The sequence below is a fragment of the Neomonachus schauinslandi genome, chromosome 11, assembly GCF_002201575.2.
Source record: "Neomonachus schauinslandi chromosome 11, ASM220157v2, whole genome shotgun sequence".
Taxonomy (NCBI): domain Eukaryota; kingdom Metazoa; phylum Chordata; class Mammalia; order Carnivora; family Phocidae; genus Neomonachus; species Neomonachus schauinslandi.
Genome location: NC_058413.1, coordinates 74,769,299 through 74,913,477, shown reverse-complemented (window position 1 = coordinate 74,913,477; position 144,179 = coordinate 74,769,299). Strand labels below are relative to the sequence as shown.

General features: G+C 40.2%; 3 protein-coding genes and 2 pseudogenes across 5 annotated transcripts in view; 2 read left to right on the top strand and 3 right to left on the bottom strand.

Annotated features, from left to right (window-relative positions):
• Positions 1-54,774: 54,774 nt before the first annotated feature.
• LOC110571008 lies at positions 54,775-56,028 on the bottom strand (annotated as a pseudogene).
• A 10,218-nt stretch (positions 56,029-66,246) lies between these two features.
• On the bottom strand, positions 66,247-69,548 carry JRKL (JRK like). Its single transcript, XM_021679065.1, has one exon. The coding sequence runs from the start codon at positions 68,918-68,920 to the stop codon at positions 67,346-67,348; it is 1,575 nt and encodes a 524-aa protein (XP_021534740.1). The 5' UTR covers positions 68,921-69,548; the 3' UTR covers positions 66,247-67,345.
• Positions 69,549-69,671: 123 nt separating this feature from the next.
• CCDC82 (coiled-coil domain containing 82) lies at positions 69,672-102,548 on the top strand. Of its 3 annotated transcripts, XM_044919150.1 has the most exons (9): positions 69,672-69,726; positions 70,022-70,208; positions 74,565-75,298; positions 75,782-75,989; positions 86,924-87,016; positions 88,914-89,038; positions 91,823-91,993; positions 96,230-96,415; positions 101,602-102,548. In XM_044919150.1, exons 3-9 carry the CDS (start codon positions 74,579-74,581, stop codon positions 101,665-101,667), a joined length of 1,569 nt encoding a protein of 522 aa, XP_044775085.1. In that variant the 5' UTR covers positions 69,672-69,726; positions 70,022-70,208; positions 74,565-74,578; the 3' UTR covers positions 101,668-102,548. The 3 variants fall into 3 exon arrangements, with proteins under 3 accessions (XP_044775085.1, XP_021534741.1, XP_044775086.1); XM_021679066.2 differs by lacking the exon at positions 70,022-70,208; XM_044919151.1 differs by lacking the exons at positions 69,672-69,726; positions 70,022-70,208 and adding an exon at positions 73,349-73,463.
• A 4,886-nt stretch (positions 102,549-107,434) lies between these two features.
• Positions 107,435-144,179, top strand: part of MAML2 (mastermind like transcriptional coactivator 2) — a 336,388-nt gene continuing 299,643 nt past the window's right edge. The window contains exon 1 of the mRNA XM_021679067.1: positions 107,435-108,085. Within this exon, the coding sequence (XP_021534742.1) occupies positions 107,573-108,085 (513 nt within the window). The 5' untranslated portion in view covers positions 107,435-107,572. The remainder of the gene's footprint in view (positions 108,086-144,179) is intronic.
• LOC110571001 overlaps positions 140,539-144,179 on the bottom strand; it is an 8,174-nt pseudogene continuing 4,533 nt past the window's right edge.

Here is a 144,179-nt window from a genome sequence, read left to right as displayed (position 1 = left end):
CTGCACCCTGCTGTGATGAGCAGGTGGTATGAGGAAGAAACTAACCTTTCTTGTTTGAAGTCACTGAGATTTTGGCTTTGTCTGCCATTGCAGCATAACCTTCCCTGTTCTAACTGGTACAGAAATTGGTACCTAGAAGTCCAAGAGTTGCCATAAAAATAATCTAAAATATATGACATTGGCTTTGGGCTAGGCAGCATTGTTGTGAGAAAGACTTGAATGATGATGCTTTATGTAAAGCATGGCAAAACATTGGGTAGAACTATCACCTACAATCTGTGGGGTGCTGGAGCTGGCTTGTGCCCAAGAGTCTCTTCCCAACTCTGGGTTTTATGATGCTATGTTGGTAACTTGAATCCGCCATGGTGGCAGAATTATACCAATGAAACTGGGAAACACCACAAATCACAGCTTTTTGCTTTTCTGGAGAGCTGGCTATTAAACATTTACCACCACATCGAATGCAGTAATTTATAAGACAGATCATTCACTTAATAAACCTGTATTTCTCTGGAGAGATTGGAATACTAGCAATGTGTCCCAATTGATGTTTGTTTCACTTTGCAAAGTAAAAAGGTAAAAGGAAAGAACTGGTCTAGTTGTAAGCAAGAATAACAGAGAGTAGAGAGAGTCTATACATTCAGGGACTTCAGAGTTGGAAGAGGCAAGTATTTCTCAATTCCAAATAGGAAAAAATTAAAACTTAGTCCAATAGCAAGTGTTGATTCAAGGATATGTTTTTAAACTTACTGTTAAAATCTCTGGGTAGGTTGAGATGAAACCTGGAAAATCCATTCAATTTATCAAAATTGTTCAAGGAGAAAAAAGCCTCAAGTGTGGCTATGTAGATGATAGAGATATAGATACAGATATAGATGATATAGATATAGATAGATAGATATGGAGAGACAGAGAGAGAATGTCAAGTAGAATGAGTGGAATCAAATAAATAAGAAGGCTAAGTTTTTAAAAACACCTGTAATGTAAAATAAGTCAGGAGTCTGCGAGGGAGGAGGAGGACAGAGAATGGGGAAGAAATTATTGAACTTTCAAGACTTAAAATGACTCTCAGACCCCTAAACTTCTTCGTGAAGAAAGCAGACTGATAAGCAGCTCAACTAAATGGAAAGCACATTCTTTAATCCTCACTTTTAGATGGAGTCAAAGAGGATAATGAGAAAGGAAGAAGCTCGGACAGAGTAGAACTAAGGGCCTAGAGACCAATGGACCAGGGAGCCCCTCCTGGGAACCAGAATCAAGACTAATGCCAAGAATAGTCCACATTCCCAGGATAATAAGCCCTTGCAAATTCTGCCCAGTAGAATTTCAGAATTGCCATAAATCAATGACTTGTGTGACTCTTCCTTTCTTTCCACTTCCAAACAAGAATGTTTAGCTGTTCTGCTCAACCATAGTATATTCGGTTGGGAGAAAAGATAACTAATCTTCTCAGGCCTCTGGATCTATGAATCAAGAGGAGCCACAACTAGACCTAATGAAGAAATCACTGTGGCTCTCCCTCTACAGAAACCACAACGAATCATCCAAAGAACTTGGAAAATAACTTGATATTATAACTGGATAGAACATTTTAATTTTCTCCCATGCTGCTTATAGGAAAGAATGAGCCAAAGTTCTGTGACCAAACAGGTAGAATGTGATTGTCTTGAGTGATGTCCACTACATACATCTAGTCTCTCACCTTACAGTCACAAGTAGGGTTATACTCCTAGCCTCCTCCTGGTTGGCTAGGGTTATTAAACTTCATCTGGCAAACGATTTGTGAATGGAAGTAACAAATCACTTATGAGCCAGAACATTTCACTTCCAAGGCATGACCTTCCAAAGGTCATTTTTTTTCTTTTCCATGATGACTGGCAATGTCCCAAATGATGACTGCGCTGACAGCCTACATCCTGGAATGAAGTCAAGCAGAGATAGCTCTCCTTGCCCATCCAAGATGGACATGTGGCAGGAGTGAGACATTTTATAACTTCAAACCCCTAAAAGATAGGGATTATTTATGACTTCAGAGATAAGTTAACATTCCCTTACTGATGCATTTTGATTTAAATTCTCCTCTCATGGTATCCCAAGTTTGTGAAACTTTAGCTATTTTAACAAGCATTGCTTTATTGGATTATCATCAAGCAAGTGAAGAAATTTCATCTAAACTTTATGGCAACAGATAGGTACAAGAAATACATTTCCTAGTGTTAGGAAATGTAAGGAGGCGGAAAAGGCTCAGCTGAGTAAAACCCAAGAGACCAAGAATCTTGCCCATAGAGATGACATTAAGATGCTTTTTTGCAGCAACCCTCAGTTTGTTTCCTGAGATTAAGAATTCCTCATATCGGGGCGCCTGGGTGGCTCAGTCGTTAAGCGCCTGCCTTTGGCTCAGGTCATGATCCCGGGGTCCTGGGATCGAGCCCCGCATCGGGCTCCTTGCTCGGCGGGAAGCCTGCTTCTCCCTTTCCCACTCCCCCTGCTTGTGTTCCCTCTCTCACTGTGTCTCTCTCTGCCAAATAAATAAATAAAATCTTTAAAAAAAAAAAAAAGAATTCCTCATATCAGTGAGGTCATATGATACATGTCTTTCTCTGATTGACTTATTTCGCTGATGGGGTGGCTCGGTGATAGACATTGGGGAAGGTATGTGCTATGGCGAGCGCTGTGAAGTGTGCAAAACTGTTGAATCACAGACCTGTACCTCTGAAGCAAATAATACATTATATGTTTAAAAAAAAAGAAGAAGAAGAAGATAGTAGGAGGGGAAGAATTAAGGGGGGGAATCAGAGGGGGAGACGAACCATGAGAGACTATGGACTCTGAAAAACAAACTGAGGGTTCTAGAGGGGAGGGGGGTGGGGGAATGGGTTAGCCTGGTGATGGGTATTAAAGAGGGCACGTTCTGCATGGAGCACTGGGTGTTATAGGCAAACAATGAATCATGGAACACTACATCAAAAACTAATGATGTAATGTATGGTGATTAACAGAACATAATAAAAAAAAAGATGCTTTCTTGCAATACTTCCTTAGATCACCCATCTCTATTTTTATCTCATTTTATTATCTTAACCATTCTCTTCTTATGACTACTCTGTGTCAAGTACTACACACTGGAGAACAAACTTTTTTTTTATTCTTTTATTACCTATAGTAGATCATTTAAAATGTATGCTCTTTCTAAATTTCAGTGTGATGTTCCTTTATATTTACATATAAGCCCCACATTTTATTTCTTTCATTACTCAGGTAAAAGGAAATCATTGACTAGAGAAAAGATCTGTAGATATCACTGCATTGACTCACTGTCAATCTGTGTGTTCTTTGGTCAAATTGCCTTCTCAGATTTTAATATAAACATATTAATATGCCTAAAATGTAGTCAATTTCCAAGATGTAGCATGTGTTCACCCACAGTGCTCTTTTAATAAACAGAAGATAGAATTTCAGATAATTATCCAGCTTGATGCTCTAATACTCTGAAGCAGTACAGTTCATGAAAAGCTTTAATGTCCAGAATGCACAATTTCCAACCAATTCTTATTCCCAAACATAGTCTTTTACTTGTAGACACTACACTTCCAAGAATATAAGATACCATAATTAGTTTCTCCTACATTTTGCCTGTTGTCTTCTTGAAGTTGTAGTCTTTTTAAAAATATAGAACATGGTGCATTTGAATTCAGAAATGTGAATAAATCAGAACACTGAGAGTCTCAAATAGCCAACCTTGAGAATAGAGGGGACCTGCTTATTTTTCTGGTGGGGACTGGTCCAGGATCTCTGCCCAGACATCAAGGTGAGGAAGAAGTATCTTCTAACGTTCTTCCCGATAGATAGGGCTACCATGTTTTATTGAGGCAAAGCATGCAACAGACAAAATTCTTTTCTCAGTCCAGTTTTATGAGAGGTACTGTTGGTTGTTTATACAACAGCCATTTTTCCATTCTTCGCTGCCAGAAGAACCATGATTGTGCATGCACACATGTATACATGTGTGTGAAAGTGTGCTTATCCCTAGGCTAGTTATTGGTTACAATGATTCTATTTGCCTTTGAAAATAAATGAGCCAGGAAGTGCTCATGTGACCCAGTTCCAGGTAATGATGTAAAGGGAAGCCTACGGAAGGCTGGTTCCGTGGGGGTAGGGGTGATGTTTCCTCCCTAATAAAAGAGAAGCATGTAAGGAAAGGGTTTATGTTTGTCCTCCCCTCTTCCTTCCTGCTTGAGATACTGTTGTGTTGGAATGCATTATCTGGAGCTGTGGCAACTACCTGGGACAATGAGATGAAAACCTGAGGACAAAAGGCCAACACATTGAGAATAGCAGTGACGATAAATGAAAGAGCCTGGTTTCGGGCGCCTGGGTGGCTCAGTCATTAAGCGTCTGCCTTCAGCTCAGGTCATGATCCCAGGGTCCTGGGATCGAGTCCCCACATCGGGCTCCTTGCTCAGCAGGAAGCCTGCTTCTCCCTCTCCCACTCCCCCTGCTTGTGTTTCTGCTCTCACTATCTCTCTCTCTGTCAAATAAATAAATAAAATCTTTAAAAAAAAAAAAAGAAAGAAAGAGCCTGGTTTCTTGGTGTTCATTTTAGGCAATTGAAGTATACAGGGAACACCTAACTTCAGGCTATTTGTTAAGTAGATAATAAGTGTCCTTACGTTTTAGTCATTGTTATTCTCTTATTTGTAACTAAATCTAGCTAACTGAGAAAAGCACAATTATCCTCTTCAAGTAACTTTCCCTTGGATTTTGGCATTTTTTTCCTGAGTCTTCACCTTCAACGTTGCTGTCAGATTTCATTTTTTTCCCTTTACCTTCTGAAAGATTTTCAGTGGAAATTTAGAAAAGTCTGCATTAGGGGTGACTAGCAAATTTCCATTTTAAATTAAAATTCTACTATTCACCTTTTGATGACTATTTCACTTTCAAAAAGATTTGAAAGTCTCTGGAATGTGTCCCCTCACTACCCCCCCCCCACACACACACACTTTCTTCCTTCTCTGTGCTTCATGACTCAAATAATCATATTGTCTTTTACGTGGCTAGTGCCTTACAAACAGATTTAACATGCATTAATGCATTTGATCCTCAACTCACGTCAATTCAACAAATATTTATTGTATACTTAATGAGTTCAAGGCCCTGGGCTAAGAACTGTGGTGAATACAAAGATGAGGAACAGTTTCTGCTCCCATATAGCCCACAAGCTAATTGAATTGATGATATATGTACACCTATCTCTAATACAGTTATGATGTGATATGTGTAATTTGAAATATAAGCAATGTGCTTTCAAAACAAAAAGAAAGAATTAGTGAATTCTCCACAGGCGAAAATCATTGAGTTCATAGCACAAAATGACCTGACATCCAGACATTAGCTTGTCCTCTTTAAGCTAGCACTAAAAAAGCATATTTATATTCAAGCCGTAGTGAACAAGGTAAGAGAAATAGATGTTTTACACAGCACACACCTGAATCCAGCTTCTATTAATTATTGGCAATATGATTTGGCACAAGTTCTGTGACCTCCATGAATGTCTGTTTGTTCATCTGTCACAAGTTGCTAACAAAAGCTACATTTTAGGGTTTGTTGCAGGGTTCAAAATAAGAAACATAGAGCACTCAGTACAGAGTTTGTTTTCTGTTGGCTTTTTAAAAATTATTTTTTGTGTTGCTATTATTATCCTTCATAATATCAAAAGGGGAATGAAGATTCTGGACAGCCAAGGACAGCACACGATGGGTTCAAATGGGTCTGAAATGTGAAGTTATAGGCAACAGATGAGGGATGAAAGTGAAAAAAAAATAAAAAGATTTTAAAAAGCAGGGAGAAGAACATTTTCCTTTTTGTCAATTCAGTCAAAGTTTGGCTCTGTGTACATTCTCTATATCATTTGGCCGGAGGCCATTAATTCAGCCAAGAAGAAGTGGCATCCCATAATACCACCACCATCGGTGGCTCTAGAACCTCCGTTCAATTCTAGGTTGCTCCCACACCTATTATGATTAGGAAATTAGAAGCCCAAACTTCTTAGAAGTATGTTTTGTGGTAGGTTTTATTATTATTTAAGTATGGTAAGGCTAACAGATCAGGGACAATTGCCACTCAAGAGACAGTTTATTGCTCTCCGTTTCCAAGAGGAAAGGGCATGCCGCACCACGCAGGGACACATGGAGAAGCACCAGGGTTAATCAAGAGACAGAGGGAAAAGGGAGCCACTGTGGGCAAGCAACTTTATTGTGCTTTCCACGGGAAAGAACAGGCAAGGCAGGGTAAACAGGCTTCAGCCTGGCTGATTTGAATAATTCCAGGACTATGTGGGGCCCAGGGGCTGTCCCTACCAACATAGTGGCTGATATCTGGCCCTCTAGGGTGACTAGGGCAGGCAGATGGTGGCTCAGAGTGTGAGAGCTAGATAAAGAGGTGGTTAGGGAATGGGTTCTAGATTGCTTGCTTGGCATTTGAAAAGCATGCTCACAGGCAAGTGGTTTACTACCTCTAAAAATTAGCTAACCTTAGAAGGAGCCATAATAGGCCCCAGATGTCAAAACATCAAAATATAGAAAACAAAATATACAGCTAATACAGGATGTGAGAAGTAAAAAAGAAATACAGCATGGGTGTGAGTCATCACAGATCTTCGCAATTTCAAGAATAAAATGCATGCGATCTGACCCATAGTACTCTGCTCAGGACTATCTGAGGCTTATTTCCTAGTTCTTTGCTGTGTTTCACATGGTAGAAGCTGCTGGTTAAGTGAGATATTTTAATTGATGTAATATGTCACCAAAAACAGCTTTATAATATCCCCATTTGAAATATCTCCCCTTGAAATGTTCAGTCCTCAGTTGGTATGAATAAACTGCCTAATTCTAAATACTTAGGTTATCCCCTAAAGAAGATGTGGTATATATATACAATGGAATATTATGCAGCCATCAAAAGGAATGAAATCTTGCCATTTGCAATGACATGGATGGAAGTGGAGGGTATCATGCTGAGTGAAATAAGTCAATCAGAGAAAGACATGTATCATATGACCTCACTGATATGAGGAATTCTTAATCTCAGGAAACAAACTGAGGGTTCTGGAGTGGTGGAGGGTGGGAGGGATGGGGTGGCTGGGTGATAGACGTTGGGGAGGGTATGTGCTATGGTGAGCGCTGTGAATTGTGTAAGACTGTTGAATCTCAGACCTGTACCTCTGAAACAAATAATACATTATATGTTTAAAAAAAAAGAAGAAGAAGAAGAAGAAGATAGCAGGAGGGGAAGAATGAAGGGGGGGAATCGGAGCGGGAAATGAACCATGAGAGACGATGGACTCTGAAAAACAAACTGAGGGTTCTAGAGGGGAGGGGGTTGGGGGAATGGGTTAGCCTGGTGATGGGTATTAAAGAGGGCACGCTCTGCATGGAGCACTGGGTGTTATGCACAAACAATGAGTCATGGAACACTACATCAAAAACTAATGATGTCATGTATGGTGATTAACATAACATAATAAAAATAAGTAAATAAATACTTAGGTTATCCCCAGAAGTCAAAATAAGAAAGAATATTTTTGTTTGTTTTAATTGATTTTGAGCTCATAAGACTATTTTCCTTTTGTTTTAATTGATTTAAACAAAAGATTGCTTGTATTGCTAAAATCGGTTTAACCAAAATTCTTACAGAAGACCATCCTGGGTGTAAAGTCATTTAACACCCTCTTCCATTACTCATCTCAGGAAGAAAGAGGTCCTTATTTTCTTTTTTCTTTAAGAGGTCCTCATTATATCTACAGATGACATGAGCACCAAGGGTGGAAGAGGAGGGTGAGTCACTCACCCTGAGAAGATAAAATTAGATTTCCAAATGACCCTGGCAACGGAAGTCAGAAATAAAAATAATGACTTTCAACTAACACAAAGGTGCATTTTGAAATGAGATACAAAGTGCAAAAATTTAAGAAACAGGTGCATGATGGGGCGCCTGGGTGGCTCAGTCGGTTAAGCATCTGCCTTCGGCTCAGGTCATGATCCCAGGGTCCTGGGGTTGAGCCCCACATCGGGCTCCCTGCTCGGTGGGGAGTCTGCTTCTCCCTCTCCCACTGCCTGCTGCTCCCCCTGCTTGTGCTCTCTCGCTCGCTCGCTCTCCCTCAAATAAATAAATAAAATCTTTAAAAAAAAAAAAAAGAAGCTGACATGATGGAGCTACAAAGGGAAAGTCACAGACATAGACAACTTGAAGCTAAACAGGTGTCAGGAATGGTACTGTTACTAGTTGGGGCGGGTGTATTCTTGGGAAGCATAAACAAGAGAAGCAGTTAACATGAGGAATTCGTGCCACTTTTCTGGGCTATGCATTACTTCAGGGAAGACATGTAAAATTTGGAGGTGATTCAAAAAGGGGCAACTATAATTTTGAAAAAGTTTTAAGAAAAGCTGAATAGTATAACCTTGGGACCAGAAAGTTAATTGGGATTCTCAGGTGTCAGCTTCATGTATACCCGGAAGAGGCAATTGCCCACATGGTGTGAAGGTGCTCTTGCCTAAAACTGTCTTCTGCCAACGCGCCACAATTCTGAAATTCTACCACTAGGAAATTATTCATAGAATCACAAGAGGTCATTTAAATCAAACCAATACCATCTGAATGTATAGACACTAACCTAAAAGTAACCAGTCTGTGATTAAAATACGTCTAGTGATAGAGTATATACTATCTAATGATGATGATAGTGATGATGGCCCCTTTCAGCCCCTGACCACCTTCTGTGGGCTACGAATTATGCACGAGTTTTTATTTTTATTTTTAAAGATTTTATTTATTTATTTATTTGAGAGAAAGAGTGCTTGAGCAGAGAAGGGGAAGGGGGGTGGTGGAGGGGAAAAGAATCTCAAGCAGACTCCCCACTGAGCGAAGGGCCCAATGCGGGTCTCCATCTCACAACCCTGAGACCATGACCTGAGCCGATACCAAGAGTCGGTCGCTTAATGGACTAGGCCACCCAGGCGCCCCTATGCTAAGAGTTTTAAAAACATAATAACATTCAATTCTATTTTTCTTTTTTTTATTATGTTCTGTTAATCACCATACATTACATCATTAGTTTTTGATATACTGTTCCATGATTCATTGTTTGCACAGAACACCCAGTGCTCCATGCAGAACATGCCCTCTTTAATACCCATCACCAGGCTAACCCATCCCCCCATCCCCTTCCCCTCTAGAACCCTCGGTTTGTTTCTCAGAGTCCATGGAGAAAGTAGAGCCTGGCATGGTTAAGGCACTTGCCTAATATTTCACAAGTAGCAGGACAGGTCATTGAAAGTGTACAGTCTGATTTAGAGTCTCTGCTCTAGTTGACGACTAGACTAAGTAGCTTCCCATCCAGTAAATAAGGAAACCCGGGCTCAGAGAAGTCAAGCAACCTTCCAAGATCACATATTGGTTAAGCCCAGAGCTCGGCTCTGAACACGGCTCTGTGTGACTCCAAAGCCTCCGTATTGTCACCACCATGCCACAGTGCTTTCTCCCTCAGTCTTACTCACCACGCTATCCTTCAAGCTTCTACTGTACAGAATTGTTATAAATTGAAGAGCATGGTGGGCTCCTAATAAATATTCATTGAACATAATTGAATTTATGCAATAGCAAGTTGCATTATAAAAGAATTACAATGTGACAGCTATAGAAATCAAGTTCCACGATGAGAAACAAATCCATCTAAAGAAATAAATGCTCCCTTTGCCACAATTTGGTTCCTAGAAAAGGTAATAGAATCCTATGGCTTTATAGCTATCTGAGTAACCTTGCAAGGATTTCCTCTAAACCTGGCCACTGCATCATGGCCAACCCATTTATTATTTGGTCCTTGTTATGACAAGGAGATAGCAAAGACTCAAAGCCTTGTCCACTCAGAAACGGATGGAGAGAGCCAAGTCTTTGCACTTTCACCAGAAAATTGCTCTCAACAGTAAATTTCTCACTGTTAAACTGGAATCTGACCGGGGTCTGAATAATGCAGACCTTCAAAACTTATCAACCATTTGATTCACCTTTGAGCCTGACTTTAAATATTCTGAACCAAGATAGCCATGTTTAAACATTTGGTGAAATACTCCCTTCAAGAAGAAATGTGAGTCAGAGAGCACTTGAGGAATCCTAAAGGAAGATGAAGTAGGCTGTGAAATTCTCAAATATAATTATAAACTTAATAGTGTGTGTATTCGGTTCTGATTGGTGTATAATCATTTAACTAATAGAAAGAAACTAATTTGCTATTACAGCTGTTTTGAAATTACATTTAAAGGCAGAATCACAGTGCACGGGGAATTGCCGCCAAGACAGCCACTGACTAAATTTTAGCTTAAAAAAATTTTTTTCTCTCTCATTTCTCCATTAATGATTGCTACAAACAGTAACTAAACATAGAATTATCATTGAAGTCCGGCAGCAGCAATGACTGAATGAATGAATGTGTCGGCACGTTATCTTGAGCCTGCTTCAGAGATCAGAGGTGAGGAGACCGTTTCCTAAGCTTTGATGACAACTAGTTTGTGGAATTACTTTTTACTAGAACCTAAATACTGACAACCTTCGTCAGAAATGTTCCAAAGAATTGGAAATGCTGACAAAATTCCTTCATATTCATTTTTCTTTTGACAAGAACAGATCTGTTCAGGAGTCCATGTATTCTTTTGAGAACAAAACATCAATTCATAACCTTGACAAATTAAGGGATTGTGACAAGCAGGATTAACATAGTACGAGACACTCATTATGCAATGTAGATTAGTAGGTTTAGATTTATATTAACAGTAATGATTTCTATCTATATGGATAACATAATATCTTTATGTGAATCTTTATTATAAAGCACAATTACTCAACCTTAGCACTATCAACCTTTTGGACAAATTCTTTTTTGTGAGGGGCTGTCCAGTGCACCACAGGATTTATAGCAATATCTCTGATCTCTGTAGTACACACTCCCCTGCCACCACTTCTGAAAACCAAAAATGTCTCCAGATATTTCCAAATGTCCCTTGGGAGGCAAATGAATCCCTAGTTGAGAACCAAGGACATAAAGTAACTGTAGCAGAATATATGAATTAAACAGACAGTGCTATCACCTTATAGCATATGAGGACAAATTTCAGGAACAATAACTTAAGTAATTTGAATAGCAGCCATAAAATGGTTTAATTTCTCAAGAGAAAAAAAAAGACCAGTTATTATTATTAGAACTTGAGATTCTCAGGAATCTATTTATAGACCAAAGCTAACAATTAAAAAAAAAATACAAGGTTAAAATAATCTGAGAGTATACTAGTCCAGCAGTTAAGGGACAGCCCAGAACATAGGGGGCAGAGAATGGTGCTTACCTAGTGATATTTGGTTGAAAATAAGCTGAGCTGGCCTGCCCAATCCATGTCGCCTTACCTCCGGACCCAACAACTAATTGATGACTGAAGTCAACACTTTCTATTTTTAACTTTAAGCAAGGAAAATGTTAATCACATCATTTCTTCATTTTAAAAAAGACACAACCTAGTCCCTTAGACCAGGCAAAGTGTGTGCTGCTGAATGCAGAGGATAAAGCTGTTTTTTCTACCCTGATTTACAATAGGCTATTATGACTGTGAAGTACTTTGCCTTTTCTAAATTCTTTCCCTGTCCTTTAAAAATAGAGTAATACTACCAGCATGTACCTTTCTCCTTAATAATGATTCCATATGTTGATTTTAAGACCATCTTGGTAACATCTTCAAGGTATTTTGAGGTATTTACTGATAAAAGCAAAAATAAACTGTAATATAAAAATGATCAAATTATTCCGCTATGTAGACGGTTTGGAGAAATTCATAATGAATCACTAAGATGTGGCCAATTTTGCTGGAGTTAATGGTGTTAATCCAGTGCCTTCTAATCAACCAAGCTAAGATGTATGGCAGAGAAAATACATTTGCCCTGGAAATAAACAAACCTGGTTATAGCCCTCATTCTACCACTGGCTGCCCGGGTGAGCAGTGATCAGCTCTTGGCTCGCACTTCCTCAGGAGTATAATTAAATGGGCAAAACCAGTGATTTCTAAAGTGGTTTCCGACTCTAAAAGTCTATGATACTTTGTATTTATTTTCTTCTTACATGTGTTCAATACTATTTTGATTGGGGGTGGGGAGACGAATAAAACAGCACTGCCTCTCAAATATCTTGGAATCTTTTATTTTTTTAAAGACTGATTGATTGATTTCAGAGAGAGAGAGAGACTGAGCAGGAGGGGCAGAGGCAGAGGGAGAGAGAGAATCGCAAGCAGACTCTGTGCTGAGCGCAGAGCCCAACTCAAGGCTCGATCTCACAACGCTGAGATCAGGACATGAGCCAAAACCAAGAGTCGGTCACTTAACCGGCTGCACCACCCAGGTGCCCCTATCTTGGAATCTTTTAAAAGACAAATTCAGCAACACAGAAAATAATATGAGAGAACATAGCTATTCTTTTAAATGGAAACTATTGAGTGTGGCAAGAATTCAGAGAAAGGAGATAACAATGGTTGGAGTCATTTTCACGGCCTTCAGAAACCATGTTCCAGGGGGCAATAAGGAGATTGGAAGGAACTGTGCGAGTTTGAGGTCCTAGAATTGCAAGGGTTCTCAGAGTGCACTGGTCAAACTACGCGAGAGGAAATGGAGTCTCAGAGCCATAGGCTGATTCACTCAAAGCTCATAGCTTCTAGCAACAGAGCTAAAATCAAGATCTCTGTTCTTCTGCTTCTCTTTTTTTTTTCTGAAATTTATTCCAAATTAAAAAGCTATATCATTTATGAAATCCTTGATCCAATTTTCCAGGAACATCTATGTTCTCATAATTAGTACCTAGGAAGAAGCACAGGAAGAGGTGAAATATCTCTTTGAAAGAAAATATATTTAAAAAATTAATGCTGCGTGCTATTCCAATAAAAAGCCCGAAGACTTAGTCATTCCTAATTCAATACCCTAGTCACTGATTTTCTCTATGGAACTGAGCAGAAAATAATCTTCATGTTCTGCTTTCTGCATATTTCCCAGGGATGCCAAGATGAAGAAATAGAAAATCAAATCAAGCAAGAAAGTATTCATATATCATGAGAAGTAAATTAAATCCATGGTTCCCCACCTGGCTACCTCTCAGAATCACTTGTTGAACCGAGCCACCAACACCTAAGACCTACAAAACGAGGATCCCACTGTCCTGGGCCTGGGAATCTGTCACTTTACAGCTTGAAAAACGATTTTGATGCATGCTCCAGATTAAGAATCATTGGATTGGACTTTTTAAAAAATTCCTTCAAGTCCAAGATTCCTTGATTCTTTGTGCCTAAAAGTAGACTTGAGTGAGATTTCACTGTGGTGTCAAGTCCGAGCAGAAGCAAGTAGTGGTTGAGAACCTCACCTGGGACAGGATCCCAGCTGGCTACTGGGTACCATTATGAAGAATTCGGGGTGCTGGAGATTTAGAGCGAAAAGACCCTGTGAACAGAACACTGTCCATAAAGTACTTGTGCCTACTGAGTGACTTCCCAAAAAACATCCCTCCTTCAGAACCTTTGTTGGGGGCGGGGGAGATCATTTGAATGGGTGAAGGTGTTATGTCATCTGAAAGGGTTAGTACATATCTTAAGTACCATAGGCTCTGAGATTACAGCCTCTGATTTATCCATTACTGTCCAGCCTGTGGAAGAAGGAAGCAGGGCAGGGAGTGAGGGTGTTCCCTGGGAGATGGAGAGAAACAGAAAAAAGAGGCATAACATAGAGGAAAGATACGGGTCTCGGAATCAGATAGCCTGAGCTGGAATCTCAAATCTACGTTCTGCTTTTTCCTAGATAGGTAACTAAGCAAATCACGTTAACCTTATGACTCTCAGCTTTCTCACCTACAGAGTGTTGAAAATAGTCCTGGTCCCTTATTGTGATACTTCCGCAATAATTAGACATAAGGCATCTGCAGTATTTGCCCAAGTAGGTATTCAGTAAGCAGCAGCAATCATGAAGAGTGCAGCACTATCCAGTGAGGTAACATTGTGGAAAGCCAACGAGCAGCATGCACAATAGGTATGTGTAGTACCAGCTAGAAGCAGAAAATTCCCGATAAGCAGGGAAGCTCTTCGTCATTCGACTTCACAGTTTAATGCAAGCCTAAATAAAATACTATTCTTAACACTGTTCAGCAGAGAATACCTGCCTCCTTCTGCCTCCCCTTCTCCCCCTTCTCCCTCTGTCTGACTTCTCTTTCTCCCTCTGCACATACACACAAACACTCTCCAATAAAGAAGCAAAAAATGGCACCTTTATAGCCCGATGACAAAACTAGTGTAGCTGGCAAAAAAGCAAGGCCTTCTGCCACCAGCATCAGCACACAGGATGTGCTCTGAGGAGGCATGACAGCAGGGTCCCCAAACAAGCCAAAGTGGGGGTGACCACAAGCAGATCAAAGCAAAGGAACGGTAGCATAAAAAAGAGAGCACAGATTTGAGCAGAAAGAGGTCTGGGAAATGTCCATAATGCTTCTGCAGCCAATCTGGCATGCAAAAGTCAGGAAGAGGGGGTTTTTTTAATCCAAAGTAATCAACATCCTTTGTGGGTAAAAAGGCAGGACTCCAAGCAGCCACAAGCCCTCTACACAACTGTGTGTGTGTAAGTCAGACACAAGGTGGACAGCATGGAAGGGACAGCTGCCCACCTAGCCTCTTCCATATTAGCCTCTAATATGAGGGAGACTGCTTTGCAGGACTAAAGTCCATCTAGCACTCTTGTCGGGGACCAAAATCTGTAAGTAAAATGATCCCCAGCGGCACTTGGACCAGCTGTCACCCTAGGGAAAACTCCACAGTGGATGAAGTTTGTTTTGAAAGCTATCCACTGCCATTTTGCATCTACATAACTTTTCCGATTTCCTCTCTCTTCTTCTCTCCACCCCGAGGGTAAGCTTTTATTTGAACGTTCGTTATGTGTAAGATGCTCAGGTAAGGGGATTAGGGCTACAAAGATAAATAAACCTTGAACATTGTGTTCAATATATCCGTAGTACCCAAATACATAATGACAGGACAGGGTAAGAAGTACCAGGAGAGTGAGAACCAAGTGGGAAAGAGGGAGCTTCATCTGTCAAGGGAATCAATCAGGTGTCATGGAGGCAGAGACGTCTGAGACAGACATTAAAGGATCAGTAAGTATTTATGGCTGACGGTACAAAAAACCAATCCAGGCAGAAGTCCCATCATGGGGGATGTGCTTAGGGCACTGACCATGTTCTATGTGAGATTTAGTACAGGAGAATGACAGGCTGTGAGGCAAGAAAATCAGATTGGCAGAAGATTTCCAAAGCCCTAACTGTCCTTAAGCACCATTGGCATTGTGTGTCCTCTCAGTCATTCCTGTGTGCTGAGTGCCCAGCGTAGGTCAGATATGGCACATGACCTGTGACCGTGGTTGTGCACTGCTCTTTTGGTTGCCTCACCCAAGTCTCCTGTACAACTTAACACTTCCAGCTCCAGCTCCAGGAAGATTCCCCTTACTAGACTCTGAATTCTCAGGGAATTATTCCCTACCGCATTAGAAAAGTTAAATGTCTACTCTCTTCCTGGTGGGTTTTTGCATTTTACGGGGCAGCTTGTATTAACAGAAATAGAAAACCTGGGGTAGGAGAAACGTTTGAGCAGAAGGATCTTTCTGCCATTTTTCCCGTACTCTGTAGTATCACCTCTCATTTCATCCACTTGTCCTATTTCCAAACTAGAAGAGCACTTGTCCTATTTCCAAATTAGAATGGGCCCCACTGCTTATTGGCATTGCACCTCTGATCGTTGATTTGTCTCCATTTGAAGCCACATCAGGTCTTACAGGAGTTTTAAGAGATTTCAACGTTGCCCCTGCTACACATTCGCACAGCAGATGAGGTTCCTCTGTGGATCACATTCCCAAGAGCTGCTTATACTGTGGCCTGAAACACAAACAAATCAACCCGAGATTTTGTGCAGTAACTAGGATGCTAATGATCTAACTCCATCCATGACTCTCTCAAATAGGAGAGTATATTTTGATGAAAGCAAGCCTATGGTTATTACAGGGATAATCTTGAATGCACTCTGATTCATAAAAGAAAATTGTTAGCAAATGTTACTTCACAACTAGTAAATCACATGGGATGTACTCCTAAGTGATTCTACATTCTAGTGTGACACACTACCAAGTTGGAGAATCACTGGCTAAGTGTTGAACTGAGAAATATAAACAGACATTTCTCAGTAGTACACTTTATGTCAATAATTCATATGCAGCTTTCCAAAGTGTCCGGTTCACATTTAGGGAATACATTACAAATGGTTTGATCTAACTCATTATTTCACTACAGATGTATCATAGAGTCCTCCTAAAGTAACTCAGTGACCTTTTATTCTTTTATGAAATGCTTTTCAACTGAAAATATACTGTGTTGGAGGTTGCAACATCAGCAGGTGTTTGCTTCATTATAGTAAGAAAAAACACATTTCATTGTATTTGGCATATAAGCTGAGATTTTTTGGAGTGCTGCAGTTAAAATAATTGTTTTTTTAAAAAAATAATATATGTATGTGTACTATCTGCAAAGGGAATCTCAGACAAGATCTCATGTCCTACATCAGTCAGCTTGCTGTGAAGCCAATGATCCAAAATCCCAGTGGCTTGCAACAGCAAACATTTATTCTCACTCACATGTCTGCATTTTTGGAGTAGACAGGGCTGCTTAACTCTGTTCTACATGTCCTTTCATTCAAGGGCCTCAGGTAAAGGCTAAGCCCCTCCGTGGGGGGTGCTCATTTTCATGGCAGGGACTAAGAATAAGAGGCAATCATATTTGAAGCTCCTGTTCAAATAGAGCATGTGTCTCATTGGCTCATATCCCATTGGTCAAAAACAGTCACACAGACCACCCCAACACCGGGGCGGCAGGGGTAGGAATATACACCCTGCCCCTAACAGGAGAGGGAAATCAATATTGGAAAACAATAATACAATCTATCACAGACCACCTCCTGTGGGTATTCACTTTCCTTCCTTTCTCATTCAGAATCACTCACCCACTTCCAAGAAATGCACCCAAATGTCTCATCCCATCATGGTGTCAGGTGCCCGGCACCTGACATCATGTGTGCAACATAACATACGCATTCTCAGGACAGAAAGGAAGGACAAGAGGTATTAAATCACAGTTAAGGTCTTTGCTTGAAAGAAGCACAGTTGCTTCTCACATTCCATTGACCAAGTTTAGCATAATGGAGTGGGGAAGTATTTTCTTCCCATTCTGAGGATCTAAAGTAGAATCACTTAGGAGTACATCCCATGTGATTTACTAGTTGTGAAGTAACATTGAAGATCTCATGACAGTCTCTAAATTAGGTATAAAATAATTCAAACACACGATGTAAACTAGTGGAATAGGGATAGAATAACTACAATAAATGCCCCCATTCATAAGGAGGAAGGAAGAGAAGCACTTAGCAATCACTGGTACACAGCAATTTTGAAATTCTGCTGGACAAACATTAAGGGGCCTCCTATCCTAGGGTAGGGAAAGTTCCTGAGTAGGCCCCAGTTCTGCTGTCTGCACATAGCTCCCCAGTCCCTCATTCTCGGTGGCTCTCGACTCCACCCACCAGGATATCTTTTGCTTTTTTTCATCATTCTTGCTGGTTGCATCTTGGGAGGGCAATGGAGTTCGTGCCCTCCTAGGGGAATGAGCAGCTTTGTTAGCTGCTTGCCCAACTTGTCTCAAAACGTCATATCTCTTTTAATTGAGGATGACAGTGCTTTGAACAGTATAAACTCTTCCAAAGATTTTGTTAGGTCTTTATTTATTTCAGCCCATTCTTGTGTGTCAGCAGCCTGCATCACAATTCTTTGGTGGACGTATGTTTTTCTCTAGACTTTAGGACACTGTGGGGTTGTCAGATAATTCTGCTAGTGCAGAATTATGCCTTTAGGAATTGTGGCCACAATAATTTCTTTTCAGCCTACATCTTAATCAGTGGTTTGGGCTCGATGTATTTCTCAATTTTATCTTTTGTCAGGTGAAGATTAAAAACAGTACCATTTTTCAACCCTGAAATCCAAGAATTTAAGGCTCTCTGTTTTCTCTTTCATCTCATCCTGCAAACAGGCCAGTTATTTTCTGGATTCATTTCATTTTTAAAATACCGAATGCAGCTAATAAAAATAACGCATGCAAGTAATATTCCATTTAAGTACCTTTCCAGCCAAAGCCATTAGTTCATTGGGAAGACTATCTGCCTCCTAAGTTACCGCCACCTTTCCAAACCCCTAAAGCTTTATCCCAAAGGAATTGCCACCAATTTTTATTTTCATACAACAGCCCCCACTCCTCATATCAGATTTTGTATCAGTCCACTGGCTGCACCAAAAGCAACCTCAACACTCCGGTAACTAACAACAACACCTGTTCCTTGCCCATGATACATGTTAACAAGTGCCACTGGGCTATGAATACCTGGGCTCTGTTTCACAGATCTTCACCTTTCTTCACCGTCAGGGACCCTGGCTGAAGAGGCAACCATTGTGTGCAACATAACATATGCATTCTCAGGACAGAAAGGAAGGACAAGAGGTATTAAATCACAGTTAAGGTCTTTGCTTGAAAGAAGCACAAGTTGCTTCTCACATTCCATTGACCAAGTTTAGCATAATAGAGTGGGGAAGTATTTTCTTCCCATTCTGAGGAAAGTGGAGTAAATATTTTCAAATAATACAATCTATAGCGTACTCTACTGAGAAACCGAATTTATAAAACCTCAGAGTCGGGGATATGCTAGACCAGCTCCATAAAGTCAGTGCAATGCTGAGGATTTTTATAGGGTCCATTATTTATTTATCATTCTGAAAAATAAAAAGAAACTAACGAACTTTTTGGCTTTGTGCTATGAAATCTCACACAAAACTATGGTATCAGAGTGATCAATATGCAAAATTGCTTCTATAAAAGTAAAAACATGAGAGAAGCATAAAGTTATTCGGTTGTGTGCTTTGCCTATTTTATGAGAATAGAAACGTTGATAGTGAAATACATTTTATGGACAGTTGCACAGGCAATCTGGATTTGCTGAACCCTTCCAGCTTACATTTGATTCAGTCAAGGACTTTACATCACAATCAACAGAAGCGTTGTGGGGGGAAATCCGCCCAGCATTGTGGGGTGCTCTGATTATTCTTAAACAATTCACAAACGTTAGGAAGCGCGATGGTGCCCCTTTGAATGGCAGCCCTTGCGGGGCAAGGCTTTGAAAGATAACAAAGCAAAGAGCGCCTTCTAGTGGTAAATTGTCGGTTGTAACTTGTAAACAGAACAGTCTGAGAATTTCATTTTTCTCATTTTGCTTCTTGATCTGGACTCTGAAATTTAAAAAGCAGACTTTTAGAAATATCAACAACATTCTAAAATTCCTTTCCCCTGTGTCTGAAATCTGTTTATTTGATACTGAGAAGTATCAAGCAATTCAATACTCTTCATAAAATAAAAAATGTCACTTAGTCTGTTACTTTCTTAACCTTAAACCGTCACAAACATAGTCAACTTTATTTTTAAGACGAAATAAAATTCTTCACCCCGGAGATGGAGCTCGAATAATCTGCAATTTAGATTTTGTTTTTATTGATTACAGGCCAGTTTAATCACGAGGAAGAAATATCTAACAACTTTCTAACTCTCGATATTTCTAGAATGATTACACATTTTATTAACCAAGGTCACAGTCACCTCATTTTACGGTGTCAATGAAAACCTGATGCGATGTGTTAATTAAGAATCACCATGGCAATGAAAATGGGTATCTTAAACGTTGCTGGCGCGGCTGCTATTGATGTGTGAGCTCCAAGCGCCCCCTGTTGGACATAATGCAGCCGCTGAGAAAGTTGTGTGTGTTCGGTTCTAGGTCAGCGCTCTCCCCTGGAGTTCCTATTCAAGCTAAGTTCCATGAAAAAGACATTGGCGCTCAACCCATGCAGAGATAGAGGATCAGGCTTTATCTTAAAATCCTGGAAGAAGAAAATTCATGGAAGCTTTATTGTATCTGAATGAATAGTTTTCAAATACCATGCCTTTTTTTTATGACTCAAATCTCATTTTAAATATGATTGCCTCTTTGAGAAATTAGAAACTATTAGAATACAAGTTATGGACAATATTTTACACCCTGGATTTTCTTTTCAGCACTTAGAGATATATTTCTTTTTTTTTACCTAACAGACCTAGAATCCCCTTTGCAGAAATTTTTCACCCCCTTAGGTGATGAGGCCGATCTGCTCAGGTGCTCTCTAAGTTATCAAAAAGGCAATGTGTCCACTGTGTACTTGAAAACCGCTATCTTTGCAGTAACCAAATCAGAGACTAGGATTGAGCAGAATGGTATAGTCTTGGGGGGGGGGGGTGCGATTATTTGGCATCCAGGAGCTAGAAAGTGCCCTGGTATTGGCAGAAGTTATCATTAATTCTCTTGGTCAGACTTCCAGCTGTAAGACAGGGATCTTGCCCTTATGAAGCCTAGTCTACATTGCTTTTTTAAAACATTTTTTCCTGGGGTGCCTGAGTGGCTCAGTCAGTTAAGCATCCGACTCAGTTTCAGCTCAGGTCATGATCTCAGGGTCGTGAGATTTAGTCCCATATTGGCCTCGCAGTCAGCTCAGAGTCTGCTTAAGATTCTCTCCCTCTTCCTCTGCCCCATGTACCTCCCTCTCTCAAATACATAAATAAAATCTTAAAAAAAAAAAAAGATTTTCTACTTCTCCTGTGGTCTCTCTAAACCACTAAAGCCCTAAATTTAGACCTGGAGTTCTGGAAAAGCACTCTTTCAAAAAAAAAGTGAAGGAGAAATATAATCTGCATTCCTGAATTCAGGAGCAGAACTTCTTCTTTTTGTAAATGCCTTTCTCTCAAGATTGTGAGTTTTATCAAACCAAGAGGCGATAGCCTACCTCTTAGTAAGCCAAAAGAAATATATTTTCAGAAATAGAAACTAGAATGAGCTTCTTCCATCCATGTTTAGCCGTTTCATTTAGCTGCTAAACTATTAATAAAATAACCCCAAATATGATGACAATTGTGGATGTTGCGTATCTGCAATAAAAATGTTATGGACTGAAGCGCTTTTTCCTAAAAATGTATATGCTGAAGTCATAATACCCCAGTACCTTAGAATGTGACTGTATTTGGAGGCAAGTTCTTTAACTAAGTTGAGATGAGGCCATTAAGGTGGGCCCCAATCCAACATGACTGGTATATTAACAAGAAGAGGAGCTTAGTACATATACACACACAAAGAAGATGACCGTCTACAAGCCAAGGGGAGAGACCTCAGAAGAAATGGACCCTGCCAACACCTCGATCTCGGCCTTCTAGCCTCCAGGATTGTGAGCAAATAAACTTATTTTATTTAAGACATCCAGTCCGTGCTACTTTGTATGGCAGCCGTAACAAACTAATACAAAAAGTGAGGTTGGCATTATTTCCATGACTCCATAATATCAGAAAAGAGATGCCAGTGTTTCTCTTAGCTTTCCCCTCACTTTTTGCCTCATGGCTGGCAGCCAGCTAATTCAGCTCCAGATATCCTATCTATACCCAAGACAGGAAAAGAGGGGAGAGAATACTCTTCTTTTTATTAAAAATTAAAAGATGTGACTTCATTTTTTTATATAGACTCATGTTGCAAAATCAGAAAACTCGAAGAGGCTGAAACAAAATTTAGAAGCTCAAGAATTAGAAAAAAGAAAGAAAATCCGAGGGTAGCGCCAACTTTAGGTATGGCTGGACTCACAGACTGAATGATATTATCTGGAGTGAGATTCTATCTCTTGATTTCTCTTTCACCATATCTTCTATTCCTCAGGGCTATCCCTAGAAATTCTAGGATTTTTCCTGATGGCAGCAAGTCGGCTGCCTCACGTTCTTTCAAGATCTAGTCTAGCAAAAAAGAGTTCCTGTCTCCCAGAATCCCTGGGTAAGAACACATACATGCTTCTTCTTTGGCTCACCCTCCTGGTATAATTAGGTAAAGTACTTCTTCCCACCCCTGTCTTAGCCCGAGCACTAGGACGTATGTGTTCGCTTAGCAACGTTGATGACGGTCAACATTGTAAAGAGTAAAGGGCTATTCTTCATCAGACACTGTGTGCCAGGCATGACTCATTATCTCCTTAAATCATCACACAACTTAATGCAACAAGAATGACAATCCTACCTCAAGAAATGTTATTGAATATTGACATATTTTTATATAACCAATCTTAAATAAGTAAAGTAACCTGGCACACATAACTGAGATTAAAAAAAAAAAAAAAATAGAGCCAGAAATTTAATACACTTCTGTCTGGCTCTAGAATCTTCCTCCTCTTAGCCAGTTTGCTCCACTTGGTTCATATTGTTTCTCACAAAGCGTGAACAACTCTAGCTCATCTCCATTTCAAGAACCTCCCCTGCCATCACTCCTGCCCACATAGTTCTAGTAAGTCCTGGTTACTAGAACTATTCGTCTCAACTACTCCATTCATGAAAGGCTAATTCTTAACAAACAAATGCTTCCCTCTTCCCAACCATTTTAATTTTAGGAAAGAAAGACTTCCCCTATCCTGGTAAAAGGAATCATTTGAATTCATCTAGTCACTCAACCCCTACCCCTTTACAACTTTATCCATCTTTTTAAAATTTCTCTGATTTTTTTAAAGTATGAAGTTTTACTTTCCTTGAAGCATATTTATGAGTCAGTCCTTAAAATAGGCTGGTCATGCAAAACGCTTGAAAATAGACAGCAGTTATACCAACAGATAAGGATCAAATAAGGGCCCCATTTCACATTACCTTCTTTTGACCAAAGATCTATTTTCAGGGCAGAGGTCAGATGAAGTCAATAGTAGCTCTCTGCTTAAATCAGAAGCATGCTAGCGTTATCAGCAGCAAGCAGGGTGTGGAACGGAGTGCAATGACAAAGGAAGTTGAAAGATATGGACCCTGTCTCTTTAGCGATCACCAATCAAGAGGATATATGATCATATTTGATGGGCATTTTTCTCAAGGCCACATCAGCTAGGAGGTACAATTTGGAAATAAGATGATGTTAAAATATAATTTAGACCCATCCAGAGATTTCAGGAGTACTGTTCTCCATCTGCACCCCAACTTCCCTCTTAAGAAGAGGTGCCCTTCCTCTGACAACTTTTTTTAAAAAGATGTATTTATTTATTTTATTTGAGAGAGAAAGGGAGAGAGAGCTGCATGCACAAGTGAGGGGAGGGGAAGAGAGGGAGAGGAAGAGAGAATCTTCAGGCAGACTGCCCACTGAGCCCAGAGCCTGATGCAGGACTTGATCTCATGACCCATGAGATTATGACCTGAGCTGAAACCAAGAGTCGGATGTGTAATCAACTGAGCCACCCAGGTGCCCCTCTTCCAACGTCTTTAATAATCTTGTCACTCCAATATTATATGCACCCAATTGTACCATATTTTTCATTTATAGAAGTGTATCCCCCACAAGATTGGTGCTGTATAAGAACAGTGTCTACATTTTATTCATTGTTCTATGTGCCGTGCCTAGCACAGTGCCTGGCAGATAGGGCTTAGTAAATATTTGTGATTTGAAGGGGAAGTGCTTCACAAAGACAGTGGTCCGTGGTGTCTTCTATGAGTTCCTGTCCTTCAGCCACTGAGAGGGCACCAAATAAACTCCAAGAGAATCTCCACTTCAGGTGACAATGCTGTTGTTCATGGATTCTCTAGGATGGTTTGTAAAAGTGTCCATTCCAGTCTCTGGCTGAAATTTGATACCAGGCTCTGAGACTCAATGGCTGAGATGACTGACCCAGAAGAAGCCTTCTCAGGATTAAATCTCATGTGTTGCTTTGGGGTTCGTGTTGATTATTTGTTAGTTACTCTCTTACCCTGGCACCCTGCCAAATAAGAGAGGCGGCTCTGCCCTCCTACCCTTGCCTTGTATTGTGGTTGGTACATAACACAAGAAGTCCTTTCCACAAACCCACTCCAGCCTACAAATCCTTCTTCCCCTCCATTCACCACCCCTCATCAGTTCCATCAGAATTTGACTTGAGGCTCATACTTCATGCTGAATGATTGACTACAAACAAAAAGGCATGGACAGAATGCTGATAGGGTACAAAGATTCTCAATTGTGGCAGGGTGTCCTGAAACCTGGATGGTAGGAGTTGTAAAAACATATTAGGATGCTGTAAAGTGTTCCTGAGATTCTAAGCTCCTTCAGGACAGACTATCTGTTCACTGCCCTTGTGCCTGGCACAGTGCTTGGCACATAGTAGACACTCAATAAATACCTCCTGCATAAATCAGTGAAGACTTGGACACTACCTGGTGCCAAAAGTTCATTATTCACCCAATACACTTGAGGAAGTGTGTGTGTGTGTGTGTGTGTGTGTGTTCATTCTTTAGAATTCTGAAGTCTGATCCTGAGATCCAGAAGACTACAGGATGATGGTACAGGACTCATCTCTGATCTTCAACTCTTTCTAGAAACACAACTATTAAAAAAGGGGGGGGCACCTGGGTGGCTCAGTCGGTTAAGCAGCTGCCTTTGGCTCAGGTCATGGTACCACAGTCCTGGGATCAAGCCCCGCATCGGGCTCCCTGCTCAGCAGAGAGCCTGCTTCTCCCTCCCCCTCTGCCTGCTGCTCTGCCTACTTGTGCTATCTCTCTGTCAAATAAATAAATTTTAAAAAATCTTTTTAAAAAATTTTTTTTTAAATTAAACAAAAAAAAAAAAGCAAGTGAGGCAAGTGCCTCAAGTTAGCATGTTATCAGAATAAGCAGAGACAGAGTAAAGTAGTTAAGAGCCTAGACTCTGAAACCAGACTGCCCGCACTGAAATTGTGGGTCAAACACTGAGCAGCTCCATGACTTTGGACAAAGTAATTAGCCTCTCTGTACCTCAGTTCCTCATAATAGGTATAGCATGAACTAGAGTGCCTGTGGGATCAGGTTGCATAAGGATGACGGGTGAGTTAATATATGTAAAGCACCTAGAAGGTTGCCTGCCTGGCAAATGGTAAGCATTCGACCAATGTTTGTAGTTGTTATTATAAAGAGTTGTGAAGCCTGATATGAGGAATTCTTAATCGCAGGAAACAAAATGAGGGTTGCTGGAGTGGGGGATGGGGTGGGAGGGATGGGGTGACTGGGTGATAGACACTGGGGAGGGTATGTGCTCTGGTAAGCGCTGTGAATTGTGCAAGACTGTTGAATCTCAGATCTGTACCTCTGAAACAAATAATGCAATATATGTTAAGAAAGAAAAAAAAAGAAGAAGAAGAAGAATGTAGCAGGAGGGGAAGAATGAAGCGGGGGAAATCGGAGGGGTAGATGAACCATGAGAGACGATGGACTCTGAAAAACAAACTGAGGGTTCTAGAGGGGAGGGGGGCGGGAGAATGGGTTAGCCTGGTGGTGGGTATTGAGGAGGGCACATTCTGCATGGAGCACTGGGTGTTATGCACAAACAATGAATCATGGAACACTACATCTAAAACTAAGGATGTAATGTATGGGGATTAACATAAGAATAAACAGAAAAAAAAAGAGTTGTGAAGCTCAATTTGGACCCCACAACTGATGAATCAGATTTCAATATGAGATGTTCTGCACATTACATTATTGTGGTCCTGTTTGGACCAGAGGGGGAGCTTATTCTTTTGAGAGTAAAAGATGGAATTTTCTCACTAGTAGGAGTAAAATTTTCCAACGTCTATCATTGTAGAAAAATCGGTTATAGAACTAGAGAAGAGAACACAAAGGGCAGGTCTTGATCTAGTCAGATGAAAGAATCCTCAACTACAGTTGGGGACTGACCTGTATGAAATATGTACCTTTGAAAAATATCTCACTACAAAGTTACTCTCTAACAGAAGAAAAAATGCCGATAGTTAAAACTGCAAATGATAGCTCACATTTACCTTTCTAAATGCTATACGTGTATTTACTCATGTAATTTTCAATTCAACCTTATAATGCCAGAACTATTAAGTGGGGAGCCTGGCCTGTGACTGAAGAGCAAGCAAGCACCCGTGTATAGGATCTGCATTTGTCAGGGTAGACTAGGTTTTCCTGTGGTGACAAAAAACCTTATAGACTTTACACAAAAATAGCTTATTTCTCACTCACATTACCTGCCCTTTACAGATCAGCAAGCAACCTGCTTCTACCCTGTCACTCAAGATTAGCCTACTTGCTCCTGCCAGCAACATGATACTTCTTTTATGGAATCACATAGGATTGAGCCACCAGAATGGTACTGACATGTTCATTTGGGGTGATTATCACTCACTCTGGACACAAAAGAAGTCCTGTGCTCTGAACTACCATCTGTCCCCCACCATCCCTTGGGCTTAAACCATGTTTGGGCCCCTATGTCAGCTCTCACCTGTCTGTGTGTAATTTGCAGCCCTACCCCCAATCTACAGCACCCAAGGGTGGCAGCAGGAATCCTTTATTCTGTGGAATCCCCAATGCTGACACGCAGAGCAGATGACACCCCTCTTGAAGACTCAGCATTACATGACAGAGAGGCTTGGGAAGATGTGGGGATTGCCTTTCTCCTTCAAGGGCAAGCGTTTAAATCATCACTCTCCAACACCAATGGGCTCTTCTAGTTGATTTCTTCTCTTGCCTCCAATTGATGTGGTGCTAGCCGATTCTTTCGGCTCTAAAACATGCCAGATGAGGGACCAGACATTCCTTGTGTGAATGAGACTGCTCTTCTCACTCTGCCCATGGGCCCCTCGCCTATCCTGCCTGCTGTGGTCAGTGCGTGAAATTCAGGGATGTGGTCAACATTGAAAGAGATCACATTTTAGGAATGCGGAGATTACAGCCTAAGGAGTTTAAGAGAAGACATGGCTGGAAGATATGTTGTAATCCCTTTACACTATAACATTCTAAACAGTACACTTGACATGACCAAAAATGAATGATTATTCATATTTTCCTTCATGCACAGGGAAGATTGCACGTGTGCTCATCATCATTAAAAAAAGAAAGAAAGAAAAAGAAAACTGGAATCATTGGCATCATCAGAAGCCATTCCTTCAGGATTGGCAGGATGGGTAATGCAATGTCAGGAGTGAGGATAGAAACACCTGGACCCGGAGAACCTCAGAGGCAAGAAAGTCTATATTGTTTCAATACAAACAGCTTCCAAAGAGTCATGGCATTGTAAGTAATAACAGTGTTGCCACCCCTTTCCCCCAGTGGGATATAGGAAATTAGCCAGAAATGGTGCATTTGACAATAATGAAAGAAGATAATTCCTGGACAGAAAAATAAAAGAGATGGTGCCTGGACACTACAAAAAAATCTTCACTTGCACTGATTGGACAATAATCAAATACCTATGTACTTCTTCTATAACCATTATTCTAAATCTTCATTGATAAATACCTTACATGACCCCATGAATTTTATAAAATATTTTTAGATGAAGTTGTTTATATAGGCAAGGGCTTACAAAATAAATTTTGCCTGGGACTTCCCATACCCTGCCTTCATTCACAGGGCATTGACCAGAACTAGTCTCATGGTTTTATCCGACTGCAAGGGGGTTAAAACTGTATGCATTCTGAGTGCCCAAAAGGAGAGAAACCAAATATGATAGACACCGGTAAGGTTTAACACAGTAACCAACAAGGATGAAATGGAGTCTGGGAGTTGTACGAGTGGCCACATTTTAACAATTATAAGTTGCTCTCTGGGTGGCCAATTCCCTTGTTTATCCCACAACGGTTTCTAAGGCCTTCTCGGATATTAGAGCTTGCCTTAGCTGTGTGGTCCCACAATCTATCATAGTGCTAACAGCATAAATAGTATATAAGTCAGAGTCCCCAGGATGCAGGAAGCAATCAGCAGAAACATCAGCTGTAGCCTTGGACACAGTGGAGATGAGGATGCCTAAGCCAGGCAATCAAGGAGACGAAGAAATGATAGAACTGATAGAAAAGAAACTGACAGAGAAATGTCTTTTTTTTTTTTAACTGACAGAGAAATTTCTAGAGAATCTCCTATAGACACTAGAGAGAAGAGGAGTCTAGGGTCCTGAATGGGGATTGGGACTGGGAGCCATTATCAGTTGGAGTAACCTACATCAAAGCACCTGAAATCTGTCTTTGGGCATCTGTCTCCTCTCCAGAGGTCTGCTCTATGGTTCAAATCCTCAGAGCTGGATCCGACATCTAGACTCCCCTTCACCTTTCTAAAGTCAAGTCCACTGAAGTTATAGTAAGCACCATTAATATGAAGTTGTGTCATCTTTGTCTGTGAAATTTACGTTTTTGGAAGTCTTTTTAAAATAAAAGATGGTCGTGATCTGATGAGCACTGGGTGTTATACGCAACTAATGAATCATTGAACACGACATCAAAAATTAATTATGTACTAAATGTTGGCTAATTGAACTTAATAAAAAATAAAAATAAAATAAATAAAATAAAATAAAAGATGGTCTTCAAACTGGTCATTAGAAATTGTGACAGCTGGTGAATAAGGTATTTTGGAGTGGGTGGACTTCTTGGTATTCCTCAAACCCCAACACTTGGACTTGCCCATCAGGATTGTACTGCTATGTGCAGTCATCCCAAGATGATTGGCACCTTAGGTATTGATCTGCTCCATAACACCTAGGTCTGCTCAGCTTCCCTCACCACCTTGTGTTTGGTTCTTATACACACTCGCTGATGCTTTAGAAACATATGGGAACATGCCTCGACAGCATTGATGTCTTGGAGAAATTCAGGCAGCCCCAATAATTCAATGGTAAGTAACCCCTTGGGTGGAAGTGGGGTAGGGTTGAGGGCTCAGTGGGCAGAAGGCACAACGTGGAAGACCAAAGGGACTTATGTGCTGATGTCATGAGGCAAGATTGCTAGGATAATTTTGTATCCCAAGAACTAGGATTTAAAAAAACAAACAAACAAACAAACAAACAAAAAGAAGTTTGCATATTCAGGAGGAAGTGATTCCAGTGTGTAATCTTATTGATTACACATGGCTAGAGTACAAGAATTAAGTGAGGGAGAGCACATGAAATAAATAGTTTGCCATGCTTGCAGCTTTAAAAATTGCTATTTAGTTCCTAGTTCAAGTCCTATAACCAACTAGAATGCAAGTATCCCTGCGACACATAAAATTGATGAAGGAAAAAAAAAATGTGCTTCACGGAAACAAAATCAACACGTGACATAAATTTTCAACACTAACAGGCCAGGCATAGTGTCCAACAAGAGGAAATGGTCTGAAGACCAGCACAGAGCCTGGAGGATGAGAGAAGAGGGAATTTCAGGTCACCGGGGGCAGCAACACAAGTGTTTATTCATTTAATCAACAAATATTTATTATATATCTATTATGCAGGCAGTATGCTAAATGGGAAGTACATAGAAAAAAATAATATCTAATCTCTCTTCCCAGGAGCTTACTGTCTGGAGTGGGTAAGGGACAGCCAGGTAAAGTCTAACTATAATACCATGTAATGAGTACTCTAACAGGGCACTTGTATAGTGTTAGAGGTTTATAAAATGATCCCCAGAGGAAGTAATAACCAACCTGAAACAGGAAAGAAGCGTGGGGATATTATCCAGTTAAATACGGAGAAAATTGATCCAAACAAATGAAACAGCATGTGTAGAGGCCCGGAGATAACCAAGTACCTAGTATGTTTGCAAAATGAATCTGTGTGGATAGAAGATTACTGGGGGGGCGGGGGGGGGGGGGGGGGGGTGAGGGATGCATAAGATAAATGGAGGAGTAAGCAGAGGTCAGATTATAAAGGGTATCAAAAGCATACGTTGGACTTTATCGTGATAGTAATGAGGAGCCATAGACAAGTATTTTTTTTTCTAAAGATTTTATTTATTTATTTGAGAGAGAGAGAATGAGAGACAGAGAGCACGAGAGGGAAGAGGGCAGAGGGAGAAGCAGACCCCCTGCTGAGCAGGGAGCCCGATGTGGGACTCGATCCCGGGACTCCAGGATCATGACCTGAGCCGAAGGCAGTCGCTTAACCAACTGAGCCACCCAGGCACCCCATAGACAAGTATTGAGCAGCCTTAGGTAAACATTTCTTCTGCTCGTTTCCAGAAATGTACTGGCATTTAGTACAGTTCAGGGAAAGAAGTATCCACTTTAGCAGCAAAGAGGAAACTCCCCCACTCCCCCTGCCACTCAACATCTCCACATTGCTACCAGCTCTCATCTCATTTGATAAAATTGTGTCTGCAAAAAGTAAATGACTTCATAAATTTATGTCCTTATCTACCCAGCAGCTCTCACCGAGTCTTTAGACACTGTCTTATGGGCAATATTGTTGCAGTACCTTCATCAGAATACCATGGAGAAAATTATATTCCAACAGTAGAATGTCAAAGCTAATTTACAGGAGAATAGTATTAACTGTCAATCCTCCCAATAAAAAACTCTAGAAAAATCTGTGGACCAGTAGGGCAGAACACTACCTTGATAGAATCTTAATAATGTCTCAAAATGAGAAATTAGGACAGAGTATTTATAGAGGTTTAGGGTGGTGGCTGGGTAGTTTTAAGGTGAGTCTTGTAACTTGGAAACTGGTTGAGATTGAGCAGAATTTTTTTTGTTGTTATTATTAAAATCATTTTGGATTGGTAGGGACAGAGAGGCAGAGGTCTTGAAGCAAATCTTAATGAGCAAGCTGTTTCATTGATTCTCTTTTCTTTTCCTGTGACAGATTTTCTTTTCTTCCATGAGCAGACATTTCTTGAAGCAAACAGCTAAGTTATTTTTGCTGGTCCCAGCACTGATTAACATAATGATAAGAAACAACGTCTACTCCAGTGTTGTTCAACATGGACAAGGAAGAGTGCTGGTTTCTGTTCTCAGCAAGCCACATAATTTCTTTGAACATGTTCCTACTTAACTGATAAAATCCAGGCTAATAAATGGATAGAGTTATACAAGTTAGCACATCTATCCTGTCATTATTAGCTACCATGAATAACTGAAAATTAAATGTCGATAAAATTTAAGAAGGGTAAATAAGGGGATAGCACAAAACCACTATCTTTTTGTTCATTTGTTTGTTTCAGAGGTCGAATTTAGTGATTCATCAGTTGCATATAACACCCAGTGCTCATTACATCACGTGCCCTCCTTAATGCCCATCATCCAATTACCCCATCCCCCCACCCACCTTCCCTCCAGCAACCCTCAGTTTGTTTTGTAGAGTTCAGAATCTCTTATGGTTTGCCTCCCTCTCAGTTTTCATCTTATTTTATTTTTCCTTTCCTTCCCCTATGTTTGTTTTGTTTCTTAAATTCCACATATGAGTGAAATCATATGGTATTTGTCTTTCTCTGAATGACTCATTGCATTTACCGTAATACACTCTAGCTCCATCCATGTCATTGCAAATGGCAAGATTTCATTCCTTTTGATGACTGAGTAATATTCCATATTGTGTGTGTGTGTGTGTGTGTGTGCGCGCGCACGCACGCGCGTGTGTGTATCACATCTTCTTTATTCATCTGTCAATGGACGTCTGGGCTATTGTGGACATTGCTGCTATAAACACTGAGGTGCATGTGCACCTTCAGATCACCATGTTTTTATCCTTTGGACAAACACCAAGTAGTGCAATTCTGGGTCGTAGGGCAGCTCTATCAAAACCACTATCTTTTTAGTAGAGTCCAATATACAAATACCAGGCTGGACACAGCTTATGATGAGGATTAAATGAGAAAAAATAGGTAGATCTTATCATTATTCTTCGGGAGAATAAGTAACATTTTTAAAATACAAAAATAATCACAACACTCCACTTTCTAAAACACATTGTCTCTTCACCCAAACATCCTAAGATGTGAGATTCTTCATGGTCTGGCATTAGCCTCATCACCTGTAATACTCGACTCTCATAAATATAAAGTTTCCCCAAATACACCCTGATTTTTCTGACCTTTGATCCATGCTGCTTTTTCTGCCTGTAGGGTCTTACTCTTCTTCCAGCCTTTCCCCACTCATCTGGAAAATTTTCATTTATCTTTCAACAGTCACCTTAGGTATAATGTATTTAAGAAAACTTCTGTCACACTCTTGATTATGTTGAGTTAAATGCCTCTCCTCTTCCTTTCTGTAGTACCTCATGAATCTCTCTCTCTCCCTTAGATTTCACACTGTGTTATAATTGCTATCAAACTTGTCTCTCTCCCCTCATTAATCCATGGGCTCCCAACCAAGGACTTCGCTTTGTTCACGAGTGCTTTGCAATATGACTGTACTTACTCTCACTAAACTATCTCTATTGAATATAGTTGGAGAGTTTAAACCTCCTACATCAAAGGATATTGACTAGAATGGTTTTAAGTGTAGTAAATATGTTCTACATGTGTGTTTATGCTTTGAAAACTTTTCAGGATTATTTCTGGACAAGGTTTTGTGGAACTTTCTAAATTGTCATAAACCAAACAGAAAAGTATTAACTCTCGAGGAAACTAAGTTTACTCCTTATGCATATCATGACTTAGTTTGTAGAGCTCTTTGTCAACCCAAAGAAGTCAATGCTAATTAGGGCAAATTCAGATATTCTGGCCACCCAAGCAAGGGAAATAACAATATCCAATTAGGAAGATAAATCTCTTGAGCTGCAGGAAATATTATCAATGCTAAACAATCAATACACTGATGGTAAAGATAAAGATCACACACTGAGAACCACAACCTAGACCTAGACCTTGGGTAAAGGACAATCGCTTGATAGGACTGCCCAGAGAGTAATCATAAAAGAGCTTTATAAATTTCTCAGTGATATCTTAGAGAATTTAGTCCATTAGATATAGCTAAACAATCACTGTCAGTTCTATCAACTATATGTGAAGTAAGAATATCAGTATCTTTAAATGATAACGTGCACCTATAATTATAAAACAATCCACATTTTAATGTGGTGGTACCACGTTTTGCCTTTAAAAGCTCTGTAAGTTCTAGTGGGGACACACACTTAGTAGACAAAGATGATTCATCAGCCCTCACCCTCCCTGGCCCCACTCAGCTCTGGACACCAGTGTCCTACATCTGTAGGCTCAGTTTTGTCTGTTTCATCAACAAGACATGAACCAAGAAAGAAGTATTTCAAACACTTCTGCCCTCCCCTAACATCTGTAATCTGGAGCAAGTCTGAATATGGAGAGTTGGGCTCTCTTCTCATTGCTGGGTCTTCCACCTCAGATCCCAAGCAGCAGTCCAGTTTTCTGCAGGAGCAAGAGCTCTTTCTGGAATTCCTGCCCACTTGCAAGAGTCCATATGATACACAGGCCTTGAGAATACCCTGTCTCCAGGATTTGGAACTGCCCAGTGTGATCCCAGATGCTGACTACAAGCTGGACATTTACCTAAATTTCAATCTGTGAATATTGTTTTCATTGGCCTGGTCTGCTATTACAGAATGCCACAGAGTGGGTGCCTTAAACAACAGAAATTTATTTCTTACAGTTCTGGAGGCTGGAAGTTCAAAATCAATGTATCACCCTATTTGGTTTCAGGTGGGGACCTTCCTCCTAACTCGCCGCAGCTACCTTTTCACTGGGTCCTCACATGACAGAGAGTAAGTGAGAACAGACTCTGGTGTTTCCTCTCACTAGGACACTAATCCCATCGGGTCAGAGCCCCATCCTTACGACTTCATTTAACCTTATTTCCCCCCTTTTAGGCCCTGTCTCCAAATACAGTCACACTGAGGATTAATAATTCAATATATGAATTTCAGGGGACATAATTCAGCCCATAGTGGAAATAAAGACTAATATAAATCTAAATCAAGCCTAAGTTTTCCATGTATATTCAACAAAAATAACAAATCAACGATGTCTAATATTTATTAAACACATACTTCCACCAAATTATTTCTTATTTTTAGGATAATATTCCTAAGTCAAGTATTACTTCTCCCTGCTTTGCAGCAGAGGAAATTGAAGGTTCGAGGTCGAAACACCCTAACCAAGGCCCCACAGCCACAAAATGACAGCGTTGGAATCAGATCCACGTCTGTAGATCAAAGCCCAAGCGAGATCTGTCCGCTATGCCCTCTTCGGTGAAAACTATAATTCAGACTGACCCTCAGTCCCAGCCTCTTCCTTCTCCTCAGACATTGCTAAAGTTTGCCTCACACACACGCCTGAGTTTTGACAATTACAGAGCTGACAGTGAGTCACTCAAAATGCATTTATTCAGCACCTGTGATCAGACATGGGTTGGGGGAGGGCCCCAGATGACGGTGTATATATCTACATATGCCTGAAAAGATGAACGTAAGACCGGTGGGTTCAGATGGTGCTCTGCTGACACATCTTGCAGCATCCTGTCTGTGTCTCATGCTGTCCTTATTTACGATTCCACATTGCTCTTCGTGTTATAGCAGCTTTCAAACTGCCATCACAGCCATCTTTCTGTCACTTTGTCTTCCCCAGCACAACATCCATTCATTCTTGAATTCAGCAAACACTACTGAGCCCCTACTATGCCTTGGGTGCTGCTATTCCACGCGCTTGGGATACCACCGAGAACAGGCAAGCATCCACCTGCCCTCGTTGGAGCTTTGACCCTAGCACCAGGAAACAGAAACGAATGGCCATCCTAAATATATGATGTGTAGCAAAATACATAATGTGTAGAAATTACGGAAAAAGGAAAAGCAGCACCAGGTAAGGGAGACGAGGCGTAAGAGAGGAGAATCTCTTTGAGGAGGAGATATCTGAATGAAGATATAAGGAGATGACACACATCTGCAGGAAGAGCATTCCAGGCAGGAAAAAACAAGTGCAAAGAGCATGAGGTGAAAGCAGACCTGGCCTGTTCGAGGAACAGCCCAAGGAAGACAGCACGGCAGGAGCCGAGTGAGAGTTAAGGGGGCACCGGATAACGAAGGGCCTGTGGGCCGTTGTAAGGGTTTTTGTTTTTACACTGAGCAAAACGGAAAATCATCACAGGATTCTGAGCATAATGACCAGACTCACATTTTGAAAGTATCATCATAGCTTCCAAATAAAGGACGGACTGTAGAGAAGCAAGGGTAAAAGCAGGGAGGTCAGTCAGGGGGCTATTGTAATCGTCCAGGTAAGACATGTCTGAAGGCTTGGACCAAAAAGGATGGGGGTGGGGATGGGGAAAAGCAGTTAGATTCTGGATATAGTTTGAAACTAAAAGAAGCCTCACCTACTGACCCAGCTCTGCCACTTCTTGAGCCAAAGGACAAGAAGTGTATCAACTGGCTTATCACTCGATGCAGGAGGTAGAGGTGCTTGAAATAATACCTAACATATTAAGCACTTATTACCTGCCAGTCCCACTAACAGTACATCTTAAAGCGCAGAAACATTACATGACTTGCGTTAGTAAGCAGAAGAGCTGGTATTAGAACCCAAAACATCTGGGACTAGAACCCTCCCACATAACCACTCCTCATTGCTGGTTAAGGCACACTTCGTAGACTTGAGATCTGGTGACTCGGGGAAAAAATAGCGGGGACCGATGCACCCAGGGGGAATGAGGGGAACCCCTGAAGTATACAGCAGTCCCTAACTCAGCACGGATGCAGAAGACCCATAAAAAAAAGCAGTAACAACTAATAAACTTGATTCTGAAATGAATGAATCTCTGGGCCTGAGGTGATTCCACACGGGGATGACAGCTAACTAGAAATACGGCGATTTTACACACTTCTCTGTGTTCTTAGATAGGGCATGGCACGTGATGGAACACTTTCTTAATGATTGGAGACAACATGATGAACATTCATGAGAGCACTGGACTCCAAGAAGCAGAGCTGCTTCTGCCATTTGGCTTTGGGGGAGGTTTGGGTGTGATTCTTTTTCAAAAGAGTATATTGAAGCTTGAAATGAGGAAAAGAGATTAAGTAGCTGGCAGAACACAAGGAGTGTTTCTGCAGCTTAGCCTCAGGCGGGGTGAAGGGAACTGATTCGGAACACAACCGGGCCTTCGGGACTGCATCTCTGCCTTTGAACAGGAGGGCAGGGAGATGACAGAAAGGGGCCGACGGGGGTGCCACGACCTTGTGACTGGCATTTTCCTGGGAGGACAAAGCCAACTGTGAGGCTAGAAAAACGACGAGTGAGGACCCTCCCTTGCTCCAAGCTAGGGGTGTGCTTACAGGTCCCCAAGCTTCCCTTTCACAAGCACCCCAGGGGCACCATGTGTGCACCTTGCGCGCAGCGCTGACAGCTGCCAGGGGAAACAGCACAAGCAGATGATGCTATAGGGGGTGTCTCGCTGGAGAGAGGAAAGCAAGTGCCACACATTGATGGGAAAGACACTGGAGTGAAGTCCACACAGATAGTGGCATGACTTTGTTGAAATTTGAACTACAGGGGTTTAATTCCCTCTTAAAATAGTTATTAAGACTGCCAACTAACCTCTCATTTTGGATTGGGAATCATATTTTTTATTTTTTTTTTAAGATTTTATTTATTTATTTGACAGAGAGAGACAGTGAGAGAGGGAACACAAGCAGGGGGAGTGGGAGAGGGAGAAGCAGGCTTCCCCCAGAGCAGGGAGCCCGATGTGGGGCTCGATCCCAAGACCCTGGGATCATGACCTGAGCCGAAGGCAGATGCTTAACGACTGAGCCACCCAGGTGCCCCTGTAGTCATATTTCTTAAATGAATTTTTAAGAAATCGAATCATGGTACATTCCACTGCTGTAAATCCAGGCAGAATTCAAGACCCAGCCCCACCCTTGCCCCCAGTGCCTACAAACTTTCTCCCAGTTATTCAAACACTAATCTAGGTGCTGCTGTGAAGGATTATGTAGATAAAATAAAGGTCCCAAATCTTGACAGGGGAAATTGTCTTCATTGGGCCTGACCTAGCAGGTGAGCCCCTAAAAGAGGGTCCCTGGGTGGCTCAGTCAATTAAGGGTCTGCTTCCAGCTCAGGTCATGATCTCGAGGTCCTGGGATCGAGCCCCACATTGGGCTCCCTGCTCAGTGGGGAGCCTGCTTCTCTCTCCCTCTGCCTCTCCCCCACCCCCGCTTCTTCTCTCTCTCTCTCACTCTTTCTCTCTCACGTGCGCACTCACTCTTTCTCTCAAATAAATAAATAAAATATTTTTAAAAAAGAGAGAGAGAGAGTGCCTGGGTGGCTCAGTCGTTAAGCGTCTGCCTTCGGCTCAGGTCATGATCCCAGGGTCCTGGGATCGAGTCCCACATCGGCTCCCTGCTCAGCGGGAAACCTGCTTCTCCCTCTCCCACTCCCCCTGCTTGTGTTCCTATTCTCGCTGTCTCTCTCTGTCATATAAATAAATAAAATCTTTAAAAAAAAAAAAGAGAGAGAGAGAGAGAGAGAGATGGGTCTCCTCCTGGTGAAAGAGATTCAAAGTGTAGGGGGGGATGGAGGAATATCAGAATTTTCTATTTGAGGATTTCTTAAGGCAAGCTCCTTCTTGCTCCTAAAGTACGTTTTGCTACTAAGTGGAAATCGTAAGAGCTACATTTCACTATGAAGTTGAATCAAAACCAGCTAGCAAAGAAAACAATTCTAAAAATCATTTTAGTAAATATGTTACAATTTACTTAATATGAAACCATCTGTGAATAAATTCATTTACCTCTCAATAGTTTATCTATAACTGATCCCTCTTATTTAAACTATTGACCCGTTTTTTTCCTGTCTAATGAAGTTCATACTGTTTAAACTTTAAAAAATAAGTATTAAATCTGGGGTGTCTGGGCGGCTCAGTCAGTTAAGTGTCTGACTCTTGATTTCAGCTCAGGGTCAGGGGATTGAGTCCCGCCTCAGGCTCTGCACTCAGTGGGGAGTCTGCTTGAGATTCTCTCTCTCCCTCTCCCTCTGCCCCTCCTCCATAATGCATATGTGTGTGTGAGCTCTCTCTCTCTAAAATAAATAAAATCTTTTTAAAAATTTTAAAAATAAGTATTAAATCATATTGAGTAAGGAAAGGGTTAAGGTATAGGCAGGAAGAAGTAGGGGGCCCCTGGCTGGGCTCTGAGACTATTCCTGGCAGGCAGAAATGCTAAACTAGAGTGGAACAAGAGATAAGGAAATAGATTACCTGGCCTCCGATGGTCGAGAGTATTTTTCTTTAGCGGCAACAATATTTCATAGAAAATGGCCAAACCTCAAAGAATTAAGTAATTAAGGGTGTTATCAATAGTCCATGCTCAAACCAAGACAGCACAAGAAACTCAAGGCCATAAGCTTCTCAGTCAATTCTCAATAAAAGACCAGCCTATAAGCCCTCACTGGCAACCCTGTCGGGACCCCTCTCACTCCTGATAGCTTTCTCTGTATCCTTGCTTAAGAATATTGCTTTCCTCACTCTCCTCTGTCTGAAAGATTCCTTCTTCAACTCCGTGAGACAAGAACCTCGCTCTCCCGCTTCAATATTATCAACAATCTTTTTATTTCTACATACAATTCATTCATACATTTACCCAGAAATGAAATGTTTTTTAAAAGGCTCTTCAGAACTCAAAGGAAAAATGCTATATAATAATATAACATCATGGTTCATAAAGGTAAAAGAAGTATAATACCTAATTAGAGAATTTTAGTCAGAATCAAGGACTTTTTTTAAAACATAGACATTTCAAATATACAATTTTGGCTTTTAGAACAAACAGCAAGAACAATGTGGATATACTGAAACCATTTAATATACTCCAACTTTTAATTAGTTTTTTCTGATAGGGATTTTTAAATGGTACAAGGAAAAAGATCTTCTCCTTTAATTTTTAATAAAAATATAAATGCATTTGCTGAATGCAACCTACACCTCCACCCCCACCCCCACCCCACCCCCCTTCATTGTTTTGAAGGCAGGGACAAAAATAAAAGTATTCAACTGAGGCCTTCCAGCTATGGGGAGTGCCTGTTTCCTGTTGCTAAGAGATAGAAACTTCAAAGGTGGAGTCCAGATCCTAGGATCATGACTCAGCAAGATTTCTGGCATTTGTTACAAACTAATGAGGCTCCTCAGAATCTTATCCACTAGCAAACTGGTTGGAGGTTAAAGGACTTTAATTGTCAGGGAAAATCCAAACCCGGCCAAGAAGGTCCTGTAATTGTTCGACTTCTAAAGCAATTCCCAGTCTCCTTGAAACTTGACAACAAAGTGTTCAGCCTAAGCAATGATGCCCTGGTGTAATTAGGCAGGACACTTGCCTGCAAATAGCAAAATATTGCTTAAGCAATGAAAAGGGTTTTGTTTGGTTTGGTTTGGTTTTTAGATCACTCAACTGAAAAATCTAGAGGTAATACTGGCTTGAGGCACAGCTAGATGAAGTGCACAAATACTGTCCCTCAGACTTTCTCCATGTAGCAGGCATGGGGGTCCCCAAAACCCCAGGCCTCACAACCTACTAGCCTAACAGAGTGAGCTGTTGAAGATCCTCTCTAAAATCTCTGAAAAGAGGAGTCTGACAGCCCTGGTTTTTAGGGTCACATGTCCAACTCTGTAGCAGGGAGAAGAAAGGGAGGGATGGGCTATGGCAGGCTAAGATGTGCAATCATAGCCAAAATACATGGGATTTGTTTCCTTTAGAGAGCTCAGGTTCTGTGATCAGAATGTCACCAGCTAGATCCCAAGATCTGGCCTTATTGCCCACCTGCTTATACTCACAAACCTTTGTCTTACGTTTTCCCTTTCTCTCTTTCTGGCTCTTCTTTCTGGCATTCCCCTTAACTCAGACAAAGGAAACCCGAAACCACCCCCGCAAACCCTGCTCTGATAAAATCTCCCAGGGGCCCAGGCCACCCAGACCCTTTGAGCTAAACCTGACGCACACCTGCACAGATGGACCGTGGAGTGACCTCTGGAATGACCTACAATTACCTTTACCTCATTATAATACTAAAATCTCCACCCAGGGAGGGGCCTCCGCCTTATTTACATAATATACAATGTATGTACAGGCATGTTTCCTTAAGACGCATGCACGAGTTTATGCCCACCTCTACATAGGATGACAAGGCTGCCCATCTAAATATTCATCCTAACCCTAAACAAAAGGAACCCATTCTCTCTCTCTCTCTCTCTCTCTCTGAGAGTCACAGCTTTGGAAGCCATTTCCCTTGATCTTCTTATTTGCTTCAAATAAAAGTTTTCTTTGTGACACAACCCAGCCTGGTGCAGTTCCTGACTCACCAAGGAGTGAACTCACATTGGTTGCAATACAGGAAGGAGACCATATGCTGGGTGACAAAACAGAGAGAGGTCTGTATACCTCCAGACAGGAGTCCTCTCATCTGTCCCACTCTTAGGAGCAGCCTTGGATGCAGACAGACCAGGGACATACTCCCGGCAATCAGAACCTGAAAGAATCGGTGTGACCGTGGGCGAATCAACCCACTAACGGAGCAGGGAGACCCTTGCTATACCTGTCCAGCCGATACAGTGTCTGTGTCATCAAAGGGCAACTTCACTGCTCCTTCAGTTCTATGAAATAGGAATTTTTTTTATTGTAGTTAAAGGTGGGTAAGGACAAATTCCAGTGGTATGTGTGAGGATATAAAAAACATACAAATCAAGGATTAGAACTAAGAGCCCTGTAGTCTGCATTCTCTCATCATCACAAAGAGAGGTCGGCATAGCGGGGACATAACCACAGGTCCCTGTCCCCCTGGGGAGGGATCCTGACTCTCTGCAGTCTTAAGAGGCAATCATGATAAGCTTAGGATTCGGAGTCTAAATAGAAAGGATTTAAGCACTGAACAACCTGAGTATAAATCCCAACACAGCTGAAGGCTGTCGGGACAGTGCCACTGCCATGACCCGGCCGCTGGTGAGGAGTGGGCGGCCAGGGCTGCTGGGAGGGGGTCCCTGTTACTGGGGGTGCAGGTACAGCTGATCCTTCTGGGGGATGGGAACCTCTATATCTAAGTCCCTGAACAACTTTCCATATCCCGTCCAGTATGTACTTTGTCATTTAGCTTTCAACTGCAGGGTCAAGAAGCACCATATTCAAACCTGACTTGGTGAAATAACTATCACCCAAAGATGCTGGACATGGAACAGGATAGACAAACCAGAGAGGTTGTGCCCCTTTAGAGAACCTGTAAGCCCTTGCTGTTGTTCTTGGTGTTGGATGGGGGCGTCGTTTGCCATGTGACTGGAACATTTCTAGAACTGGGAGAGTGAAATGAAGGCAGGCAGTGGGGGTCAGGATCTGAGGTATGCTGGGCAGTCAAGGCGTGACAAGATGTGGCCAGTGACAGCTCTTGTTCTGGCTGTCCCCTAGGGTCCCGATGGGGGTTTTACCTCCATCCTCCCCCTCCTGCCTACAGACTCACGAGGCCTCGTTAGTCCTTTTCCTCCTTCCTGTAGATAGTGAGTTATTCAGAGGCTGACGTGCAGCCTAAGCAGCTCCAATCAGAATCATTGTAAACTGGAATTAACTATAAAATGTATCTTGTTATACCCCTACTCAGAACTTTATAGTGACTTCCAGCTAGATTAAATGCAAACTCCTGACCGTGGCCAGTGACAGCTGCAGGATCTGACCCCCACTTCCATTTCCTCCTCTGTCCCTCAGTGTGTGCTGTCCTTCAGCCCCTCAGCACACACCAGCCCTACCAGGTTTCTCTTATATGTCAAACTATTTCAATTCTCTTCTTTGGGGCTCGTTGTTTGATTTTTGTTGATTTTTTCCCTTTGGTAACTTTTTAAAACTTACAGAAAAGTTATAAAAATAGTAAAACGAATCCCTGTACACCAATTATCTAAATGCATTGATTGCCACATTTTGCCCCATTTGTTTTTTATTCTCTCTCTACACTTTATACGTATGTGCCTTTTACTTAAACCACTTGAGCAAGACATTATGTGTCTTTACTCCTGAATACTTGCATGTTTCTGCCCTAAGAATAAGGACATTCTCTTTGAGAACCAGAATGCAATTAATCAAAATCAAGACATTTAACATTAATACAACACTATTATGTATTCCACTCTCCATATTCAAATTTTATCAGTTGTCTCAGTGATAGTCTTTAGGGCAACTTGTTTTCCATTCCATTATCTCAATGCTTCATTGTCTCTCCTTATTATCCTTTTATCTGGGGAGGTTCTCAGACTTTCTTATCTTTCTTACTCAGGTATCCATCCCAAATATGGGCAGTATCTTTAATTGCTATCAAATATAGTCATGAATATTTCTGACATCATGTGACTTCAGACTCCCAGAACTTAAATAAGTCTTTCTGAAGACTGATCTTCACAGGAATTGTTATGCAACCTGAAAGACTGATCATAATAGCAAGGTCTCAGGTCCCCTCTCCCTGGAATGCCCTCCAGGAAGCATATCATTTGCACTCTTGTCAACGCCTGGCTCGTGCTCTTTCTTAACGCTGGACTGGAATTATACTTCATTCCAAGGACCCCTGGACACAGCTGGCTCTGCTGTCGATAATTAGGTGCCTGTGGAATCACGTCAGGGCTGCTGAGCCACCTCTCACTCTAGCCTTGAACGGCGGCGGTTCTCCATTTGACTGTACATTAGAATCACCTGAGCTGCTTTTAAAACTGCTGGTGCCCCATGCCAATTACATAAGACTTTCTGGAGAGGTTCAGGTAGAGTTACCACTTTCTCCTCTCCTTATATGCATGGATATAGATTTTGATTAATTCTGTTTATCACAGCCCAAACCAGGTTCTGCATCTGAACATGACTGAATACAGGAATAAGTAAAAGGACTTACAACATTAACAGGTGTCTTCTGAATCGATCTCACCCCTTTTGCAGGGTGCCTCAATGTGTAGCTTCTGGTCTGCCTCCTGGTGGCAGAGAAAAGATCTCTTGTATGAAAGACATTAGAATAAGACGGCTTCCTATACACTTTGTAATTTTTCACCATTCATTTCTCTTTCCAAAAAGTTCACAGGTTTTTTTACATTTATTCATTCAACTAATATTAATAACTGGTGAATAGAATCAACCAAATTTTGCTTGCTGGTTTCTATCTTTGAGGTCACATTTAGAGAAGTCTACCATTCTCAGGTTATATAATTATTCATTCATTTTTTCCGGTAATTTTATTAAGTTTCAATTTTTAATAGCTAAAACGTTGGTCTATCTGGAAATTAGATGATGCATGGAATGGGGTAAGAATCTAAATTTATTTCTTTTAAATGTTGGGTCAATTGTTACCCAAAAAAGTGTTTGTCAAATTCATTTTTTCCTCACTGATGGCACCCTTGACGTGTTCCTAATCTTAAGGGAAAGGCTCTCAGCTTTTCCCCATTGAGGATGATATTCGCTGTGGGTTTTTCATAGATGGATTTTATGAGCTTGAGGAATGTTCCCTCTATCCCTATACTCTGGAGAGTTTTAATCAGGAAAGGATGTTGTATTTTGTCAAATGCTTTTTCTGCATCAATTGAGAGGACCATATGGTTCTTCTCCCTCCTCTTATTAATGTGTTCTATCACATTGATTGATTTGTGAATGTTGAACCACCCTTGCATCCCGGGGATAAATCCCACTTGGTCGTGGTGGATGATCCTTTTAATGTATTGTTGGATCCTATTAGCTAGGATTTTGTTGAGGATTTTGGAATCCATATTCATCAGGGATATTGGTCTGAAATTTTCCTTTTCGATGGGGTCTTTGCCTGGTTTGGGGATTAAGGTAATGCTGGCCTCATATAACGAGTTTGGAAGTTTTCCTTCTGTTTCTATTTTTTGAAAAAGCTTCAGTAGAATAGGTATTATTTCTTCTTTGAATGTTTGGTAGAATTCCCCAGGGAATCCATCAGGCCCTGGACTCTTGTTTTTTGGGAGGTTTTTGATCACTGCTTCAATCTCGTTACTGCTTATTGGCCTATTCAGGTTGTCAATTTCTTCCTGTTTCAGTCTTGGCAGCTTATAGGTTTCCAGGAAGGCCTCCATTTCATCCAGATTGCTCAGTTCATTGGCATATAGTTGCTGATAATAATTTCTAATAATTGTTTCTATTTCCTTGGTGTTAGTCGTGATCTCTCCCCTTTCATTCATAATTTTATTAATTTGGGTCCTTTCTCTCTTCTTTTGGATAAGTCTGGCCAGTGGTTTATCAATCTTATTAATTCTTTCAAAGAACCAACTTCTAGTTTCGTTGATCTGATCTACTGTGTTTCTGGTTTCTAATTCATAGATTTCTGCTCTAATTTTAATTATTTCTCTTCTAATGCATGGCTTAGGCGTCGTTTGTTGCTTTTTCTCTAGTTCTTTAAGGTGTAGAGTTAGTTGGTGAATTCGGGATTTTTCTGTTTTTTTGAGTGAGGCTTGGATGGCTATGTATTTCCCCCTTAGGACCGCCTTTGCAGTATCCCATAGGTTTTGGACCGATGTGTTTTCGTTCTCATTGATTTCCGTGAATTGTTTAAGTTCTTCTTTGATTTCTTGGTTGACCCAAACATTCTTGAGCAGAGTGGTCTTTAGCTTCCAAGTGTTTGAATTTCTGCCAAATTTTTTCTTGTGATTGAGTTCCAGTTTTAAAGCATTGTGGTCTGAGAATATGCAGGGAATAATCTCAATCTTTTGGTATCGGTTGAGACCTGATTTGTGACCCAGTATGTGGTCTATTCTGGAGAAAGTTCCATGTGCGCTCGAGAAGAATGAGTATTCTGTTGTTTTAGGGTGGAATGTTCTGTAAATATCTATGAGGTCCATCTGGTCCAATGTATCATTCAAAGCTCTTGTTTCCTTGTTGATTTTCTGCTTAGATGATCTGTCCATTGCTGAGAGTGGAGTATTGAGGTCTCCTACAATTAACGTATTGTTATCAATATGACTCTTTATTTTGGTTAACAGTTGGCTTATGTAGATGGCTGCTCCCATGTTGAGGGCATAGATATTTACAATTGTTAGATCTTCTTGTTGGATAGACTCTTTAAGAATGATATAGTGTCCTTCTGTGTCTCTTATTACAGACTTTGGTTTAAAATCTAATTTGTCTGATATAAGAATTGCTACCCCAGCTTTCTTTTGAGGTCCGCTGGCATGGAAGATGGCTCTCCATCCCTTCACTTTCAGTCTGGATGTATCTTTAGGTTCAAAATGAGACTCTTGTAGACAACATATGGATGGGTCCTGTCTTTTTATCCAATCTGCAACCCTGTGCCGTTTTATGGGAGCGTTTAGGCCATTCACGTTGAGAGTGATTATTGAAAGATATGTGTTAATTGTCATCATGTTGCCTGTGAAGACGTTGTTTTTATAGATTGTCCCTGTAAATTTCTGTTGTAGATCACTCTTGGGGTCTTTCTCCTTTTATAGAACCCCCTTAATATTTCTTGCAGGGCCGGCTTAGTGGTCATATATTCTTTCAACTTCTGCTGGTCGTGGAAGCTCTGCATCTCTCCATCCATTCTAAATGAAAGCCTTGCCGGATAAAGTATTCTTGGCTGCATGTTCTACTCATTTAGTACTCCTCTCATTTAGTACTCTGAATATGTCTTGCCAGGCCTTTCTAGCTTGCCAGGTCTCTGTGGCTAGGTCTGACGTTATTCTGATGTTCCTCCCTCTGTACATAAGGAATCTCTTCCCCCTAACTGCCCTTAAGATGGTTTCCTTGGTTCTAAGATTTGCAAGTTTTACTATTACATGCCAGGGTGTTGGCCTGTTTTCCTTGATCTTAGGAGGGGTCCTCTCTGCCTCTAGGACACGAATGTTTGTTTCATTCCCCAGATTAGGGAAGTTCTCAGCTACGATTTGCTCAAATACATCTTCTAGCCCTCTCTCTCTCTCCACTCCCTCCGGGATTCCAATTATTCTGACATTGGAACGCCTCATGGTGTCACTTATTTCTCTGATTCTATTTTCATGGATTCTGAGTTGTTTTTCCCTGGCCTCCTCTTTTCCCTTTTTATCTATTATATTGTCTTCCAGATCGCTTATTCTCTCTTCTGTCTCAGTTACCCTAGCTGTTAGATTATCTAGATTGGATTGGATCTCTTTGATAGCATTTTTAAGTTCTGCCAATTCACCTTTCATTTCTGCCCTTAGAGACTCTATGTTGCCATTAATTGATTTCTCCATTCTAGCCATTGTCTTCACAATTGCTAGCCTGAATTCCATCTCGGACATCTTGGTTATGTCTGCATCCATTTGTAAATCTGCAGCATAAGTCATAATCTCTGAGTCTTTTCTGTTTTGGGGGCTCCTCCTCCTACTCATTCTGTTGATGGGTGTTTGAGGGAATGTATAGAGTCCAAATTATTGACCAGAACCCAAGCAAGATGCACCTGTTTTCTTGGGACCTTAGGGTTGCTGGCCTCTTGTTTTCCCAGCCTGTCTTCTGCGGGAGGGGCCTGCCGAGCTGTTACTCAGGCAACCCTGTTTGGGCGGAGTTGCCCTGCGCCCCTGTGGTGGGGGATGGGCTCAGTGGGAATCAGTCTTTGGGGCTTTTGTTCCCTGGCGCCTTTCCCTGGTGGCTTTCCGCGTCTCTTCCGCGAGTCTGAGCAGAAGAGACCGTTTCCAACCCTATGCCTCAGAGCAGAGAGACCTCAGTCTGTTCTTCAGTGAGCTCTCCAGGCCACACCGTCTCCGTTTCTGTCCGTGCTGCTATAAGCTGCAGCGTCCTGGGTTGTGTGCCCCTCCTCAGTGCCCCCAGTCCTGCCTCCAGGTCGGGGCACGTCTCTGTCCTTTGTGCTTCTAAAACCACCAGCCGCTCCCAATTCACGCACACGCGACTCTGCCACTTGGGGTTTCCACCCCCGGGGGTTACAGTTCACCGGCATGACCCCGGCACACCGAGTTTCCGGCTCGGAGGCTGCAGTTTGCGAGCGCGCGCGCGACCGTCACTCCGGTTTCTGTCCGGGGGGGGGGGGGGGGGGGCTGCAGTTTGCGTGCGCGCGACCCCGCCAGTCTGGTTTTCCACCCCGGGGGCTGCCCTAAAGTCCTTTCCCGACGCTACCAGTCTGCGAGTCTGTGCCCGTCCGCAGCGCGCGAGGCTGTCACTCACCGGCGGTGTAGGATCCCCACGTCCAGGCACCCTCCCGCCGCCGTTTATCCTCCGATATCTGCCCGCAGGATCATGGCTCTCCGATTTGCACCTCAAAACCAACTGCCTGCGATATTCTGTTTGTAGAGATCCAGATCTTCTTACATCTCAGGCTGGTTTCATGGGTGCTCAGAGTGGTCTGGTAGTTATCCAGCTCAATTCCGGGGACCAGTTGAAATAGGGTCCCCTACTCCTCCGCCATCTTTCCCCTCCTCCTCCTCTTTTTTTTTTTTTTTTTTTTAAGATTTTTATTTTATTTGAGAGAGAGTGAGAGCACGAGCTAGGGGGAGAATCAGACTCCCCGCTGAGCAGGGAGCCTGACATGGGACTAGATCCCAGGACCCTGGGATCATGACCTGAGCTAAAGGCAGATGAGCCACCCAGGTGCCCTCCTTTCTTTCTTTATTCTTAGCTCTTCTTTAATACTTAATTATTGAAATTCACTTTTGAGCCAACATGGAAAGCTGGAGTTTCAATGGAAATTGTATCCTATTTGTAGATTAATTTGAAAATTTACTTCTTTACAATATTATGACTTTGCACCCCAGAACATCCGCTTAATCAAGGCTTCTTTTATGTTCCTCCCCACATTTTGTAGTTTTCTATAGGAAAGACTTGAGGCTTTTTGTCAGATTCATTTCTAAGTATTTTCTAATTTGATTTCTGGAAAAAAGAAAAGAGTAAAGACCTCAGTTGCCCTGTCTTAATTTCTACATATGATCTTATGCTCTTCAGCCACAAATTCTCCTACACAATGGTTTTTAAGGATTCTAAACCCCGAGGTGGAAAAAAAGACTACTGTACACCAAAATACTAAATACTTGGCTTAGTGAAGTGGTGTTATGATTTTTTTCCTTCAGTAGTTACTGAATCTTTTTTATCTTATCTTCATATTGTAAAATGTATTTAAAATGTAAATGAGGAACCTGATAAAAACCAAAAACTCCCACTCTTTCCATCCATAACTTTCATATATTTTATTTAGCTGTGGGCATTTACATTCTCTAAGACATTTTTTGTTAGTCATTCCAACTAGATTATAAAAGCCTCGAATTTTTTTTCCAATACCTTTTATTTTTATCTTTCATGTCACCAAGAATTATGGAAGTAGTAAGTGCCTAACAAATCCTTCCTCAGTGAGTTCATCTGATCAGTTAAATAAGGCAAAAGATGGCAGAGAGGGAAGAACTACAAAATCTGATGTGGCATTTCAACATTATTTATGTGTTACCTTGTTTTATTTATTTTTAATTTTTTAAGAGATTTTATTTATTTGAGAGAGAGAGATAGCAAGAGAGAGCCGAGCAGGAGGAGGTAGGGCCAGGGAGAGAAGCAGGCTCCCCACTAATCCAGGGACCCTGGGATCATGACCTTGTTTTTTTAAATGTGGTTCTTGTGTGTATGTCCAGATCTCCAACTAGACTGTAAGCATCTGATGAATAGGAACTGTCTCTCATATTCCCTACTTTTATGTTCTAGTTACACAGTTGGGGCACATCAGAGCCAATTTAGTGAATGTTACTAAATCCTAACTTGACTCAAAATAAAATCTTATATGCTAAAGAACCAAATCAGCTACAAAAAAAAATGTCAAATACAGAACAGATAATATATTTACATTCTTAAGCATGCATTTTTACAGCCTTTATCCCATTTTATAGATGGCTGAAAAGGTCCCAATCCTCTTCAGGAAGGGATTTTAGCAAAGTAAGCATTGGGGTGGGGCGGGTGGAGGGGTGACTGGTAGTGGTCCTCATGTTTATTACATTGTAGAGTGCCAGAAAGTAGTAAGAGTACTTATAATATATATATATATATATATATATTATATATATATATATACATATATATATATATGAATGGTGTCGGCAATAAATTTAAGAAAATTTAGATACAAATTTATGTAGATGGATCATTTCTTGGTTCTTGTTCTGAGGCTGGAAGTGGTGACCACTGAGCAACAACCAACTGTTAAATAATCAGCACCTACCACTTACTGACGTAACTCTTCCACTAAAGTAGTTTTGCTTTAATGAAAAAATTTAATGTGTTGAGATATAGATTCAATTTTCTGTGTACTTTCCCCCATTCTCATGAATAATCAAGTTAGCTATATTTAACCTAGAACTATTGGGATGCCTGGGTGGCTCAGCTAGTTAAGTGTCTGCCTTTGGCTCAGGTCATGATCCCAGCGTTTTGGGATCAAGTCCTGCATCTGGCTCTTTGCTCAACAGGGAGACTGCTTCTCCCTCTGCCTGCCACTCCCCCTGCTTGTGTTCCCTCTCTAGCTGTCTCTGTCTCTCTCTCTCTGACAAATAAAATCTTAAAAAAAAAAAAAAAAAAAGCAGAGTCATTATTCTGAAACACCACAAGATGGTGATGTTGCTCCATTTAAAATGTCTTTAAAAAAAAAAATCACACACACACACACACACATACACACACTCTTTCTGAACTTTCTCCAGAGGGCTTGTGTTTTCTTTGTCAAAAACCTAAGATTTCAAGATCATCAGTGTTTCCAAATAAAAGAATCATGTAGAATCAAAACCATCTATGTAATAAAAAAATATGAGTGATTTCTACCTTAAAATGTGACTAAGTGGAGTGTGAATCATATCTTTGTCTCTATTGGCTGTATGCATTTGTCTTTTGTATGGAGCTTCAAGGTGTGTGTGTGTGTTGTGTGTGTGTGTGTGTGTGTTTTATCTTCCAGATGTTTATTATCTTCCCTCTGTTCCTCTGTTGCGCTATATCCATGCTTCCCCTGTGGTGATTCTGTGTGTCACTGTAATTATCTCTCCCATTAACTTGTGTCTAATACATGACTGAAACCTCAGTGTCAAATAAATGTGTGTGTGCATTCGTTTTGTGAACAGGTCGGTATGCCATCTTTTCTATTTCTATTCTTCATCTCTTCTGTTTTTTTCATTACAAAATATTAATACAGCAGTGGAATCTGGGTAGTCCATAACTATGATCAAAAAATATTTTTTTCTTTACCCTTTTCTTTATCTTTATCTTTCTTTATCCTTTCTCCTTCTATTTTTTCCATAATATTCACTAAATAATTTGGTTTTTTTTAAATTAGTTATTATCGAACTGAATTAGGAATAGGAAATTATTTTACATGTTTTATATGTTCCCGTGTGTGTGTGGGAGGGGGGTGTTCATGGATTTTTCTTTTTTTGTATTCCTCTGGAGGCCCTGTACTTGATATAAGAAGGGTCCCCCTATTCAATTGATTTATGTGGTTTATGGACATTGACTTAAATAAAAAAGAAAAAATCACATCTTGATCCACTATATCAGTCAGAAATTACCGTCTGTAGAGTGAATTTAAATCGGTTTTCTCTAAAATGTTTCTACAAGAGGCTTGGCTGCCTACTGATTGAATGTTTATATTTTAATCTAACATGGAGCTACATTGCCTAATTCCACTATCACATTCATGAAATAATGAAATGTTTTCTCTTTAAAAAGTAACTGTGTCCTTCTCACCACTCCTTTTCGACATCATACTGTAAGTCTCACGAATACAATAAAACAAGAAGGAAGTAAAGCATATGGTTTGGGTAGGAAGAAATAATACTGGCTTTGCTCACAAGTGACATGATTACTTATGCACAAAATCTGAAAGAATTGACCAAAAAATACTGGAACTAACTAATAAATGATTCTAGAAGGTTGCAGGATACAAGCTTAATATACAAAAACCAATTTCTTTCCTATATACCAGCAATGAATAACTCAAATTTGAAATTAGAAACACAACACCATTTACATTAGAACCAACCCCCAAAATTAAATATTTAGGTATAAGCCTAGCAAAACAGGTACAAAATCTATATGAGGAAAACTGTAAAAATCAGATGACAAAAATCAAAAAAGGTTTAAATAAATGGAAGGATATTCAATATTCAAGGATAGGAAGGTTCAATATCATCAAGATGTCAGTTGTCCCCAACTTGATCTATAGATTCAATGAAATCTCAATCAATATCCCAGCAGGTTATTTTGTGGATACTGACAAACTGATTCTACAGTTTATATGAGAGGCTAAAGAATCAAAATAGCCAGCACAATACTGAAGTTGAAGAACAATAAGAGAATTAACACCATATGGCTTACTATAAAGGTATAGTCATCAAAACAGTGTGGTATTAGTAAAAGATAGACAAATAGATAAATGAAATAAAATAGTGAATCCAGAAGTAGACCTGCAAAAACACAGTCAACTGATCTTAGACAAAGGAGCAAAGACAATTAAATACACACAGGATACTCTTCAACAAATAGCGCTGGATCTACTGGACGTACACATGCAAAAAATAAATCTAGACATGGGCTTCACACCCTATGCAAAAATTAACTCAAAATCTTTTATAGACCTAAATGTAAAATACAAAACTATAAAACTTCTAGAAGATAATATAGTAGGAAATCTAGGTGCCTTTGGGTTCGGTGAAGGCTTTTTTAGATACAACCCCAAAAGTATGATCCATGAAAGCAAGCATTGGTCATTTAGACTTCATTAAAATTACAAAGTTCTGCTCTGAAAAAGAAATAAATGAAAAACCATAGCAAATGTTTACAAAACACAAATCTGATAAAAGACTTGTATACAAAATATACCAAGAACTCTTAAAACCCAACAATAAGAAAACAAATAGCCCAACTAAAAAGTGAGGAAATACCTAAACATACATCTCACCAAGTAAAATATATAGATGACAAATAAGCATATGAAAAGATGCTCAACATCAAATATCATTAGGGAATTGCAAATTTAAAAAATGAGACTACTGCATACCTATTAGAATGGCTAAATCCAAAACACTGAGGGTGTAGAGCAACAGGAACTCTCATTCATGACTGGTGGAATGCAAAATGGTATAGCCACTTTGGAAAACAGTCTGACAGTTTCTTACAAAGCTAACCACAGTCTTACCATATGATTCAGCAGTTGTACTCCTAGATATTTACCTAAATGAATTGAAATGTTATGTCCACACAAAAACCTGTGTACAAATGTTAACAGCAGCTTTATTCATAATTGCCCAATATTGGAAGGAATCAAGATGTCCTTTAATAGGGGAATGTATAAACTGTGGTATATCCTTACAATGGAATACTATTCAGTCATAAGAAGAATGGAATAAGATGCAGCGATCAAAAGGAATGAAATCTTGCCATTTACAACGATGTGGATGGAACTGGAGGGTATTATGCTGAGTCAATCAGAGAAAGACATGTATCATATGACCTCACTGACATGAGGAATTCTTAATCTCAGGAAACAAACTGAGGGTTGCTGGAGGGGGGGTGGGGTGGGAGGGGATGGGGTGAATGGGTGATAGACATTGGGGAGAGTATGTGCTATGGTGAGCGCTGTGAATCGTATAAGACTGTTGAATCACAGACCTGTACCTCTGAAACAAATAATGCATTATATGTTAAAAAAAAAAAAAAAAGATAGCAGGAGGGGAAGAATGAAGGGGGGGAGATCGGAGGGGGAGATGAACCATGAGAGATGATGGACTCTGAAAAACAAACTGAGGGTTTTAGAGGGGAGTGGGGTGGGGGGATGGGTTAGCCTGGTGATGGGTATTAAAGAGGGCACTTTCTGCATGGAGCAGTGGGTGTTATGCACAAACAACGAATCATGGAATGCTACATCAAAAACTAATGATGTAATGCATGGTGATTAACATAACATAATAAAAATATATATATAATCAAAAAAGAAGAAGAAGAAATGAGCTATCAGGGTGCCTGGGTGGCTCAGATGTTTAAGTGTCTGCCTTTGGCCTAGGTCATGATCTCCAGGTCCTGGGATCAAGTTCCACATCGAGCTCCCAGCTCAGTGTGGAGTCTGCTTCTCCCTCTCTTTCTGCCTCTCCCCCTGCTTGTGCTCTGTCTCTCTCTTTCAAATGAATAAATAAAATCTTAAAAAAAAAAAAGAAGAAGAAGAAATGAGCTATCAAGCCATGGAAAGACATGGAGTAACGTTACATGCATATTGCCAAGTAAATAAGCCAGTGTGTAAATGCTACAGTGTATGATTTCAACCATATGACATTCTTTTTTTTTGTTTAAAGATTTTATTTATTTATTTGACAGAGAGAGACACAGCGAGAGAGGGAACACAAGCAGGGGGAGTGGGAGAGGGAGAAGCAGGCTTCCCGCGGAGCAGGGAGCCCGATGCGGGGCTCGATCCCAGGACCCTGGGATCATGACCTGAGCCGAAGGCAGACGCTTAATGACTGAGCCACCCAGGCACCCCCATGTGACATTCTTGAAAAAGCTAAACGATAGAGAGTAAAAAGATTGGTGGTTGCCAAGGGTTCACAGACAGAAAGGAAAAGAGGGAGTGATTAAGAAATGGAACACCAGGGGCGCCTGGGGGGGGGTGGCTCAGTCGGTTGCATGTCAGACCCTTGATTTTGGCTCAGGTCGTGATCTCAGGGTCGTGAGATCGAGCCCCATGGGCAAGCCCCACTTTGAGACCCCAGCCAGGCTCCATGCTCAGTGGGGAGTCTGCTTGAGATTCTTTCCTGCTGCCCCCCCCAAAATAAATAAATCTTTAGAAAAAGAGAGAGAGAGATGGAATATCAATTTTGGGGGTAGTGAAATAATTCTGTATGACACCATAATGGTAGATACATGGTGTTATGCATTTGTCAAAACACTTAGAACTGTACAACACAAAGAGTGAACCCTAATAAGCTATGGACCTTGGTTGATAATAATGTATCATTATCGGTTCACTGTTTATAACAGATGTGCCACACTAAAGGGAGATGTTAATAATTGCATAAACTGCAAGGAGGGGGTGCAGCAGAGAAAAAGGTTTTTGAGAACTCTCTGTACATTCTGCATACTTTTTCTATAAACCTAAAACTGCTCTAAAAATAAGATCTATTAATTAAAATTAAAAATAAGCATGAAGGGGGGGCGCCTGGGTGGCTCAGTTGGTTAAGCGACTGCCTTCGGCTCAGGTCGTGATCCTGGAGTCCCGGGATTGAGTCCCGCATCGGGCTCTCTGCTCGGCGGAGAGTCTGCTTCTCCCTCTGACCCTCCTCCCTCTCATGCTCTCTGTCTCTCTCTCTCTCTCTCTCAAATAAATAAATAAAATCTTTAAAAAAAAAAAAAAAATAAAAAAAAAAAAAAAAAATAAGCATGAAGGGGAAAAGAATCACATTTTTTAAGTTCAATCTGTCCAAAGTATATGATAATATATGAAACTATGCCATACCTCTTAGGGGAAAAAAAAAGCATTCAAAAAATTATTTTGGTATTAAGATTAAAGATTAAGACCAACTTCCAGGTAAGCCACGTGTAAGGTTTAAGGGCAAGTGTTTTCGTTCCAGTGATTTCACAGAAATGAGAGAATGATGTGTATGATTTGAAATATTCAAATCCTTGAAGGTTTCTGCACTAGCATTTAAATAAGCACTAACAGGGCGCCTGGGTGGCTCAGTTGGTTAAACGACTGCCTTCGGCTCAGGTCATGATCCTGGAGTCCCGGGATCGAGTCCCGCATTGGGCTCCCTGCTCAGCAGGGAGTCTGCTTCTCCCTCTGACCCTCCCCCCCCCATGCTCTCTCTCTCTATCTCATTCTCTCTCTCAAATAAATAAAATATTTTTAAAATAATCATAATAAATAAATAAGCACTAACATGTTGGCATAGTTTCAGTGGCTTTCAAGTTCCCGTTGGATATCAGAAATGCAGGGGTGATCTTTGCCTGAGCTCCTTCCATTATTACAATGGCCTTCGGGACCTTCTCTCCTACAGCTTTGGTTCCCAGGCCACTGTACAGCCTTCCCAGCTTAACCACAAGGAGGCCACGTTGAGGGGGTACAGAGGATAATGCTTATGGTAGGGTTTAATGATTTCCTGTCCATATCACAGGGCTCCTCCCCAGTCCTGCATGCACAAGCAGACACCCGTGGCCTGGTACATCACATGCAACATGTACACATTGCCGTCCTCAAACACGGAGCTCCTCTTCTCCTGGCTTCAGATCTTCAGCAGCTCGCTAAGGGATTTGTGGTGCTTGGCCCTCGGAACTCCTCGATGACACTGTGTACACATCTGACCATGTCATGGATAGTTTCTGCCTTCTGGGGAATCGCTGAGCTTCTGGATTTCCACCTTGGCCTTATCCTTGTCTTTGGTGGTATACTCCTGGCAGCGCAGGTAAAGAAGAATCTCTTAACCGGTCATTCCTGTCTTCTGTTGGGTACAGGAGGTCAATGTAGCTGGTAAAAAGCTCCTCCCCTGGGCTGATATCCTGTACACTCTTACTTCTGCTAGGGTCCCCTTGTAAGACACAATGACATTGGGGCAACAACTATGACTCATTAGCGCAACCTCAGGAAATATTGCTGATCCCAAACAAGAAAGCTCGTCATCTTCCGTTGTGAAGCCATTACAGCTACCCTGTGCAAAGAGGACCGACAAGCTGTCACTGTCAGGGATTGGAGGGGCTTGGAGCAAAAGGGAGGAAGAGCAGTAATGTCACTCGGAATCAAGTCCTCTTCTCATTGTCTGATTTACCCAGATTGATGCCAACTCCTTTGCAGCTAACAGTGTCTCTGAAAGAGTTTTCTCTGGGTGGATTTTCTGGTTGGCCAGAATCCTTGCAGTTAGACTTACAGTCTCTGAGAGATGCCAGTTTTCCCCAAAAACAACATTCCAGCTTGTGCCTGAGCCAATCTTCTGACGCTCCACATTGCAGTAAAATGCCTGCTTGCATGTTCTACATCTGGACAATCCTTTTTCCTGGTGAAGCAGTACTCTCAAAGGTTGCCCTTCTCCTTGACCATGAGCACAAAGGCATATGTCTGACAGGAGAAAAGCAGTCCCTCATGTGGAAGCTCACCCTCCCTGTGGCTTGCCTGGGCAGCAGAAGGCTCCAGGCCGCCATCACCCGCAGCCTTCATTCGGGCAGTGGGGTGGGACAGCAGGGCGGGCGCTGAGGGGCACCTGGCACCTCCCTGCAGGCAGGGAGCCGCAGCTTCCCACCAGAGCTGTTATTGGAGACGTGTCACCCAGAGCTGCAGGGGGGTGGGTGGTGCATGGAGGGCCAGCTGTAGTACTTTTTAATGGCTATTCAGAGTAGTTGTGTGAAATCAACTGGAGTGCTATCATCACATTGTTAGTTTCAAAGGAAACTGCATAAAGTGCATACGTCTAGATGGTTTAGTCATCTAATAATATACTTACTACATTTTAAGATATTTTAACAAGACCTTTTCATTAACTGTGGGGTCCAAGATTCTATTGTGGGATGTGGAAAACGCTAGTGAACATGATCTTAATATTGAAAATATAGTTATGACCCTGAATTCCTTGACAAGGACTATCCCAATTAGCCTTATGCATATCCTTTTTAAATCTTTGTCAAATAAATGATGGAATGAATGAGTGAATTTATATGTGGGTTGTAAAACAACTCATGGCTTAGTCCTTTCTATTGATTTCTGGTTTTCATACTACATAAATGAAGTATGTGATATTCCTTATTCCTCCCCTTGTTTCCAATAAGCAAGAGAATCATAAGCCTCAACTACAAATTCTCTAATGCACCTTGACTAAAAATTTTAATAGGAGTCAGAAGATGTACATCTCAGCATTTGAATTAGAAATTCCAATGGAAATCTATTATCACAGATGTTTTAAGAATATGAGTCTCACAAAAAACCATTACATGTTGTTAATTAGATAAAAGAGAGGTTTGGTAACTATTTACATGAGTTATCATAAAATACTAATCAATGCTTATTTGTGCCACCACAATTTGAGATTGACCTCTAGATCTGTTTCTTAAAAATGGCAACAAAAAAAAAATGCTGAATGTTTGATTATAAATCCAAATATTGCTTTGTAAAACTGGGCTTAAAAATATATTTTAGGGAATTACATTTGTTAGAAAACTTATTGTAGAAAACTGTTATACATATTAATTGCAATCTATGTTGACATAAGGCGTTAATTTTATCTTAGTAATAATTAGCTTATTATGATCTCACTGAGATAGCTCAAATTAAAGATTATGTAGATTTCCTTAAAATTAGAGAAATAGCGGGTGCCTGGGTGGCTCAGTTGGTTAAGCGACTGCCTTCGGCTCAGGTCATGATCCTGGAGTCCCGGGATCGAGTCCCGCATCGGGCTCCCTGCTCGGCAGGGAGTCTGCTTCTCCCTCTGACCCTCCCCCCTCTCATGTGCTCTCTCTCATTCTCTCTCAAATAAATAAATAAAATCTTTAAAAAAAAATTAGAGAAATAGCTAAATGTCATCCCTAGTTGTAAAAATTAACTTTACAGATAAAAAGAAAATGTTTACAGTTTAAAATACAATTCAAAACCCCGATTTACCTAAATTGTTGGATATACTGATCTAGATGGAACAAAGGAAAATGGCCTTACTTGGAAATGTATAGTTGAGATCTATAAAATTTCAGACTAGTGATAGAAACCATATCTGTGACAAGACTATTCAGGGATTATGTGGCACAGGAGAAGAGCAGGGTAGAGGAGCTACACAGAATGCTAAGATATACCTTCAATTTCAATAGGAAGAGGAAGAGGAGTCTATGAAGGAAAGTCAGAAAGAGAGCCAGGTTAGTGTTGTAAACATTTATGAACTTCCACTATAAATTCCTCCATGTTACTATATCCACTTTCCTTTTCTCATATATTAAAATTGCCAAACAATAACAAATGAGAATTAAGTGGGCCAGGCATACAGATTCTCTTATCTACAAAGGTTATATGGTACATAGTTTATAACTCCAAATAGAAAATAAGCACAATACACAGCTTTTTTGTATCATCTCTTACTACCTGCTTAACCTTAGGTAAGTTAGTAAGCCTCTCTATGCCTGTTTCCTCTTCAGTAAAAGAGATACTATGACATATAGTTCCTGCATGATATCACAATATTGTTGTGAAGAATAAATTGTATCCATGTAAATCATTTGGAAGGGTGGTTTGCACATGGTAAATGATACCATTATTGTTACTGTAGCATAGTTAGTAATTTTAAATAGCCAAGAGAGGAAAAGTCAATCTGTTGTCCTAAGTGCCAGAAACAACCACAAATCCCTGTGAAATTCAATAAAAAAGGTTATTGAAAGAGAAGCCTATTATCTGTCTTGTTAAGTTTGTTGTCTAATTCTTTCTGGATTCCCCTTAATTTTTTTTAGATTCTATAAGTGGGTATATTTTGATGGCAAAATGTGGTTCTTTGAAACTAGAGACGTCAAAGAAAAGACATATTCCAAAACTCATTATACTTATTGCAAAAGCTAGATACCTAAGGGTTAAAGACGGTGTCTGTTATGTAGTAAGCACTGAGTAAATATTCACTGAATGTGTAAATGAAAGCTTCTGAAAGTATATTTATTCCTGTTTGGTAATTTGATCAGTGCTCTCCCTACAACCCTTCAATGTGAGTGAATCATGGAACCTCAGGATTGAAAAGGGCATCTCATCCCACAATCAGTATAGTGACCAAACCATTTCGCTAACAGCTTAGTGATCTGGCAGTCAATCAAAATTTTAGCTCTCCTAATGATAGAAAACTCTATACTTCTGGGGAAATTCATTATATCTGGAGACAATTCTAACACCAAGTTAAGTCTTTTATTGAGCTACAAACTACTTCCTTGTTGTTAGTTGATCCACAGGGAAATAAAATAATTTGTTGTAACCATGGACTAAGAGCAATACATAGCTGTCTCTTGCTAAATTCCTAGAACTTAGAGCAATTCCTGGCATATGTAAGTTTTCTGTAAATAGTCACTATTATGTTGTTAATGTACACTTCATTAATTACTGGTTGATATTAAACTATTCATAGCCTTTTCTACATTGGCTCCCACAAACCACATTCTTCTCCATCCTACACATTTTGTGTTGAACAGATGTGGACAAAAGTCCACAGTCATCTTTAATAAATTTTATTTCATTAGATGATAGAATTTATCAGTCATTCATGCTTGGATTTTTTTCCGTTAGTTCATTTTTTAAAATGCCATTAAATGCTATTAATAATCTGACAAACAGAAAATAAATGTCATGAATGTCTACTTTTATTTTGAAGCTTTTGTGTATCATGCTTTTAAAAATGCTATGTAACTTTGTATATTGTTATGACCTAACAAGAAATATGTTGAATCCTTGAAAATTAATTTTGTTTTTAGAATTCCTGCAGGGCTTTCTGTCAACCCAAATCAGGTTTAACCTAATTATATCCTAATTAGGCTAAATTCATATATTCCAGCTTTTTAAGCAAGAATGATGACAGTAGCTTGATTAGAAGGCAACTCTGTCAAGGTAGAGAGTATATGATTGATGTTAATGCATCTATCTGTAAAAATTTTAAAAGAACTTATTAAAGACCAGGCATCTTTGCAATTCAAGAAAACATCCATTACATTGGGAGAGATTTTATGAAAACTCAGTTAAAATAAAACTCCTATATTGGATATTTTAATACTTTTAGAATATAATCATTATTGAACATTTTTCTTTAACTACTTTTATTTGTATTTGATTTCTGTTTTAAAGCCATCAAATCATCTCTAGGTAATATAAAATATGTATTATACATAAATATCTTAACTGTGTGTCAACAAGAGTATTTGTACCATGTATTTATATAAATCAATGAATAAATATTATATACTACATGCATTTCTAAATGATAACCTCAAAATAATTCTAGTTTTTAAAACCAATTTGAATGCTACTCATCAAAAATCATCAGTCTTGCTGAGCATCTCTCTTCATCATCTCTCATTGATAACGAAGCAGTATAGCAACCTAAAATACGAGTCATTTTTCTAACATACAAAATACCTAAGAATTTAATTCCAAGTTCATGATTACACAAATCTGCAAGAAGAAATTAGGGGATGATTATTTAATTTTTTGGTTATGAAGGAGATAAGTATTCATAGGTAGATAAATACTTGAGATGAATTAATAAATGAACAAATGAATACATGATAAAGAGTTAGTCCCCATATCATACAATAATAAAAGAAAGCAGTGTAGTGCATTGAAAAAGAAATGCCAGAGCCTGATTGTATACATTGCCTCAACACACTGTGAATACCTAAAGTTGCAAATCTTTACCTCTATTATCCCTCCCTTCAACCACAAACTCCTACTGTTTCAATTATCATACTCTCCCACTCTTCTCTTCATCTTTGATGCCTCCGGTCCTTTAATCCTTCCTATTAATAATATAAAAACTAGTATTCGTTCACAAAGTATTGTATGTTATTTTATTTATTCCTCTTAACAATCGGTATTATTATCCCCATTTTAGAGATGAGACTCAGAGAAACTTAGAGATTCACCCAAGATCACACTGCTAGGATTTTTGATATCAGGATAAATGGAGACATTAGATGCTTTATTCTCATCTTATATCAATCACATACATTATAAGAAAAAAACATAAAATTTTAAAAGAAGCAAGTATAGCCATCCTAAAAACAAGAAGATAAACTTTTGGAGAGCCATAAATCATGTAGAAGAAAATCGTATTCCACATAATAAAGTGGTGAAAGCTGGAAGCATAAGTCCAGATAAAACCAACAAGAGGCCTGATGTAAGGATCCAGGCACACAACTGCCACTTTCCAGGCTAGGCACAGGAGAAAACTATGCCTGTGTTCAAGAAGGAGCTTGGGGTAATTAATAGAACAATGCCCCTGGTAGCTGGTAAAGTCAGAAGGAATGGGGAGCATCCAAGCTCAGAAAACAAACTCCCAAGGTCCCCATCTCGCAGGTTATAATGTCCACTTCCTATTCTCACTATCAATGGCTCGGACCAAACTTTAGCATGTTTCTATACCTCCCACAATATGTGCTGTATAAGCAGAGACCATAGTCTTTCAGGTAATCTCAACTCCATGAGGAAGGCACAATTAACAATGTCCAAATATTGGCAGAGTACCAACTCCATGAAAGACTACAAACTCAGTAAATGTTAGAGAACAGTCAGAGATTGACGAGAATTCAAACTGTAACTTTCAAATAAGTAAAATTAATACACTTAAATAATAAGATTTTTTTATACATGAAAGGATAGGCACTTATGAAAAAGAACCAATTAGGAATTCTGGAACTGAAAAATGGTAAAACTAGGACTTAAATACTGGTCTTCTGCTTCCAAGTTCCATGGTCTCTCCTCTGATATCATAGTTACCCCTACAAAGATACACAGATGCATATACATGCTAATTTGCTTTCTTATTTAGCTTCTTTACTACTCTGCTGCTATACATAGGCTTGACCTCATGGTCCATCAGAGGAGCCTGTTAGTCTCTTGTCTCCACATCTTCTACTCTGCTCACCTTGCAAATTCATAATCTTGTGGTTCTCAACCTTGGTTGCATATTGAGAGATATGTGGAAACTTGAAAACAAAACACAAAACACAAAAAACAAGAACCCATTATAACTACTGTAGACTAAATCAGATCCTAGAGTAGGACTCATGCACTGATATTCTTTGTTAAGTCTCCTTAGATGATTTTATAAGAATAATTGCCACTGTTTTTGTTTCAGAAAGGGCTAATTTTCCACTAAAGTGTGCCTTCCCCTTCCAGAGTATAAAGTTGTCACTAGGAAGCAGCTGCCTGGCTAGGGAGTCACTCTCAAGCATTGCCTGTATGAAGGTAGGGCCAGGTGATAAGTTCTTATCATTAGGATGTGAACTGAAAAATTGTATATCACTTCTGAGAAAAGGAAGTTTCTAAGAAGCAGGGTATATTCTTCATTCTCTCTCTTTTTCCATCTGCTAACTAGATGCAGAAGATTTTTAAGAGTCTAGCAAACGCAAAATCACAGGACAGAAGGAGCCTAGGTCCATGAATCTACTTAAAGAAGAGTCATGCTCCAACTAAGTCCTTTATCATCACAAAACTGCTGAGAGAAAAACATTATTGTAAATCTCTAAAATTCTGAGGTCTGTTTCATTAGCTAGAGTCACCCAGATCAATAGAGAAATGGGTACCTTGAAGTGGGGTGTCGCTGTGACAAAAATCTCAAGTGTGTGGCATTAAATCAGTGATCAGGAAGCGGGCATCAGGGAAATAAATACCAAAGGCTGTGTAATTTGGGATAGTGGTAGAAATATTTTATAAATATTACCTTCAGTAACTTGGAAAGCAAACCAAGTACCTGTGATCCTGTAGCTCTACAGCAGTGGTTCCCAAGTGGGGATGACTTGGCCCCCTGGAGGACATTTGGCAATGACTGAAGACAAATAAAATCGAAATGAAAAATTCAGTTGCTTTTCAAGACCAACTCAATTGTTATGACTCTACTCCTATCAGATTATACTGCTTTATGTCACTCATATCAGATTTTATGAGTGTTTTCTTTGCATTCCATCAACACTGTAACACTTAATTCTCTCCCTTTTCTACATGTCTCTAATATAAATCTCTTGAAGCGGATAGTCTTATCCATGTATCCCATACATTGCCTAACACATGTCTTACACAGAGAAAGTATACAATTAGTGTTTGCTGAGTACACATTTGTTGAATGTCTACTACTCTGCATTGAGCCTTCATCTCCTAATCCAGTATTAAGAGACACAGATTGCAAAAATCACTTCACAATATATTACAAGTCTTACAGGCTCCAAGGTCTTACGGACACCAGTTTTCGCATTATTAGGTGTCCCCAGCGACCAGTACTCTCTGGGCATTCTTTCATACCCCGCTTCTAATTGCATAAGCCTAGTTACTATGGGAAGTTGCCACTGCCCAAACTGAGGAAAACAGAGTACATTTCTAAGGCATATGGTTGGTGTAAAGAATATAAATGATGGTCATTTAAGGAGGTTAGGGGTTGGAACATGACAAACTAAATTTTAATACTTGAGTAGCAACAAGGATACCAAACCCAGAAAGCATTATGGCTGCCTGTGGGAAGGAATGGTCAGAGGCAAAGGCATGTATGTACATCAGAAAAGGCTAACTAAGAAAGAGGACAGAGATAAGAAAATAGATAATTATCTGTTTTGCTATCTTAGACCAAGGAAGATAAGCTTAATTTGACATTCAGTTAAAAAATTATTTCAACTCCTTAGCCCATCTAGGTACCTCTGACATCAGAATGCTTAATGGAGACTCTACTACAGACAGGAAGAAAAGCAACAATTTTAATTTCCCTTCCAAACTTAAATCCTGCTTCTCAATTGAAGACACAAATTTGGACTTCTGAAGACAGTGACTGGAGGTAGATTTGGGGTCCTAAGCATGCAGGTAATGGAAATGGATGAGGTCACTCAGGATCAGTAAAAAACAAGAACGAAGAAAAGCTTAAAATGTAAACGGTATACAAAGTACAAGCCAGCGAAGGAATGGATAAGCAAAATAAATCATGATGGTTTCTTCACATAGTCCTTATCACATCATGTTGGCTGTATTACTTGAGTTTACAATTGAACAGATGTTTTTTTTTTTCAAATGTCATTTTTCCACCTTAATTTCAAGATCCTTAAGGACAGGAACCACTCTTCTTTTTATTTTCCTAAACACACCACCCCCAGTAGTCTTATGCATATAGTAAGGCCCAACCAATTTTTGATTCACTAAATTTACACCTGGCAAAGAATTCCACTTCCCTCACCATCCACCCCCAAAAAGTCCAAATCTCTCATAAAAAGTAAGCTCCTAATTTCCTGCCCGTAAACCTACTCTCATACAATTCTTGGCTACTAGGAGTATGGGTTTAAAGAAACATCGTAATGTACAGATGGGTTTTCTGAGATCTGTTGTTTTATTGAGGCTCATCAATGGGAAAACCTGGCAAGACTGGTGAGAAAACTAAGTCTATGGCTAATTTCTATTTTTTTTTTAAGATTTTATTTATTTGAGAGAGAGAATGGGAGCAACAAAGAGTATGAGCAGGGGGAGGGGCAGAGGGAGAAGCAGGCTCTCCACTGAGCAGGGAGCCCGATGAAGGGCTCCTTCCCAGAACCCTGGGATCACGACCCCAGGAGAAGGCAGACGCTCAACTGACTGAGCCACCCAGGTACCCCGTGGCTAATTTCTTAATGGAGAAATTGAAAGCCAAACAGCCTCTGGTGGGACGTTAAGAGACTAGGAATCAGGAACTAAGGATTTATGACTTTGGGGCAGATATAGTACCCAAATAGTTTCCGTCATCATCCACTAACCATTCCCAACTAGTGATCAAATGCATTTAACTTGGCACTGACTTTTAAACATTCTGTAAGAAAGAAGAAAAGCGGCGCCTGGGTGGCTCAGTCGTTGGGCGGCTGCCTTCGGCTCAGGTCATGATCCCAGGGTCCTGGGATCGAGTCCCACATCGGGCTCCCTGCTCAGCGGGAAGCCTGCTTCTCCCCCTCCCACTCCCCCTGCTTGTGTTCCTGCTCTCGCTGTCTCTCTCTCTGTCAAATAAATAAATAAAATCTTTTAAAAAAAAAAAAAAAAAAAAAAAAAAAGAAAGAAGAAAAGCAAAGATTCCAGGGACCATCTATGAATGAGCAACACATATTAGTAAGCCTGGGACTATCTATGATGGTGAAACACACATTATTACAAAATTAACCTCACTGCAGCCCACGTTTCTTTTTTCTTTTCTAACCAACTCTTCTTGTATTTCAACCTATCCTTCCTTCTCTTCCCCTTATCATCTCATTTGTTTTTTTTTCCCCCTTTGATCTATATGAATCTGAGTATATACATACTCATGTGGTTTTCATAGTAGCAGTTTTCAGTATCTTTGGTCTAACAAGACTTTCACGTTGGTACAATACTGTGCCAATTCCTCGCATCTCTTTGAGACTGTCTCATAAACTAAAGAGAAATGTTCTCATGAACTGTTTATTCTCTCAGTGGTGGGTTTTAAATTGTTTAAGTGAGAAAGGATCCTCACTGAGCATGGCTAACCAGAAATCAAAAGACAATGATTCGAGTTTCAAATGCTATTAGGTTGGGGATAAACGGAAATGAACTATAGGGTAATGAAAGAGGAAGACTAACTTCATAAAAGAGTAAAGGAAAGGGCAGTTGCTGCCACAAGTGTACAGAGAAGTAAAGTCAGACATCCGTGAAGGGTGGGGGGAGTGGGGCTGGTGGCAGGAAATACATTTTGAAGACTGGAAAATGTTAAGAGGTTAGCCTAGGTTGGATAATACAAGCAAGGCTTTTGGCATCAAATATCTGGGCTTAAATTCTTACCTGTACCCAAGTGATCTTCAGCAATTAAGAGTATGAGCTGAGCATCAGTATTTCCACCATGATTTGAGGATTATATAAGTATATTGCTTAGAACACAACATGGTATTCAATAATTGGCAGCTTTTATACTTACGCTTAAGGATAAAACGGTCCAAAACAGAACTACAGCCTACCAGTGTTGGCAGCTTTTAGAAAAGAGAAAATAGCTATAAATCTAAAAAACAAGAGCAGTCTCTCATAGGCTAGAGAAAGAGTCACAAGATTCACACTCAAGGCCAAAAAACACTGAACCTTTTACTTGATATGAATATTTAAAAACACAGCTTAACAGTAATGTTAATTTTACCACTAGGTGGCAACGATACAGCTGAATTTCACTGACAAGATCAATTTTTAAAATTGAGCAAATCCAGACAGAAATTCCAAGAAGCTTTTATACATTTTCATATTAGAAAAATGAAAAATTCTTTTATATACAATTGAATTTATAGCAGGATGTATAATTATCTGATTCAATATGTATGTTAGTTTCTGATGCTTTTTCCTCTGTGCACTGAGGCAATTCATGCAATAATTTTTAAACAGTTGTCATCACAGAAGTCTTTTAAAAAAAATCTGGACATACATCATTAAGATAACAGAAATTAGGGAAGCTAACAGTCTCCTTGAAGTCTTAGAATTCTAAGAAAGGCACTATAAATATAAAATGCAAAATATTTCAATGAAACAGTTAAAACTTAAAAAAAATGACTGATGGAGAACATTTTTTAAAGGGCCAAAACATGAAATAATATGGAGACCCACTGCTTTTCTGCTTTTAAATTATAGATTAAATCAATATTCACAATCTTTTCAATGTCTTGAATAAACATTAAATTTACTAAGCAAATTTATCAAAAATCTGACTTAAATGGATTCTAGAAGAAAGAATACCTTTTTACAAGTGTCAAAAGAGTAAATTAAAGTCCTTAGAATCTGGCACTTTCCATAATTATTTCTGCTTTCTTCATAAAACAGGTCACAACCTATGGCTTGTTAAAAATAATAATAACTTTATTCTTCTCATTTCTTTTTCTTTTCATATCAAAGGGGAAGGTATGATAAACTTTTTCAAACTATAGACATTTCCAAGTACACAGTAAAAAAAACATAACTTTAAATTCCCAAGATTCTTCCCCACATATAAGGTGGGAGTTCGTATTACCACATATAACATTACAAAACCTGTACTATAATTATGAATAAATAATTACCCAATTCATAATATAAGACCCAATTAAAACAAGCCTATTTATTCCCCTTGTATAAATAACCTAAAGTTCCCCAAATTTTCAACTCCCAGTTTTCTACAAATGAATAGAACAGAATAGCTCATTTATATATCAGCTTTCAAATAGTTTTCTTACTAATTTAGTAATCACTTCCTATATATTTACTTCCAGAAAAATCTCCCCCTCTTGCCACATAAACAAATGTAAGAGAACAAAAGTATGGTTTCTAAGTTATTTTTATAATTCATTGATCAGTTTCCTCATTATTGGACTTCTTTTAATTATTGCAGATCACCCTGAAATCTAAAATATTTCTCATCCTGTCAGTGTATACAGATACACAAACGTAACATTTAAGATGTTAACACAAGAAAAGATTACTGTGGCAGCCCTCATAAACCAAACAACAGATTTCAGGAAAATGCTCAATCTGTTCACTGTTATCTGTAATTTTTTTTTAGAAAGTTTAGGGAATGCCACTGTAATAGAAGGGGTAATTGCAGATCTACAAAAGTGAATACCTGTGTATATGTAATTTATATCTATACAGAATCAGCTTTCAATTATCTGCACAAATAAAGACACAGAGATGATGCAAAACATAATCCTCGAACCACTTCAGATACATTTTTGTATCTGCACTTCATAGGGCTGTCACTGAGAATTAAGAACGCAAAGAAAATTAAATCACACTGCAGAGATTAAGAGTTACAAACACAATTACCAAAACAATGGTTAACAATGACATGCTATTATTGACTTGAGGTTGTCATCTTCTGTTTATTTCTGATGGTGGCTCGAAGTTTACGTATCACGAGTTTATCAGGCAGAATCATATCACCTTGTTGTTCTAGATAATCCAATAAATTTTCAGTCCATTGGAGAGCAGCTGCATGATTAATATGTTTCTCTGGAATCAGTTCTATTTCCTCCTCCTCATTTTCACTAGATTCGTCTGTCTGGCCTTGTGCTCTTCTGATGATTTCACTGTCAGTTAACACTTCATAGCCTGGTTCAGTACTGTCCACTTCAAGCCATTTTTCAATGTTCTCAGTAGTCACATTTTCCAGTCCTTTGGTATGTTGTAAAATGGTGGCCACAGTAGCCACAGAAACATCTTCTTCATCAAAGTCCAAGCCTTCTTTCTCCTCTATGGTAGGAAGAATCTTCTTCCATGCTCTGCTAATGGTAACCGGCTTTACTAAATTCCATGCCATTGCTATTTCATAAAGTGCATCTAGCAGAGTTAGCTTCTTCCAGAATGATTTCAGGTCATTACCTTCTTCCAAGTTGTTCTGAAGAAGACCCGCACGATAATTTCTCTTCATTGTCGCTATGACTCCCTGATCCGAGGGCTGGATCAATGAAGCCACATTAGGTGGTAAATATTTAGCAAATATTTGGCCATCATCTGACCTGAGGACATTTTCATTTGGATGTGTTGGTGAATTATCCAACAAGAGCACAGCCTTTTCCTGCAGGCCTTTAGATCTTAAGTATTCTCGAACCTGTGGCACAAAGATCTTATCAAACCACTGTCGGAAAATGGAAAGATCCATCCATGCACCTTTTTGGCTGAAATAAGAAACTGGCAGGTTTGAGGTGTCAGTTGACTTGAAGGAGCGAGGTTTCTTTGCTTTCCCCACAACACAAAGTTTCAGTTTGTGTAAACCTGTTGCATTGGCACAACACATGATAGTGACTCTTTCTTCAATTGACTTGTGCCCCGAGACAGTGCATTTACCTTTGATCACAGAAGTCCTGGATGGTAGGCATTTCCAAAAGAGTCCAGTTTCATCTGCATTGTAGATCTGCTCAGGCTGTAAATTCTCTCGTTCAATAAAGTCTCGAAAGTTGTTACAAAAATCTTCCACAGCAGTCTCATCTCCATTTAATCTTTCATTTCTAATGTTAATCTCTCTAATGCTGTGCCGCTGCTTAAAACGAGTTAACCAACCAGCGGAGGGGTTAAAATCACCATCCATTCCCAAAGCATAAAAGAAGAACTCTGCCCTTTTTGCACAAATCGGTCCAGATATGGGATTCCCTTTTGCCCTTTGCTGGTTGAACCATTCTAGCATTGCTTTGTCCAGTTCCTCATACATGGATGGTTTCATAGATTTCCTCTTGGCCAAAAGACTTGTGGAATCAGAACTGCTTGCGTAAGTTATAATCTTTTCCTTATTTTTTCTTATATCCCGAACTGTTGTCTCACCAATTCCATAAATCACTGCCAGTTGTTTGGAAGAACCTCCGTCTTCAAGTTTTTTTATTATATCGAGCTTATCTTTAATAGTTAACACCACCCGCTTCCGTTTCCCTGACATGCTGAGGCTCTGGGACTCACGGCCTCACCCCACACTCCCTCGGAAGCAATCTACAAAATCCTTCCTTCTTTCACACAGACTCACTTTAACAGTCCTACACGCTCAGTCTTTCAACCTTACCAGGAACCTGGTGGCCCTGGCCCCGTCCCCGGATGTGCTTGGCCCGCAAAGAGACGGCAGAGGAAGATGAGAGGGGAGGAAGTTTGAGGGAACAGGCCTTTAACTTAGATGGGCAGTAGAGGAGGCCCCAAGCCACCGCGGATAATCCGGATTACAAACATTTGTTTTATTCCCCCAGTGGCCGCGTTAAAGACTATAACCCCATCGTGATCACAAACCTCCTTCACGCCCTGATCCGGAGTACACGCCGGTCACTAGCCCCTGCCACACCCCAAAGTTACTGCAGAGAGCGGAAGAACCAGGGAGTCGGAGACTAGCCCCCTTCCCCAAGTGAACGGTTAGGTTTGATTTCTTCCCCAGAAGCCAACCCCTTCCACCGCAAGCCACACTTCCCCGCGCGGGGCTTAGCCTGGACAGTCCTCCCGGCCCCTCACAGCCCGCCGGGCCCCTCTCCCCACCTCAATTGGAACCAGGACCCGCACCGCTCCCTGACTAACGCGCGGCGACCTCTCCTCCCCCAGCACACGCTCCCGGAAGATGCCCCCTCCCGCTGCCGGCCCCGCCCCTTGCTCCTCCCAGAGGCGGGACTTCCCCTGGTCCCCGGAAGGAGGAGGAGCGTCGCCAGTCTGGAGTGGGTACCTGGGGCGGAGGCAAAGGCGGAGGCAAAGGCGGAGGAGCTTTGAAAGGTGAGGGCGTGGGGCGGTGCGGGGGCAGCTCGGGGCGGGGACTCGCCCTCGCTCAGGCTGCTAATGGTTTATTAACCGAGCAGGGGAAGCGCGCCTCCCGGCAGGCGGGAAAAAAAAATTCCCGCGGGCACTCTCGGGATGGGCGGGACGACACCCCTCAACGTTGTTCTCCACTCGCCCGCCGCCTGGGCCGAGCTGCAGTGGGCGGGGTGCCAGTTTCCTCCGCGGCGGGGAAGTGGGCAGGACTATTGGGGGAAGCTCGAGTGGTGATTTCGCGGGTTTCTGGCCTTTCCAGACTCTTGTTGGTTTTCTGGGTGCGGAGCTCTTCTGGGGCCTGGGGGTTTGTGTCGTCCCTCGCACGTCATCGTGAAGCTCTGTCTAAGGGTCCGGTTTCCTAGCTACGGTGCCCCTCTCTCCCGGAGGCAGAGCAGCGGACTGGCGGGCGTGCTGCGCTGGGTGCCTGCGTTCCGCCAAAGAGCCAGGTTTGTAATCAGGAAAGTGACTCTGGTGTTAATTCCCCAGAGGATCTTTCCTCTGACACTCAACCCTGCAGGATTTAGAGAACCACCTTCAGTGTTAAAAGATTTTAATGAATACTGTAGTTGTCCCGGATGCTAAGCTGGCAGGATGCACTCTATGCGAAATTGTGGAGCGTTGGTTCGTGATTCTAAGTGGGGCACATTGGCTTTCCTCTCTTTATATGTTACCTTCCCATTTCCTATTTCTGTCCTGTTGTGCTGCCCTGTTTTCCAGCAGTGGAAGAACTGTGATAAATTTATTCACAGCAATGTGAAAAGAACTTAAATCAGAATCATACACTGTAGCCCTTAAATCATGTATTATGCCAGCTTGTTTTGGTGTCCCTAGTAATTTCATCAGATTGTGAGCTCCTTGGGAGCAGAGACCGTGTTGTTGATTTCTTCTGGTAACGCCACAGCTCTGAGCATGTGCTGGCACATAGTGTGTACATTCAATAACCATTTCTTTGATCAGTTAAGGTTTCCTCTCCAAACTGTCCTATAAAAGGAAACATCAGGGAGGGGTGTTGTATTACAAACAGGAATGCACCCCTTCTGGTGGAATTTCAAGTAATGGCTGCCCTTCAAACCTTAAAAATGTAAACTGTCATCTGACAGGGCAAGTGATTCCTAGAATGAATCTTTTCTTTAGGATGAGTTAACCTCAAAGTCTAGACTAAAGGATATTTCTTCTGATGAGAAATTGAAGTAGCATCATCAAAGTACCTTTCAGTTGTAGAGTTAGTGTGGGTGAGAGAGTAATATGGATTCTTACCTTTAACTTACTTTCTTTGGCAGAGAGCATAGCTATGTATGTGCCTTTTATGTGATATTAACTATGAAGCACAAAGATGTGATAGTATTGATTTTCTTCATTTATTTAATGCTTTCTGTTTGGAGCCTTTCTGTTTTTCTCTTTGCCTAAAGGTAAGGTTTCATTAAAGAAGCTTGATTAAATTCTCATTTCAAGAAATTGAGTATATACTCAGCATATAAAGAAATTACATCCATTGCATGGATTCTTTTTTTGAGTGAATTCCAAAGACCAAGAGATGGCTTATTCATCAGCCTAGCTTCACCTTCTCATTTCTCTCCTCAGGTTCAGTTCACTCACCTTTTCCCTCTGTCATCATTCTTCCCTCCCCAGCTAACATAGGAAAAGTATTCACAATTTTAAAAGAGGAGCCTATCATTTAAATTATCTTCTTTTTCAATGACAGAATTTTTGACGTTATTGATAAAATAGCAGTTTTGAAATATGAAGAGAGAACTGGAAATTTGGCAGTTGGACAAATGAAACTTGATTTATTTTACGTAAATAAAATCTGCTTCTTCAAATATCCAGTACTGCAGTTTTCCCAAATAAATTTTTTATCTCTCATCAGAGACTGCCTTTTTTGAAATTTTTACTTTTGGACTCAATGGGGAATCCTTAAATTTTGTAATCAGTGTCATCAATAAGATGGTAGAGGGAAGTTTCAAATTTTCATCGCTTTTGCACATTCTTTTCTTGCCTGTTGGACGATTTCCAGAAGTGTCTGGCCTAACTCATGTGCACTAAAATTCTGTTACATAATTTTTTAAAAAGCATGTTTGTAAACTCTAAACTATTTTGATTATTTTATGAAACTAAAATTTAGCATGAATGAGAGATAAAATAATGACTTTTTAAAGGCATGATTTTTACTACCTTGTATAAATATAGTATTGGCAGCAGTCATTGTGTAGGACTGGACGGGGAATCAGGAGACCTGGTTTCTAATCCCTGCTCTGTCACTAACAAGCTGTGTGATCTTCGGTAAGTCACTTAAACTCTGTCCTTGGCTTTGATATTTACAAATGAAGGGAGACAGTATCTTCCTTCTAGGATAATTGTCAGGATTTAAAAACAGATATGAAAATACACTAAAAAATTCCTATACATATAGGATTTATTCATAGCTTAACCATGTGTAAGTGATAGGTATTTTTATAGTGTCATGTGCTTACCTGTTCTACCATTGTCATAGGAGTCACCTATTGATATGATAAATAACTGTCTTTTGTGAGATAGTCATCTAGTGTACATGAAACTGCTTTTGAGGACTAATAAAATCATCTTTCATTTAATGTTCCTAATGTTCACACCTGCTTTAGTGTATCTACTGAAGCCATATTTGTCATTTGTTTTCATAAATGTTTTTTCATTATTTCTCCTAATTCAGACAGACTTATTAGAAAGACATTAGTAGTGTAATGCACTTGCACAGTTTGTGCAAATTTAACTGTATGTGCCCAAAAAATATTTATTTGTAACATATGGCTTCACAATATAAGCTGCCTGATTTATCTGGTGCTTAATTAAAAAAAAAAAAAAACCAACAGTGATCTGTTCAAAATCTGGAGAAGAAACTGGGTGGATCTACTGTGAAGCAGTATGGTATATAAAAAAACATACTTTAAAGAGTAATATAGAGATTTTTTTAAAGGTGATTTTGACCACAGTTCTCATCTTTGCTGATTTTATTATAAGCCTTCTGTAATATGCAACCAAAGTGTAACTTCAAGTAACAGAATATTTTGTCAGTTGACTAGGATTTGTTAGATTGCTGTTATAATGCTTAGTGTATCTCCTAACAGTTACTGTCATAAGGTCACTCTTCAGCCTACACTATAAAGAAAATTTCTGGTATATAATCTTAGCAACCGTTATCCTGATTTTATATGAGGTGTTACCATTGTAGAAACTGTCACATTGCTTTTAAACATAACAGAATTTGTACAGTCAAATGAGTGGTATTTCCCCCACTCCCACCCACCCAAAAAAGGAATCATCTTGGAAAGCTATAAACTTGATTCAGTGATACTACCATTGCTCAAAAAATTTTGGCATTCTATTTTTCGATTACCTTCAAAGTTACAGCACATTTTAAAAATATCTGTAATGGTAATTAATATTCATATTTTGAAATTGGATTTAATTTCTGGAAGCTGCTAACAGTCCCTAAACTAAGACAAGTCAATAAAATAGGTATTTAAGCCACTTTTTGGGATTAAAAAAAATGGAGTGGGGTTATTTTCATATTTTTATGTATTGTTTGATACTATGTTTTATAGAAAATCTCCAAGAATATTCTGTGCCATAGTGCAAATATTGGAATAGTTAGTCTCATAAGGTGATTTCTTTTGAAGGAGATAGCACTCAATAGAATATATAAGTTCTTATACATATATTATGAGGTCAGTCTCATTACATTGTGATCATATGTCTAATTCCTTAGCAACTACAGAAGTATATACGTGTTACTGTTCTAGTTATCTTACTTGTCTCTAATTGTTCCTTTATTATGTACTTGTGATAATTTTAATGGTGGTCAGCCTTCTCTGAATCAGAAACTTACAGTATTTGTTTTCCTTCCCAATATCATGTTCTGCTTCACCATGAAACTATTTTTTCACCCAATTTTGGATTATTAGTAAGTTTTCTGTTGGATTATATCTTTAACTTTGAGTGGTTTAAAGCCACTGCCATTTTACTAAAGTATATAGAAGCTACAATCTTAGTGGATAGGTGATCTCTTAATTTTACAATGCTATTTTTTGTCAGCTACTACTTTATAACTTTCTTCATATAAATTGATTGATCCTTTATGTTATAATTCATATCATTTCTCTGTTCAGAATCCTTGGCCTAAGGATGAATGATTCTGGTAATCCCACCCTGTTTCTATACTTGTCTCTTTTTTTCCAGCATAAAGCCTTTCTTCACACCTTTTTTGGTTACATTTACTTACTTAACATACCATGTTCTCTCTCAGTGCCGAAGTTTTGACCTTACCATTTTTACCTGCCTGAAATCCTTTTTTCTGTCATTCTTTTTGTTGAAATATAGCCAGTCCTTTAGAAGTCTATCAGATCATATCTGTTCAATAAAATCTTCAGTGAAGCACTTGCTATACTCTACTTCCTGCATCTTTATAATTTTATTGCAGTTATTTTTCTCTCTCATTTTGTACTAAATGAATACCTTGCATTTTTCTTAATATATGTTTGTATGTTCTACCCATGGATAATAATCTTCTGGAGAACGGGACCATTATTTTTCTGTGTATCCCTTTCAGCACAAAATATAGCATAATTCAGAATAAATGTTCATACAATTATTTCATAGATGTTCAATAAATTATATGTTGAATAAACTATCTTAACTCAGATATTTTATGTGATTTTTGCCTTTGTGAACCATTTTATAACACCAAATAAATATAGTTTGTACCATAAATGCATTCATTGTTGTAATCTGGTTATCATTATTATATTCCTAATAACTTTATTTTGTAGAAGCTTAAGTGAAAATGGTACATGTTAGAAGACACGAAACAAGGAAAAATTCTAAAACTCAAGAGCATGAGCAGAAATCTCGAGTTGATTGGAGGCGGACTAAAAGAAGTAGTATCTCACAGTTATTTGATAGTGACGAAGAGCTTGACAGTGACGAAGAGTTTGATAGCGACGAAGAGCTTGACAGTGATGAAGAGCTTGACAGTGATGAAGAGCTTGATGATAACAAGGGGTTTGATAGTAATAAAAAGCCGGAAAATGAAAGAGAACTTAGATTAATTAAAGTTGAAAGTGAAAGTAGTAACTGTGAGCATCTCATGAACACTGGCAACAGTTCAGCATATGAAGAAGAAAAGAACAAAAACAAATATAGAAGTGTTGACTTACCAGATCATGGAAAACATTCAAGTCAAGAGGATGATGATCTCAACAAACACACTGGACAAATAATAGAAGAGGACTTAGAAGAAGAACACATCAAGCGAGGGAAGAGAAAAAGGATCTCCTCTGTTATGTATGACAGTGATGAGAGTGATGATAGTGATATCCTAGTTAGAAAAGTAGGTGTTAAACGTCCACGTAGAGTGGTTGAAGATGAATGTTCTTCAGTTGAGATGGAGCAAAAAAAACCTGAAAAAACTCTAGCTGCAAGAAAGCGAGAACAACTCCAGAAACTGAAAGAACTCTCAAAACAAAGATCTCGTCAGAGACGAAATAGTAGTAGAGATTTTGAGGTGTGTTATATTTTATTGGTTTTGTTACTGTTTTTAAATTTTTCCTTAAAGTATTTATTTTTTATAAAAATCAAAGTGTTGAGTCTGTTCTATTTCTCAATTCTTGAATTTATTTTTCAATCAAGTATCCTTGAACATGTTTGATTGCACTGTTGTGTCTAATATATAGTTTTATCATGAGCCTCAGTTTATCATTCTTTTAAAATTGAAAGACTGTTTCATATGGTCTTTCCTCTTTTTAACTTCTAATTATAATCTTAATGTCCACTTTAAACATTTTATATCATTTACCAAGGTATATTATCTTCTTCCTAATTCCAAAAGTTCAGCATTTAACATGACAAGACTTTTTTTTAACCTTACAATATGATGTTAATTTCCATGGATCATTGTTTTGGTTTCAGATTTAATCTTTTAATTTCATATCCATACTGACAATTTAAGGGTACAAATTTACTGAAGGATGTGTTTTAATTTAATTAGGACTCTGAAAAGGAATCCTGCCCAAGCAGTGATGAAAATGATGATGATGAGGAGGAGGAGGAGGATTATGAATATGATGAAGATGGAGATGATTATATTATTGATGACTTTGTAGTTCAAGATGAGGAGGGTGATGAAGAGAATAAAAGCCAGCGAGGAGAAAAATTGACTACATCACAACTGAAATTAGTAAAACAGAATTCTCTTTGTAAGTTAATATCAAGAAAATGTTTTATGACTTGCTCTAATCATGATATTATATCAAGTATCAAATCAGCCTTTTACTATATGTTCTAAGTCATTGATGAGGAACTATGGTTTTATTTTTAGGTAATTTTGTCACTCTGATAATAGTCTTTTCTAGTAGTTTCAGGAACCCTTTATACTCAAAAGTTATTGAGGACCCCAAAGAGCTTTTGTTTTTGTGGGGTTTACCTATCAACATTTACCACTGTAGAAATACAAAACAGAGAAATTTAAAATATATTTATTAATTAAGACTTAAACTAACATTAATAAGCTTGTTACATGTTAACATAAATACCATTTTTATTAAAAATAACTATTTAAAAAATAAAAATGGCATTGTTTTACATTTTAATAATTGTATTTAATATATAGCTTGATAGAAGGCAGCTAGGTTCTGATACCTGCTTTTGCATTCAGTATTTTGATGTTTTGGTTGAAGTAGATGAGAACAATTTTGCTTCACACAGATAGGTAGCTGGAAAAGGGAGAAAGATTTTAAAAGTATCTTCAAAATAATGTGGATATTCTTATTTGTCACTATACCACAATTCAACAAGTGATTGTTTCTTAAAGTTAGTTGCAATATGGAATCGGAAACCATATAAACTCATTTGTATGGTTTATATATGCAACTAATTTTAATCCCTACTTACATTGCATTCCATTAATCTGTCTTGCAGTTTGAATGGATCTTTTACCCATACATGACTTTGTAACATCATGCATTAGTCATTTGGAAAACATTGGTTCACTGGGTTATGTAGATCTTCCAAATGTTGACACATTTCTTTATATAATATTTTCAAAATTACATCTGTTAATATCACCACCAATCTCATCAAAAATTTTTTTAGGTATGGGGAAGCTGTCCAAGCTCACCGTAGTAGCAGATACAAGTTTTCTAAAATTCTAATTTCTACTTTAAAATGTTTTTTTTTAATCTCTGGCAACAAATACTGTGAATTCTTGAAATCACAGGTTCCTTTTGTTCTTTTTTGAGAAAATTGACAAATGCCTGAATATCCATTGTTTGTCAGTTGTTCGTTCATTCTTTTTCTTTCTTTCGTTTTCTTTTTCTTCCTTCCTTCCTTCCTTCCTTCCTTCCTTCCTTTCTTGTAAGTAAGTAAGTAAGTAAGTAAGTAAACTTTGCACCCAGCATGGGGTTTGAACTCACAACCCTGAGATCATGAGTCACATGCTTGTGGTGCCTGGGTTGCACATTCCATTAAGCATCCGAGTCTTGGTATCTCTGTTCAGGTAGTGATCTCAGGGTCCTGAGATCGAGCCCTACATTGGGCTCCGCCCTCAGCACAGAGTCTGCTTCAGATTCTCTCTCCCTCCTGCTCCTGCTCTCTCTTTCTCTCTCTCTAAAATAAATAAATTTTAAAAAAAGAGTTGCATGCTCTACTGACTGAACCAGGCTGGTGCCCTGTCAGTTGTTCTTTCAAGTAAACATGGTGTTTCATGATAAATGAATCTTTTTCAGCTCCCAACTCAGTTTTTCCTCAAAGTATGATTGATCAGACCATGATACAGCATAGGTCCTTTATGCATACTTCCCATTTCATCCCATTGAATACTAAAAAGATGTATGTTCAAGATTTAATAAAATTAATAGTTTTTACTACTTCATCAAAGACATTCTTTAGTGAAAGTAGCTTTTTACTGAATGTATAGCAATGATGACTACAGTGATTACTAGTGGTTTGGTGCTACTGCTGTAATTCATGTTAGGGAGCCAGCTGCCTTACCCATAGTGACTTTTTGTGCCATCATTGAAAATGTCAACATGGTAAAAACAGCATGATTATCTTAGTGTTATTATTTTGATTTCATCGATCCCCTATAAGTCTGTAGACTTATAGGTGTCTACAGACCACACTTTGAGACCCTGACAATTTAGGGTATCTTAAAATATGTATTATTTTTCTAATCCCTATAATTGTGCATAAATCCAAAGACTGTTTTTATGATGTTTTACAACTCTGGCAGAAACAGGCTGTTGAGTGAATACATTTTTTTTTTTTTTAAAGATTTTATTTGTTTGACAGAGAGAGACACAGCGAGAGAGGGAACACAAGCAGGGGGAGTGGGAGAGGGAGAAGCAGGCCTCCTGCCGAGCAGGGAGCCCGATGCGGGGCTCGATCCCAGGACCCTGGGATCATGACCTGAGCCGAAGGCAGACGCTTAACGACTGAGCCACCCAGGCGCCCAAGAATGGATTTTTTCCAGGTTTTTTTAAATGGTCATATTTACTAAAATTATGTATAACATGGTTCAATATGAATCTCGTGATTTATAATAAAATAGTAGATTGAGGTATGGATTAAATTTCAAGAAATTTATCAGTTATAGAGATGCCAGTGATAAGCATCTATATTTCAAAAGTCAGTGACTACTTTCCTTACATCAGTAGTCACTTGTTCGCCTGCCACCTGGACACGGAAGTTTTACCGAAACTCAATTAGGACATATCCCATCATTCTGGATATAATATCTAGAATGTGATAAAACATTTTCTCAGTGATACCTACTCATGCCTACTCCTGCTAATTAATGAAAATTAAAGTTCATCATTCCTTCTCTATTCTACATCTCTATGCTTACTCTTGTTTTTTAAGGGATAATTTTAGATTTATTGAAGAGTAGAAACTACAGAGAGTTCCTACATAACCCCTCTCACACACAGTTTCCCTATAATTAACATTTTGCAATAATTTGGTACATATGGTAAAATTGATGAGCCAATATTGATACAGTATTGTTAACTATAGTTCATATCTTATCTCAGGGCTCACTCTTTGTGTTGTACATTCTGTGAGTTTTGACAAATATATAATGATACAACAGGTATCCATCATTACAATATCATACAGAATAGTTTCACTGTCCTCAAAATCTCCTGTGTTCTACCTATTCATTTCTTCCACCCTCCACTGAACTCCTGGCAACCGCTGATCTTTTTAACATCTCCACAGTTTGCCTTTGCTGGAATGTTTTATAGTTGGAATTACACAGCATGTACCCCTTTCAGACTGAATTTTTTCACTTAATAATATGCATTTACGTTTCCTCCATGTCTAATGTGGCATGATAGATTATTTCTTTTTATCACTGAATAATATTTCATTGTCAGGATGTGCCACAATTTGTTTATTCATTCACCTGCTGAAGGACATGTTGGTTGCTTCCAAGTTTTGGCAATTATGAATAAAGCTTCTATAAATATTTGTGTGCAGATCTTCTATGGATACAACTTTTCAGCTCATTTGGATAGATACCAAGGAGCTCTGTGCTTGCTTCTACTATTGAGCATCTCCACCTCAGAGAGAGATGAATCTCTTTTTATGCAATACATTTTACCTTGTCTGTTCCTAATTGCAACTTCTTTCGGCTTTATCCTTACAAGTTGTCTTTTCTCAACTTGTAACCATATTCATGCCTTTCCTCCCTTTAGTTGGTATGTTTCATTAACCACTATTCAAAATTGTATCCTTTGTTCCAGTTTCCCATTAACTCTACCAAGCATTGTTGAGCTCTTGCACCCATCAATCCAGTGAAATTGCTCTCATTAAAGTTAGTGATTACTTTCTAGTTGCCAAAATGCTTGTCAGTTCTTATGTTAAGGTGATATTTGTTAATGTGTTTTGCCACTAACAATTGATCATTCTCCCTTTTAGAAAGTTCTCTTTTTAGCTTCTGTGTTACCATCCTATCTTGTCTTCCCCTTTATAATACTGCTTTCCTCTTTTTCCATTTGCCATGTAAATATTGATGTTTCTAAAGGTCATCCTCAAACTCCCTGGCTTGTGCTTCAGGCATTCTCTTCCCATAACTTTAGCCCAGTCTATGGGCAAAAATTGCCAAACTTTTATTTCCAGCACAGATTTCTCCAAAGCCTAAATCACAGTTTTTCATCTTACTGAACATTTTCATCAGGGTATCTTTCAGACACCTCAGACTCAATATGTGTAAAACTAAATAATTGAGCAGTAACATAAAGGAGTTCTGGGGTGGTGTAGAAATACTGTTTTCTTGGTTGCCATGGTGGTTACACAACTTTATGCATTTGTCATAGAACTGTACACCAAAAAGAGTGAAATTTATGGTATGTAAAAAAAGTAAAACTCAATAAAGAGAGCCAAATAAATGGGCATCCCCGCTTCCAAAAAATAACCTCAATGGTTAATCCACTTCACTTCTCTTTGCATTTCTCACACCGTTTAAAGTTGATGATACATTATAGGAACTCATTGTTAGTTGGATGGATGGATGATTAAGATAAGTGTATTGACTAAAGGCTCTTGGGTCTATACTTCAAGACAGAGAAATGTTAGATGTGATAAGATTTCTTAAAAACATCAGAGGAAAACAACCCCACACATTTTAGAGTGATAATGTATGACTTGTTTTTAATACTTATAAATGTTTATGCCATTTATGAATATAATAAATAAAATTAAATGTAGGCAGTTTCCAATTTTCAAGGGATTATGATCTAAAAGTCGCTATAGGTTGGGCGCCTGGGTGGCTCAGTCGTTAAGCGTCTGCCTTCGGCTTAGGTCATGATCCCAGGGTCCTGGGATCGAGTCCCACATCGGGCTCCCTGCTCGGCAGGAAGCCTGCTCCTCCCTCTCCGACTCCCCCTGCTTGTGTTCCTGCTCTCGCTATCTCTCTCTCTGTCAAATAAATAAATAAAAATCTTTAAAAAAAAATAAAAGTCACTCTAGGTTAATTCTTACACTTTAAAAATATATTTTCTCATTAAAGTAATAACCTATGTGATTATAATAATAAACATGTTGTGGCCTTGGTTAGGCTATAATTAGGGTAATATTTGCAGATTCATTCTCTTCCCAACCTCTCTAAGAACACTGACAACTACTCATAGCCAACATATGATCACAATTTGTGAGGAACATTTCCTAATTCCAAATTCACTACTCAGGTGAGAATCACAATGAGTGGCCAATGCAATTTTACCTTTTGGATGAGAACAGTTCTACCTATATGAAGACATTTTGTCACTTCCTCATTATCTGCCACTTGGCTCTGAGCGATGTGTCTGTAACACCTCAGAATAGTTTCCTTTTCTACTACACCTTTGATGCAGTTTAAGACAATCATGGTCTTTTTTCCTTCTCATAAATCCCCCTGTATTTCTCTAAATTTATTTTGAGACTGCAGCTCCCAGAAAAGATATGATAAAAAGTAGAGGGATAGACTAGCTGTGGTCCACTGTATTCCAGACCTATAATGTTCACATGCTAATAATAATATACACAGATAGATAGGAATAACCTTCAGATTTGTGGATACTGAAAATTGTTTTTCCAGTACTCTATGATATGTTCAAAGTGACAGAGAAGGAAGTATAGACAGAAGAGTACATCTCAGTCTACTAGTGCCTCACTAGATAAATACTTGCTAGAATACTGGAAATTAGATTAAACGCAAATATTAACTTAGTCTCCACCTAGCAATTAAAGAGAATAATTCTATCAACATAACACAGAGTGTGCCTAAGAACAGTCTTGCAACCATTTACATTAAATATTAAATTCTAGAATTTTCCCTTTTTTGTAGGATAAGTAAAAAGTGCCAGTGAAATCATATTGTAGCACAAGGGAAAGGTAACGTTGCCCTGAAGACTCAGAGGAAGAAAATGCCTGTGAAAAGTGTTTCATTAAAGGAAACAGAAGAAAATTGTACAAAGCATCTGCTTTACAATCTGTGAAAAGGAAATAGGAAGTTGTAAGGAAAGAACAACTTGAGGGGAAATAGAGCTACCTGAGATAAGGATTAGTTGCTAGAAAATTAAAAATATAAAGTCAGAAATAAAATCTGTACTGAAAGATGTAAACAACAGAATTAACAGTACAGAAAATCATCAGTGATACATAGGTTAAACTTAAGTTCTTTTGCATAGAGAAAATGAAAACAGTTCTAAAGGAGAAGATAACACATAAAGGAGTAGAAATTATCCTACTCACAAATTTCTGCAGGGAAATACAGAACAAATGGAAATCTAAAGGAAGAAAATTCTATAGCTTTAGTGGGAAATGTAAAAGAAGATTTGAATGTGCTAAGAGACAGCATGTTTTTGGATGGAAAAACATGGACATGTGAATTCAGAGGTGTGATAGAAGAAAATACTGTTGAGTTGCTGAACACATGCATTTATGCAAATTAAGGAGGCTCACATCCTAATAAGTTGATGAAAATAGATTTGCAAATAGACATATGAAGGAAATATTTTTCTAATTACAAGAATGAAGAAAGAGTTATCTAGCCATCCTTTTTAGAATTATAAAATGGTTGGGCACGTGGGTGGCTCAGATGGTCAAGCGTCTGCCTTCGCCTCAGGTCATGATCTCAGGGTCCTGGGATCGAGCCCCGCATAGGGCTCCCTGCTCAGCGGGAGGCCTGCTTCTCTCTCTCCCTCTACTACTCCTCCCTGCTTGTACTCTCTCACTCTCTCTGTCGAATAAATAAATAAAATCTTAAAAAAAAAAAAAAGAATTATAAAATGGTTTAATACAGGGGTGCCTGGCTGACTGGCTCAGTCAGTTAGGCAGCCGACTCTTGATTTCGGCTCAGGTCATGTTATCATGGGTCGTGGGATCAAGCCCCGTGTGGAGCCCTGTGTTGGGCTCCATGCTCAACAAGGAGTCGGCTTGAAGATGCTCTCCTCCTGCCCCTTCCCTGACTCATGGACACACTCTCCCTCACTCTTTTTCTCTCTATAAAATAAATAAAATAAAATCTTTTTAAAAAAGAAGACAAAAATTTTCTACTTTGTTCTAGATGTTTTGAACAATATAATAAAAAAGTAAAACAAGAAATATAACTATTGAAAAGGAAAAGACATTATTTGAACATATATATATATATATATATATATATATATACACACACACACACACACACAAGCTATAAGTTTCTGACTCATTTAACCAGGGATACAAAGAGAAAGCATATGAATAGCTTGAGAGCAGGAGTAAATGCAGCATATATTTCCATAGTTTTCTTATGTTCCTTTTTTTCCTATTGCGGGGGGTACCTGTTAAGAGTAGAAAAAGAACCCAATTTCTTGCTCTGTCTCTGCTTTCTTACACTAGGCTCATACTTCCATTTCAAAAGAAAGTACACCAACACTCTGTGTGCTTCTATCTAAGAGAATATGTATGAACATTCACTCGGTTCTTGAAATAAACTTAGCACTAGCAAGACCACATCCTTCTCAGGGTTGGGGGAGAAAGCAGAGTCACTGCACAGGAATTCCTGAACAGTATCTCCCTCTATCCAGCTCTGCGATGTGCTAGGAAGTTCATTTTCTGCAAATATATAAGAGATCTGACTATTGGGGATTTGCAAAAGATCTCAGAAAGATGACCAGATTTACAATGAATATGTAAAATTCAATAGTTTTCTTGTATGCTATCAATAATTATTTAGAAGATATAATGAAAGACAATTCCATTTATAGTAGCAAACAAAATAAAGTTCCTAGGTCTAATCTTAGGAAGAAAAGCATGACTTTATAGGTACAAGAATAAACTTTACTGTGAAATAGCAAAGAAAACATGAATAAAAGAGACACAGCATGTTTCTGGAAAGCAGTAAATAGTACAAGAAATTATTTCTTCTGAAATTAACTTTTTTGGGATGGAGGGGCAAAGGGAGAGAGAGAGAGAGAGAATCTTAAGCAGGCTCCATGTGCAGCTCAGAGCCGGATGCGTGGCTCAATCTCACAGCCCTGAGATCATGACCTGAGGCGAAATCAAGAATCTAACACTTAACCAACTGAGTCACCCCGGAGCCCGTGAAATTAACTTTTTGATTCAACTTTGCAAAAACAATGCTAAAGTTCACTTGGGAAAAATATATGAGAATAAATAAAATTAGACAACAAACAGTAAATCAGAAGGACTTGCCCCACCAGATATAAAAAGTTATATAACATTTCAGTAAGTAAAGCAGTGTAGTACTGGCATGAAGATGATGGCCAGATCATTAAGAAAGGTACAGGGTGCTGAAACAAAATCTTAGCATATATGTGAAATTAATATATGATAAAAGATGCATGGAAAATCAACAGAATGACTAAACTACCCTATGATAGGGTATGGGGAAATTGACTACCTTGAAAAAATCAAGTTATGCATAAACACAAAAACTGTTGATTTTCTCCTGTATTCTTTTGCAATTTTTATAATCATAGAAGAAAATTTTAAATGATATTCCTAGGATGTTCCACAGAAGCTTATCCACTATAGGGATTCGAGCACTGGAAAAAAAGCTGTGGAGGAGGTCTGAGCTCTAATCCTGATTCTTCCTCTATCTAGTTGTGTGACCTTGGGTAAGTTCTTTCATCATTGGGTCATTTTTAAAAATTTTAAAATGAAAGATTTGAGGGGCGCCTGAGTGGCTTGGTCGGTTAAGCATCTGACTCTTGATTTTGTTTCAGGTCATGATCTCAGGGGTGTGAGATCAAGCCCCACATCAGGCTCCCTGCTGGGTGTGGAGCCTGCTTAAGATTCTCGCTTTCCCTCCCACCACCGCTCTCTAAAAAAATAAAATACAAAATACAAAATAAAATGAAATGAGAGATTTGTATTATTTTCTCCAATTTCCCATCCAAGTCTAAAATTCCATGCTCTGAACTATATTATCAAACCTATCTAGCATGCAGAACAACATCTACATAGGGGATAGTAGCATGAAATCTAGAGTCACACTGTTTGGGTTCCAGCACCGGTTTCAACACTTACTAGCTGTGTGATCTTGGGGAGATTTTTCATCCTCTTTGTATTTATTTCCTTAACTAAAAATAAATTGAGGGTATTGATAGTACCTCACAGGCTTGTATTGAGAAATAAAGCAATGCATGTAAGTACATAAAATAATGCCTGGCATATACTTGCTCAATACAATATTTTTTTCTTTTTTTTTCTTTTTCTTTTTAATTTTTTTTAAAAGATTTTATTTATTTGCGAGAGAGAGAGAATGAGAGACAGAGAGCATGAGAGGGAGGAGGGTCAGAGGGAGAAGCAAACTCCCTGCTGAGCAGGGAGCCTGATGTGGGACTCGATCCCGGGACTCCAGGATCATGACCTGAGCCGAAGGCAGTCGCTTAACCAACTGAGCCATCCAGGCGCCCCTACAATATTTTTTTCAATCTGAGATGCCAGGAGCTTAATTCCTCCACCACCCATCTATCCATTCAAGCACAGCGAAACTGAGGCCTTCCTGACTCTTTTGAAGGAGATTCTGATATTGGTAGGAGAGAGATTCTGTGGTTAGGCAAAAATTCTCCAGATGATTCTGATCCTCTGCCCTTTCCTTTTACTCCCAATTCTAAAGAAACACCGTCAAAGTCTTTAAAATAGAACAATAGTTCCCAAACTCTACAGCAGGTGAGTAAGGTTGAGCATCAGCACATTCAAAGACTGATAAAATCAGAGGGATAAAAAATTCTATTTCAATTTATTTGGTAGTTAAACTTAGGAGCACAGGGAATGAATTTCATGGTTTTTTCCCCCTCAACATGCCTGTTAATATTCCCAGAACATTTTTCCCTTAATATAGCTTGGAAAGTGCTAGATAGAGTTTAAATGCAGTTTAACACTCACAAATTAAATGATGGTCCAATACTATATTATATCCAGAGGTTGATTAAATCTAATCAAAATTGAATGCTATTGAAGTATTACTTAATTTTCCAATTACATTCTACTGATTTTTAAAAAAATACTCATAAATGGCTGTGATCAGTTCTTTTGTAATTTAAAGTCTAAGGGCCCCGGTGCAAATTATCTGCTATTGTCATTTAATTTTATTACTGCTTTATTTTGGCCACTTTAGTACTATAATAAATGTTTGCTTAAAAAAGATTGCGTACTAAATATTTTTCCTGAAATCTAAAGAGTTATACAGCCCTTTTAGTAGCTAAAATATAAGTAAAAACATTTCTCCATGTTAAATCTCATCTTTATTTTATTTCAATGAAAGCAAGGTCAAAATTCACTCATAAATGCTAACATAGGTCTTATTTGCTTAAATTTCTCACCAAGCATCATCCACTTTTCCTGAAATGCTCAGGCTGCCCCTAATATAGGTTCCCAGGCCAGGGCAAATGTTCTGTGATGACCATTTGGATCAAGGAAGAGGTTGTGTTTAATAGAGAATATTTCTACAGCCATAGTAAACCTTGACCCAAGAGCAATGGGAAATAGTAGGGACCTTCTCTCTTACCATTGCATGGCCCATCACAACAGATGATTCCATGGACTACAATGGGTTAGTGGGAAGGTAGGCTTATATATTCAGTATGAGAAAGAGAAGACAGAACTTTTCTAAACTGATATGGAAAATCCTAAATCTGGAGCAGCAGAAAGGGAAATGGAGTTTTTATAGCCATTGGGGTTTTGGCTAGGGTAGTAATTTCTTGGGCAATTTCATATGTACCATGTTTCGAAGAGAAAGAAAGACAGGAATTTCAGGTACATGTTGAATAATCTACCTATAAAAGTTTTCTCTCTTGCTCTCTCTAATTGTTAAGTTGATAATTAAACTTGGGTCCACAGGGGATGATCTGGGTTTTTTTTTTTTTCACAATGTATCTCTTAATAGTTTCTGAATAGTTTTCCCTTAATAAGTTTGGAAATTGAAGATTATTTGAAAGAACAACTTGAAATTTGGATTAGAAGTCAGTAAATCTGGAAAATGGAGATTTGCTCAGTGACAAGTCACTGAGGCAGCTATAAAATTAGGATAATTAAGCGAATTCTCCTACTTATAGTATTCATTTCTTAGAGAAAGGAACCTATTTTATTCAGGGAATTTTTATTTATCTAGTATATTCTAATATGTATTTAAAATTAATTTCAGATTCTTTTAGTGACCACTATACTCACTTTGAAAGAGTTGTGAAGGCTCTTCTGATCAATGCTTTAGATGAATCTTTTCTGGGAACATTGTATGGTAAGTTAATACAAATGGAACAATTAAGAGTTTTTTTTCTTTTTCCAATTTTTAAACACCCTACTAATATAATAATATAATACTATGTAATACAATATATACTTAAGCAAAACCAAGAGACCCATTCTTAAGGCCCTCCAATTGTTCCCTCTAGGATCAACTACACCAGAAGCCCATTCACATCAAGAACTTGTTACTGTTTATTATTTGTGATATGTGGAAAGTGCAAAAGAAATATGTCATGTTCCCCTGACCTTAGAGAGTTGACAGTGAATGTGAGGATGTAGGACAGACTCAAAACAGCAGAGTAGTTCAATACCCATGTGTTGTCCCAGCCTCTCTAAGCTCATTGAATTTCACCAAAAGTTATGTGCTGTTTTATGCTTTTGTGCCTTTGCTCATACTGTTTCCTCTTAAAATATAATCCCTTTCTACCCTAGATTTTCCAGGTGAGTATAAAATTGTTTTCACTGTCAAAGCTACTATGACCCACTCAGTATTTTTACTCCCTCATTTGTGCTCTCAGTTCCCTGGTGGTACTGATGTGTATATACTTTTCATACTGTATTGAAAATGTATTTTTGCCTTCCTCTCTTCTAAGAGTACAAGAAGAACCATACTTTGGATATACACTTATCCCTTGCATCTAGCACATCTGGAAGTTAATAAAGATTATAAATATGTTGTATTGAATATCTACCTAATTGCCTAAGTGAGATTTCATTCACAGTTTATTGAGCAAATATTTATTGAGTGCCTAAGGGGCCAGCATTTATCTGAGGGCTGGGGATATGGCAATGACTATGACATACAAGATTCCTGCCCTCATGTTGCTTAAAGTCTAATGGGAGAGACAGACCATGAAACAAATATATAACATAATACAATTTCAACTAGTGATTAGTTCTTGGAAAAAAAAAAAATAACATAGGTTAAAGAGACCCAAGAGTGATAAAGGAAAAGAAAGTATCTGTTAGATTCGTCAAAGAAGGTCTCTCAAGAGGTGACTTTTAAATGAACGAAGTCAGGGGGAAAATAATGCATTGATCTATCTGAGAACACAGTAAGTGCAAAAGACCCTTAGGTAAAAGTAAGTTTGATGTGATAGATGAATGGATAAAGAAGAAGTGGTATATATATCCAACGGAATATTACCCAGCCATAAAAAAAGCATGAAATCTTACCATTTTCAACACATGGATGGATCGAGAGGGTATAATGCTAAGTCAGAGAAAGACAAATACTGTATGATCTCACTTACATGTGGAATTTAAGAAACAAAACAAATGAACAAAGAAAAAAAACAAACAAAACAAATAGACTCTTAACTATAGAGAATAAATGGGCAGTTACCAGAGAGGAAGTTGGTGGGGGGGATGAGTGAAAAGGTGAAGGGGATTAAAAGTACACTTACTGTGATGTGCACTGAGCAATGCATAGAACTGTTGAATTGCTATATTGTACACCTGAAACTAATATAACACTATATGTTAATTTTACTGGGATTAAAAGAACAGAAAAGAATAAGTTTGATGTATTCAGGGAACAATTAGAAGGCCTCTGTGGTTTGTTCCTTTCCCTAATGTTCTGATAGAATCTTTTTTTCTTTACTTAACTATTTTTTTAAAAATTTCAAATGCTTCTAACCAATTAACCAAGTATCTTTCTAAAACTATGGGAAGAAATCCTTAAGTATTCAACTATTTAAATATTGCCTAATAATGTTTCTCAACCTTGGCACTATTGGTATTTGAGGCTGGATAATTCATTGGTGTAGGGGCTTAGACAGACAGACAGATAGATAGATAGATAGATAGATAGATAGATAGATAGATAGATAGATAGATAATTTCCTCAGGGCTAAGTGATTATTTGCTGCTGTTGTTCCCCTGAACAGATGGCACCAGACAAAAATCATATGCACAAGATATGTTGACATCTCTCCATTATTTGGATAACCGCTTTGTTCAGCCTCGTCTAGAGAGTTTAGCTTCTAGAAGTCGTTGGAAGGAGCAATATAAGGTATACAGTTTAATTTGTTTTGAGTCTCTGGTTGGGGGGATGGGAGTGGGAGACCTATCAGGATTTCAGTATCCAGTTATCAAACTGAATATTGACTGAATACTAACTGAATAATCTTCTAAATTATTGGCATTTTTCTTTGTTAATAATCAGCTTGTTGTTTCTCACCTTTTCTAAAGACTGCTGTTGTTTTAATTATTGTAACACTTATTATATGTATCCAGTAGTTAAGTAGTTCTAAATGATGAATAACTTTAGAGCATCCCCAGAGCTTAGCCCATCTATTAAAATGAGGAGATTATCTCACAGAATATTAATCATTGTTTCAGAAAAGAGTTCCATTGCTAAAGAAATTTGAGAAATGGTGGGTTTTAAACTTAATTGGAGGACCTTTCAAGGAACATTAATGTATGAATTTATACTGTAAATCTTCAAGAGGGTGATGTAGAATGCAATACTTTTCAAATTTGTGTTTTCCTATGAGGCTCCTTTTCATGAGCTACATTTTATCACCTCCTAGAATAATTGATTTCCATAACATAATCTGGGAAACACTGGCCTAGGTTGTCTTTGACATCCTTCTCGACCTTAAGGTTTTGTAATTATTGGTAATTAAGATTTTGTAATTCTACCAATTTCAGGGAAGCATCTTTTTACTTTATAAGACTTACTCCATGTTATCTCATAGATTTCTATTTTATGAATCTCTAATAGTAGAGGCTGTCTTATATGTTTTTTAAGGGTTTTTTTTCTTAATCTCCCTACTTCTAATATTCTATCTTCTAATGATTAGCGAGAGGAAAAAAAATGGCAAGGTAACAGAAGTTCAAGTTCCTAACAGTCCTTCTGGCACTTAAATCATTAGCTATTCTACCTCATTTATGTCAGGAGATTTGGTTTCATCCAAGGCCTGTTCAGTCTTGAATTACCTGATAAATTAGCCACAGATGATTTAGGTTTAAGGGACAGTTGTGGGATTACAGAAATAGAAGACTTCAGTTTGGAGGATGGCTGAGTTTAGGGCCACCATATATATCTTTTTGACATTGGGTAGGTTTTTAACCTCTCTAAACTCCACTCTCTTCCTCAGATACAGAAAATATTTACCTACTTTAAAGGGAAATATTTACTTACTTGGAAGGTAAAATACATAGCACGTTCTTAAATATTATTTTCTTTAATAGAAAAATAGCATATATTTATTGATCACTTAACTTTGCCAAGTAATTATGCAATGCAAAGTATCTTATTTGATCTTCAGAGTAACCCCATGAGGAAGACACTATTCTTTCCTGTTTTAGAGTTGAGAAAACTGTGACTCCGAACACAAGGTTACACAGCTAGTAATTAACTAGGCCAATGTTTAAACCTAGAAATCATAAATTCCTAGTATTTATCTGACTCCAAAGCCCACGCCACTATGCCATATTATGCTTAACTATACCATGGCATGTTATGCTGAATTTGGATTATCTGATGTTGAAATAATAACTGAGAGATGCAAGAAAATACTGGCTTAAAAATTTAGAGACATAGATAATTCAATATGATCTTGGTCAGAATTAGCTAAGTTATGCTGCAAAAAATAAATATGACAGGTCAACAATGAAAATCTTAACAGCTTAAACCAACAAAGCTTATTTTTCAGTTATATTATGTCCCATGTAAATCTACAATAGCGTTCTGCATATTGCAGTCACTCAAGAGCCAAGCTGATAGAGCTTTCATCTTGAATGTGCTTCCATATGTACCACAGAAATGAGAAGGGAAAGTGGTTTAGTCACCTATTTACTCTGAATGTCATCCTGTAAGTGACATGTGTCACAAACTGCCATGAAATATGAGAAATATTAAAAGTAGACAAAATACAATGTAGTTATGAATCATACAGTGTTAAAAAGGAAACTATCGGTATACTGAATATTTAATTACTATCAGGCTGATAGAGAATACAAATGTGGATCAGTAACCCTGCTAATATGCTCACTGTTTGTAGTTCAAATATTATGGTAAAACCTAATCTACACTACTAATTATGACAGTAGTATCTAGCACAGGCCTAGAGTGTGAGCAAAAATATGCAACCAGAAGTAATTGCACAGCTTAATAAAGTTTATTTATGAATGCCAAATATTTTCTCAGTTCACTTATTCGTTGCTAATTCAGCTATTAAACTGTCCATATCAGAGTTGGCCCCCTAGCATTCCTAGTTCCAACTTGCTTATTTCATAGTCCTTTAGTAAGTAGCCATAGGATGATCAAATAATTTCTGGAATATTTTGTGGGAAATAGGATATAATTTACACCAAAGAGACTGAATGTGATCTGGTTTTTCTCAGTTTTTGACTAACCGAAATGAATTCATCTTTTTGTTACAGTGTCCTGAATTTTTGCTGCTCTTTTTTTCTATTTTTAACTATTAAACCTCATTTACACTAACTAGAGATGAGAGGAGGGGAAAAAAAAGTAAATTAAAATCTGTGAAGAATACTACCTAATAGTAACTCAAAAGTAGGAAACTAATTTTTTTCTAGTCTGGTTTCTTTTCATTTAACAGCCTAAATTATAAATTCTTTTTTTTTAATTTAAAAATATCTTGTCAAATATCTACTGTGTGCTCTGTGTTTAAAGTAAGAAATAAGAGTGTGTTTTGCTCTTACATCTTACCCCATTATTGTGATTCCAAATATTGGCTTTAATTTGGTTAGGTTCTTTTTATGTTTTATTTTATTGTTGTTTTTTCCAATCTTGGAAAGCTTCATTACATTTTTCAATTGTTTTCAGGAGCGGGTGGAAAATTATTCTAATGTTAGTATCCATTTGAAGAATCCTGAAAACTGTTCCTGCCAGGCCTGTGGATTGCATCGCCACTGCAGATACTCAGTGCATTTATCAGGAAAGTTATACAACACCAGGACTATGGAAACAGATGATTTCATGTCACATGATAAACAGGTATTTTTCCCTCTCATTTTAGTTTTCAGTATTTAGAAATTTTCAATACATAGCTTGCACAAATAACCCTGTTGTTTTTATAAATGGAGAAAGCGCTAGGAGAAGGGAAAAGAGTACAAGGAAAGAGTGTATACATTTTGAATGTGAAAAATATGTCTTGCCTATGTCTATGGCAAATTCACTCCTAATTCAGATACTAAACTTTGTGTAAGTACACATCACCCAAACTGTGGGGAGGGGAGAAGGGTATAGGATGAGGATGCAAAGGCAGATAACTGGGGCAAGGGAAGCAAAAGTCCCCTTTAGGTCCAAAGGAGAATTTAACCCAAGTGGAAAATTTTATGGCAGATAATCTACCAAATTGACAGTTCCCAGATGCCTGTCATCTTAATATGAGAATAGAAAGAAAACGGTGTTTCAACCTAGAGTGTATCAGAATCAAAATCTAGATGATCAACACATACTTAAGGTGCCATTAATTTTGAATGAAAAGACAAAAATGAAGAAAATATTGGAAATATTTGAAGAAAAGTATTTGTAAACAAGCAAACCAGTACAGTGTGAAGAGAGAAGTGCAGGGTGTAGTCTACTTCTATTTATTTTTTAATCTTTATAAAAGTATTACATTTATAAATGCAAAAATATTAATATTGAGAGCTTCCTCTGGTGAGTCTGTATATCCATGAAGGGTGTGTGTGTTTGGGGGCTCTCAGAGTTGCCTCTAAATACTGCCAGTCAGTTATTAAGCTAGAAATAGATTATTAATCTAAATCCTTCTGCTACATTGGGTAGTATGATTCCTCAGTACTAATGGCAGTAATTGACCAGATCTCTCTAAACAATTTGTAAGATTCACTTAGAAAGTTTGCATGGGGATAATGAATTCAGAATTAGTCTTTAATGTATCATTTGACAAGTTACTATGAAAACACATTTCTTTTCTCAACATAGTCTATATGCAAATCTCCCCATTGTTTAAAAACCGATCTATGAATTTTTATGAGTTAAGACACATAGAATCTTTTTTTTTTAAGATTTTATTTATTTATTTGAGAGAGAGAGAGAATGAGAGAGAGAGCACATGAGAAGGGGGAGGGTCAGAGGGAGAAGCAGACTCCCTGCTGAGCAGGGAGCCCTACGCGGGACTCTATCCAGGGACTCCAGGATCATGACCTGAGCCCAAGGCAGTCGCTTAACCAGCTGAGCCACTCAGGCGCCCAAGACACATAGAATCTTAATAAAAGTGATTTAATACTTTAAGGATCATATTCTATTGTATAGGTCAAAAATAGTGCTGTACATTCACAGTCTTTGCTGTCTACAGCTAATCCTGGAAAGGGAAGTGAGTTAGAAAACCATTTCTGGAGTTCTGATATTCCTGTGAAAGAGCAAAGATTCTGTATAAAATAGTTATTCAAATATCTAAAAAATAAAAGAGATCTCACAGAATAAAAGCAAAGAACATTAATACACCAGTCACACAATGGAAAACATCAAAGTTAACAAATATAATAGAAAATTATTATTTTCCATCTAAAGGTATACAATGAAAACCTACCTTAAAATGCCAGTTGATAGCTCTCAAAGTAGCAACGTATTTTTAAATCAAATGATAAAATGCAGTTTTGTCATGGTTGCATTGAAACTAGCAGTTTCATGGACAGTAAGATTCCTAGAGAGAGAAAGATTATGATACATCTTTTTAGAATACTGGATAACTACGTATAGCCAGAATCATAAAACTATACATATTCAGTGCCCATAAGTTTATGCTAGGCAAAGTAATCCAATTAAAGCAGATGGCACAATCATGAAGTTCATTGAAGCATTTACCCTTTTCTGTGAACACTTACTAACAATGGTTTAGGCTTTTAAAATGTGATCACATTTTGGGGAAAAATAGTGTGAGAATATTCTAAAGGTAATTTTGGGTTTATTGATCTACATAAGTGTAAATAGCGGCCAAGAAGATAGGAATTAGAAATGGAAAGAAGTAAACTATAATGTTAAATATTTTCAATGGGTATTTTTGTTTCATACATGTAAAAAAAATTTAAATAAGGATTTTTAAATACCTCTCCTTCCTTCTTGCCCCAACTTAAAAATTTTATACAGATAAATTCCTCAGTTTTGTGGAAATATAAAATACAGTGTGCTGGAAATTTTTTTTAAATTATATTATTCTTCTACTGTACTTTATTCAGAACAGCCATAGGAGACTTCTCCCACACAGTCTACTTTGATGACAGAAATGGAGAGACAGAGGGTACCGCTTGTGGCCACTGCAATATTGTGGTACCTTTTTCACTCAAAGTAAAAAAGGAGGCATCAGCAAGGGAACTGTTGATATGACTGGTCTGATGATAATGTTGAAACGGGAAGGTTCCTGGGAGTAAACAAGCAATGTACAATAATACCTGATTATTTCTAATGATCTGAAAAACAGAAAGGTTTTCATAGAACTTGAACAGAAATCTGAACCTGGTTTTCTTCAACTTTCGAGGATTTTAAGAAAGACTGTAAGATGTCCCAAATACCATCTTCACAAGATGATGCATCAAACTGACTGTTGCTGATCATATGTAACTTTTATTCAGTTTTGCCAATACACTCTTCATTTTATTACTCTTTTTTTGCCAAGATACTCAGATTATTTATTGAACTCATCACCTCTGTGAACCCTTGCAGTGTGGCTTCAGAAAAACAATGCAGTTCTTTGTCAGATTGTCAGATAGAATACAAGTTACATAGATCAATACTGTAACTCTACCACTTGTACTGAACTCATGAAAGCATAACCCATTAGTGAATTTAGGCATAGAGCAAATATATAATTTAACAAGGAGTTTGTCTATTTCCTCAGGTTAATCCAGAGAAGAAGATTGATCATGTTATAATGTTTTTAGTTGTAAGGTTTAGTTTTTAGATTTCCTATTTTAGTTATCAATGTGTGTAACAGTACATATGCAAAACATTCTGAAAGAGGAATGTTCTGGTTGGTTGATTTCACAAGAAGAGTATTCTTTTTTTCTTTTTTAAGATTTTATTTACTTGACAGAGAGAGACACAGAGAGAGAGGGAACACAAGCAGGGGGAGTGGGAGAGGGAGAAGCAGGCTTCCCGCTGAGCAGGGAGCCCGATGCGGGGCTCCATCCCAGGACCCTGAGACAAAGGCAGACGCTTAACGACTGAGCCACCCAGGCGCCCCAAGAAGAGTATTCTTAATCATAGAATCCTGGAAGTCCACATAAACATAGAAATTAAAATTCTCATAGTTTGCTAATAATAAAGTATTAATGTGTTATATCAGAGTGACTAAGGAAACAAACATGACTAAACACAGTTTTTTTTTTTTTTAAATGAGCAATTCTTCTTTTTTTTTTTTTTTTAAGATTTTATTTATTTGCGAGAGAGAGAATGAGAGACAGCATGAGAGGGAGGAGGGTCAGAGGGAGGAGCAGACTCCCTGCTGAGCAGGGAGCCTGATGTGGGACTAGATCCCGGGACTCCAGGATCATGACCTGAGGTGAAGGCAGTCGCTTAACCAACTGAGCCACCCAGGCGCCCAACACAAGGTTATTTTTTACTTGACAATATTTTTTGGAAAAAACTAATTTAATGAAAAACTGCCAATACTGAATATTGGTTATAAGAGTTTGTTTCAGTTTTACATGTGGCTTATAAGTTAGAAAATTATCGTTAATCTAGGCATTTTTAACTCAGTAACTATGTACATACAATTGCTTGCATGCTTTTCTTGCTTCAGGTATGCCCATCCTTCTGTGTTAAAAGCCATTTTTCTCCTCCTTCTCAAACTTGGCTAACTATTTTCTGAAGACTTAGTTCAAGCATCACCTACTCAAGGATTCTTCTCATCTCTGAATTGGGTTAATTGTCCCTCTTCTCTACCTTGATAGCATCTCTTGTCCAGCATTTGACACATTGTTCTGTGATCGTTTGTTTTTCTCCCAAGACTGTAAGCTCCCCTAACACAGGTAGTACATCTTTCACTTATATATCTCCAGTGCTTAGCCCAATACTTGAAACATAGCAGATGCTCAGTTTTTCTTATCTAAGTTATATAATGAGAGAAGGTAAAGGAACCATTGTATAAACATTTTACAAATTAATAATGCATTTATTAGATTTTGCTAATATACAGCCAGAAAGGCTGTATAATCATTAGTATATTTTTTACTTCATATGTCAGATAATAACGTTTATTCCTTGATTTAGGTGTTTACTGTTGGCAGAATTTGTGCTTATCGTACCCGAATTTATCATAAACTGAAACATTTTAAGTTCAAGCTGTACCAGGAATGTTGCTCCATTGCAAAGACAGAAGAAGTTGAAGATGAACAGGTTAAAGAAACAGTGGAAAGAATTTTCAGTCAGTCAAAAGAAAGTGGCTGGATTAAGGAGGTAAGGTGAATATAGAAGAATCATCTCATTCATAGATTCTGGAGCCTAATTATGATCAGCAGAAGGATACAAATGACTAGAGGACAGTGAATTTAAAAGAGAATCTCTCCTTTTCCCCGTCTTTGTATTTTCTCTTCTTCCACCCATTCCTTTCATGCTTATCATTGTCCCACCCTGAATAGGTGCCCTGATGTTCTAAGCATTCCTTCAGCTCATCAGATAAATTGAAATCCTCAATAATACCGTCCTGTAATGAAGGACCTCTGTCCTTTCACTTTTATATATATGGTATTCCTTACATATATATTAAGTCCCTATTTTCTTTGACAAAGTATAGGACTCACCTCTGCTTGTCTGCTTCCTATTCTTTAGAACAGTTCTTGTGACCCGAGAGTGAAGAAGCACCTGGTACCAATCTGAGGAAAGGATCTCGGCTGCCAGTTCTAATACCCCCCACATCCTCTTCTTGAGGACATGGGCTGAGCAGTGAGCACTGTAACTGAAGATCAAGGGGAATGCAGAGGTTTCAGGCCACGGCACTGATTTTGATGCCCCCAAATCCTGTTGATCACTAAGTTTGATATCAGGGATAAAGTGGGGGTTTTGAAGAGTGCACTGGATTCCCGAAGATCTGCTGGCAGCTCATAAGCTCTGGTCTGCTCACAGAGCTTTTAGAATTGTTTATGGTACTTGGAAAGAATGCTAATATGATTGCAATCTTCTAAAACAAGTCTAGTTACGTGAATGTATGAGAGAAAACATAGTAGATTTTCAGGCAACTCAGATCAACAGTATATTTAATCTTTTAAAAAAAAAAAAAAAAAAGCCTGACTTGAGATCTGTTGCCTAGGTTATTTATACCATAAGGAAATTTGTAAAAGAGGAAGATAAAAAAGAAGAGAGCTCAGTGAATAAACTTACAAGCAGAGGGAAAGAAAAAGAGAACAAACAACAGGAACTTGTCAGGACACGTCATGTTCCGCAGAGGTCTCCCAGTCTGGACACTGACATCAGAACTGGTTTCCCTTCTGACAGTTCTCCTCCCACCGCAAGCCCCCACCTGGTGATTTCTCTGCCTCCCCCGCCGCCCCCCCATCTGGAACCTTCCGTAGTCTTTCTCTCATTTTACTCTCCTCAGCTTTTTATCTTTTACTTTGCTTCGACTTCTCTCCCAGTGCTTTCCTCCCTGTCCTCCTCTGTGCTTCTCTATTAGGCTTAGGGAGGAGCCATGACTTATCCAGTAAGTCCCATCTTCATTTTCCATGATGACATGAAATTCTTAGCTGCTTTTATGGGTGCATTTAAGGGTTGCCAACCCTCCAGTGGAGTTGAAAAGCCTATTGGGACACCATTTTTAAAAAAATTGTGTAGAAAAATCACTGCGCATGTACTATACATATTATGTAATAATAGTATAAATGGGGAAGAACGTTAAAAAAAATTTTTTTTTAAAGATTTTATTTATTTGACACAGAGAGAGAGAGCGAGAGAGGGGACACAAGCAGGGGGAGTGGGAGAGGGAGAAGCAGGCTTCCCGCTGAGCAGAGAGCCTGATGTGGGGCTCGATTCCAGGACCCTGGGATCATGACCTGAGCCGAAGGCAGACGCTCAATGACTGAGCCACCCAGGCGCCCCAAGAACGTTAAACTCCTTGCAGAGAAAAACTAAAAGCACTTCCAGATCATGAACCTTAGAAAAAGCTTAACAGGGTTTCTAACAGAAGGGACCTGGAATAAGAAAAAATACTCTTAGGAAGAAAAAAGCCAAGTGTTCTATTATGCTTCAAGAACAACACTTAGTAGTGGACAGTTAAAGTAGTTCAAGATCATGCCAGTCTAGGACAGCATGCACCTTTTTTTCCACTTGCAATACCAAAGAGCTTCATTTTCTTTTTGGGATCCCTCCTGTTTTAAAAATATTTATCTATAAATTTTCTCAAAAGATGTCCTAGAAACTAAAGTTTAGAGCCACTGTAAACCCATATGCAGCTTTCTGTGCTGTGATTAAACTTCAGAATTTATCAAGTGCTCTGACATTTCTCAGCGTCACTCCACCTACCCCTCAGAGAATGTGAGTGTCCTTGTGTGACAGCCTTGCATGTGCTTGTGACACACACCTTCTTCCTTGGTTGCAGGCTCATGGCCATAGCTACCCTAACCCTTCTGAATGCCAGGGCTCAATGCTGCTTGAGTTGCCCTATCTGGGGCCCTTTTTGCTCTTCCTTCCTAATTATTATGTCCAGCCCTTCTTTTACCTCACACAAACTATCTGGCCCTGGCTTTCCTCCCAGCTTGTGTTACACACCTTGCTTTTTCCCTTACTGCCCCTTCCTCCTCCAAGCGTTTTTCTTCCCTTGTCTCAGGATATCTCAGCGTATCTTCCCAAAGACCTGCCAACTAGACTGACTTCATTCTTCTTGTTCCTCCTCCTAACAATTGAGCTAGGATGATCTGTTTTTAACCTAGGATGACATTAAAGGGTAGGAGCTACTTGAGTGTAAGAAAGGAATGAATGATAAGAAAATTATAATAAAACCAAAACCTATAATAAATATAACAAAAGTAATTGTCTCATTCTAAATTTGACTGGAAGAACATACTATCATATGCCACTGGCTAAATTCTAATGAATGTTTCTTGTTAAGAAGAAAGTGAATGTGATGATGGGATTTCCAGAGAAGCTGAAGATAGGGTTGTTGGGATGGGGTGGTGAATACATGAACATCAGGAAGTGAAGAAAGTACGTCAAAAGTATCAAGTCTCAGTTTTACAGTTGTATGTAAATTTTAAATGTATTACATAAAGATTGTTACATAAGAAAGAATTTTAAATAATGATTTGATATCCCCCCCCCTTCCTGAAACTTTTTATGTGGTGTCTTTTTCTTTCTCCCCTTTAAAACTTTTTTTTCTTTTAATTTTTCTTTCGCTCCGTAAACTGATGTTTCTCAAATCATGGCCCTAACTACCTATGTCAGACTCACCTAGAAGTTTGTGGAAAATGTGTAGTTCCTGGCCTCACTGCAGACCTATTGAATGAGAATCCTTGGGGGTGTTAAACACCCAATATTTAACAAATCAGGTGATTCTTAAGCAAATTAAACATTGAGGGCCCTGCTTAAAGGTGCATGTCACTCTAGGTTCCTTCTCAGCCTCCTTATAGCTCTCTGCCTCGGTAAACCCATTCCTTTCTTCACATCTAACTGCTCTTTTTCTGAGCAGAAGACTCCAGACTCCTTCTTTTATGTTCTGACCTCTTTCTCACACTCCCTTTCCACAGTTCCACCTGTTTTAATCAGTAGGTTCATCCTGGCACTTGAAGGGGTTAACGTAATAAGATCCAAACTCTCCAGATTTTTAGGAAAAAAGAATGATGGAACCAGAATCTTTAAATGGATTGAATGACCAGAAATTACAAACTGCCTTCTCTCTGAGTTTCACTTTTCCTTTGGAGGGCTTTTTTTTTTTTTCTTCTTACTAAAGCTGCACCCTGCCTGGTCCCTCCCAACTTTAAGTCTTAGAAATAGCATACTATGATGGTTAAAAGCACGGATTTAAATATTTTCTAGCAGTAGAATCTGGAGGCAAGTTACTTTATTTCTCTAAGTTGTCTCTTCAGTAAAATAGGAATTAAAACAATAATAATAGAGTTTTGATTGTGGAAATTAAATGATCAACACATTTTAAGCATTTAGTATTGGACCTAGCAATTAGTAAGTGATCAATTAATGTTAACTATTATTAGTAATAAAAGCAAGGAGAGATTTCCCTTACTTTTCTTAGTATAGCTGGGACAGATTATAATTTTCCAGAAAAAATTTAATAAGAGAAAAAAGAATATAAAGAAAGATAATATAAAAAGCATAAAAACTATCAAACTTTTAAGGTATAGGTTTCTAATTCTAGAGTACTTTACTTCTGTCTGGTAGAACCTAAGTAGTTGGTCAAAAGAATCCCTAAGTAGTTCAAAGGTTATTTCCCCTCCTGTACTTTTCTTCATTCTTTCCAGAGAAGGTGATCCAGTCACAGATCTTTGAGGGGACAAAAGTTTCATGGCTCTGTCTAGAAGGAAAACACATTCCTCCTATGCTTTTCCATAGGTTCCTATCACCACCAAAGTCAGGGTCATCAGGATCCTCTCTTCCTTTACTAGGAGTGGAACCAGAGTTCATAAGTAAAGAAACCATTAGGTCAGTTAATCTCCTCAACTGAAGTCAGCAGTTGAGTTTCCAAATCACAGTTTCTAAATCATCTGTGAAATTTCCAAATCATCCTGACTCCTCTCTTATCTTGTCCTACCCTGGTCTTGACTCTTCATCTTCACTGGCTGTCACTCGAATTTGGGATCTCATTACCTAACTTATTACAATAGATTCATAACTAAATGCCAAAATATTCTAGAATGGATGTTTTACCATTTTTCTTAAAATACACCCCAGATCATGTCAGTCTCTGCCTTAACACTTTAACAATTTCACATTGCCTGTCACATTATTGCTAAACTCCTTCATCTAGCATTTCATACTTTGACCACAGCCTCTTTGGTTCAGTCTCCTTTCTCTCTATTCCCCTAAACAAACCTCAAATTGTAGTCAAACCTCATACTTTCTTGCCTTTTCACTGTTGTATGGACTGTTGCCCGCCCCTCCCCCCCACCAAATCTTTGCCAACCAAATCCTTTCTCCCATGACAGTTCAAGTGCTTCTCTTCTTTTCTGATCACCTCAACTAACCATGGCTACTCTCCTGAACCTTCATACAGTGTCTATATAGTTCTTTATGGCACTTGTTATTGCTGTATTACCACTGAACTCTGGTCTTCTAGGGACAGGGAAAGCAATTTTTTTTGTACCTAGACAGTCATTAGAAAGTATTCAGTATATGTTATGTGTTCAACAAATTTTTGTTGAATAAGTTATTGAGCTGTTATACTTCCACAAATATAATAGAAAAATTACAATTTATAAGAACATTATGAGATTAATAATAATGTTCAGTTTGATCTCTTTCCAATACTTTATGGGTTAGAAATGCTTATTTGAAATTGTGTCCCTGTTTATAAGAATTTTGTTCATGATTATCCTGAAATGAGAAGTGAACGTGTTCCTGTTTGTGTCTCTAGATTGAAAAGGCCTACCTTATCTTCTTTGTTTTGAGTAAAATAACTAGCTTTTTTATTGTATACACAGAAATATGGTCAACTTCAAGAATATCTAAATTGGGCGGATTACTTTCAAGATGAGAAGTTTGACTGAATTGTAACACATTTCCTTCAGAGAAGATTTTATAAATTCCTGTAAATGTGAAGATCATGAGTCTTGTTTCTCTGTATCATGTGACATATTTAGATATTTTGTGTGTATTTTCATGGCAAATATCTTGTTTAAAACATATGTTCATCTTAATTTCCATGAAATGGCACTCTACAGTCAAATAAAAGTTTTATCTGCTGTACATAGAAAACAGAAGTCTAATAATTTTTAAGTAAGAGTATTTTAAAGTTATAAAACAATGCCTTTATAACAGATGATTATCAAGCAAATGAGCTGTTCGTGTCCTGTCAGCTTAATAGACAAATACTGTATTTTAAAAATGAATTCAGACTAACATCTATGTGTATTTATTATTGAATCCCTGCCCAGATGTGTTTATTATCTTTTCACAGTATTAAATGATCTGCACTGATATATTCTTTGCTACTGTCCTTATTTAGATCAGTGGACCGTGGAAGAAACCGAATGTCTCATTCAGTTCAATCCCCTCATGTCAGAATCAGATTGTAGTTTACCCATTCCAAAGAGGAGAGCTTTTCTCCTTTTCTAAAGTTCCCTTTAGAAATAGATCTCAGGCCTCCAGAGTCTTTCAACCGTCACATTCAGGAATAATTTCGTGATATGTATTTTCATGCTTCACAATGTTCTTTCTATCTTTTATTCAATTTGTCTACATGTTAATGATTAAGATGTATTTTATTTATTTTTATCCAAAACCTTTCCCATATATATATTTATGTTAGGATCTGAAGACCTCAGAGAGACAAATTCAGCCAAAAATAGTTTAAAAGAATACTTTGGCATCTGCATTGCTTTGCACATCTAAATTTTCCCATAATATAATAAAGTGAAATGGTTTCATAGTGACCAAATGGACCCTGTCTATTCTGTATCTTTAATTCTTAAAGGTAGTGTCATAGTAGGATCTATTTTACGGTGCAATTCACCTCAAGTGTTGATTGAACCTGGCTTAAGTTATTATGCGGTTCATGCATGGAGTTCAGTGTATGTGCACACATAAAAAGCTACACTTTATTAAGTCCTTACATAGAGATTACTTAGTATTTTCATCAATTTTCTGAAATTATCCCTATTCTTATTGTAAGCAAAACGAGTGGAAAAAGCTCACAAAAGTGCTGAGAATACTGAGGCTGATGTTTCACGTGAGAAGTACATACCTTTTTGAAAAGTGTGAAATAGAAATTTCAGTCACATATCTCTATTCTTATTTCTCTGTCATATGGAAATAATCCTTAACTGAAATGAAGCCATAGTTGAAAGTTGAAGATGAAGTGACAGTGCCCAAACAGAAGCAAGGCAGAATTGGAGGGAAGGTAATAGTCAAGTTGGAAGGGTGAAGGATCATGAATGACTTGTAAAAAGGAAGACCATGGAAAAGGAAAGCGAATGATTTGTAAAGGATCTCTAATGCCCCTGGAAGCATCACTTCTCATACGTGCGTGACACTACAGACAAGCTTGAGAATGCTGAAGAGCGAGAGTTCCTTCCACCTGGAGTTTTTAAAATTAATTTATGTATTGTTTGAAATACCATGCATTTGATTTGTAAAAATTAAGGCACTAATGAGTAGAGGGACTTAATGATGGCAGCTGACCCAGTTCCTAGGTCAGGCACCTTGTTGGCGTGAAGCATTTTTCCTGTTGGAACAGCATTCTGACTGTTGATCAGGAAATGTAAAAGTAGTTTTGCTGATGTCTGAGGTTACTGCAACCACGCAAACTTCTTCAGTGGGTGTTTGAAGAATACAAGAGGCTTTTAGGCATACGGTAACACCAAAAGAATGGCAGAGAGACAGGCTGTTAGGAAATGAGAATGAGCATAGATTAGGGGGGCCAAAAGCAAGTAGTCCATAAGAAAATGGAAATGTTGAAAAAACTGAATTAACCTTTATAGGTATTATAACATACTGTCTTATTTTGTCATCATCATAATCATCAGTATCATTGATTCAATATAACAATAAAAAATACTTTGTAAACTTAAAATCTCACATGTCTGTGAACTATATAGATCTGGGCATTATTACTGTGGTGTTAGGTGCTTTAGTGTTAGGTAGTCATGTAGAGATGATGAGAGAAATGGACAAGTAAAAGGAAAGTAATGCTTAAAAGAATTCATATGGCTACCCAGAAACTTTAGGGTTAGAGAACAATACCATAAAGAGGGCAGGGGGGGAACGAGGAAAAAATAAATGTTTATTTTATTGGCAGGTGGATGTGATTGACCATGTTTTCTCACTTGTCTGCTCTCATCTTCAGATGGGTAGTTCTATTCACTACTCGTTTCTTGGAGGTATTACAGGACTGGCTTAGACTCTAGCAAGCTGATTAGAGTATAATTGCAGCTTTGCTATATTGAGGCAGCAAGCCCAGTGGTTAAGAGAGCATAGGTTTGACATCAGTGTTGAGGTAGAGTCCTGAGCTGTTACTTGAACTGGAACAAAGAGCTTAATTTCTGTGAGCCTCAGTTTCCTCCTTTCTAAATGAGGTCAGTAATATTTATCTTTCAAGACTGTGGATTGAGGGAGATCTATGTGAAGTGTTGTGCCTGAAACAGTGATTAAATAAACAGTAGCTGATGTGAATGGAAATGAGGATGTAGATGATAATGATTTCAGCTTGAAATTAAATGGCTGTAAAGGACAAATGCATACAAAAGACACTCTAAAAAAGTGACTTACACCACTGAATATAGTATGAAAACTTATTACATTCCTGCTTGACAAGTTTTTAGGTATGTCCCTGTCTAGCATGGAAATCAAAGTCTATATCAGAAAGGAATAGCAGATTTGACTAAGGATTCTGAGTTACTAATGAAAACCAGTGCTACGACATGACTGTCGAGTGAACAGTTTTAAATTTAAATATTAGATTTTCTTTTATCAAGTACGATTGCTGAATATAAAGTACCCATAGTAATGGAAGATAATGTCTAATGAATACAACTTTTAAAAAAATTAAATACAAAATGATCAAAACTCCTTCGTTTTTTTTTTTTTTTAAGATTTTATTTATTTATTTGACAGAGACAGAGATAGCGAGAGCAGGAACACAAGCAGTGGGAGGGGGAGAGGGAGAAGCAGCCTTCCCCCCGAGGAGGGAGCCCGATGTGGGACTCGATCCCAGGACCCTGGGATCATGACCTGAGCCGAAGGCAGACGCTTAACGACTGAGCCACCCAGGCGCCCAAAACTCCTTCGATTTTTAATGATACCTCATGAGAGAGTTCTCCATCAAATTTGTATACCTAACAAAAATATATTTCTGCCTTTCCCCACATGAGTAGTGAGGAACTTAGCCTTGGAATGGACAGATAGAAGTTCCAATGAAAAGTAAAAAAGTTACATTCCATCAGAGTATACTTGTCCCCAGTTCCAAACAAATACTCCAGAACTTGTGAAAATAAAATGGACTAAAGCAGGCCAGCCTACTGGGAACTAAATTGTAAATAAGTCCAGTCTTACAAATGGTTGCATTGACTTTACCCATTCATTTCTATCCAGAGGTCAGTTTGGAGAAGGACCATGTTACTGAGATGAGAGAGTTGATTTCATGAAGTCCCATTGCTTGAGACCTCAAATCCAAATGACTTCCAAGTTAGGATACACAGCATATTTATAGTCCTGACTATCCCAATATTGGGCTCATCTGCATGTATTCTCCATAACTGATAATGACAAGCAGAGTCCAATCTACAGTTTGAGATCTTAAAGGCAGGATCACATGAAGATGAGGGGACAAGAGTGTGTAACTGATGTATTTGGTTTGTGTTATTAAACTTCTTGAAACTCGACTGCTACATACTGATTTTCCTCCTTAAATATGTAAACCAGAGCTCCACGGAGACCTCAGATCTTGCAGTTGTTTGTCACAGGTAATCTTGTGTTTTCAAAGAAAAACCTTTATTTTCCTTTCTAGAACTGGTACTGGTTATTTCATCGTCATAAAATCTTGTAATTATGCCTACTGATTTGCTTGTAATCACCCAGGTTGACTTACCCAAAGACACACAAAACAGGCAGGCAGGTAGACAGACACTCGCCTGCCCTTTCGGCGCTAGCAATGTGATTTCCTCTGTACCCCGCTCTCCTCCCCCTCCCAACACGCACATACTCACCCGTCTTCCTTATTATACTAATGAACATTTCCTCGGTGCTCACCCAGCTCTCGCTAGGGTGCTCAGTGGTGTCATTTACAACATACTGAAAAATGAAAACGATATCCTCAGGGGGGCGTAATGTAGGTCTGAAAGGGAAAATACATTCCCTGGCCGGGAATTGCTTAAACATTCAGAGCTGGTGAAGTAGTTGTGTAGAGGTTGGGGAATTTCCCCAGCCTTCCCCACTTAGCCAAGGGAGGCTAAGTGAGCCCCACTGAGACGCGCAGGATCCGGGACTTACCTCTTCGGCCACTGGGAGGCCCTCTGCGTTCCCCTTTCTCCGGGGCCTGGCTGCAATTACTCACTCGTGCAGTGGCACCAGCCTTCCACCAGGGAGCCGCGGATCAGCTCTCCCGCCCGCCCCCTCCCCCCGCCCCCATCTGCAGCTTGCTGGCTCTCTCTTTCTCCCTCTCTGTCTCACTCTCTCTCTTTCTCTCCGTCTCCTGTCGGAGCACAATGAAAGCCTGTGTATCGCCGTGACTCCGGGCGGCGGAGCCAGTGTCAGCAAAGCGGCTAACAACAGACGGGAAACAGAAAGGAAAATACAAGCTACTTTTTTTTTTTTTTTCCATCTATAAAGCGGAGCAATACAAGAGATAGAACCACATTGCTTATTGCGAGTCCAGACCCTCAGATCCACTGGCCGGGGATGGAATGTACAAAAGTGGACAGAAAAGTGGCTGGACATGACTCGGTGCAATTGGCTGGAAGTTTGTAAGTTTGACCATCGTTTGTAAATTACTCTCAGAAGAGTTTGTCTCTCTTGATACTGTGTTAGAATAGAGCCGGGGGTGAGGAAGCCTAAGCGGGAAGGAAAAAAATGTGTTGAAGGATCTCTCTCAGTGGCTAGCGACTTGATCAGACTGCTTTCATTTAAGGCTAGGAAACCTTAGAGGGAATGAGGATTTTACCGGTGATTGGATTAGCTGAAGAAAAGAGCATGGTCCAAAAGTCCAGTTACTGACATTGTTAACAATTGAAAAGCCATCTCCCTCTTTTGGGAGAAGACAACATCCTACAGTACCCCAAAGAGGAGAAAACACCGGAGCCAAAGGAAAGGGAGGAAAAATTAAAAGCCAAAAGACAGCCTCTCTTGATTTTTGTACATTCTGAACATTGACTTCGAAAATTTTCTGAAACAGCACTTTTTTTTCTCACCCGAGGAAAAGTAAAGGCTGCAGGTTACATAGACGTGGTAGAGCTGTGTTTCTCTGCAGAAACATCCCCATAAAATTTTTTCTGAAACAACTAGGTGAGGGGGAGTCCAGCTCTCTATTAATACCCCTCTCAATTCCCTTTGCTGTCTGTTTCTGTCTCTGGCTTGACAAAATCCCTGAATTCTTGCTCTAACCCCCAGATCGTGTGTTTACAAAGTACCTAGTGGCTCTCGTCAGCGTGGTGGGGGAAAAAAAAAAGCCCCACCAACTCTGTCCAACTTCTCAAGAGCTGTCAAATGCAATTAGAGTAAGTTGATAAGGGTTTGTTTCCAACTAATCCTCTGCGATTGGTTTCTGTTCTGTCTCCTCACCCTCTTTTTACTAACTCCCCTCCCCCACACCTTCTCCACTGTTCCCCCCAACCTCTGAAGACCTCTATTCATGTGGCCCTGAACACTGAGCTCACATTGTCAAAAACAGATTTGGCTGCAATAGCCAGCAGTAGCCTCCTTCCACCTCACCATCCCAGAGGCAGCACTGTATCCAGTAAGATGGGGGACACAGCGCCCCCACAGGCCCCCACAGGAGGGCTAGGGGGGGCCCCTGGGGCGGGGCTCCTTGGAGGGGGCTCAGTCACCCCGAGAGTGCACAGTGCTATCGTGGAGCGCCTCCGGGCTCGGATCGCCGTCTGCCGCCAGCACCACCTGAGCTGTGAAGGACGCTATGAACGTGGTAGGGCTGAGAGCTCAGACCGGGAACGAGAGAGCACCTTGCAGCTCCTGAGCCTGGTACAGCATGGCCAGGGGGCGAGGAAGGCTGGCAAGCACACCAAGGCCACCGCCACTGCGGCCACCACTCCTGCCCCTCCACCGCCCCCTGCTGCCCCTCCTGCAGCCTCTCAAGCCGCAGCGACAGCCGCCCCACCGCCCCCACCAGACTATCACCATCACCACCAGCAGCACCTGCTGAACAGTAGCAGTAATGGTGGCGGTGGTGGGATCGACGGGGAGCCGCAATCACAAGCTTCGACCCCTGGGGACCAGAGGAACTCAGCCCTGATTGCGGTAAGGCACCTGGTTTTCTCATGATTCTGGCTGTGGTCCGGTGGCCGCTTGTGAGGGTAGAGCTTGCCTTGGCCTGAGGCGGAGTGGACGGCAATGAAAAGGGCCAAGGTGTTACCTGACTACCTCCGAGGCCACTGGGTAGGCCGTTGGTGCGGTTTTACACTCTTACTCATCGAGTTCTGCTGGTGCTCATTCATGGGCTTTCCTACACTCGTAGGGTGTCGCTTAGGCAGTAGAAAGCCCGAGTTTTCCAGAGGCCCTCTGGAGTCAAGAGGTGGGTAGGCTGGCAAGATCTGAGTGAGCCACTGAGGAAGGCCCTGTCCTCACAGATCCTCCTGTTTTGGCTAGCCAGCTCTGATTAGGCCCAACAGCCGTTCTTCCGCCTGAAGGCATCTGTCAGTCCCGCTGACCTTCATTGAAGCCTTTTCCTTCTTTTCCCTTTTCCCCTTCCCCCTTTGAAGTGGCCCCTTCTTGGGTTAAGAGACCATAAGTGGTGGTCTCTAACACAGAGAAGTTCCATGAGTGTCCCCTCAGTCAAAAGCAAACTGGGGGGGAAACATCCCCAAGACCGGTGAGGGAATGTTTTTGATAGGCTTGCTCCCTGATTTCCCACGGACGCCCCCACTGCGCCCTCCCACCTCGCTTCTTTTCCCAGGCCCCACAGTCAGGTAGCGCCGGCTGGCAGCGTTCATGACTGTGGGCAGGCACGAAGGGGCTGTCTCCGCTCTGTCATCCTAGGAAGTACCTTGTCTTCAGCCACTCCTGCTGACAGGACATCAAACCTGAAAGTTCTGATGAAGTTTCTGGCTGGGAGTTCTTCCTCAGAGGCACAGACACACCCCATCCCAGAGGGAGTATCCCTTGAATCATTGGTTCTCCGTGCCAGTCCAGGTCAGGTGACTGCCTGCCCTGCGCGGCTTCCCCTGGAGCTGCCGGGCCAGTGGCCTCTGGGTAGAAGGTGGAGCCCTGCCCCGCAGCCCGGCAGGCTTCCTCCATTTCTGAGGTCTGTGGGGCCCCTGATGTTCTGTGTCCGCTCGCAGTGCAGCTCCAGTTTGCCCAAGCCAGCCCTAATGAAAGTCAGCAGCGGGAAATGGCCATGCGAGTCTGAAAGTACTGAAAAAGCCCAAAGAACAGGAGGGCAGTGCGTCGAGCTCCTTTCCCAAAGGAACTTGAAAAGGAGCTCGAGAGAGAGGACACCCCCCCCTCCCTGGCCCGGCCTATGGGATGCTTCTTTGTGGCTCCTCCTGATCCCTAGCCCGGGTGTGGGGTGATGAAGTTTCCAGAAATTCTAGGAGCTCGGGTAGTGGTCTTCTGTCCCACCACACACACATTTTGCTTGGGTTGCCTAGAACTGCAACTTCCTGGCACGAGTTCCAGATGAAAATTATCTGCTAACAGTTAAACTGCCCAGTGTTTGCTGTCTCATCCTTGAACACAGTTAACCTGTGAGGTCCTGTTAGAGCTTCAAGGCCTAATTTCCCTTCCCCAGCACCTGTTCCATCCCCATGTCTCCCTGGAATTCCCTAGGAGAGCAGTGGGAGTTTGTTTTGTGAAAGGGAGCTGCTGAGGTGAATGGGGGTGGGGGTCAGGGGAAGTCACTCAAATGAAGCGAAGAATGAGGTTTGTATGTATGTGTGTGTCCCTGGCATCTGCAGCCAAAAGTATCTAAATGCCTTGATTGTCCCCAGTAAATTTATAATCTGTCTGCAAGTCTCCCAATAATACTGCTTTGTGTGCTTCGCAGTCTCCTGGTAAGTGTTTCTGGGGATGATACAGGGGACGAGGCGCCCAGCCTTCTTCAGTGCAGAAGACCGATCTCTGTCCTGGGTGCCTGGGAGACTGGAGGTGGCACTCCTGTCCCAGCCTCTGCAAGGAAGGTGGCATGTCTGCTTACGGCCGTGTTCTTTTGATTTTTGCTTTTCTCCAACATGGACGTAAAATGAGGCTGCCTCTTTTGGGGGGCTGAGCTTTGGGATGCAAAATGAAACCAACCAACCTCAGTGGTTATTGTAACTACCATAGTGACATCCATGCTGGGAGTAAGGGAGAGGACGGGGTCCTGCCTCCCCCGACTGAAGGCTTACTGCTGCAGAAGCCAAACGTGGCTGTTGTACCACTCGGGTTCTAAGGGAGAGTCTGAGCTCTCCCTCCCAACCACCAGCCACCTCCTAAAACGTTGCCTTGGAGGAGACCCCTCTCCAAGCACAGCGATGATGAGAGGGGCCATGTGAGGAATAAAAAGAACAGTGTATTTCTGATGGTTGCTTTTTACTGGAAACGTGTGGCATTGCACAGGTTGGTCTCCAACCCCCCTTTTGGTTATTGGAAATTCCCTTCTCCATTTTAGCTTCTAAATTTGGAGCTTTGTTACTCAGCATGGTACTCAGAGATGGGGAGGCAAGTACTGTATTAACCTGATAACATTGTGTTTGAAGGGAGGCCTGGGCACTGGGGAGTGATTCATCAAGCCCATTAGGTCTGCAGGTCCTATTTCACGCAGGCTCCTCTTATTTTCAGAAACACTATTAATTTAAAGGGGTCTTTGTGCAGAATGAGTGGCAAAATTCTTTCTTAATTTTATTGCTGTGTCCGTAACCAGATTTATTTCTGTCTGGGTGTGTTCAGTGTAGCACTTTAATAGTTAATCCGTATGACATAAGTGGCCATAAAGGTCCTTTCAGAGAGAGAGAGAGAATATTGATCATCTAAAATCAAATATGCACTGCATCCTCACATGAAAGCCCTGTATGCTGCAGAGTTGCTAGGACAATGCCTAGTGTGGAGTCAGTAGTATTTGAACGTGGATGGCAGGGGAACTTCTGGTCTGTGGGATCGCGTTGGCTTGAGGGCTGTTGTACTGCAAGAAATATATAATGTCTGGGTTTTTCCCAATAGCCTAAGTTTCAAGAACAATGCAAGAATAACCTCCAAGCCAGTTCTAATGCTCTCCACATTGCGAGCCTAATTCTGCTGCCCTTACTCAGCCAATTTCTTCGTTTAGCTCAAGTACAAGTTCAGGGGAAGCCCCATTGCTGCAGAGACTACAGGAACAGGGCCTTTCAGAGGGCCTGGATTATAGGGCTTTGAGCAGATATGCATTTCTAACCACTTGGAGCAGGCTTTAGGCACTAAATCATTTTCTGGTGAAGTATGTTTGAATCTTTGAATGAACTGTGAAACTGAATAATTGCTGGTCCATGGAACAGTAAGGTTTAGAGCTTCTGCAGTTCATTATTAATCTTTCCCTTTTGCCTGAGACAAGCTCTTTTTTCTGTTGCATAGACTGTGTTGCTAGGATGGATAGATCAGTGGTTCCAAGTCATCTTTGGCTTTAGAGATTATCTTTTCTCTAACGTAGTGTGGAGGAAAGAAAGCAGATCAGACAAGGAGTCTGCCTCCTCGATTCTGTGCCTGCTTGATCACTAACCAGCTGGGTGACCTAGGACAAGTTACTTAGCAGTCATCTGTAAAACAGAGAGAACGGTATTGCTGTCCTAGCTTGTTGCGAGAAGCAGATGAATGTGTGTTTCTGACCAGGCATTGGGAAAAGTAAAGCACTGCAGAAACGCAAGGCATTATTACTAGTATTGCTAATAATAAGCTACTAAGCAACGAATCATAATACCAGTTTTTCCAGGGATTTAAAGTATACTTGAGCTTTCAGTTGTCTGTTTTAAATGGTGAAATAGCTTTTATTGTAAATAGAGGGATTGGTATTTCAAATTTAGCTCTGCCAAGATAAGGCTGAGTATCAGTGTGCTTAAGTGTTCCTGAAGGTCCCAGGGACTCTTAGTTAAAATGTGCAATGTTGTGAAAGTGTTTAGGGTCTTTGCGCACATGTCCTTTACAGGCCCCTGCCCGGACCAGTGTCCACCAGGGCAGCTAAGGAATATTAGAAAAGTCGTTTGCACAAATGGCATGGGAAAGTTAAATACTTTGTCAACAATAGTCTAAAATGTTAATTGTTAGCTTAAGAAAGTCAAACAAGTTAAATCATTGCCAGAGTTCCCTGGTTATTTTTAACTGATGATAATCAAGTTTCCAATTGACAGTTCACTATCTGAGAGCTGTAAGTGGGGGTTTGAGAACAGAAACAGTTCATTGGGCAGATCTGGGTGTCTCTAGCTGTCTACATGATAAATATCCTCCCCAGGACAGTGATAGGAGTGTTTACATTATTTATATATGCAGCCATCATTTCCTTAAGAACTGACCTATTTTTGTTCTGTTTTCCAGAACAAAGTAATAAAGGGAGAGTTCTTATCTCTCCAGGACCTTCCTACTACTTCTTTCAAGTAAATATAATTATAAGATCTCACAAAGGCAGAAGAGTTCAAGTGGAGAGAGAAGTTGGCACAATCCTTTATCAAAAATGGACAGAGAGCTTGCTTTGACAGCGAGGGCTGTTATGTCAAGCAAGATGCCTTGCTTGTTTGGGTCAGTGTTTGTTTACAGAAGGCATCTGTGTTCTTTGAAATGATGTCCTTGTTAGGTGATGTTTTTCAAACCTTAGAGTTCTGAACCTTGAACTTTAATATTGTGTGGCTTCCCTAAGCCTGTAGACCTTTTGTAAGTTACCAAGACAAACATGGGTTTCAAATGTTCTAAGACATAATAATTAAATATGACTAAAAGAGCAGCTGTGATTAGCTGTTCTTGTTTTTAATTGTTGTTGTGTGTGTTTGTTTTTCACGCTGCTATTTAATCTCAGAAAGCCTGGGTGGAAATTTTAAAAAATCATCCGTTCTGCCATGCATGGCAATGAAGCTATCCTGAGTGGATTCTACTACTTCCTTGTTCTTTAATCCAGGCCCTTATATGTGTTCATAGGCTGGATCATGTTTAATGAAAACAATTCCAAATTCTTTCTTCTGCATTTTCATGCTAATTTCCCTCACACTCTAACAGGCTCTGTGGGAGAATAGGGAGAAATACTGCTAAGGACAAAGTCCCTGCTCGCTTACCAGTCTGCTGGGCAGATCAAGACCACATCGATAAAGGAACAGTGCAAGTACTAACTAGGTGGAATGGACCAAAACTGATGTAGAAAATCAGAAGAAAAAAGGAATAAATATTTATTGAGCCCTAGAATGTCCCAGGTACTTTTTTATATAATACCTTAAAAAAAAAAAAAACAAACAGAACACCCTGGTGAGTAAGCAACATTTGCCCCACTTCATGAATAAGGAAACCGAGGCTTGGAGAAATAGTAAATGAAAGAATTTAGTGCACAGATTTTATATTTTGACCTGTATTCGTATCCCACTTCACACCTACTAGCTTTATGAGCTTGGAGAAATAACTTCATTCTTCTTGGGCATCGGTATCTTCATCTGAAAAACAAAGCTAGTGCTCTTTAACAGAACATCCGGACACACAATAGGTGCTCAAAATATGAGTGCTGTTAGGAGTTGGTAGGAGAGAGCCCCCGGGTCAGCTCTGTGCGGGACAGCAGCAGGGCCGGGGAGGAGGGAGCCTGCGGAAACGTGCAGACGGCAGACGGGTATCAGCGTCAGGTGTGGGACAGAGTGGAGCCCGGCTGACGGGGTTGGGGTGAGTAGTGAGGGGGACAGGTGAGGTTGATCCACTCCTGGTGGGGCTGAAGCTCTGGCAAGCGTACGTCAGTAGCCCTGGAAAATAGTAGAGCAAGGAAGGCTCGGAGGAGTCAGCATCTATAAAGCAATAATAATCCTTCATACACTTGAAGACAAGTAATACACTTCCCCTCCAGCAGCCTCTTCTCAGAGCGCATTGCCTAAGTGTTCTGTATTACCTATCTTCAAGTCCCTTGAGCTGCTTAATGCCTTGCTATTTACACACTTCCCTTATTCCCAGTGAGTTATATACAGCATGACATGGCCTTTGGCATGGAAAGGAGATGGTTTTAAAAGCACGCTCGCTAGACACAGAAAAGAAACTAAAAGAAGCAGAACCAATGACACATACCTCTCTTCCCAGGCTTGCTAGGCTTTCCAGTGCAAATAAGAATTGCCCTGTGGGCAAAAGTGTCTTCTCCTGATGTGTAAACTTAGCTTCCCAACAAATGAGTTTGCCTGTTTATAAACTTGACAAAAGTCTTTTCATTAAAAAAAAAAAAAAAAAAATTGTGAGCAGAAACCTTATGAGGAGCTGTGATTCCAGATGGCCTTTGAGATTTGCTTGCTTGCTTGCTTGCTTTTTAATGCAGATGTGTTCCATATCATGTACTTGTCCTAAGCTTCAGTGGGATACATTTCCCCCTATTTGGTCCATGTTCACAGGGCACAGGGAAGGTACCCTATGGAAAAGATGGCAGAGGAGAAAAGCCAACACTTTCTGATTGAAGGTATGATGTTGGGATGCTGACCATAGTGAATGGGCTTGCTATGGCTGCCAGCTTCCACCCTTTTCTACATGTATCTAAGGGGCAGATGTGAAAGACTCAAAGCTGTTCCATTTCCTTATAGAGAGGATGAAAAGAGATGTTCACATATTCTCCACAAGTTTTAAAGAAGGCTAGAGAGTTGGGCCCTCCCAAATTGCTGAAGGAAAGGCTATGAAAATGGGCAAATAACAGTATTTACATGTACTGTGCTCTCCACGCTTAGATTCTTTGCATGTGGATCTGTTTGCAGGCTCGGTCCCCCAGAGAGAGATTCTGAACTGTCTTTGTGCTAAATTAAACATTAGTTTTCTCCTTGGGAACTCGATCTTCCATAGACGAGGCAACAATATCTTTCTGAGAGAGCTCCCAGCTAAGCATTTCCCTCAGGAAGAGACCAGCTCAGGAGCCTTTTCACCTCCTGTCTGCTTAGCTGGTGTGAGTGTGTGTTGCATAGGAGTTGTTAAGGCTAACCAGGTCTAGAAGCCCGTAGAGCAAGGACTGGTACTCTAATCCTTGGTATAATGCTGAGGGACCCACTCTGGCTTAGCATAGAATAAATGGAAATGGTCAGAGTGGCACCCAGATCATGGAAGATTTTAACCAACCATGGGAAGAGTAATTCCTTTGCTCACTGCCTCCCAAATTCTGTACCCACAGCAATGAAAGGGAGTATGTTAAATACAAGCCGTCTCATTTCTAGTTATCTCTCAACCCCAAGAGGGCTGGTTCATACTGATCTGAAAATAGGACACTATTCTATCAATTTATGGAGTAGCATAAGCCCTTAGAAAACAGACCAAATTCTTTACTCACAGATGAAAAAATTAAAGCCCATTTAAAAGAGTAGTAGAGGCTGGACTAGAAACCAAGTTTTCTATTCTGGGTTATTAAGAGTTGTCCTTTTATTAAGGACTTTTTAAAAAAGATTTATTTATTTATTTAAAAGATTTTTATATACTTATTTGTCAGAGAGAGAGAGCACAAGCAGGGGGAGGGGCAGAGGGAGAAGCAGGCTCCCCACTGAGCAGGGAGCCCCATGTGGGACTCGATCCTAGGACCCTGAGATCATGACCTGAGCCAAAGGCAGACGCTTAACTGACTGAGCCCAGGCGTCCCAAGAAGCCCTCCTTGACTTAATATTTGTTAAGAGGGGAAGTCTTACGTTAAGTGTTCTTACCACAGATAATAGTAAAAATTATTATTTTTACTAGGGCAGGAGAAAACTTTGGGAAGTGATAGGTGTGGTTATGGCCTTGGTGATGGTGGTAGTTTCACGGATGTACACTTATCCCCAGAGTTACAGAGTTGTATGCATTAAATACGAACAGATTTTTATATGTCAATCATAGCTCAATAAAGTGGTTAAGAAAAAGAAGCTCTTCGGAGCACTGAGACCACCATATAAAGGAGGTGGTGTAGCCAGCTGGAGGATGAGTGTCCACATGCAGAGGACCAGGGTACCCCTGTCACTGACCAGCTCCAGCTGCCAACACGAGAGTGAGGCCAGCTCGTGCCAGCCCATCCTCCAACTCCGTGAGCCACACGAGTGAGTGAGCCCCCGTGAAGTCAGCAGAGGAACCATCCTGCCAACGTAGAGAATCATGGGAAACATCACATCATGATTTGCAGCCAATAAGTTTTTGGGGTGGTCTGGGGTGGTTTGTAACTTAGCAAAGGTTAAGCAAATCCAAGCTGGGAAACCTTAGCAGGGGTGATGGCTTCCCCAGAGCTGGTTACTTAACATCTCCGAGACTCATTTTCTGCTTTTTATGGTGGTAGAAACTGTGCCAAAGCTTGTGAGGATTAAATGAGATAATACGCGGGAGCAGCTAGTGTGTGGTCTGGCCCGTGGGGGAGCTTCACAAACATTCCTTTCCTTGCTTGCTCCTTTGTCCCTTCTCCCTGGGCTCTGATTTGAGCCCCCCTTCCTTTGTCATCTTTATCACTCTCACTTCATGTGCATCAACATCCTTAGAGGCTCTCCCAGCTTGCTGGTCCTCCGAACAGCAATTTCTTTTTTCCCTCCTGGATGATGGCCTGGTGCTGTCATTCCTCCTAACTACCAAATTTCCAGCATTCTTATTACGCTCCAGGGAACACATCTGCCTTCGGTAGTCTCCCCTTAAAATAGAAAAGGGTTAACCTCATAAAGATGTCACTCCCCCTTGTACTGCTCTGCTGCCCTTGGGAGAGTCAAGCAGCATAGTAAATAGAGATGGGCAATGTAATTGCATTCGATCTTCGAGGTCACAGAAGACTTTGCTAGCTCCAACAGCGTGCAGGGGAAAAGGTAAGCATGTTCCATCTTGAAGAGCCGTGTTTCTGAACTCACCTTTTCTTTTCTTTTTTTTTTTGTAGCACATTATTCCCAGTCCCTCATTCTTCCCACCTTACACTTCCCAGTAAGTGAATAAACAAAGAGGACATGGTAGAGTGACACTGTATTCTACTTACTATACTTACCAGCGATAGGGTCAGAGAGTCCTGGCCTAGGAATTAGATGTTGAAGGTCCTAGTGATACTAACTAGTCGGGCAACTTAGCCAGTCCTTTTACCTCCTTGGTACTCACTTTCCTTCTTGGAAAAACAATACGGGACACCTGGTGAGTGGCTTGGATCACCTCAGAGGCCCCTTTTGGGTGGATACACTTTGAATAAGTTCCCTGGTATTTCACTTTTGCTTTTCACATTTCGGTGTCTCCTTTAAATGTATCTGTTAGGAAGAACTGAAAGAAGGAAAGGTGACAAGGGGGAGGGTGTTTTGGTTTTTTTTAAAGGAATACTAGTGAGGAGGGTCTGAAGTAATCTTGGGAGCAAGGTCCAGCTGTGGCAAAGGCCGAGTGCACAGCCCTATTAATTGCTTAACACTCTTCCTGGGAGTCATGAACAAATCACTCCGTCGCTGACCCTATTTGTTGGAGCTTAGGGTTCCAGTATGAAAAACAGTTGTAGGCCTAGAGTTTGATTCATTAAATTTCTTTTTAGAGGAAGTACTGTTTTTGTTTGCCTAGATTATGCCAGCTACACTTGGAACATTTCTGTGGGTGAAGAAGATTCCCGAATGAGTACCCTTGTGAAATAATTCATGAAATATAAAATGTGAAATGCAAAGGAAAAGACTCTTACGGAGCCTGCCTTCCTTAGGTATTGACTAGTCTGTCTGTCTCTCTCGTATACACACAACTGAAAAGTGCAGATTAATGGGTGGGATTTTATATGTGTCACCACTTCATTTTAAAAATATGTTTCTGCTTTCAAGAGGAACACAAAAGAGAGTCACTGAGAAATTGGTCTGGGGGAGGGGAATTCAATCCACTGCTTCTTTTTTTTCCTTCTTATCACTAAAACCCTAAGCAGAGAGTGTAATCACCTACTTCCCAAGGGCAGCCCTAAGCCCTTAAAACTCAGATCTGTTTAGGGATTTAATAGAACTGGAAAAAAAAGGAATGCACAGGATCTGCTCCAAACAAATCAACAGAGGAAAATGTACCCAACCAAATATTAAATCTAGAGGATTTCTTTGATAGCATCATTCCCTCCCTCCCTGTCTCTTGATTTAGTTAGAGCACAGCTCTGCAAATTGCATCTTTATGATTCCTAGAATCTTTGGGGTCTTGGATCCCATCTTGGGCTCCAGGCCAGTCCGGTACATTTTCTTTCACAAAACAAGATGAAACTAGCAGGAAGCCAAGAGGGTCATTTGGTTGTGGCTGTCATTCCATTTTGTTTCCAAGGGTAGACACACTCAGCTTCATTGTCTGTTAGATTAGAGCCTTAGAGATGGTGATTTTGTCTAGTAACTTTTAAACTCCTTAGCTTTTCTTCTAAGATTTTTTTTTTTTTAGATGAAAATGTCTCGGTATTATGCTATGCAACATTGCTTTTTCTTTTTAAAAATACTAAGATGAGGAAGTCAAGTTGCCTTTTTTCCAATAGATTGAGTCTTGCTTTTGCTTAGAAAACGTACCCCAGGTCCCCATCACACACGTGCATATGCACACCCCCCACACACACACACCCTTTTTTACCATGATTATTTTTAGTATATGGACACAAATTGGTTAATGGGTGACTTACCAAGAACACAGAATGAAGAAATACATTAAAAAGTATGGGAAAGAAGATCAGTTTTAAAGGAAATTGCTCCAGAAGACAAGAGTATGCCAAGTTGCAGAAACTAGGAAGGAGAACATTGTATCACAGCACTAAGTGTAGAGTGACAAGGCACCTCCATTCTGGTCCAAGTTTTACTGCTAGCTAAAAGAATGACCTTGTGGCCAGTCACCCCTCCTTTGCTGCTTAGTTTCCCCATCTGCAACCCAGAAATGTTGGATTCCACAGCACTTTGCTTGGCTGGACTATTCTTGTCATACAGGATTCAGCTCAAATATCACCTGCTTGGAGAGACCTTCCTGGCTATCCTAACTCACGTATACACACGGTTGATCTCTCTTTCTCTCTTCTCCTCCCCTATCACTACAGAGGTGTTGTCTTCATAACTTTTATCACCATCTGAATTTATGTCACTCCTTGTTTGCTGGTGCATTTCCTATCTTTCCCCACTGGAACGCAAGCTCTGTGAGACCAGGAAGCTTGTCAGTCTTGTTCACTACATGTGCCCCAGCCCTTAGCAGTTCCTGGAGCATTTTGGATCCACAGTAAATATTTGTTGAATGAATGATCATATCAATGGCTTTGAAACTAGAGATGTCTTTCTTTTTTTTTTTTTTTTTTTAAGATTTTGTTTGAGAGAAAGAGAGAGCGAGCATGAGTGGGGTGAGGGGCAGAGAGAGAAGCAGTCTCTCCACCGAGTAGGGAGCCCGATGCGGGGCTCCATCCAGGACTCTGGGACCATGACATGAGCCAAAGGCAGACGCTTAACTGACTGAGCCACCCGGTGCCCGAAACGAGAGATGTCTTATGAGTCTTTCAGGAAGGGAGGTATGAAAGAGAGAACGAAGAATGCGTGGTGGGCCTCCGAAGTCCCCACCTCCTGTTGGATTATGCATTTTATACATATAAAACAGCACGTTTTTAATCACACTGAAGTATATACAGAGAGAGAGCCATATTTATGGGTATAGGTATAGATATGCTTTAATGTGATTAAAAACATGGTTCTAGTGCTACAGCCGTTTGAAAGACACAAGAGTGTGATGATCATTTAAGATTTTTCCCAGATTGAAATTCCAAAGCCCAGCCTCTCCTCGGTAGAAAACATTGGTACAAGGACAAGGATGATGGAGAAGTTACATATACCGAACGACTGCCGTATGCTGGGTCCTGCGTTAGTCCCTTGCGCCGCACAGGAGAGACAAAGTTCTTATTTGATGGAGTTTACATTTTCATGGCGGGCGGGGGAGGACAGAGCGTAAAACAAAGGAATGAGATAAATTTAACTAGTGATACAGCGCACAGCTCTTTGTTCCTTCAAGCGGCTGATTGGAGATTGATTTGGATTAATTAAACGGAAGCAAATCTGGGAAACACTTCAGGAAGTAGAAAGTGATAAGCATAAACAAACAGCTACCCTCAGAATAGGAGATGGGCTCCTTTGCCAGTGCCCGGACAGCTGCCTGCACTGTGGTCTGCTCTGGCCAGTCTGTGCAAAATGCGGTTCCGACGCTCCTAGGGAGGAAGGTGGTCATGTCAGCATCGTCTGTGCTTTGGAGCTATTGTGATCGTGTCGTTAGAAGTCACTGAGATTTGAGAATTAAAGAGAAACTACGGAAAGGCAACCTTGGGGGAAAAGAAGAATATTGCCCCTCCTTTGCAATAGAAAACAAATAGGAAATTAGCATCAGGACCAAAAGGAGGTAGAGGACAGTAGGTTCTCCCGGGGGCAGCCCAAAGCAGTAAGTGTAATTTGCAATCATCGTAATAATACCCTCTTACCTGTACGCAACCCATATTGCCCACACGGAAACCCTATGCTATAAATAAGGCAAGTGGACAGGGTGCCTGTGTGGTTCTGTCGGTTAAGCGTCCGATTCTTGATTTCGGCTCAGGTCATGATCTCAGGGTCCTGAGATCAAGCCCCCTGTTGGGCTCAGCTCTGGGTGGGGAGCCTGCTTAGGGTTCTCTCTCTCCCTCTCCCTCTGCCCTCCCCACTCTAAAAACATAAATAAGGCAAGTGTAGCTTTTTAAAATTTTCATATGGGAAACAGACTCGGAGAAGTTGAGAAATGCTAATAATATCTTACTTTTGAATAACAAATTTGCAGTTTACGAAGTATGGACGCACACATCATCTCAGTTTGTTCTCTGGGGCATTATTATTTCCATTTTAGAGACTAGTAAAGGAACTCAAACTGGCCCACACTAACTCCGCTAGTGAGCAGATATGCACCCTCCTGACCCCTGGGCCTGTCTGTGCAGGGCACACAGCTGACAGAGTGGGGGAGCTGAGCCCCAAATACATCACTGAATTTGCATCTACGATGAGGGCACTGAATGTCTTGCGCTTCCAGAAGCATACCCACACATGATTTGAAGCCATGACTCTCTCAGAAAGAATGTCAATCATGAATGGAATGAGGATGTCAGGCACCCGGGGCACATCAAATCTAGAATAAGGGAGGCTGAAAAAAGGGAGTCTTGTTTTTTGGGTTTTTTTCTTTTTAAAAATTTATTAATTTGTAAAAATGAATACAAGGCAAGGCAAGAAAGCTTTTTTTAATTTAGGAAAGCCCACAATTTGCTACCCGTATTTCTTGTGGATCTAGTGAGCCAACTCACAGGTCTTGGGAGAGAGGGCTCCAAGGTTGTTATGAATAGAAACTTGATCTGGAATCAAAGAAGCAGCTTTGCCTCTGTAACCGAGATTGGTCTAAGTTTTTCTCAGTGCTCTTGCTTATTTTGGAATGAGTATCTTAGATGGAACTTAAGGGAGAGAACTGCAGCTCTTTGCTGAAAAGTGATTTTTGAATCCATTCAGATCCAAGTTGAATCTGTTTTTCATGCTGATGGGGGTTTTCTCATTACCCGGAGAAAATGCAGGAGTTCGTAATTGATGGGATTTTGCTTCGAAGTGGAATATATCTTATTTATCTTTGTATTTCTAGGGCTTGCAACAGTGCCGGATACCTAGTAAGTAAATGTTTGTTGAAATTAAACTGTGGGGAGCATGAAGTTTTGAAGGACCCCACTCCTTTCTATTTCTGTGACTAAACGTACCATTCACCTGATGTGAGACACTGCTCTTCAAGAGAGCCTTTTGGTTCAGTGTTTGTTTTGTTTTTAAATCACAGTCATTAAGTGTTTAACATGTCAGGGACTCTTCTAAGCGTTTTTAGAATATGAACTCAAGTGTCCTCATAATCACATGATGAAGTAGGTACAATCTTATTTCCATTTGACAGATGAGGAAGGCACATGCCCAGGTCACTCAGCCACGAGTGGTGGAGTCAGGATTTGAACAAAGCAGGATGATGCCACTGCCCATGTGTTTAGTATGTTTAGTTTCCTACTACATATAGGAGAAGGTCATGACACAGGTAATATCAGACTTCAGCTCACACATGACTCAGGCCTGGGTTTGGAACCCCAAGTGCAACAAGGCATTTGAAAGTCAGTAGTGATTAGAGCTAACTCATTGTCTGAGGTGCAGATGAAATTCAGAATGAATGCCTAGGGGCTACAGATTACTCTTTGAGACCGTTTCCAGCCTCCTGGTTTTCAAGAGGTGGAACACACTGGAACATGTAGGGTCTGTGAGTGACAAATAGGTTTTGACTTGCACGCCAAGGGAGGTTGGTAGTAACCCCCTGGAGGGCTGTGAGGAGGGTTCTAAGGTGTTATCCAAGCTTGGTGGGAAGAGGGCCATGGTGGTTCATTATTGGTATCTGCTCTGGGCAGAGAGAAGGCAACATGGCTGACAAGCCCCTGGAATGGATATCTTCAGGACCAGGAATCCAAGTCTGGGGGATCTTGAAGAGAGATTCCTGGTGAAATGTTAACTCATTCCATGAAGGAATACATCAAGATCTGATGACACCACTTTATGAAGTTAGTTTTGAATAGGTTAAATACATTGTAGCTTTAGGTTGTAAGTGCCTTAAAGACGGGTACGTTCCTTGAAGACATTATAACCTCTGTTCTGAGAGCTCAGGGAGAAGGTGACTGAATTTTTTTTTTTCAGTATTTTGTAAAGTGCAGTGCAAACTCAGCTTCATTCCCTCCCTGACTTGCAACCAGATTGCCCCTAAGCCCCTCTTCTGTGGAAATTCTGGAGAGACTATTACTTACGATCAGTATTCTGAGGGAAGTCCATTTTTTGGTAGAAGCAGAGACAGAAACAGTGTAGAAATGGGAAAATGATGCCCCAAACGTGAGATCACCAGAACTTTCTTTTGGGAGTCAAATTCTGTGATAGCTGCCTTCGAAAAAAAATTTAGCAAATATGTGTTGAGGAATGATGTCCCAGCCCCATTTTAGGTGCCAAAATAGAGTAGCAATTAAGACAAGTTCTACGCTCTCCTGGAAAGTACTTTCTCATCAATAGCTTCCTTTTACCCTAGAAGGTAAGTGATAGAGCATCCTGAGTATGTCAGTTCTCTGAGTTAAATGCCAGGTTTTGTGTGCTGGCATATATGTGTGGGCAGTGTGGACAAATACCATAGTTGTCAGGTTCTCCAAACACTCAAGGGCCAAAGAACCTGACGGTGAGGCTTGTGGTGGCAGGACGAAGAATCCACTGAAACTAGGCCTAGTGTAATTCTTCACTCTACACAGAGCAACCAGTTCTAGGAGATCAAGTGTTTCCTTTCTTTGTGTATCCGTTCATTCTGGTTTCAGGAATCTGAACAGAAAGCACACGTAGCTTTCTTCATGCCTAACATATTTCCTTCACCTTGGACTTCTGTTACTTATTTTGTTAGCCATCTAAGCATTTTCCTCTTTTCTCAAAGGCATGCGGTCCTCTAGCAGCAGCTGAACTCTTTTTGTTCTGTTTTGCACTTTAGTTTTGAGCCCAGTCCAGCGATTTGTTACTTTGTTTTTCAGCGACCTCCTACCATTTTGAAGCTTCCTCCCCTCCCACCTTGACCTCGAACTCCAAATTTATGTCGCCGTGTCATTGTGGGGAACCTCTTGGTGAAAAGGATAAAGCTGAATTGGAGCTTCGTCGGGGGGATTTTCATAGCAACACTGACTCTTTATTATTAGCTGTGCACTCCAGGCTGCTAGAGCTCATATTTTGGCAGTGGACCATCAAACACCCTATTTTTAAGAGCCTTTAACTTAGTTGTAAACATGTGCTGGGACTGGGGCTCACTTTCTTTACTCATATTTACCAAGAGCAGTTTAACTGTTGAAAAGTTGTTATTAAAAAAAAAAAAAAAGCTCAGACTTCAGGACTATTTTTCCACTCATCTAACTCAAAACTATGCATGACCTAAAAAAAGAAAATTTGGCATTTAGTTGCTTAATTTGATGGTCCAGTCATACTGGTAATTGAGGGGGAGAAGAAATGGAACTGCTAGGTCATTTTACTTTGACAGATGCCCATCAAACACACATGGAGGGAATGATGGCTTCTACACATATTTACATGATTGACCAGAACAGCTCAAAGAGAAGCAGTCCAGTATGCTGAGGAAATTGTTTATGCCCTAAAAGTCTTCTATATTTAGAATAAAAGTGTTCTATAGACACATCTCCTGGGCACTCTACATTCTGGAGACTTTACTAGTTCCATTAGGAGAACATAAATAATATCCCAAACTCTCACTGGCTTGTAAATACAGAGATATATTCAGAAATTTGGTGAAGGGAAGACTATCACAAATATGTCTATTTCTTTTATCTCTGGGAGGAATTTAGGCAAGTGCCACAAAATACATATTAACCTTTTGAGGAGATGGTGACCTACAGGAGTTTCAAGAATTTAAATGTTCAAAAGGAGGGGTTGAACTTTGACATCTTCATCTTGTGATTTAAGATTCTAAAAGTTCCACTGTTCGGTCAGCTGAACAGAGCTGCTTTGGGGCTTTGGTGGTACTCTAAGTAGTACCCTCCATAATGACTCCCTTCTCTCAGCCTCCTGGTATGTCATCAGACCCTTGATTGTACCTCATTGTTAGTTTTGTAGTGGGGCATTAATTGACCGGTGACATTTGCCAATCAGGTATGACAACGAGTTAATTCCATTTCATCTCCCCCCTTGTTGAGCTGCAGTTATTCCATAGATACAACCTAACTTACAACAGCCATTTGATGGAAAAGCATCATGCTGTGAAATCATCTTGCCTAGTTTGCATGTCTCTTATCTCCCTAGGCCATTCCGAAAGCTCCCTGTGGCTTCTGTGGGATGAGCTGGTAATTCTTCCTGATGAATGTTCCTTTTGAGTGAGGTACCACTCTGGGCACTTGGCCGTATTCCGAAAAATCTCAGCTGGTTCTGTCTCAGGGCTGGCCTTCTATGTATGAGTTGTTATACGCTCATTGACTTCGTGGTGCTTATTCAATCCGAAACATACCTAATTGTTTTGTTTTATGGGTTATATTTCCTCCACTATTGAATGTGAGTTCCTAAAAATTTAAAATAGAATCAAAATTAATTTCATGTCAGCAGGAAGATTTTTTTTTCTAAAAAAATAGTAAGAATATTTCTTCCCTCCCTTGGGGGGTGGGGTGGATACTATTCCCTACCCTGGACCTTTTTCAGAATAAACAGAACTATAATTCTGCATCTGTGCCCTCCTGTAGTTACATGTGTGTGTAACTGTTCAGTGAGTAGCAAAGAAAAGGGGCAATAGTGCATCAGAAGAAAGAACACGTATTTATGTTTTCAGAACTTTCAGGAGAGAGAAGAATTTGCAGACTTGAGCTCTTAGAATTTCCTGTAAAAATTCTTATTACGGTTTTTGTTCAAAAGTTGGACGGTAATTGTATTATCTGTTGATGCATAACAAATTACCCCAAAACATAGCACTGAAAACCGTAAATTTTTCTTATCTCACAGTTTTTAAGGGTGGGGAATTCAGAAAGGTCCCTCAGGAGATTGCACTCAGTCATTGGCTGGGGCTGCGGTCACTTCAAGACTTGAGTAGGGATGGAGGATCTGCTTCTGAGTTCATTGACATGGTTGTTGGCAGCAGTCGGTTGGCTATTGGCCAGAGGCTTAGTTCCTTGTCACTTTGGCCTGTGCTTAGGCTGCCTATGTATTCTCAGGTCACAGCAGCTGGATTCCTCCAGAGACAGTGATCCAAGAGAGTGAGAACCAGTACATAAGCCACAGTCTTTCACAACCCAGTCTCAGAAACAACAAACCTTTGCTTCTGCCATACTCTGTTGACTTCATAGGCCAATCCTGACACAGTGTGGGAGGGGTAAGAACACCAGGGAGTAGGTATCATTGGGGGCCATCTTGGAGGCTATTGAACATATTAATGTATAAACACTGGCCAGTAGCCCAGGTTACTATGTCCCCTACTGTGATTTTGAGGAAGGTTATACCACTGACTATCCTAAAATTAGGCCATCCATTCATTTCACATGTATTTATTGTCAGCTACATACCAGGCACTGTTCCAGGCACTTAGGATACATCGGGGAGTAAAACAAAGATCCTCACCCTCATGAGTCTTATATTCTGTTTTATAGTTTGCTTTTCATGTAACAAATGCCGTGGGTCAGGGGGCCCACGTGATTAGGGTAAGTACATGGACTTCAAACCATTGTTTCACGTTGGCTTGCATTTGACCAACTTCAGCAGGAAACCGGGAGGGCTATTTTCCTTATCTGCAAGAATAAGGGGAGGCTTTTTAAAAGACTAGTAACAATACAATCTCTCCAGTGATTACATTCTTCTGTTAACTGTCTTAAATGATTACTTCTCTGTCTTTGATAGCTAAGTGAGGAAGTAAAGTCCATTACATAAGAATTAAGGGAAGTAAAGTCCATTACTTAAGAATTAAGGTTTGGGAGTCGACCCTCCTGGATTTGAGTCAGAACCCTCCTGCTTTCTCACTGTGTTACCTGGGCCTGTTGTGTGAATCCTCTGAGTCTCTGTATGACGGTGTGAACAGTAGCACGTATCTTGAAGTCGTAAACTGTAAATGACTGAAAGCACTTACCATGGGATTTGCTACATAGATACCATTCAGTTTTACCTGCCTTTTCTTCATTTCTGACGGCATCTGACCGGCCCTTACCAGAGATGCTCCCGGAAATGACCCCTCGTTCAACTCAAACTAAACTATCCGAGACAGATACGTAAAAGTGTTTTCAATATCTACCTGATGGTTTCCTACTAATGCTGTTCCTTTTGCAGTATTTTGCTAAGTCCTCTGTTGGACAGGGGTCTGGAGAGGAAAGACGCATGCGCTCTGGGGTTTCTGCCTTCATCGGTCAGTCCCAGGCACCTGAGCCAGAAAGGCCCATGATTTTCCTCAGCCCAGCACTGAGCAGGCAGCTGCTTCCTGCCAAGGGGGTGCCTGCCTTCCCGAGGCTGGGAAGCCTGTGGCCCCGCTCTCGGCTCCTCTCTCATCTTCCTTCCTGGAGTGGTACCATTAGAGAAATTGGTGGTGACGGTGTAGGGACGCTCGTACCACCAGCCCCAGAAAGAATATACAAACTGAGCCAGAGGTATGTTTTGGTGGGGGGCGGTGCAGTATATTTTTAGAGATACCTGGTAGTTTGGAGCTCTGTGTATTTTATATTATATATATACACACATTATATATATGTGTGTGTGTGTATATACATATATATACACACATATAAAAACATATATGTTTATGTATGTGTGTGTGTGTATATATATATATATAAATATATGATATGTTTGTATATATATATCTCCTCCTAATTTCCCTTTGCCTCCATTGGGCAGGAAGTGTGTGCATGGCTGACATATAATCCCTCAACTCATTGGAAGAAATGAACAAATGTGACCTATTTCCAGGGAGCCATGGGCTCTGAATTAGTTAAGAGGAAAAGCATTCTAAGGACACAAGGGTGGAGAGGGCTGGGGAGGAAGGCACAGATGCTTTGAAGACGAGCAGTCCTGAGTTTGAATCCTGGCCATAACATTGTTGGCTCTATGACCTCGAGGGATGGTATTTTTTTAAACGGATCTAAGCCCGTTCATAGAGAGGATGGAATGATATACCAGCCCGTGAGAAGCACATAGCACTTAGAACAATAAAAAAAACAAGCAAAAAAAGAAGGTCCCAGGAAACATTTCTTTTCCTCTCTGAACTCTTTAACAATTTCCTACCTTAATCAAGTTAACACATCACATTGTTTTTATTAAGAGAAGATATTTGCAGCTTCTGGAGCTTTGGTTCTCAAACATTACTGTATATAGTAGTCACTGGGGAGTGTGCTAAATTGCTGGGCTCCCCTGGCAGAAATTCAGGAGCTCTGGAGTTTGGGGATTTCTATAGAAGATCCTCAGGCCACATTTGGAGACACAGACTTGGGGGTAACTCCAAGTCTTGGAAAGTTTTGAAATCATCTTGGCTTAAACATTTTAGACATTTGTGGAGGTCAGATAGGAAACACAACCTTTGAGCTTTGAAGATACTGAACTGTAGGTGTTTCAGAACTCTGAGGGTACTCCCACGTGACTTCTGGGTGCTCTAGAAGGCACAAAAGCAGAGCTTTGCCAGGTTGCACCTTCCATTCTGTGGTAAATCTGCCGACTTCATGTGTGAACTGGCTGGAATAGTTTGCTCCTTTCCACAGGCACCATATCAGAACGCAAGCAAGGAACAGGACACCCAGGAATATGTGTGGAATGCAGGCCTGAGGCTGAAGGACAAGTAGAACCAGAGGGCTTGGGAAGATAATGAATGCCGAGACACTGGGGGCTTACCTGGGAAATGATGGTGACTGCCCACCGGGGTGCAGGGGGCTTGGAGCCCCAGCAGCAGACGGGCTGTCTAACTGACCTTCTGTGTCTGTTGGATTCATTTTTAATTCCATCTCAAGACGTAGCTTGAATCCCGTCTGGTCACTACCTTGGCCCAGGTCACTACCCCCTCGCCCCTCGACTGACGCAACAGCCGCCTACCCTGGCTCCCGTTTAGTACATGCCAAGTAGAACAGCAAATGTTGCCTTCTTACTATATAAAGTTGTTCACATCATACCCCTGCTTAAAACTGAAGTGGCCTCCCGTTGTGTTTAGAATCCGAACTCATTCATGTCTGTAAGTCCTTCCTTCACAGACTGTGTCCTGTTCCGCTTTTCAAGCCACCGTGCTCTTGCCTACTCTACTCCAGCCCCGTGTGGAGCACCCAGTTCCCTGCATGAATCAAGGTCTTTCCTCCCGAAGAGCCCTGTCTCGTGTTACTTCTCTAACTCGTCACCTGGCAGGCTCCTGCTTAATTTTTACATCTCAGCTTAAATGACAGCCTGACTAACTGCCTCTTCTAAAGAGGTTTCTCTTACTGTTTTCTTTACACTTACTACAATTTGCCCTGCCTTTATTTATTTACCTATTTTTTGCCCATCTTGGTCCCTCCTCCTCTTTAGAACAGAAATCCATTTTGCTCTCTTCCTCACCAGAGTACCCGTGGTACCCAGCCGAGCGTTTGCGCATACCGGTTGCTCATTGGTTGAGTGAACAAGTACCGTGACTTCCTGTGTTCCACAGGATAGGGTATGAAGAAGAAGTGTCAGGAATACCTGCTTATTTTCCAAACAGATTCATCCTTCTAGGACATGACGTGGAAGGAAATTGCAGGAGTGTGCAACTAGAGACTCACTCACCCAAACTGAAATTCAAGGAACCAGAGATCCTTTCATTCTGTTTCCCAGGCCTTCCCTTGCCTGGGTGACAGCCAGGCTGGGTCCATGTGCTAGAACACTGGTACTTCACAGTTTACGGATGCTTTCAGCTGCCTTCAGGGCTAACATATGTAACTGATGATCTGACTATGGGGAGGAAAGGAGTTCTGGAGCTGGGTTGTATGAAACTAAAGTTTGTGTCAACAGGACCATAGATTTTCTCACAGCCGGCCCCATAGTGCATGCTGACACTTAGGACAAGATGCACAGCCCAGCTCAGGGTGACAGGGAGGCTTTACGCTAGATGTCCTTAGGAACGGACCAGATTGCTCTCTTCTTTCTTGGGCCTCCTGGGTACCAGGAAGGAAGAGAGTGAGTCATTCTGACCTGTCAGAGTAGGTGAGTGAATGTCTACATGAAGATAAACCAAAAACATTAAAACTTTTTTATTTGTTTTTTTTTCAAGATTTTATTTATTTGTGTGAGAGAGAGACAGCACGAGCGGGGGCGGGGGGGGCGGTGTAGGGAGAGGGAGAAGCAGGCTCCCCACTGAGCAGGGAGGCCAACACGGGGCTCGATCCCAGGACCCTGGGATCATGACCTGAGCCGAAGCCAGGCACTCTAAAACTTTTTGATTTCAAAGGAACAAAATCTTAAAAGGGTATATGAAAGAACTAGAAGCATGGAAGCCATTCACAAGATCCTAGGTACAAGGCCTAGTTTAAATTTGAAGTTTGATTTGCCCATGACAAATAAAAGGTAGTTCTACTTTATAAAATAAAGAGTAAGCTTGTGGGAAATCTAATCCCAAGAGGTAGTAGGCTGAATGAAAATATAAGTGTGAATTAAATTAGGTGAAACATGAATATATTCATATAAACATATATATATTAGATGAAATATATAAATACATAAATAATCATAATGGGTTACTTAGGGAGTGTTTGGGGATATCATTTCCAGTCTTTGCAGTTTGTAACAAGGACAACCACGTTTTTCCAAGAACATCCCTTGGTACCATCTCGCCCCTTATCTTTTCAATAAATGTTTATTCAGCACCTTCTATACATATGGCACCAGGCCATGACCAGGGTCGGATGTTGCCAGTTTTCCCGGGGGGGGGGGGGCAAACCTGTCTGGTTGAGAATGTCCTTTATAATATACCTGGTAGGACTGAGGAAGGTGGCCCAGGTTGTCGAAAATAGGTTAGGGACCCCATACCATATATTCTGGAAGCTTCCTAGTGCCCCCTATGTACTCTGATCGAACTTCTAGAATTGGCACCTGTTGTTTTAAGTAGGACACATGTTTGGTCCTTTCAATTATGAATAAGAACCCAGTTTCTCCCTGGTTGCTGTGACACCTGTTCCAGCTCAGATTGCTGACTTGGTTTGTCCTCTGGCCTCTAGTCTGGACGTCGGGGGGCTGGGATGGAACCATGCCTGCCCCGGCCACTCCTCTGGCAACTTCCCCTTGTGGACCATACCGTGCCAAATATTTATTCTGGGTACAAAGTGGGTCTCCGTTATCTTCTCGACAGAATAATGCAAAGCTGACACGGGGCAAGAATTTGGGAGGCATCTTGGAAAAGGGAGAAAAAGGTTGAAATCATCTGCCCCGCTGCCCTGTTTCCTTGTGTTTTAGGTTATCGTAGCGGGAGTTGAAACAAAGAGAAGGTGGTGACAGTACTCCTGTGCGGAATGCTCAGCATGCCTCTTAGATACGGCTCTGGTCACCAACCCACGGGAAGGATGCTGTCATTGTCTGGGAGTGGGTGAGGCCTCAGGAAAAAATCTGTGGTATGAGGAAATGTTAAACAAACTGGTCTTGCTTTTATTAGGAAAGAGGGGGGATAGCAAGATGACATAAGGGGGGATAGCAAGATGACATAAAAATGATTCCAAACTACCACTCAGAGTTAAAGGTGTTGTCTTTGAAGTGATCCAGAAAGACTCCGTTTTGGGGCCTAGCGGGTCACACGCTCTAGCCAGCAGCTCTGTGGCTGGGTGGGGTACGAGGTCACCTTTGACTCCGTGCCCTTCTGTGGCATTCATTTTCATCTTTAAAGCTCGTCAGCTAGGGCAAAGCTGACCAAGATCTCCTCTGCAGAACTGGTCCCAGAAGACCTTAGAAAGTGTCCTTTCTTCATAAAGTTCTGCTTCAGTTTGCTTCAAGTTTTTCCCTTTGCTTTTTGTATCTCACACCTGCCCCCAAAGACCCCACTGTGGGAAGAAAACAAGCAAGTTAAAAAAAAAGAAAAAAAAGAAAAACTGGGTGAATTGCTGTGTGCTCCTAATCAGAGGACTTCAGAGCATGTTTTCAGGGTATACAGATCGCCTGATTCAGGCAGCAGAATCACCTGGAGTGTTTCATGAAATGCAGGTCCAAGGGTCCTGTCTCAGACCTTGAAAATCGACATTTCTGGCATAGGGCCCAAATACCTGCCTTTTCCATAACGTATGAGGGCCTGCATGAGGCCAGCTATTTTTACTGTCTTTTATTCACGAATGTATCCCAAACATCTAGATCACTTCCTAAAAACACCTGAGACAGGATGGGGCTCTGTAAATATTTATTGAATGAATGAATGCACCAAAGCCTAATAGGATCTGTTAGGGTTGCTTTTCAATTAAACAGTAGCAGAAACCATCGGCAGGAGAGAGGAGTCTTTATTGGGAGGAAGACAGACTTGAAAAGAGGAAGGAGAGAAGTCAGTTTGAAGAATGGGGCAATTTCTGAGAGGCTAGGCCTAGGTGGGGCAATGAAACAGAGACTTCGTGCCACAGAGCATTGGGCAGCACTTGACAGATGAGGAAAGAAGCTTGGAAAAAAGGGAAATGCAATGAGGCAGTGGTTAGAGCAATGGTTCTTAAACTTTAGTGAGCCCCCCAAATCCCCTGGGAGGCTTGCTAGCCCACTGAGCGCCGTCCCCCTCCATCCTGAGTCTGTGATTCAGCACGTCTGGGTGGGGCCTGAGGATTTGCATTTGTGACAGGCTTCCCAGGGGACACTGATGCTGCAGGAAATCTGCCTTGTGAACCACTTAAGAGTTAGATTGTTGCTTTCAGGAGTACGATGGTTTGGGGTATGAATCCTAGCTCTGCAGAGCCTTGTGAGCTGTGGGACCATGAGGGTTTATCTGGCCTCTGGATCTCAGTTTCCCTCACATGTAAAATAGGGATAATAACGATGATTAGGTGTTGCAACGCCTACTGAGTTGATTCATGTAAAATATTCAGCAAAGTGCTAACACATCCAAGCGCTTACTATCTTAAAAATTATGACTTTGGGGGCGCCTAGGTGGCGCGGTCGGTAAGCTCCTGACTCTTGGTTTCGGCTCAGGTCGTGATCTCAGGATCGTGAGATTGAGTCCCACGTCGGGCTCCCCACTCAGCGTGGAATCTGCTTGAGATTCTCTCTCCTTCTCCGCCTGCCCCTCCTGCTAGTGCTCTCTCTCTCTCTTTCTCTAAAACAAATAAATCAATCTTTTTAAAAAAAATTACTACTTTGTCCATTGCGACCTCTGTAACTCTTAGGGGGAAATGAAGCATCTAGTTGCTCTTCCAATGAAAGAAGAGCTAGGGCTTTGTAGAACCGGCATAATATTTAATAAGAGGATGGACTAGTTCAGATTCCAGTACGACAAAGCTGTTTATTTCTGTGCCACAGTATAGTGGTCAACTAGGTAAGATTAACTCCCGATAGGGAAGTGCCCAAAGGCTTATTTTTGCAGTTTGGCCTAACTGGAGACGGATGGTGGTGGGATAGATACACAGAAATGTGAACATACTTAATGTCACAGAGCTGAACACTTAAAAATGGTTAAAATGGTAAATTTATGTTATATGTATTTTACTACAATAAAAACAAATGTGGATGGCCCAAGTATTACTTTCGGCTCTCTCCCTGATGATCTCCTATAGGGAAATTCATTTTAGCGTGTAGTTTAGGAACTATTGTTCAAATGAGCCTCCTTAGCTTGAAGGGTGACTACATGCTGAAACACATATTGTCTGTCTTCTGGGGCGAGCTCTCAGGGCCTGCCATTGTCAGTGCATTCTCTACTAAATCAGTTTTAAAGATGAATCCAGTGATGTTTTAAGGTCCTAATGTTGAATTGCAATCACTTCTCATGCACAAAAACCCACATTTCTGGATTCTCATTGGGTAATTGAACAAGAAAATACCCTGGAGGACTTGGCCTAAAACAGCCTATCTTTTGCTTTGAACTTTTCATTTGTGAGATGATGAACTTGGTTGAAAATATAGGCCATTCCCTCATTCTAGTTACACAGGCCTTTATCTGGTGTCTGAGCCTTCTTTTGATGGTTATAATACTATACTGGCAAAGAAGGGTACCTTTGTTCTTAAAATCAAATACTATACCAATGGGGGGGGAAAAAGGCCTCCTAATAAAAAACATAAGAAGGATCTGGGGAAAATCATTTAGAGAAGCAAATGTAGACAACTTTCAATTGCCCAGCTCAAGTGAAACTCCACATCATAGAGGTGGTCCCCCTATTATAAGCAAGTTGGATTCCAGAAGCTTGTCAGTGGGCTGTGTATAAGGTGGCATGCATTTTCCTATAGCACCATCTCTATATGTAAGACTGTATTTTGCGCTCCAGCAAGGTACCTGGAAAATCAAGAAGAGATGTCTTTGCTGGACTCAGCCATGAGAGTCCTGTCCACCTTCCACAGTCTAGCTGTCTACTATTGTTGCCATCCCCATGGGAGGAATCTTGCAAGTTGTGTGTTCCTACCTCAGGGATGACCAACATTCAAGGTTGGAAATAGTCCAGAAATCACAATTTGATTTTATAAGACACTTTGCAGAACTATCTTAGATAATAAAGACTTCTGATGGCTTTCTAAAGAAGAATTAAAGTGTGTTGTGACTGTCTAGCTTCTTCTATTTCTTCTCACTCTTCAGCTTCTTCTTTTGTTTCGTTTATCATTCTCCTGCATGCCAGAAGTGGGTTTATATGATTTCTCAAACTCCTAGCCAACAGAAATAAACATATTGAAACACAGTAGGTAACTACTGAGACCTGGATGTGAGTTTCTAACCTTCCTCTTGCTGTGAACTCCCGAACAAATTACCTGACATCTCTGAGCTACAGTGTCCTTATATTAAAAATGGAATAATAACTCATAAAGGGTTACCATGATAATTAAATGAGATAATACATATGAAGTGCTTAGCCTAGTGCTTAGACATAGTTGGAATTCCATAAATGTTAGCCCCTATTATTGTTACCTGCTTCCCAGGCTCTTTTTTTTTTTTTTTTTTTTTTTTTTTTTTTTTTTTAAGATTTTTTATTTATTTATTTGAGAGAGAGAATGAGAGACAGAGAGCACGAGAGGGAAGAGGGCAGAGGGAGAAGCAGACCCCCTGCTGAGCAGGGAGCCCGATGCGGGACTCGATCCCGGGACTCCAGGATCATGACCTGAGCCGAAGGCAGTCGCTTAACCAACTGAGCCACCCAGGCGCCCCCAGGCTCTTTATTGTTATTTTTCTGGCTATAGTTAATGCACTCATCTGCATTTGCATAAATGATACTGAAAAATGTGTGTCCTAAGCATTCCATGCACTTGCACAGCAAGTTATAGTTTATAAAGCAATTTCTTGTTTGATCCTTACGACAACCCTGTGGAATCCAAAGAGCTGGAGATATTTCTTCTTTTCACACATGTGGGAAAGGGGTAGTGGCTTGGTCTGGATTGGCTTTGGCAGACCAAAGAGTCAAACCAGAGTCAAGACTCTTTAGGTCAGTGCTTTCTGTTATGTAGGAGAAAGGATCTTAGAATTATTGATTCCATAGTATTGCCAACCTAAGGACTAGGGAGAAAAGACTGACGTGTCTCTTGCTTTAATCATTTGCTTTTTAGAAAACATATCCAAGAAGCCATGCTTTATGAAGAGAGTTAGAATGTTTATTTTTCTTCCATGTACTAAAATTTTTCGGCTCATGTGCAGCAATGTGGTAACTTGAAAGCTCTTTCCAGGGATTTCGTGCTTCTGACAGTTTCAGGTCAGGTTCACATGGGGGTGGAATTTGACATACTCTAGTCATTCCCAAGGGAATAATGGGGTTGACGAGATGGTGGACATCCTGAGGAATTCTTAAGCAAAATGAACTTAATAGGTTGTTTTAATATTTTTTATCGCTTTTAAGTGACTCTGACTTTCCACATCCCGATTTCTAGATGAGTTTTTTTTTTTTTTTTAAAGATTTTATTTATTTGCGCGAGAGAGAATGAGAGACAGAGAGCATGAGAAGGAGGAAGTCAGAGGGAGAAGCAGACTCCCCGCCGAGCAGGGAGCTCGATGCGGGACTCGATCCAGGGACTCCAGGATCATGACCTGAGCCGAAGGCAGTCGCTTAACCAACTGAGCCACCCAGGCGCCCTCTAGATGAGTTTTAAAAGAAAAACAAAAAAACCTTCAAACTTCTGGCACAACAATAGTAGTTTTGGCGATTTTCTCTGGATTTGCATATCTCCTTTGCATATCGATTCTCTATATATCTATAGTAGAATTTCCTTTTTGACATAATCACGGCATAAGCTGAACCCTTGTTATGACTTCTTGGCTCCACATGTGACAATAGTTTTTAAAAGAGCAAGAAGCAAGTGTTCTCCCTATTTGTGTTAATAGCAATTTTGGGGCCTTAAGGGTCTTGAAAATCATCCAATTGGGAGGTAAAATGTCATCATACTTAAGGCTTTGGGCATTGGAATCCAAGCTCTCCCATTTATTAACTGAACAAATTGAGGGAAATGATTTCCTTCTAAGGCTTTAATTCCCCTCTCGATGAAATGGTGACGTGCTAGAACCTGCCTAACAGGGCTGGTGTGAGGATTAAGTGAGAAGAAGGCATAGTGATGGTGCTCAGTGGTGGGCAGACACCGTCCTCCAGACACCCATCCTCCAGCTCATCTCAGTAATCTAGATACTGGGTCAGATGCAGCTATTTGTACAGATTCCGTGGTTGTAGGTGAGAACAAACCACTCATAATTATGAGCAGAATACTGTCCAATAAACTTGAATCATGCAGTTACGGAGTCTTTCTACAAAACCACATCTATAGGGTTAAACCAAAGGGCAGTTTGAAACTTTGGCCTCTGAGTGTGAATGCATTGTCAAGCATTTCACAGTAAAATACAATAGCATTCCAGATCTCAGTATGATGTCAGACACAATGGATTACTCATTTCAGTGGGAGTTCATTCTCTCTGAAAACCCAAAAACATTCATCTAGAAATTTCAAGACATACTGATGAAGACATTGCCAGCTAACTCCACCAGGGACACTTGGTTCTATTTCTTTCTCCCTTAGCTCTATATTTTACTGAACTTAACCAACGAATTTTTTTGTTGTTGTTCTATTTTATCTTTTATGTTGCAGCATTTTTACATTTGGACAGGAGTACACAGGATGGAAAACAGCACATGTGTTCACTGTTTGTAAATGAAAGATTCATTCATTCAACAAATATTTGCTCAATAGTTATTGTTCCAAGACACCGGGTTCAGTACATGATCGCTGACTTCAAGGACTTTAGATTCTAAAAGGGAGACGGAGTAAAAACAAGCAAACATATCAAAAGATACTATAGTAGCAAGTAATTGTTGACCACAGAGCCCAGTTTTCTTTCGAGTTAAGCTGAGACATAAAGCCGTAGGAATCAGCCATGGAAATCATTTTGGAAAGTACATTCTGGAGTGATAGAACACCTCCGATCCATACCTCAATACTTCATGTCTATGGTTAGGTTTCTTGCTGATAAAAATTACAACATAGGGCACCTGGGTGGCTCAGATGGTTAAGCGTCTGCCTTCGGCTCAGGTCATGATCCCAGGGTCCTGGGATGGAGCCCCGCATCGGGCTCCCTGTTCCTTGGGAGCCTGCTTCTCTCTCTCTCTCTCTCTCTGTCTCTCATGAATAAATAAAAAATAAAATCTTTAAAAAAAAATTACAACATAAATAGATTGTGGAGTTTGGAAATGATTGGATAATAGGGAATAAAACATAATTGAGTATGTACTAAGTAAAAAGCTGATACCGGAATTTATAGCAATACCATAATTATTTAAATTGTCACTAGAATAGATTTTGTGGGCTAGCATTTAAACACACAGAGAGTCTTGAGTGACACAGCAGTCGCCCATATGTATGTAAAAAAGACTTCAGCTACATCTCAGAATTCTGCTGTTTAGCAAATCACTTCATTTTGTTTTCATTTTGTTTTCATTTTGTTTCCCTCCTGGTTTAGGATATCACTGAAATATCTTGGTGTAATTACTTCCATACTTTGTCATTAGTATTTTATATTTTTTTATTTCATGAACTAACCCTCCAAATTGTAGCTGTGCTGAAATGAAGCTTCCTCTGAAATTTTGATTCTTATTCTGAGGTACCGGCGGGGGGGGGGTCCCCAATGTAATCTATAGCACTGTATAAGGTTTGAGCGTAGAATTATAAAGTCCTCTGTGAGCATGTGTATTCTTTACCGTAATTCAGAGCGGAACAATCAGCATTCAGAAGCACGCGAAGCTAGGACTCTCTTCCTTGCTCCCTCCCACCCCCCCAATAAAGTGATCCCCACCCATGAGTCCTAGACCATTCATCCCTTGCGTTTGGTATTCGTTCTGCTCCTGAACTCTCATGGGCCGTCCGTGGATTGAAAATCAAATTAATACACAAGGAGAGATTATCGTTGCGGGGGATTTGTGGGAGCCCAGACACTTTTTATGAGAAGAGACTGTCACCCCCAAGGATGTTATTTGAATCTGAAAAGAGGTGGTTATAAAGGAAGTGGCTCTGCTTTAATCTGCTGTGGGGAGTAGCCAGCCCGCTCTACAGCTAGGCGGCCTTCCCGTAGGAGCAGAATGAGCATTCGCTGGAGAAAGCAGCTGAGGTTGGAAAACAGTTGCAGTTTTGCAGTTTCAGGAATGTGTGGGAGCTGCAGCTTTAAGATGGCATTTCCCCCCCCTCGCTGCTGTGGAGAGAGCCCGGGCTAACGTGAATGGGGGTTTTGTATGAAGGTTGCGGGTGAGGCAGAGCCACTTGGTAATCAGGGCAACAAGGCACATTAATCCTTAAGGAATATACTTTACATACAGCCTCTCTCTTTTCTCTTAAAGCGAAAGCATAAGTAAAACTTCCCTGTGCTCCCGTAGTTACCCTGCCTTTGATCTCATTTGAAGTTCAGCGCTGAAGGCAACTTGATCTCGGACACTATCTCCTTTCATAGATGATAATTAGCCCAGTTCTAGAAGGCCGGCTGCAATGATATCTTTCGCTGTTAGAAAGGGGACGGGGAGCAGGGATTGGAGCAATTGTTTGCTGTGTTGATGACTGTGTTGTTGCCATGGGAAAGCTCAAGACTTCAGGAGAGTTTGTGTTTTGTTGGGCGAGGTGCCAAGCTGTGGTGACTTATTACAACCGCGCGAGTGAGCTGTACAGAGCAGTATCCCGGGTAGCAATTCAAAGGGCAGGAGCGCTTTAATCAGGGAGAGATAGAGCGCTGAGTATCCACATTATGCTTTATTTCAACTTGGAACTGATAAACAAACCCAACATTTTAGGAGTCTCTGGGTTTGGTCTTTTCACTTTGGAGGAAAAACAAGTCAATTCTTCCCGCCCACCCCAGCTAAAAGGCAAAACAGAAATGCTTCTGCTTTACATATAAAGACCCCTTGTAAAGAATGGAGTGTTCTCAAATAACAGCTCTGCGCACAAAGGCGAGTTCATCTTGACTCAGCCTCAAGAAGGGCAAACTGTACAGGGTAACTTGATTTGGTGTGAAGAAAAAAACCAAAAAACCGGGGGAGGAGATTGGGAGAGTTGCTTCTAAATTCAGATTCCAGACACTGCTTTGCCTCACTTCTCCGAGAGATTCAGCCATTTGTGCCCCCAATCCCATGCCTAGCACAGCACTTGGCCCAGCCTCGATGTTTAGTCATTGTCTAGCCATACTGAAGACAAGGAGTTTTCCTTGGGGTTGGAGGAAAAGTTGCTATATAGATCCATAGAAAGGAAAACTCTGGAGCTTTGTGAATGATTTTGGCCTTTCAGGTCACAAAAGACTGGCCACAGCCCCTCTTCCTGCCAGTAGTCAACATAGCCCTGATTCTTTAGGAAGATGCCAAGTCTCCTTTTCTTTTTGTGCTGTGTAGACATTGCTCAGAAGTTCCCTTGGTGCCAAGTCTTTTGAAGCCTCTTGATCCATTCCAGAGAACTCTTGGAAGAAGAGAGAACAACTTCACAATTTCCATTTTTAGCCTAAAACAGATGTCAACATGTTAACTCTTCTTCATTTGGTATTGTGGGCCTGGGCCTGTGTAGGGATCCCAGAAGCACAATGAAGCGCCCCATGTTTTCCGGATAGATTTTCAGTGACAGACTTGTGAGAAATACATGTGTTGCAGATCGGTGAGGCAGCTGTGTCTTATGGCATAACGGGAAGCCAGGTAGTTTTCTTATTTTAAAATATTGGAGTACAAGTTGCGTGTGATACATTTTAAATATTCATTTTCTGGTTTTGTTTTTTTTTTTTAAGATTAAAGTTAGCTTTATTAGGTGGACGAATAAAGAAAACATAAGATTTTAGTAGAAGATGATTTGTCTTCTCAGCACACTTTTTTTTTAATATCCATTTTCCAGGATTGTTTTATCTTTTGGAAACACTTTTCAGAGTGCTTATACTTGTGTTTGTTACTTTGTAGTTTTATTTGGTTGCCAGATTGGCTATTTATTTTCACCCAGTTTGACCTTAAAGAGACATACTTTACGTAGAGGCAGATGTTTTCATCTGCCTTTATTTTCAGTTACTGTATTTCCAAGTTCTGGTAACATTCAGAATAGTTTATCATATAAGCTGTGGACATTTTTCTAATATAGAAGCAAATTTTCTTTGTGTACCAGATGGCTCAAATAGTAACTTACAGATATCTAGGCCTTTGGGAATTAGGGAATTGATGCGACTTTCCCCCCAGAGGTTTTCCATATAGTACAGTTTCATATGTATGTTAATAAGGATACATCCTGTATCATCATCATCATCATCATGGACTTTTAAATAGACTTTATTTTTTTTGTCTTTTAAACTGCTTTATTAAGTTCACAATATATAATGAACATCTTGCCATGCAATAGGGTAAAACTCCCTTGCTGACAGAATCTTATATTTTGAGTCAAAATACAACATTCAATTAGAAGCTGGTCATAGGAGACCCACAAGAGACATGTAACACCAAAAGGTTTACAACAAAGGTACATTGAGAACATTAAGTTTAGGAAGCAGGTGTGTCTTCCTGTTACCCTCAGGGAAAGCGTCGAGATTCAAGGCATAAGGCAAAACTCATCATGATGGTCATGGTGAGGAGGGTCAGTGCTAACTGCCTGCAGACTATGACTGAATTGCTTTTCCCTCAGCTTTTCCATCAGCTGTCTCATCTCGTCCCTAGTCCTTTCCATATTCTCCTCTCTCCTCCTTGCCTGTGGTTCTCTAAGCCTCTGAATCATGTCCTACCTATACTGCAGGATGGGCTGCCTAACACGGAACCGCCTACGATTTACTCGAGGCACACAATATTCACCAGCTTCCAAAGGGAGGGCCAAGGGCTCTCCTTTATTAGCAGCTTGCTCCTTTTCATCCTTTTTTTTCATTTTCCTGTTTGGCATTCTCCACGTTGAGATTTTTTACTGCTGTTCCTCTTTGGACGCCATTGCTCCTGGGCCTATCCTCGCAGTCTCCTCCTCCTCCCGATTCTCCCCGAAGAGGGCGCCCCCCCCCCCCCCCCCCCCGGGGACTTAGACCTGCACACCTGCTTCCCCTCCGCTTCGGACTCTTTGGGGCCGCCTGTGGCCTGCACGCCCTCAGGACCACCGGGAGCCGGCACCAAGAGGCAAGTGAGTGCAGGCCGGTTCTTAGACTTTATTTTTTTAATTAATTTATTTTTTTAAAGATTTTATTTATTTATTTGAGAGAGAGAGAATGAGAGAGAGAGAGAGAGCACATGAGAGGTGGGAGGGTCAGAGGGAGAAGCAGACTCCCTGCCGAGCAGGGAGCCCGATGCGGGACTCGATCCCGGGACTCCAGGATCATGACCTGAGCCGAAGGCAGTCGCTTAACCAACTGAGCCACCCAGGCGCCCAGACTTTATTTTTTAAAGCACTTTTTAGGTTCACTGCAAAATTGAGGGGAAGGTAGAGGGATTTCCCAAATGCTGTCTGACAGCACACATGTGTGGCCTTCCCTACCATCAACATCCCTACCAGAATGGTAAATTTGTTACAATTAATGAACCTACATTGACACCTCATTAATCACCCAGGGTCCATAGTTTACATTATTTGGGTGCACTCTGGGTGTTATACATTTTATGGCTTTTGACATATAATGACATATGTCCCTCATTATAGTGTCATGCAGAATGGTTTCACTGTCCTAAAAATCCTCTGTGCTCCACCTGTTCATCCTTCTCTCTTTCCTAACTCCTGGCAACCACTGATTTTTTTTTATAGTCTTCATAGTTTGGCCTTTCCCTTATTATTTTAGAACGCAATATCTTTAATTTTAAAATATTTCACTAAAATTTGAAAGTTGCTTAAAAATGGATGAGTGGTTTAAAAAAAAAAAAAACCTCAGAACCCTGTTTTTGCATTAAGGATTTGTTACAAATAGACTAATTCCTTCACCAAAAGGGAGAATTCCTCGACCTAATAATATATCTGAACACTATTCTAAGTCAAAGGAATTACAGCTTTCTGGGACTTTGGAATTTTCAAAAAGTGATTGAGTCAGTAGCTCCTTGAATAGAAGCATAAAGAACATAACACATAAGAGCATAACATGACACAGATGCATTTAGCCTTTTCTTTTTCAATGACTCCTTCATCCGGGGATGACTGTAGTGTAGTCTCATTGTGATCGGGGCTGTGTTTTTGGAGAACTACAGCAGTTAGCTATTCAGGTTTCCATAGCTCCTCTGTCTTTTCCAAGAAGAGTTTTTATGAACACATTAATTACTCACAGATCTATAAAAGGTTATTAGGGAAATTAGGGCCAATAGGAAGCATTAAAAACTTTTGAAGTGGATGCCATAAAATGTAAAAGGATGATCTGGATTTAAAGCAAGTCTTGGTGCCACATCTCAGTACTGGATGGATGGAGGAGGAGATATTTCTCTCTTTTCTAAATTCATCTCAGCCCATATCCCACTCTGTGTTTGGACTACGGCAGTACTTCCAAACTGGCCTCTTACCCCTTCACAAATCCTCTACCCTCTCAGCAGTTAAATATCTAAAAAGAACTCCTTTTTTATTAAGTCCTTACTTAAATGACACCTTTAGCCTAGAAAAAATTCTAAGCTTCCTAACTGATCCTGAATTTTGTGGACCCCAGAGTCAGGAGGATTCTAGGCTTGTTACTGGAAATATAACTGTGGTAGAAACCAGCCAGACTTTTCATTCTGAGGGGTGAGAGAGTGGAAACCAGCCAGACTTTTCATTCTGAGGGGTGAGAGAGTGAACCCTTTCTCCATGGCCCAACAGAGCCAGAATCCCCTCCTCAGAATGGGACTCTGTGATCAAGGAAGGCTCGGAACTGACTTGCAAGAATTAGGGTGGAAGAAGCTTTCACAGATTCAAAGGACTGGACTGGGTGGGTCCAATGAGGATCAGAGGACCTGGACTGGGGAAAGACGGGCACACATTGATGGGGACCAAGGACCATTTGGGTACTGGCACCCACTTCCTTGCACATAGTCATTGCACAGGAAGAATTTGCCGTGGGATTGGCTGAACACAGCGGCAATTCTTATGCTTTTTTTTTTTTTTTTTTTACTTTCTCAGATACCTAGGTCAGAATTTAAGTGGGACAGGAAAGGTGTCAGCTCTAGATCAGAGCCTATGACAAACCCAGGAGTCATAGAAAAGAACCCTGCCCTTCTGCAGGTGCCCACAAGGGCAGCTTGGGCAGTATGTTTCTTGTATTAGTATATACTTGTTTCAGCACTCATGGGAAACTGGTTCCTACTGGCTCCTTGCTCTATGGTCCATTCCTTAGGAGGAAATTGCTATTTTACTATAGAAATCACTATAATTCAAGCAAGATTAGCAAAGGAAACAGCATCAGTTGGGCTTAATTTTGACACTGGAGTAATTTCTATATTGGTAAATTATGTGATACTTATGTAAAAGTTAAAGAATATACCACTCTTTGTGGAAATAATTCAGGATGCCTGAGTAGAAATTATTACCTTTCCTAGAGAATGTGTGAATCATATGCTCTATCATTTCAAGGAAAGTATAGAAAACATTGGCTGAAAAATGTCAAAACTACATTGATGGTCGACATTGACTGGAAGTGTGATAAAAATGGGTCCTTGAATTCATTATAAATTGGCAGAGCCCTTTTAGAAAGCATTTTGGCAATATCTTTCAAGAGCCATAATAATATCTGTGCCCTTTGACTCGGTAATTTCACTTCTGGGACTCTCTCAGAGGAAAGAATCCAAAATATGGAAAAAGCGATATGCATGAAAATAATCATCGTAGGATTGTTCATAATAATAATAAAAACCATCAGAAACACCCCTGTGTACAACAGGAACCAAAGTTAGTGACTCTTACCTATGTAAAAATATGAATATAAAAAAACCTGGGGAGTAATACATATAAATCATAATGGAAGTGTTAAGATGGTGTGTATTCATATATATTTTTGGGTTGTAAGCAACAGACACAGACTCTGGCTAGCTTAACCAACAAAATAATTTATTAGAAGGACGTGGGGTTGTTTGTAGAATGCACAGAAAGTCTGAAAAACCAAACTGTGGGAAGGGAAGGAATCAGGGCAGCTCTGAGGCTCCAGGTAGCAGGAACCAGAAAATCTTGTCTGTAGGGTACCTCCTCAGAGGACAGTCAGCTCCACCTGGCTTCTGGTCGTTGTCCCCAGCCTCCAGCGAATGAGAATTTCT

Bases quoted from the DNA above. Each gene is read 5' to 3' on its own strand.
- JRKL (XM_021679065.1), bottom strand. From the start codon at position 68,920: ATGTCAGGGAAACGGAAGCGGGTGGTGTTAACTATTAAAGATAAGCTC.
- CCDC82 (XM_021679066.2), top strand. From the start codon at position 74,579: ATGGTACATGTTAGAAGACACGAAACAAGGAAAAATTCTAAAACTCAA. The intron at 75,299-75,781 runs GTGTGTTATATT...TAATTTAATTAG, and splicing joins ATAGTAGTAGAGATTTTGAG to GACTCTGAAAAGGAATCCTG. The intron at 87,017-88,913 runs GTAAGTTAATAC...TCCCCTGAACAG, and splicing joins TTTTCTGGGAACATTGTATG to ATGGCACCAGACAAAAATCA.